The following is a 144179-nucleotide window of genomic DNA, read 5'->3' as shown; positions in this document are numbered from 1 at the left end:
CACACGACAGTATTTTTTCACGGTCCGCAAAACGGGGTTCCGTTGGTCCGTGATCCGTAACTGTTTTTTCTTCCGTGGGTCTTCCTTGATTTTTGGAGGATCCACGGACATGAAAAAAAGGTGTCCGCCTGGCCGTGCGGAGCCAAACGGATCCGTCCTGACTTACAATGCAAGTCAATAGGCACTGGCCACCAATGATATTAATACAATAGAGGGAGGGAGGGGGGGCCGCACACTGGCCACCAATGATATTCAAACTGGGGATGGAGGGGGGTCTGCCCCCTGCTGCCTGGCAGCCCCTGATCTCTTACAGGGGGCTATGATACGCACAATTAACCCCTTCAGGTGCAGCACCTGAGAGGTTAATTGTGCAGATCACACCCCCCTGTAAGAGATCAGGTGATCAGGGGGCAGTCATGTACACAGTTCGTAGTATATTCTAACTAGAAGCGTCCCCATCACCCATACACACAGTATTACTCATACAGCCAATGCATTCCAATACAGAAGTATTGGAATGCATTGTAAAGGATTAGACCCCCAAAAGTTCAAGTCCCAAAGTGGGACAAAAAATAAAATGAAAAGAAAAGTTGAAAAAATAAAGTTTTCCCCCCCAAAAAATAAAAGTTTCAAGTAAAAATAAACAAAAACGTCATTTTCCCCAAATAAAGTTAAAAAAAAATTGTAAAAAATAGGGGAAAAACAAAGTGTACATATTAGGTATTGCCGCATCCGTATCGACCGGCTCTATAAACATATCACATGACCTAACCCCTCAGATAAACACCGTAAAAAAAATTAAATAAAAACTGTGCGAAATGAACCATTTTTTGTCACCTTACATCACAAAAAGTGTAATAGCAAGCGATCAAAAATTCACACGCACCCCAAAATAGTGCCAATAAAACCGTCATCTCATGCCACAAAAATCATACCCTATCCAAGGTAATCGCCCAAAAACTGAAAAAATTATGGCAATCAGACTATGGAAACACTAAAACATGATTAAAAAAAGAAACCATTGTGTAAAACTTACATAAATAAAAAAAAGTATACATATTAGGTATCGCCGCAACCGTGACAACCTGGTTTATAAAAATATCACATGATCTAACCTGTCAGATGAATGTTGTAAATAACAAAAAAAAAAAACGGTGCCAAAACAGCTATTTCTTGTTATCTTACCTCACAAAAAGTGTAATATAGAGCAAATAAAAAATCATATGTACCCTAAACTAGTACCAACAATACTGCCACCCTATCCCGTAGTTTCTAAAATGGGGCCACTTTTTTGGAGTGTCTACTCTAGGGGTGCATCAGGGGGGCTTCAAATAGGACATGGTGTCAAAAAAAAACAGTCCAGCAAAATCTGCCTTCCAAAAAACGTATGGCATTCATTTCCTTCTGTGCCCTGCCGCGTGCCCGTACAGCTGTTTACGACCACATATGGGGTGTTTCTGTAAACTACAGAATCAGAGCCATAAATATTGAGTTTTGTTTGGCTGTTAACCCTTGCTTCGTTACTGGGAAAAATTTATTAAAATGGAAAATTTGCCCAAAAATTTTAATTCTGAAATTTCATCTCCATTTGCCAATAACTCTTGTGGAACACCTAAAGGGTTAACAACGTTTATAAAATCTCTTTTGAATACCTTGAGGAGTGTAGTTTCTTAGATGGGGTAACTTTTATGGAGTTTCTACTCTAGGGGTCCATCAGGGGGGCTTCAAATGGGACATGGTGTCAAAAAAAACAGTCCAGCAAAATCTGCCTTTCAAAAACCGTATGGCATTCCTTTCCTTCTGCGCCCTACCGTGTGCCTGTATAGTAGTTTAAGACCGCATATGGGGTGTTTCTGTAAACTACAGAATCAGGGCCATAAATATTGAGTTTGGTTTGGGTGTTAACCCTTGCTTTGTAACTGTAAAAAAATTATTAAAATGGAAAATCTGCCAAAAAAGTGAAATTTTTAAATTGTATCTCTATTTTCCATAAATTTTTGTGAAACACCTAAGGGCTTAACAACGTTTGTAAAATCAGTTTTGAATACCTTGAGGGGTGTAGTTTATTAGACGTGGTTACTTTTATGGAGTTTCTACTCTAGGGGTGCATCAGGGGGGCTTCAAATGGGACATGGTGTCAAAAAAAACAGTCCAGCAAAATCTGCCTTCCAAAAACCGTATGGCATTCCTTTCCTTCTGCGCCCTGCCGTGTGCCCGTACAGTAGTTTACGATCACATATGGGGTGTTTCTGAAAACTACAGAATCAGGGCCATAAATATTGAGTTTTGTTTGGCTGTTAACCCTTGCTTTGTAACTGTAAAAAAATTATTAAAATGGAAAATCTGCCAAAAAAGTGAAATTTTGAAATTTTATCTCTATTTTCCATTAATTCTTGTGAAACACCTAAAGGGTTAACAACGTTTGTAAAATCTGTTTTGAATACCTTGAGGGGGGTAGTTTATAGAATGGGGTCATTTTTGGGTGGTTTCTATTATGTGAGCCTCGCAAAGTGACTTCAGACCTGAACTGGTCCCTAAAAATTGGGTTTTTGAAAATTTCTGAAAAATTTCAAGATTTGCTTCTAAACTTCTAAGCCTTGTAAAATCCCCCAAAAATAAAATATCATTCCCAAAATGATCCAAACATGAAGTAGACATATGGGAAATGTAAAGTAATAACTATTTTTGGAGGTATTACTATGTATTATAGAAGTAGAGAAATTGAATCTTGGAAATTAGCAATTTAAAAAAAAAAATTGGTAAATTTGGTATTTTCAAAAAAAAATTAAATGATTTTTTTTTTACTTCATTTTACCAGTGTCATGAAGTACAATATGTGACGAAAAAACTATCTCAGAATGTCCTGGATAAGTCAAAGTGTTTTAAAGTTATCAGCAATTAAAGTGACACTGGTCAGATTTGCAAAAAATGGCCAAGTCTGTAAGGTGAAATAGGGGCGAGTCCTTAAGGGGTTAATAAAACACCCTTTTTGGGGCAAAATACACAATATTTCAGCCCTTGCAGCATCTTGACGTTTGAAATTCCTGGGTTATATACTGCTGCAATATTCAGTTATTAAACAAACACCCGTTTGGGCCCAAAAAGTTTATTTGGCAGCCTTTGCTGTATATGCCATTGTGAGATACACCCTTTATACATTTGGGTTATATTCAGATACTTGAAATACCGCCATTTGGTGGACAAATCTTTAATTGAGGCCTACTGTGAGTCAGGCCGTGTCAGATACACCCTGTATATACAGGGCTTATATTAGTTCATTAATAAAACACCTTTTTTGGTGCAAAATACACAATATTTCAGGCCTTGCAGCATCAGCACGTGTGAAATTCCTGGGTTATATACTGCTGCCATATTCAGTTATTAAACAAACACCCGTTTGGGCCCAAAAAGTTTATTTGGCAGCCTTTGCTGCCTATTTCATTGTGAGATACACCCTTTATACATTTGGGTTATATTCAGATATTTGAAATACCGCCATTTGGTGCACAAATCTTTAATTCAGGCCTACTGTGGGCCAGGCCGTGTGAGATAAACCCTTTAAATACAGGGGGTTTTATTTCTCTGTGATATAATCGCAGTTGCAAGCCAGTGTGTGTCTGGCCCACAGACTGTACTGTGGCCAACTGGCTAGGCCACCACTCATACCGTTACAGGGTGTCACTCACAAATACTTTGCAGATAAAAATTATATTTATTATTTTTCTGTGATATAATCGCAGTTGCAAGCCAGTGTGTGTCTGGCCCACAGACTGTACTGTGGCCACTGGCTAGGCCATCACTCATACCGTTACAGGGTGTCACTCACAATACCTTGCCGATTAAAAAAAATCTATTTATTATTTCTCTGTGATATAATCCCAGTTGCAAGCCAGTGTGTGTCTGGCCCACAGACTGTACTGTGGCCACTGGCTAGGCCACCACTCATACCGTTACAGGGTGTCACTCACAAATACCTTGCAGATAAAAAAAATTCAATTTATTATTTTTCTGTGATATAATCGCAGTTGCAAGCCAGTGTGTGTCAGGCCCACACAGACTGTACTGTGCCCACTGCCCACCACTTATATAGGGTGGACGCTGGACGGCAGCCGTCGCTGCTTCTGTGCCGTGCCGGTGGAGTGATGGGACCCGGCGCCCAGGTGGCCTCACTGTACAGTGGGGCCGCTGTGCGGCTGCTGGGTCCCATTGCCTGCTGGAGCGGTGTGGAGGCGCGGTGGTCGCTGCACGGAGCTGCGCCATTGGTTAGAGTAGGTTCCCACTTAAACAAGAGGCAACCCTGTCGCGGTAAGTGGGCCTATGCTCTTTGATCAAACTGTATACTAATTGCCTCTTTATAGTGCACAGCAAATGATTGATAACAGTGCTGTATAGCCATGTTTTATCATAAGAAATGCTGATATTTGTAAACTATGGTCATATCAGAAGCATAGGAATGAGGAGGTGCGATTTAGATTCACTCTACACATTATAAGTATTTTCGCTATGCTGTCTTTTCTCCCCCTCTGAATCAGCACTCCTTCCCACTTTAGCTCAGGTTCTTTTAAATTAGCAGAAGTCTGCAAAGGGTTTATAAATTCCTACCACATCTCAGTTGGAGTTCCTGGGAGGTTGTGAACAGGTGAGCCTTTTGCACCAGTTCACATGCGGCGCTGGACGGCGGCCGTCGCTGCTTCTGTGCCGTGCCGGTGGAGTGATGGGACCCGGGGCCCAGGTGGCCTCACTGTACAGTGGGGCCGCTGTGCGGCTGCTGGGTCCCATTGCCTGCTGGAGCGGTGTGGAGGCACGGTGGTCGCCGCACGGAGTCGCGCCATTGGTTAGAGTAGGTTCCCACTTAAACAAGAGGCAACCTTGTCGCGGTAAGTGGGCCTATGCTCTTTGATCAAACTGTATACTAATTGCCTCTTTATAGTGCACAGCAAATGATTGATAACAGTGCTGTATAGCCATGTTTTATCATAAGAAATGCTGATATTTGTAAACTATGGTCATATCAGAAGCATAGGAATGAGGAGGTGCGATTTAGATTCACTCTACACATTATACTTATATAGGGTGGCACAGTAACTTGCACGCATAGTACCACTTATCTAAAAAACAATCACAGGCAGAGGCAGGCCACCCCGCAGGGGCTGTCGTGGTGCTGTGATTTCCACTGGCCCTGGAATAATGCCCAGTGTTGAGATGCCACGTACCCTGAACCCAAAAAATTCGAAGAAAATAGTTGACTGGCTTACACAGGACACCCAATCTTCAACAGCTACCGCTAAGAACCTTGACGCACCATCCTCCTCCAGCTCAGCTTTGGTCACCTGCTCTCAAGTTACCACTCTCCCGCCCGCCGCCACCACCACCACTACCATCACAGCCACCACAGCCGCTTCACTTGATCCCTCAGAGGAGTTATTTACACATCAGTTGGATGAAATTAGTGATGCGCAACCATTATTGCCAGAGGATGTAGATAACAGGTATATGTCTCAGTCAGGCAGCATTACACACAAGGACGTACAGTGTGATGATGATGATGTTGTACCCGCTGCTGCTTCATTTGCTGAGGTGTCAGATACAAGTGAAGTGGTTGATGATGACGATGTGTCCGTGGATGCCACGTGGGTGCCTGCTCGAAGAGAAGAAGAAGAGGGGGAAAGTTCAGAAAGGGAGACAGAGAGAACTAGGGAGACGAGTTGAAAGCAGGGGGAGGTCGTCGCAAGGAGCTAGTGGCACAGTCAGACAGCATGTATCGGCACCTGAGGTCAGCCAGACAGCACGCCAATCAACGCATGCTGTTGCCACCACCAGAATGCCGTCATTGCAAATCTCAGCAGTGTGGCATTTGTTTTGTGTGTCTGCCTCTGATAACAGCAATGCCATTTGCAACCTGTGCCAAAAGAAACTGAGCCGTGGGAAGTCCAACACCCACCTCGGTACAACTGCTTTGCAAAGGCACATGATCTCACATCACAAACGCCAATGGGATCAACACATGAGTACAAGCAGCACACAAACTCAAAGCCACCATCCTCCTCCTGGTACAGCATCTTCAGCCACGTCAACCACTGCTGTCCTCCTTGCCCCCTCTCAACCACCCGCCACTCCGCCTCTCACCTTCAGCAGTTCCATTTCATCTGCCCTCAGTCAGGTGTCTGTAAAGGAAAATTTTGAGCGTAAGATTCACCCCCTTGCCCGGCGTCTGACAGCTGGCTTGACGGAACTCTTAGCCCGCCAGCTTTTACCTTACCAGCTGGTGGAGTCTGAGGCCTTCAAAAAAAATTGTCGCTATTGGGACACCACAGTGGAAGGTACCCGGACAATTTTTTTTTTCAAAAAAGGCAATCCCAAACCTCTGCTCAGTGATTGAAAAGGAAGTCATGGCATCTCTGGCATACAGTGTTGGGGCAAGGGTCCATCTGACCACTGATACCTGGTCTGCAAAGCACGGTCATGGCAGGTATACCACGTACACTGCGCATTGGGTCAACCTGCTGACGCCTGCCAAGCATGGAATGCGTGGCTCTGCAGCGGAGTTGGTGACACCGCCACGACTTGCAGGCAGGCCTACTGCCACCTCCTCTACTCCTCCTACTCCATCCTCTTCGATAACCTCCTCGGCTGAGTCCTCTTCTGCTGCGGCATCTGGCTGCACATCAACTGAACCCCCCCAGCTCCCCAGGGGCTATTCCACATCCCAGATACGACAGTGTCACGCTGTCTTGGGGCTGACTTGCCTGAAAGCAAAGAGCCACACCGGACCAGCACTCCTGTCCGCCCTGCACACACAGGTGCATCAGTGGCTGACCCCGCACCAACTGGAGATCGGCAAAGTGGTGTGTGACAATGGAAGCAATTTGTTGGCGGCATTGAATTTGGGCAAGTTGTCACATGTGCTGTGCATGGCACATGTGTTGAATCTCATCGTACAACGCTTTGTGACTAAGTACCCAGGCTTACAAGACATCCTCAAGCAGGCCAGGAAGGTGTGTGGCCATTTCAGGCATTCCTACACGGCCATGGCGCACTTTTCAGACATTCAGTGCATGTCAGTGAGGCGCTTGATTTGCGACAGCCCAACACGTTGGAATTCAACACTCCTAATGTTCGACCGCCTGCTCCAACAAGAAAAAGCCGTCAACGAGTATTTGTATGACCGGGGTGCTAGGACAGCCTCTGCGGAGCTGGGAATTTTTTTGCCACGTTACTGGACGCTCATGCGCAATGCCTGTAGGCTCATGCGTCCTTTTGAGGAGGTGACAAACCTAGTCAGTCGCACCGAAGGCACCATCAGCGACCTCATCCCATTTGTTTTCTTCCTGGAGCGTGCCCTGTGAAGAGTGCTGGATCAGGCTGTAGATGAGCGTGAAGAGGAAGAGGAAGAGTTGTGGTCACCATCACCACCAGAAACAGCCTTGTCATCATCGCTTGCCTGACCTTCGGCAACGTTGCAAGAGGAGTATGAAGAAGAGGAGTCAGAGGAGGAATGTGGCTTTGAGGAGGAGGAAGACCAACCACAGCAGGCATCCCAGGGTGCTCGTTGTTGTCACCTATCTGGGACCCGTGGTGTTGTACGTGGCTGGGGGGAAGAACAGACCGTCAATGACATCAGTGAGAACGAGGAACGGGAAATGAGTAGCTCGGCATCCAACCTTGTGCAAATGGGGTCTTTCATGCTGTCATGTCTGTTGAGGGACCCTCGTATAAAAAGGATGAAGGAGAACGACTTGTACTGGGTGGCCACGCTACTAGACCCCCGGTATAAGCAGAAAGTGGGGGAAATGTTACCAAATTACCGAAAGTCAGAAAGGATGCAGCAGTTAAAAACCAAACAAAAAAATATGCTTCCCTTACGTCCTACCAGCAGCACAGATGGGGTTAACTGCCCCTGTGGACGGGTAGGACCGGCGGAATTTTTAATGAGCCCAAGAACCAATAAACGATCTTCAGCTCCCTGAAATGGAGGAGATCGCCCCCCAGCCCACCGTGTTTTTTTCTGTCCTTTGGACAGGTGGACTGGCGTGTCGCTCCCTTTTCAGGGAGCTGAAGAGTGCTGAGGGGGCTCTCTTATTTTTATCTAAAGAAAAACCGCCCCTTTGTTGCCTTTTGCCTTTATTTTAGGCTTAATCGCGGCTATATTTGAAACAGGGTACCTTCGGGGGGGGGGTGGCTTCCCTCCCCTCTTCTTCCGCCTGGATTTCGGCGTCTCAGCGGTGTCCCGTTCTTTTTCTCGCCGCATGTGTGCGGCGCCGTGGGCGCCGCCATCTTCCGGAAGTGACGCGTAGGTGCGCTACGTCACTTCCGGTTTTTTCGTATCTCCGATGTTGTGGGGTTTTTCTTCTCACCGCTCGGTTGTTTTCCTCCTAAGGACATCCTGAACTGTCAGGATAGATTAGGGAGACATATAGGTTTAAACTGAGCCTAGAATAAGGCTCGATTGCTTCTCTGGGCTTTGTTCCCTCGAGGTCCCTCCCAGGGGGCGGGGCTTCCCTTTTTTAATCGCCCAGAGCCGGTCATTCAGTGCTCTGGTTGCATCGCTTTGACAAGTTAGCTCCAGAGTTCCCTGTGCTTGGATATATTGCTTAGATATATTGCTTTGCTTGGGTATTTTCTTCCAGCTCTATTTGCTTCAAGAGCTGGTGGGCGCCCATATGGTCTCTCTTTCACCTCCACCAGGTGTTTGTGTTATGACCTGTCTTTTTTTCTTTACAGTGATGGCTTCCCCTAGGGATTCTGATCAACAGCGGAAGTCCGGGGCTAAAAGAAAGCACTTGGCCTGTTACGATTGTAACACACCCTTGGACGACAACTGCCTTTACTCAAGGTGTGAAGGTTGTCGCACACAGGCATCCAAGGAACCCATGATGCAGGAGATGTTCCAGTGGACGAAAACCTACGTGGATGATTCCATAAAGGGAGTGGTGCGCCTGCTTAATGAGAGGCTACCAGGATCCTCCCAGACTCCCATGGAAGTGGCTGCACCAGTCGAGAGGCCTACCACCTGTTCGGTGGGGTCATCTTCCGAGGAAGAAGAATTAACTTCTTATTTTTTTCCTCCAAAGAAAACACAGAAGTTGCTGAAGTCCATCAGGTCGGGGGACCAGGATGTTGACATGGGGGAGTCCTCCGATCCCACCGGACGGACACAGCGTGTCTTTGGAGCGGATGAGACCCTTCTCTCTGTGATGCGCACAGAGTGGAGAAAGCCTGAAAAAGGTCCAGTTCTCACCAGGAAATTCAAGCTGATGTACCCAATGGCTAGGGATGAGCGAACCCGAACTGTATAGTTCGGGTTCATACCGAATTTTGGGGTGTCCGTGACACGGACCCGAACCCGAACATTTTCGTAAAAGTCCTGGTTCGGGTTCGGTGTTCGGCTCTTTCTTGGCGCTTTTTGAAAGGCTGCATAGCAGCCAATCAACAAGCGTCATACTACTTGCACCAAGAGGCCATCACAGCCATGCCTACTATTGGCATGGCTGTGATTGGCCAGTGCAGCATGTGACCCAGCTTCTATTTAAGCTGGAGTCACGTAGCGCCGCACGTCACTCTGCTATGATCAGTATAGGGAGAGGTTGCAGCTGCGACGTTAGGGCGAGATTAGGCAGATTAACTCCTCCAAAAGACTTCATTCTGTGATCGATCTGCAGCTGTGGATCATTGAAGTGCTATTATTGACTTGCTCACTTTTTTGAGGCTGCCCAGAGCGTTTTTAGATCACTTTTTTTCTGGGGTGATCGGCGGCCATTTTGTGACTTGTGGTGCGCCAGCACAAGCTATCACCAAGTGTATTTAACCATCGATAGTGTGGTTATTTTGTGCTATATCCTACATCAGCTGCAGGCTGAGCCTGTGTCACCGAAGTGCATTTAACCATCAACAGTCTGGTTATTTTTTGGCCATATACTACATCAGCTGCAGGCTGAGCCTGTGTCACCGAAGTGCATTTAACCATCGACAGTCTGATTATTTTTTGGCCATATACTACATCTGGTGCAGGCTGAGCCTGTGTAACCCAAGTGCATTTAACCATCAACAGTGTGGTTATTTTTTGGCCATATATTACATCAGGGGCAAGTTGAGTCTGTCACCCAGCGCCTAAAAAATAGACCTGACATTTCTATTCAACCAAATCTGTACTGTTTTAGCTGGTCAAGTTATTTGTAGTGACCGTAAAAGCACACTTTTTTTTCTGGGTTGAAAAACCATTCCCAAATTTGCCATTCTCAAAATAACTCGTTTCTGGTATTTGAGGCCTACTTGAAATCTATCCCAAACAGAATATCTTACATTGAAGCTAGTGATAGTGTCATTCAGAAAAACCTAAGACACACGCTAGCGTGCTGATAGAAATCTGATTCTGTGATTAAACCTATAACTGTCACACAGCGCAAAAAAAACAGGCCTCACATCTCTATTTAACCAAATCTGTACTGTTTTAGCTGGTCAAGTTATTTGTAGTGACCGTAAAAGCACACTTTTTTTTCTGGGTTGAGAAACCATTCCCAAATTTGCCATTCTCAAAATAACTAGTTTCTGGTATTTGAGGCCTACTTGAAATCTATCCCAAAAAGAATATCTTACATTGAAGCTAGTGATAGTGTCATTCAGAAAAACCTAAGACACACGCTAGCGTGCTGATAGAAATCTGATTCTGTGATTAAACCTATACCTGTCACACAGCGCAAAAAAAACCAGGCCTCACATCTCTATTTAACCAAATCTCTACTGTTTTAGCTGGTCAAGTTATTTGTAGTGACCGTAAAAGCACACTTTTTTTTCTGGGTTGAAAAACCATTCCCAAATTTGCCATTCTCAAAATAACTAGTTTCTGGTATTTGAGGCCTACTTGAAATCTATCCCAAAAAGAATATCTTACATTGAAGCTAGTGATAGTGTCATTCAGAAAAACCTAAGACACACGCTAGCGTGCTGATAGAAATCTGATTCTGTGATTAAACCTATACCTGTCACACAGCGCAAAAAAAAACAGGCCTCACATCTCTATTTAACCAAATCTCTACTGTTTTAGCTGGTCAAGTTATTTGTAGTGCCCATAAAGGCACACTTTTTTTTCTGGGTTGAAAAACCATTCCCAAATTTGCCATTCGCAAAATAACTAGTTTCTGGTATTTGAGGCCTACTTGAAATCTATCCCAAAAAGAATATCTTACATTGAAGCTAGTGATAGTGTCATTCAGAAAAACCTAAGACACACGCTAGCGTGCTGATAGAAATCTGATTCTGTGATTAAACTTATACCTGTCACACAGCGCAAAAAAAAACAGGCCTCACATCTCTATTTAACCAAATCTCTACTGTTTTAGCTGGTCAAGTTATTTGTAGTGACCGTAAAAGCACACTTTTTTTTCTGGGTTGAAAAACCATTCCCAAATTTGCCATTCTCAAAATTGTGGTGAACGGGAACAATGAGGAAAACATCTAATAAGGGACGCGGACGTGGACATGGTCGTGGTGGTGTTAGTGGACCCTCTGGTGCTGGGAGAGGACGTGGCCGTTCTGCCACAGCCACACGTCCTAGTGAACCAACTACCTCAGGTCCCAGTAGCCAGCAGACTTTACAGCGATATTTGGTGGGGCCCAATGCCGTTCTAAGGATGGTAAGGCCTGAGCAGGTGCCGGCATTAATCAATTGGGTGGCCGACAGTGGATCCAGCACGTTCACATTATCTCCCACCCAGTCTTCTGCAGAAAGCGCACAGATGGCGCATGAAAACCAAGCCCATCGGTCTGTCACATCACCCCCATGCATATCAGGGAAACTGTCTGAGCCTCAAGTTATGCAGCAGTCTCTTATGCTGTTTGAAGACTCTGCTGCCAGGGTTTCCAAGGGCATCCACCTAGCCCTTCCCCAGGGGTGGAAGAGATAGAATGCACTAACGCACAACCACTTATTTTTCCTGATGATGAGGTCATGGGAATACCACCTCAGCACGTCTCTGATGATGACGAAACACAGGTGCCAACTGCTGCGTCTTTCTGCAGTGTGCAGACTGAACAGGAGGTCAAGGATCAAGACTGGGTGGAAGACGATGCAGGGGACGATGAGGTCCTAGACCCCACATGGAATGAAGGTCGTGTCACTGACTTTCACAGTTCGGAGGAAGAGGCAGTGGTGAGACCGAGCCAACAGCGTAGCAAAAGAGGGAGCAGTGGGCAAAATCAGAACACCCGCAGCCAAGAGACTCCGCCTGCCATCAACACCACCACCTGCGTCACCAAGCATCTCAACCAAGTCACACGGCAGCGTTCAGCTCTCCATCTCACAAACATTTGAGAGAAAGTGTAAATTCCCACCTAGCCACCCTCGATCCCTGGCCCTGAATGCCAGCATTTCTAAACTACTGGCCTATGAAATGCTGTCATTTAGGCTGGTGGACACACACAGCTTCAAACAGCTCATGTCACTTGCTGTCCCACAGTATGTAGCCGCCACTACTTCTCCAAGAGAGCCGTGCCTTTCCTGCACAAACAAGTGTCCGATAAAATCAAGTGTGCACTGCGCAACGCCATCTGTGGCAAGGTCCACCTAACCACAGATACGTGGACCAGTAAGCACGGGCAGGGACGCTATATCTCCCTAACTGCACACTGGGTAAATGTAGTGGCGGCTGGGCCCCAGGCGGAGAGCTGTTTGGCGCACGTCCTTCCGCCGCCAAGGATCGCAGGGCAACATTCTTTGCCTCCTGTCTCCTCCTCCTCCTACTCAGCTTCCTCCTCCTCTTCTTCCACCTGCTCATCCAGTCAGCCACACACCTTCACCACCAACTTCAGCACAGCACAGGGTAAGCGTCAGCAGGCCTTTCTGAAACTCATATGTTTGGGGGACAGGCCCCACACCGCACAGGAGTTGTGGCGGGGTATAGAACAACAGACCGACGAGTGGTTGCTGCCGGTGAGCCTCAAGCCCGGCCTGGTGGTGTGCGATAATGGGCGAAATCTCGTTGCAGCTCTGGGACTAGCCGGTTTGACGCACATCCCTTGCCTGGCGCATGTGCTGAATTTGGTGGTGCAGAAGTTCATTCGCAACTACCCCGACATGTCAGAGCTGCTGCATAAAGTGCGGGCCGTCTGTTCGCGCTTCCGGCGTTCACACCCTGCCGCTGCTCGCCTGTCTGCGCTACAGCGTAACTTCGGCCTTCCCGCTCACCGCCTCATATGCGACGTAACCACCAGGTGGAACTCCACCTTGCATATGCTGGACAGACTGTGCGAGCAGCAGCAGGCCATAGTGGAGTTTCAGCTGCAGCACGCACGGGTCAGTCGCACTGCGGATCAGACACACTTCACCACCAATGACTGGGCCTCCATGCGAGACCTGTGTGCCCTGTTGTGCTGTTTCGAGTACTCCACCAACATGGCCAGTGGCGATGACGCCGTTATCAGCGTTACAATACCACTTCTATGTCTCCTTGAGAAAACACTTAGGGCGATGATGGAAGAGGAGGTGGCCCAGGAGGAAGAGGAGGAAGAGGGGTCATTTTTAGCACTTTCAGGCCAGTCTCTTCAAAGTGACTCAGAGGGAGGTTTTTTGCAACACCAGAGGCCAGGTACAAATGTGGCCAGACAGGGCCCACTACTGGAGGACGAGGAGGACGAGGAGGAGGTGGAGGAGGATGAGGATGAAGCATGTTCACAGCGGGGTGGCACCCAAAGCAGCTCGGGCCCATCACTGGTGCGTGGCTGGGGGGAAACTCAGGACGATGACGATACGCCTCCCACAGAGGACAGCTTGTCCTTACCTCTGGGCAGCCTGGCACACATGAACGACTACATGCTGCAGTGCCTGCGCAACGACAGCAGAGTTGCCCACATTTTAACGTGTGCGGAATACTGGGTTGCCACCCTGCTGGATCCCCGGTACAAAGACAATGTGCCCACCTTACTTCCTACACTGGAGCGTGATAGGAAGATGCGCGAGTACAAGCGCACGTTGGTAGACGCGCTACTTAGAGCATTCCCAAATGTCACAGGGGAACCAGTGGAAGCCCAAGGCGAAGGCAGAGGAGGAGCAAGAGGTCGCCAACGCAGCTGTGTCACGGCCAGCTCCTCTGAGGGCAGGGTTAGCATGGCAGAGATGTGGAAAAGTTTTGTCACCACGCCACAGCTAACTGCACCACCACCTGATACGGAACGTGTTAGCAGGAGGCAACATTTCACTAACATGGTGGAACAGTACCTGTGCACACCCCTCCACGTACTGACTGATGGTTCGGCCCCATTCAACTTCTGGGTCTCCAAATTGTCCACGTGGCCAGAGCTAGCCTTTTATGCCTTGGAGGTGCTGGCCTGCCCGGCGGCCAGCGTTTTGTCTGAACGTGTATTCAGCACGGCAGGGGGCGTCATTACAGACAAACGCAGCCGCCTGTCTACAGCCAATGTGGACAAGCTGACGTTCATAAAAATGAACCAGGCATGGATCCCACAGGACCTGTCCATCCCTTGTGCAGATTAGATATTAACTACCTCCCCTTAACAATATATTATTCTACTCCAGGGCACTTCCTCATTCAATACTATTTTTAATTTCATTTTACCATTATATTGCGGGGCAACCCAAAGTTGAATGAACCTCTCCTCTGTCTGGGTGCCGGGGCCTAAATGTGTGACAGTGGCCTGTTCCAGTGGTGGGTGACGTGAAGCCTGATTCTCTGCTATGACATGAATACAGATTCTGCGCTGACATAAGGCCAGATTCTCTGTTACGGGACCGCTCTCCTCTGTCTGGGTGCCGGGGCCTAAATGTGTGACAGTGGCCTGTTCCAGTGGTGGGTGACGTGAAGCCTGATTCTCTGCTATGACATGAATACAGATTCTGCGCTGACATAAGGCCAGATTCTCTGTTACGGGACCTCTCTCCTCTGCCTGGGTGCCTGGGCCTAAATGTGTGACAGTGGCCTGTTCCAGTGGTGGGTGACGTGAAGCCTGATTCTCTGCTATGACATGAAGACAGATTCTGCGCTGACATAAGGCCAGATTCTCTGTTACGGGACCTCTCTCCTCTGCCTGGGTGCCTGGGCCTAAATGTGTGACAGTGGCCTGTTCCAGTGGTGGGTGACGTGAAGCCTGATTCTCTGCTATGACATGAAGACAGATTCTGCGCTGACATAAGGCCAGATTCTCTGTTACGGGACCTCTCTCCTCTGCCTGGGTGCCTGGGCCTAAATGTGTGACAGTGGCCTGTTCCAGTGGTGGGTGACGTGAAGCCTGATTCTCTGCTATGACATGAAGACAGATTCTGCGCTGACATAAGGCCAGATTCTCTGTTACGGGACCTCTCTCCTCTGCCTGGGTGCCTGGGTCTAAATGTGTGACAGTGGCCTGTTCCAGTGGTGGGTGACGTGAAGCCTGATTCTCTGCTATGACATGAAGACAGATTCTGCGCTGACATAAGGCCAGATTCTCTGTTACGGGACCTCTCTCCTCTGCCTGGGTGCCTGGGCCTAAATGTGTGACAGTGGCCTGTTCCAGTGGTGGGTGACGTGAAGCCTGATTCTCTGCTATGACATGAATACAGATTCTGCGCTGACATAAGGCCAGATTCTCTGTTACGGGACCTCTCTCCTCTGCCTGGGTGCCTGGGCCTAAATGTGTGACCGTGGCCTGTTCCAGTGGTGGGTGACGTGAAGCCTGATTCTCTGCTATGACATGAAGACAGATTCTGCGCTGACATAAGGCCAGATTCTCTGTTACGGGACCTCTCTCCTCTGCCTGGGTGCCTGGGCCTAAATGTGTGACAGTGGCCTGTTCCAGTGGTGGGTGACGTGAAGCCTGATTCTCTGCTATGACATGAATACAGATTCTGCGCTGACATAAGGCCAGATTCTCTGTTACGGGCCCTCTTTTCTCTGCCTGGGTGCCTGGGCCTAAATGTGTGACAGTGGCCTGTTCCAGTGGTGGGTGACGTGAAGCCTGATTCTCTGCTATGACATGAAGACAGATTCTGCGCTGACATAAGGCCAGATTCTCTGTTACGGGACCTCTCTCCTCTGCCTGGGTGCCTGGGCCTAAATGTGTGACAATGGCCTGTTCCAGTGGTGGGTGACGTGAAGCTTGATTCTCTGCTATGACATGAAGACAGATTCTGTGCTGACATCAGGCCAGATTCTCTGTTACGGGACCTCTCTCCTCTGCCTGGGTGCCGGGGCCTAAATGTGTGACAGTGGCCTGTTCCAGTGGTGGGTGACGTGAAGCCTGATTCTCTGCTATGACATGAAGACTGATTCTGCGCTGACATGAAGCCAGATTCTCTGCTATGGCATGAAGAGACTGATTCTCTGCTGACATGAAGCCAGATTCTTTGCTATGGCATGAAGAGACTGATTCTCTGCTGACGTGAAGCCAGATTCTCTGCTATGGGACCTCTGTCCAATTGATATTGGTTAATTTTTATTTTTTTTATTTTTATTTTAATTCATTTCCCTATCCACATTTGTTTGCAGGGGATTTACCTACATGTTGCTGCCTTTTGCAGCCCTCTAGCTCTTTCCTGGGCTGTTTTACAGCCTTTTTAGTGCCCAAAAGTTCGGGTCCCCATTGACTTCAATGGGGTTCGGGTTCGGGACGAAGTTCGGATCGGGTTCGGATCCCGAACCCGAACATTTCCGGGAAGTTCGGCCGAACTTCTCGAACCCGAACATCCAGGTGTTCGCTCAACTCTACCAATGGCAAGACCCTTGGTGGAATCAAGGGGTTCCGTTCCCAAGGTGGACATGGCAATAGCCAAGTTGTCCAGGCGCACTCTAGTCCCTGCAGACGATGGGTCTAGTCTGCAGGACCCTCTAGACCGGAGGGCAGAGTGCACCCTTAGAAGGGGTTACGCGGAGGCCGCTGCCTCCGCATCAACATCTATTGCAGCCACTGAAGTAGCCTCCTTCCTACTCTCCAAACTGAATCAGATCCAGACAGACGTGGACCAGAGCGTTTCCAGAGATGACATCTTGACCGCCTTCAAGTCAGTCAATCTGGCTATGGATTTTTTGTGTGATTTCACCCAGATGCAATTGAAACTGGCAGCCAAAACAATGGCTCTGGTTTCAGCTGCCCGCAGACCACTATGGCTGAAGCCGTGGAATGCGGACAACGCATCCAAATTTAATTTGTGTGGGCTCCCCTTCGAGCCGGATAGGCTGTTCGGGTCCGAATTGGGCAAGATTATGGAGGGACTCTCCGACAAAAAAGGGAAGAGTCTCCCCCAGCAGCCCTTTCGGGGACGCCCCAGACAGGACCAAAAAGGCGGAGGCCGTTCAGGGCAGCAGGCTAGGCGCAGAGATTGGGGGGGGGCCGTCTCGTAGATCCTCGAGACGCCCCCGCAAACCCACCAAGGAGGCGAAACCCTCCTGACTATGGGCCTCCCCGAGGCTCTTGGTTAAGCCCTGCTGCCCCTGCAGTATCTCCTCTAGGTTTTCCCGTACCCCTCCCCCAGATTCCCGTGGGGGGCCGTCTCTCCCACTTCAAAGACATTTGGGCCCAGCAGATTGCAGACCCCTGGGTTCAGGGTATAGTTTCTGCCGGTTACCGGGTAGATCTCATCTCCCTCCCCCCAGAGAGATTCATCGCCCAGCGAAACTTCGGGTCTGACAAACAAAAGATCCTAGAGTCTTACATTCAGGATTATATCTCCAAGGGAGAGGTGCCGGCAGGGGAGAGAGGCCTAGGGATTTATTCTCCAGTGTTCCTGGTTCCCAAGAAGACGGGAGATCTCCGGATGATCATCGACTTGAGATTCCTCAATCGATTTGTAAGGAAAACCAGGTTTCGGATGGAAACCATAAGGTCAGTCAGCCATATCCTCAATCCCGGGGACGTCATGGCTACTCTGGACCTCAAGGATGCTTACCTTCACATCCCGCCCGGAAGTTCCTCAGGATCGCGGTCCAGATTTCAGGGGTTCGCAGGCACTTTCAGTTCGCCGCGCTTCCCTTCGGAATCTCTTCTGCCCCTCTTATCTTCCCCAAGGTGGTGGTGTCGGTGGTGGCAGCTTTAAAACTTCAAGGACTGACTATTATTCCTTATCTGGACAATTGGCTTTTCATAGTCTCTTCAGTTCCGATCCTTACCCACCATCTTCAGATCGCAATCTCCTTTCTTCTCCGCCTGGGCTGGATTATCAACTGGCAGAAGTCGAATGTGAGCCCATCGACTTCAATCCATTATTTAGGATTCGACTCTGTGGAGATGTCCCTCCAGTTGACTCTAGAAAGGAGAGCGCGGATTCAGGACCTGGCAAGGGTCCTTTTTGTCCCTCGTCGAGTCTCTATCCGGACTCTCATGAAGATGCTGGGGCTCATGTCAGCGGCTGCGGACGCGGTCCCTTGGGCGCTATGGCACCTCTGTCCCCTTCAGTCGGAGGTCTTACACTTATGGAACGGCAGCCCTGCGGGGCTAGATTCCCTGTGCTCCCTGTCCGGTCAAACCCGGAATTCCCTCAGATGGTGGTTCCAGCTACCAGCAGGGAAGTCTATGACCCAACCAGCTTGGCTCATATTGACTACAGACGCGTCCCTTGTAGGCTGGGGCGCTCACCTGGACGGATCCCCAGTACAGGGATCTTGGTCTCGTCTGGAGCTGCGTCTCTCTTCCAATCTTCGCGAGATGCGAGCTATCCGGCTAGCCCTCCTTCACTTCGCCCCTCAGATCCGGGGCAAAGCAGTGAAAGTCCAGTCAGACAATATGACTGCGGTTCTCTATATAAACAAGCAGGGAGGCACAAGATCATTGCCCCTTCTTTCAGAGATCAGGGTAATTCTTCGGTGGGCAGAGACGAACCTTTCCCATCTATCTGCCACTCATATTCGAGGCTCCCTCAATATGATAGTGGACTGCTTAAGTCGAGGATTACCGACCATGGAGTGGTCTCTGCACCCGGAGATCTTCAGGCAGTTAGTTCACAGATGGGGTATGCCAGAGGTGGATCCCATGGCGACCAGGTTCAACGCCAAGGTGCTGAGGTTCTGTTCCCTGTACAGGGAAGACAACCCCCTGGCGATAGATGCTCTGTCGATACCGTGGAGGTTCAAGCTGGCTTACATCTTCCCTCCGTTTTCCATGATACCGAGGGTATTGACGAAAATCCGTCAGGATCAGGCCTCGGTAATAGCCATCATACCGTTCTGGCCCAGGAGATCCTGGTTTACCCAGCTCATTCAGATGAGTCGGGGACAATACTGGAGACTCCCCCGGAGCAGACCCTGGTGTCGTGGGACACTCACCTCTGCCCAGATCTGCACAGGTTCAACCTGACAGCCTGGAGGTTGATCAGTCCCTTCCCAACATAGAAGGGCTTTCCGAGTCGGTCCTGAGAACTTTGTCGCATTCCAGAGCAAAGTCTACGAAGAAGGCCTACTCCAGGATCATGAGAATCTTCATGTCATGGTGTGATTCCAAACAGGTGGCATCTGCAGATCCGCCCCTTCCTGCGATATTGCAATTCCTTCAAGATGGATTAGATAAAGGTCTTTCTCCAGCTACCTTGAGGGTACAGATTTGTGCCATCTCGGCCTGTCTTAACAGGCCACATTCTCGGGACCCACTCATCAAACGCTTCCTGAAGGGAGCTGAAAGACTAAAGCCTACTATACTGAAACCTATTCCCCAGTGGGATCTTTCAGTAGTGCTCAGGGGGCTAGCATCTCCCCCCTTCGAGCCATTGGAGGAGGTGGAATTCAGATTTTTGACCTTAAAGATGGTTTTTCTTCTGGCTGTAGCTTCAGCCAAAAGGATCTTTGAATTGCAGGCTTTTTCTGCAATTCACCCTTACATCATTTTCTTGCAGGACAGAGTACTCCTGAAGTTTTTACCCTACTTCAGGCCTAAGGTTCCAACCTTCCAAAATATTAACCAGGTAATCTCTTTACCAGTTTTGTTTTCAGCCTCCTCCTCTGATACTCCAGCTAGAGACCCGCTGGATATTTCAAGGTGCCTCCAGGTCTATGTGGATAGATCCAGAGAGTTCAGGATAGATGAGAATCTCATCATCCTGTTTGCCGGTAAGTCTAAAGGCCGTAAAGCGTCTAAAGCTACCATTAGCCGCTGGATCAAGGAAGCCATTAGGGAGGCTTTCGTCTCCCAATCTCTAGATCCTCCGGAGTTTGTGAGAGCCCATTCTACTAGGGCTGTCTCCACCTCTGTTGCGAAGAGAAGACTTCTCTCCTTAGAGTTGATCTGTAAGGCGGCTTCCTGGAGTTCTGAGTCAACCTTCATCTCCCATTATAGGATAGATGCTAGGATGGCAGAGTTTTTGGCTTTCGGGCAGACAGTTCTTAGTTCTGCCAGGCATGAGGACCCTCCCTAGGGGATTCTTCTTGCTATCTCCCCATCTGTGCTGCTGGTAGGACGTAAGGGAATCGTTAATTTCTAACGATAATTTGTTTTCCCTTAGTCCTAACAGCAGCACACAAATATCCCACCCTAAATACATTATGCTTGTTAAAAACACGGTGGGCTGGGGGGCGATCTCCTCCCTTTCAGGGAGCTGAAGATCTTTTATTGGTTCTTGGGCTCATTAAAAATTCCGCCGGTCCTACCAGTCCACAGGGGCAGTTAACCCCATCTGTGCTGCTGTTAGGACTAAGGGAAAACAAATTATCGTTAGAAATTAACGATTTACACAGCTTTTAAGGGGGATGTCACAGCACAACGGGAATCTAACTGGGGAAGAGGTGAAAGTAATCCTCCCTCTACCACGGCAGCAAGGACAGGACTCTTTACAGATGTGTTGTTGATGGAGGACATGCAGAGCTTTTTCAGTCCTACACATCGCCCCAGCCCTTCGGGATCCAGCCTTAGAGAATGACTCGACCGACAGGTAGCAGACTTCCTCACATTAACTGCAGATATCGACACTCTGAGGAGCGATTAACCCCTTGATTACTGGGTGTACAGGCTTGACCTGTGGCCTGAGCTATCCCAATTTGCAATATAACTTTTGGCCTGCCCCGCTTCAAGTGTCCTGGGTTTTTAATACATAAAATAAAAAAATCATAATAAAGTCTCTTAATAGTTTATTAGAAATAATGCAGACAATTAAAAAAATCCCCATCAATTCCAATACAAAGCAAGTACAAAGCTCAGAACTAAATTATTGCAGGATGTCGTAATGGTTCGTTAATTCGACAATGGTTAATCAATTCGACACACGTCCCCGGATAGGGGACGTAACAGGGATTAAACTGATAGGAATAGTACTAGTTAAGACACCACTCATATAGGGTGTCAAAGCACATTGCTACGTGCATGCGCATTGCCCCAACTTGGGAGTAAGAGGACCGCCCAAGCTGCTTTTTCCATCTCCCAGTTCCTAAAATCAATTCAGTTTGGTGTAGTATCAGAGTTTGGTCTGTCACTGTGCAGGCAGACGAAGGTACCCGGCCTAAATTTTTTTTCACAAAAGGCAATCCTTGATATGGGACGTAACAGGGATTAAACTGATGAGAATAGTACTATAGAAAATACCACTCATATCGGGTGTGACAGTAAATTGCACGGTGCAGACGCAGTGACCGTGGCGTGGATTCAAACAAAGGGGAGGGAGCCAGCGTTTTTTTAACCATCTCCCCATTCGAAAAATCAATTCAATAAATGGACCCCAGATTGGGGACGTAACAGGGATTAAACTGATGAGAATAGTACTACAGAAAATACCACTCATATCGGGTGTGACAGTAAATTGCACGGCGCAGATGCAGTGACCGTGGATTCAAACAAAGGGGAGGGAGCCAGCGTTTTCTTAACCATCTCCCGGTTCGAAAAATCTATTCAACAAATGGACCCCAGATTGGGGACGTAACAAGGATTAAACTGATGAGAATAGTACTACAGAAAATACCACTCATATCGGGTGTGACAGAAAATTGCATGGTGCAGACGCAGTGACCGTGGATTTAAACAAAGGGGAGGGAGCCAGCCTTTTTTTAACCATCTCCCCGTTCGAAAAATCAATTCAATTCACCTTTTGGGGACCCTTGGCGTTGTACGTGGCTGGGTGGAGGAAGAAACCTTCAATGACATCAACTGGACATGGCTAGCTTGGTATCCAACCTTGTGCAAATGGGGAGTTTGCGGTTGGGCAAATGGACTGTTTGCGGTTGTTTGCGGTGCATTAAAAGGGGAGTTTGATCTGTCAATGTCTGTGAAGCGGGCGTAACCCTTACACTACCTGATCGATACAACATCATACCTGATCGCATACACACACTGGATGTTTTAAACCACGTTGTTCAAAATATTTTAGGATTGTTAGGTGATTTATGCCCTTTATGGATTAAAATACAACTCTGCGTCAACTATGTAATTTTCAATGGCAGTTTTGCCATGGATCCCCCTCTGGCATGCCACAGTCCAGGTGTTAGTCCCCTTGAAACAACTTTTCCATCACTACTGTGGCTAGAAAGAGTCCCTGTGGGTTTTAAAATTCGCCTGCCTATTGAAGTCTATGGCGGTTCGCCCGTTCGCGAACATTTGCAGAAATTCACGTTCGCCGTTCGCGAACGGAAAATTTTATGTTCGCAACATCTCTATTTATGACCAATTTGTGCAGAAATCCATATCATTCCAAAGGGTTTACATACTTTTTCTTGCAACTGTATTTAGTATTGCTGTAATTGTGTTGACCCAGAAAATAAAGTTTGTTAAAGGGGATATTAATTATTGATATTTATGCCAATCTCAATAATTAATATTCATAAATAGGCGTGAGTCGTCTAGTGATGCCTCCACCTATTTATGCCTAAATTATACAAATCGCTACTGATTACCTTACTCTACACTGAACTACCTGTGGCTATTGCTGCGGCGCCTTACTACTACAAAAGACTACACACTGTGCTTGAAAAGTATTTATTAACACACTATACGTCACAGTCTAATATTTGCTTATAATTAAATATATCTATATCAATGGAATAGATATATATATTTATAGCAGCACACAGCAATATAAGTAAACAAACACACTAATACAGTCCTAACTACACTAACACAGTCCCAAGTCCTCCCAGGGGTGCTCGTTCATCTAGGGGATGATCCTCTCTGGCGTGGTGGTGGTAAGTCCGACCCTTGAGCGTAGCGCCGCCGGGCTATTTAAGCTTGGCGGCGCTCGCTCCCGTATCCCCAGTAAGAACACGTGGGCCGGCGCGGTGATATGACATCACCGCGCCGGCCCGCGTCCTCCGGAGCGCGCTTCCAGGCGGGGGGAATCCTTTGATCCTCCCGTCTGTGGAGCGGATGCACACCTCCGGCACTGTAATTACAGCGCCGGAGGTCAGCCACACACATGGGCATGGGAACTCTTTGTTCACATGTCCGTGTTAGGCACACCATCTCCGGAGATGGTGACAAAGGGCAGAGGATCTTATTGATCCTCTGTCCTTTGAAGAGGCCGACGCTGGACATAATTGTCCAGCTGTCGGTCTCTTCCACCCCCCCCCAGCAGGCGCATTCCAGAGGGGGGGGGGGACAGGGGAGACTAGCCTTAATTCCTTTGGCCATATATGTTTATAGATACTTGGGGCACAACTATAAACATATATGAGCGGACATGATATATACATATAGGGGGCAGATATAATAAGCCCACCTATACCATACATATATATATTATATACATATAGGTATACATATATAGATATTTGGGACACATCCATAGATATATATGTACCCATACCAACAAACCCACCCATATATATACTATATACATAGAGATGCATGCTGCTAAGGGGGCAAACATACATCTCCATGTATACACACATCCCACCTGGACGGGTCGATAAAAAGGCCCATATATATATATATATATATATATATATATATGCATATATGTCAGGGCATATATACATATATTTAAATATAACACTTACCTCAACAAAGTTATTGTGTTATTTATGCCAAAAAATGAACGCCACAAAATTTATAAAGTAAAGACTCAGTGGCAGTATTACAGTTTTTTTTTCCTTTCTCCTTCCCACAAAGAGTTAATAAAAGTTAATTGTTATGTTTATCCCAAAATGGCACTATTAAAAATTACAACTTGCCCCGCAATAAACAAGCTCTCATATGGCTATATAGATGGAAAAATAAAAAGGTTATAGCTCTTGGAAGGCACCAATGAAAGCATAAAAAAATCTCTTGGTCATTAAGGCCATTAATGGATAATTTTTGGATGCTTGTGCAGAACAAGCCACTGTTTTGACATTAAGGCCTCATGCATATAACCATGTTCCTACTGTTGTTCACAAACCACAGATCTGCAAAATATGGACACCTTCCATGTGAAATCCGGATTTTTCTCACTCCCATTAATAGTAATGACTATTCCTGTCTGTAATGCGGACTACAATAGGACATGTTCTATAATTTTCAGAACAGACACACGGAGGTTGACAGCACCAGGATGCACCTACAGTATGTGCTGTCTTTTTTTTTTTTTTTTTAGACCAATAGAAATGAATGGGTCCGTGTGCAATCCACAAAAAATGCAGATCAGACATAAATACAAAATACATAGCATACATGAAATAAATGTGACTTTTAAAAATACCTTTATTTAATATTCAAGCGGGTATAGATATGTATATACCAACTAATAGCCCTGGGCCCTAACAATCTGGCGTTTTGTTGTGGGGAATCCACCATCATCCCGCTTGCATCATTAGCGGGATAGAGTGTTTTCTCTCTTGTTTTCCTCTGGTGACCTACAAAAATACCCTGTGGTTTGACATCTGGCTGCAAAGCTAAGTATCGCAATTGCATCATACTGTGTGTCTATCCTGATTCATTCACCCCCTGATGAGCCTGACAAATGTTAGGCGAAACGCGTCGGGCTTTTGTGTGTTTTTTGGTTCAGAGAGTGGTGGTAATGTCCATCCAATAGGATAACCAGCCACTCTCTATCTTATTATTGTGAATATCTTCCCTGTTGAGGGTTTTCTAGGGACCGGGTAGCATTAGGTTTGGGGACAGGGAACCTCCACCATCAGGGGGTCGCCCTGGGCTTGGCAGTCTTTTAGAGCCTCTAGGGTAAGTTGTTTGTTTTTTTTCTGCCCTGACAATTCTTTTGGGGCTAGACTTGTATCCCTCCACCCGAATCTGAGTGTCTATCCCGTCTCCATAAATGTTTTTCTTTTTGGGGGCCACTACTCCCCTACTCAGAAATCCTGGTAACTGTAGTACACTACTGTTGGTATATACATACCTATACCCGCTTGAATATTAAATAAAGGTATTTTTAAAAGTCAAATTTTTTTCATGTATGCTATTTACTTCTAAAACGGTTGTGACAAAGTATCATCTCAGAGAAACTTTAATGCTGTTAGTAATAAATACAAAATACAGTTGTGTGCATGGGGCCAAACGTTTGTGTGGATAAAAAGGGGCAGGCACAATTTGTGGATTCTTGGTCCCAACAAGCCACTGTTCTTTTTCCCCAAAAACATTGTATGTAACTGCCATTTCTTTTTTTTCCCTTAAATTTGAAGGGCAAGTGATAATGAACATTTTTCCAACAAAATGTATTTATTGATTTTGAACTTTTTAATGAAAAAAATGACACTGAATTTGACTTTTGGCAGTGGGTTGCCCGTTTGCACTGTTCAGCGTAGTACTGAACAGTAAAGACGTTCCTCTCTCACTACGCTGCCTTTACTGCATCCCTCATACATGGCTAAAGACAGATTGGTGAAAAATTCAGGATGAGTTTTTTTTTCATTAACAAGTGCAAAGTTAATAAATAAAGCATGTTCGAAAAATGTTCACTATCACTTGTTCTACGGTACACATTTAACAAAAACGAAATGGCAATTACACTTTAAATACCATCTTCCCCCAATAAGAAACAATTTTTGGAAGCCTTCTAATACAAAAAAGCATAAGGATACGACCATGTGGTGTGGTCATGATGTGGTAATAACTGCAGCATCTTATTTCCCAATAGAAGTCAATGGGAAAATAGATTTCTGAGATAAAGTTGTGATTAGAGATGAGAGAATCGAAGTTGACGAAGTGGAATTCGATCAGAATTTCAGGAAAAATTTGATTCATCCCGAAGTTGAATTTCCTCGTGCTACATGGTAACGAATGGTATTTTTTCTAAATGACTGCTGCACATTTTAAAGAGAGGAAGAAGCCCTGGAATGAGGGAAACCCCATAATTCCCTGCAAATAGCCAATCAGCAGATAGCCAGCCCCTGTGATGTCACAGCTGTATAAAAAGTCTCCTTCTGCCCGGTTTCTGCAATTTTGCAGGGAGAGATGTTACAGGCACATGGGACAGTGATTAGAAAAGACTTTATTCACAAAAAATGACTATTGAGCAGTTCAGGGAAAGATTATTGATAGTGTAGGGATATAATAGGGAGGCATTATCCACACTATAGGGAAGACAGCAGGGACAATTGAACAGCCTGGGTAATAGGATCTATTCTATTACACCTTGCTGCACTAATTAGGGATACAGTGGGTTCTAATACTGCAGATTTTAGGCTGTTTGCATTCTTTGATACATCAGTAATTCCAGTAATCCTTAATTCTGTTATTGGGGGTGAAAATGTGGTCTGATACTACAGAATTTGAGGCGTTCACGTTCTTTTATATATCATTCAATCCATTAATCCTAGATTGTCTTATTGGGGTGAAATTGCGGCTGGATACTACAGATTTTTATGGTCTTCACATTCTTTTAAATATAATTCAATGCTTTAATTCTTGATTGTCTAATTGGGGTGACATTGGGGGCTGCATACTACAGATTTTAGGGTCTTAACCTTTTTTTATATGTAATTTAATCTGTTACTCCTTTATTCTGTAATTGGGGCGCAATTGCAGCCCGATACTACACATTTTACGGTGCTCAAGTTCTATTATACATAAATATATCTGTTAATCCCTAATTTTGGAATCTAAGGGAACGGGCAGTGGACAAAATGTTTCTGGAGCTGGCAGAAGTAGCAGCAGAAAAAGGGAGGGTGGTGGTAGCAGCAGTCACAGCAGCAGGCCAGAGCTGCGAGTGTCATCCAGCAGTCCTTGAATGATTGACTCAGCCTTCTACCTCATCTCAAGTGACATCAGACACCCCCAGCCAGGAGCTGGTGGGTTCCTCTGACACCACGCTTGTTGGCACCAGTTGGCATAGTCCGGGAACAAGCTCTATGCCCCCACTTGTCCTGAACCTACATCTTCCATTTTTTGCTCCTTCTGCTTGGGAAGTAGTGTATGCCGTCGGCTCGGCTCCGATTTTCAGCGAGGACGAGTTTCTAGAGGACAGTCAGCAGCCAAGTTGTGGAGGAGAGATCTGCTGCTTCTTCTGGTTGGCGGGCAAGTAGCGAGAATGAGAGTCGCATGGGAGCTGGTGTTGTGGGAGGTCAGGCACGTGGCCCTGAGACTGGTGAGGGTGACATCAGTGATGTGCAGACAGTAAAGGATGATGATGTAGCCGATCGCAAGTGGGAGTCGGGTGAAGAGGGGGCTTCATCATTATCAGGAGAAGAGGGTGGCAGCTTGCGCTTGAGGCAGTGGCTGAGCCAGCAGGGTGGTAGCATGGCAATGAGTCAGCAGGGTGGCAGCAGTGTGAGGTCTGGAGCCAAACGTGCCCGGAGTAGACCATCTGCTGCGCAGGAGCCCAACTTCCAGAAAGAACTAACGGTGCACGGGTTCACGGAGGCAGCAGCAGCAGGCAGTCAGCATTGAGTAGTGGGGGGGAAATGCCATACTCGTGGTGTGGGAAGTTTTGATCAAGCTGCCAGAGTATGTCAGCGTGGGCATTTGTAGAATCAGTGAGCAGAAGTTGAAGCGTAGCAAGGGTGCCAATGTTGGCACCACAGCCCTGCGTCAACACATGCAGCATCACCATAAAGTGGCCTGGGAAAACCGTGGTGCTAATGTAGTAGTACAACTTGACCAGCAACCGCTGCATCACACATTGGCCCGTACCCCTTCTCCTGCAGTCAAGTCTCTACCACCTCAGCAGTAGGGAGCTGTATTTCCTTCGCATCATCTACTGGTCTTTTTTTTTTTTTTTTTATTGAAAGGTATGCAAACATACAAAAAAGTAAAGTTACATACAAAAGAAAGGAAGTTACAACAAGTACTGCATGATATTATAATCTGTAGGGTTAGTTACGGAAGTAATATATTGACTGATAAATGACATGTATGCAAATTGTGTTCCTTGACATTATTAATAACAAAAACTGAACATCTACAGTCACTGAAATTTACGGAAGGAGGACCATGCCAGCCACCGACTCCTATATTTGGCAATCGTTCTATTTCCTGAAATCTGTAGAGTTGATCAAACTGTTTGAAGGTTTTCTAAGAGATGCTATCTTGGAGTACCTCAATGAAAATAAGCAAATGGCTTCATAAGGGATCGGTCATGTCAAACTAATTTAATCAGTTTCTATGAGGAGGTAAGTTCTAGACTTGACAGCGGCGAATCAATGGATGTCGTATATCTGGACTTCTCCAAAGCATTTGACACTGTACCGCATGAAAGGTTAGTATATAAAATGAGAATGCTTGTACTGGGAGAAAATGTCTGTAAGTGGGTAAGTAACTGGCTGAGGGATAGAAAACAAAGGGTGGTTATTAATGGTGCACACTCAGATTGGGTCACTGTCATTAGTGGAGTACCTCAGGGATCAGTATTGGGCCCTATTCTCTTCAATATATTTATTAATGATCTTGTAGAAGAGTTGCACAGTAAAATATACATTTTTGCAGATGACACTAAACTGTGTAAAGTAATTAACACTGAAGAGGACAGTATACTGCTACAGAGGGATCTGGATAGATTGGAGGCTTGAGCAGAAAAGTGGCAGATGAGGTTTAACACTGACAAATGTAAAGTTATGCACATGGGAAGGAATAATGCAAGTCACCCGTACATACTAAATGGTAAAACACTTGGTAACACTGACATGGAAAAGGACCTAGGAATTTTAGTGAACAGCAAACTAAGCTGTAGAAACCAGTGTCAGGCAGCTGCGGCCAAGGCCAATAAGATAATGGGTTGCATCAAAAGGGGCATAGATGCCCGTGATGAGAACATATGTAGTCCTACCACTTTACAAATCACTGGTCAGACCACACGTGGAGTACTGTGTACAGTTCTGGGCTCCTGTGTACAAGGCAGACATGGCAGAGCTAGAGAGGGTTTAAAGGAGGGCAACTAAAGTAATAACTGGAATGGGGGGACTACAGTACCCTAAAAGATTATCAAAATTAGGGTTTTTTACTTTAGAAAAAAGACGACGAGGGGAGATCTAATAACTATGTATAATTATATCAGGGATCAGTACAGAGATCACTCCCATCATTTATCCACAGGACTTTGACTGTGACAAGAGGACTGTAACGGTCGCGTACACACATACACATGGGGGAGATAAGTGACCACTGCGCTCCACCCTTACCCCTGCCTACTTGCCTCGCAAGTCCTAATGATAGGGGACAACTGGACGGCAGTCCCTAACTTGGAATAAGTGCGGGGAGGACAGAGCAGACAACCACAGAACGTGAACGGACCGAGTTTATACCAGGAGAGCAATAAAGTACAAATGGAGCAAGCAGAGAATAGTCAGAAGAAGCCGGGGTCATAAATACTAGGAGAGTCGTGAGGTACCACAGGAGTCAGCAGAGAATCGTCAGGAGTAAGCCGGGGTCGGAATACCAGGAGAGCAGCGAAGTTCACAGGGAGCAGGCAGAAAAACAGCAGCAGGTAAGTAAGCCAGGTAATATAAATCGCAAATAAAACCTAAATAACAGGCAACCTGTGGCCAGCAGGCTGCCTGTTAAATACTGATTAGCAGGGGTTTTGTGACGTGGCCAGCATAACATGACCCGCCCTCCTGAATACAGCTTATCACTGAGTGAGTGCTGAGGAGACGTGTTCGGCCGGGTCCATTACGCCCCCGATCACCTAGGAAACGAGAACGCTGCATGCGTCCTCTCTCCTGCACAGAGGCGGGACGCCGACAGAGCTGTGGAGAGTGAGCGCCTCGTCGGCATCCCGTGACAGGGACATTCTCTGCGTCTGGATGAAAGAAGTTTTGTATACAAACATAGAATAGGATTCTTTACGGTAAGAGCAGTGAAACTATGGAACTCTCTGCCTGAGGAGGTGGTGATGGTGATTTCACTAAAAGAGTTCAAAAGGGGCCTGGATGTATTTCTGTAGTGTAATAATATTATAGGATATAGCTACTAGAGATTAAGTTGTTGATCCAGGGAGTTATTCTGATGCCTGAATTGGAGTCGGGAAGACATTTTTTACCCTTAAGTGGGAAAAATTGGCGTCTACCTCACAGTTTTTTTTTTTGCCTTCCTCTGGATCAACTGGCAGGCTAAAAGGCCGAACTGGATGGACAGATGTCTTTTTTCGGCCTTATAAACTATGTTACTATCTTACCTTTCCGATCCATTGAGATATAGATGGAAGTTCAGAGGACAACCAATAACGTGGGATCAAGAGGCGAGCTGCCCTGAGGAGATGTTTGAAAAGAGGAGGAGGGTCTATAGCAGAGTTGCTGGTGGAGACTCCCAACAATGCTAACTGAGGTGATAGCGGGATTGATAGATTGCATATCTTATTGCACTTGCTGAAAATCTCTGACCACCAAGCCTGAAGCAGCGGACAACTCCACCAAATATGAAAATATGACCCTTTCTATTTATTACATCTCCAACAGATCTCCCCTCCATTGGTACTATATAGGCATGTGATGTCAGGGGTCTTATACCATTTGGCTAAGATCTTATATACATTCTCCTGTGTTCTGACACATGTGGACATCTTGTGAGGCACTAGGAACAATTGTATTATCTCTGATGGGGTAAAAGATATACCTAGATCTCTCTCCCACAGACCAATAAAGGCTGGTTTGGGCATGAGTATAGGGGTGCATAATCTATTGTATATTTGTGAGATCATCTTAGTATGCATCTTCTGATATAAAAATAGACTCTCAAGCCATGTTAATGGGTGCAATAATGCACATTTAGGCACATGTTTATGGATAAATGCCCATAAAAATGAGATCAGAGGAGGAAAAAATATTCTTTCAGGAAATAATTGCGATATAGCTTCTCCTCCCAAAACCTCCTCTCCCTCAGTAAATAGTGTCAAAACTGATTGTGTAGAGGACCGTATGGAGTGGGGTAAGCTGTCACGTAAATTTGAATTAAAGGTGATGGTACTGGAATAGCATAGGGAGAATCCTGTAGCCATTTCCAAGCAGACAGAGTGGTTTTAACAATCAGGTTGGATGTTCTATTCTCATATAAATATTCCTTCCTACCTACTAATAGTCCCAAAAAAAGCGAACTGAAGCTCGTCTGTTCCATTGAGACCCATGCTCTACAAGGCCTTCTAGTAAACCAGTTAACTACTTTTGATATGAGAATGGCTCTCCCGTACATCTCCGGATGGGGGAGGCCGATCCCCCCCAAAAGACTTGGGCTTGCTGAAAGTAGAATTGGCTGTGAGCGCCCTCCCTCCCGCCCATATAAAGCCTCGGATTTGATTTTTCTGTGTGGCGTAGTATGATCTCGGGACAGGGATGGGTAAGTCACTTTGGGCAGAATAACTGATGTGACAACATTTTTCCTGCCGAACCAGGACAGCATAAAATATTTTAGTGTGTTTAGCTGGTCTGTTATCGAGTGCAAGAGAGGAATATAATTAAGTCGGAACAGTTCCGACGAGTTTGGTCCTATTTTGATACCAAGATACGTGATATACGGGGTATCCGAGTTAAAGGAGGAGTTAGCTATTAAGTCTTGTTTGACTGAGTCAGAGAGGTCTAAACTTAACATGATTTATTCAAATTGATTTTAAAGTCTGAGAAAGAGCTAAACTGTTCCAATATATACGATAGATATGAGGTAAAGAGGTTGTAGGGTGTGTGGTCATAATGAGTAAGTCATCTGCAAAGGTAGCTAATTTATGCTCATGGGGGCACATTTTAATTCCCTGAATCCCAGCTTTCTTCCTAACCGCTTGTAATAATGACTCAATAACAAGCACAAATAATAGGGGGAAAAGGGGGCATCCCTGTCTGGTGCCGGTCCGAAATGTAAATGAGGGTGAAACCGTGTCATTAATCATGACTGAAGCTGATGCATGCGTATAAAGGGAAAAACACTGCTGAAATAAAAGGCTCTGGGAATCCAAAGGTCGACAGCACCACCCGCATATAGCTCCAATTCATTCTATTGAAAGCCTTCTCAGCATCCGTGCTGAGAAGGAACAAAGGGGCTTAAGTCTCTTAGAATGGTATATAGCATTGAAGACTCTTGTCGTATTGTCCCTGCCCTCCCTGCCCTGAATGAAACCCACTTGGTCTGATTGGATCAGACATGGTAGGAGCCACGAAAAATTTGTAGCTAGCATTTTAGCTAATAATTTCAGGTCCAGATTTAACAGGGGAATTGGGCGATAGTTTGCACAGTTAGATCTATCCTTCCCTTCTTTAGGAATTAAGGTAATATGGGCTCTGGTCATGTCTTCCGACAGGGGGACACCAGACAGGGAGATGTTGCATATTGCAAACAGGGATGTTCCTAGGGTTTTATAAAAAGTGTGATAGTATAATGCAGGGAATCCATCAGGTCCAGGGCATTTCCCATTTTGGAGCTGTTTCATTGCCATCTCTAGTTCGTCCATAGTAAACGAGGTTTGTAAGAATCTTGATTGAGAGGCTGATAGGGTGGGCAGTGAGAGAGATTGAAGGAAAATATTGCCATTTCTGCTTGAGGGGAAGAAGGCTGGTCCTTCGAGTCAGTTTCCCTTAGATTGTATACAGTGTGGTAAAATTTTTGGAACTGCTTAGCTATAGCTGGTGTAGTAAAAACCTCCTCCCCTCCTGGGGTTCTAATTTTGTGATAAAGTTATGGGATTTCCTCTGTTTGATGTGCTGCATCATAAATTTAGAAGCCTTGTCCCCATGAGCATAGTATTTGAATTGGGAGTGAACAAAAAACTTGGCTGAGTTTGTGTTTAGTAAGTCTTTCAATGATGCTCTTAAGTCCGTCAGGGCAGTTAGGTGAGCGTCTAGTACGGATTGTTTATGTAGTCTCTATCTTTTGTATCTGAGATAAGAGTGCTTCTATTTGGGATTTTCTGTCTTTTTTAAATTTAGCACCCATAGATATAAATTGTCCCCTCATATATGCCTTATGGGTATCCTACAAGGTGTGGTATGAGGTCCCTTGTAGGGAGTTAAGAGGGAGAAAATTCCTCGAGTAGCTTTTGCGCTTGGGTCAAGTGCTCTCCATGATATATTAACTGTTCATTTAAACGCCATCTAAATGACCGAGATGCCATGGTTGGCGTTAAGATGGTGAGGAACATAGAAGAATGGTCAGACAAGTGCATAGTGCCTATACGTGCCCGGGTGCATAATTGTAAGTGTTCTTTGGATATAAATAGATAATCAAGTCTCTGATAAGAGCCATGGACTGTTGAAAAGAAGGTGTAGTCATTCATGGAGGGATTTAGGACTCTCCAATCATCTAGCACTGACCAATATTGTATTTTTTTCTTAAGATATCTTAGTGCTTTGGTTGAAATCGATGATTTCTTGGATGTGGAATCTAGAGTAGGTTCCAATGTCACATTGAAATCTCGTCCAAGCGCCACCATAGCCTCCTTGTATGATTCCAACTGTGCGTGCACCGCATCAATCGATGTTATCTGAATAACATTGGGAGCATAAATATCAATAAAAGTGTAAATCTGGTCAGCAATGGATCCCTTGAGAAGAATATATCTGCTTTCTTTGTCCTGAATATGGGAAATATATGTAAAGGAAAGGCCTTTCTGAATCCCGATGCTAACACCCCTGGAGGCCGAGGAACCAGAACCACAATGATACCATTGCAAGAATAAGGAATAGGAGAGGTTCGGGTACCTATCAAACTTAAAGTGTGTCTCTTGTAGCATAAGAACCGAACATTTTATAGACTTAAGATATGAGAAGATTTGGCTACGTTTGGAGGGGGAGTGGAAACCCTTCACATTAAAGGATGCAACACATACACTCACCTAAAGAATTATTAGGAACACCATACTAATACGGTGTTGGACCCCCTTTTGCCTTCAGAACTGCCTTAATTCTACGTGACATTGATTCAACAAGGTGCTGATAGCATTCTTTAGAAATATTGGCCCATATTGATAGGATAGCATCTTGCAGTTGATGGAGATTTGAGGGATGCACACATGCAGGGCACGAAGCTCCCATTCCACCACATCCCAAAGATGCTCTATTGGGTTGAGATCTGGTGACTGTGGGGGCCATTTTAGTACAGTGAACTCATTGTCATGTTCAAGAAACCAATTTGAAATGATTCGAGCTTTGTGACATGGTGCATTATCCTGCTGGAAGTAGCCATCAGAGGATGGATACATGTTCTCATTCTGTTTACGCCAAATTCGGACTCTACCATTTGAATGTCTCAACAGAAATCGAGACTCATCAGACCAGGCAACATTTTTCCAGTCTTCAACAGTCCAATTTTGGTGAGCTCGTGCAAATTGTAGCCTCTTTTTCCTATTTGTAGTGGAGATGAGTGGTACCCGGTGGGGTCTTCTGCTGTTGTAGCCCATCCGCCTCAAGGTTGTGCGTGTTGTGGCTTCACAAATGCTTTGCTGCATATCTCGGTTGTAACGAGTTGTTATTTCAGTCAACATTGCTCTTCTATCAGCTTGAATCAGTCGGCCCATTCTCCTCTGACCTCTAGCATCCACAAGGCATTTTTGCCCACAGGACTGCCGCATACTGGATGTTTTTCCCTTTTCACACCATTCTTTGTAAACCCTAGAAATGGTTGTGCGTGAAAATCCGAGTAACTGAGCAGATTGTGAAATACTCAGACCGTCCCGTCTGGAACCAACAACCATGCCACACTCAAAATTGCTTAAATCCCCTTTCTTTGTCATTCTGACATTCAGTTTGGAGTTCAGGAGATTGTCTTGACCAGGACCACACCCCTAAATGCATTGAAGCAACTGCCATGTGATTGGTTGACTAGATAATTGCATTAATGAGAAATAGAACAGGTGTTCCTAACAATTCTTTAAGTGAGTGTATATCTGCCATCATTTTTTAAATATAGATGGAGAAAGTACATTTGTTCCCTAAGTGATCTGTCATTGAGTGTGAATATTCTCCCTGGGTACCTGGCCTCCCAAGGTGGAGCAGCGAATTCTCCCGAAGAAACCAAGTCATGGGCAATCTTCCAATTTTCAATCGGCAGTGGAGACAGCTTGAGGTGGTCAAACACTTTGTCCAGGTCACTATATGATGAAATAGACATGCGGGTCCTTCATAGACAGTTTGTCGGATTCGACAGAATCCGACAAACTGTTTTGGTTGACACAGGGACTTCAGGTGACCAGGTCTCGTGGAGCTCTGCTGCAGTGGAAAATGGGCTGGCCTTGGATTTTTGAGCCAACAAATGGTCCTCTCGAGCAGTTGTCTTGCGGGGTCAGCCTGACCTGGCCTTGTCCAAAACGTCTCCAGTCTCTTCAAATCTTTTTTTTATCCTCTGAACTTGATGCTGAGACACATTGAAGGTGTCTGCCACATCAGCAGTGGATCTGGTCTTCAGCCTCTTGATAATCAACACTTTAGTCTCCGGGTGAATCTTAGGCATGTTTGCAGTTGATGTGAAGGTCTAGTGTATTGGGGTTCTTTTTATACACACCTGAGACCTAATTGATCCATTATTAGTCACAGGTGAAGCTCATATGACAAGGCGACAACACTTATGTCTTGGCAAAAATTGACTCAATGGGCTTTACCAAGCTGTGAATATTAGAATACTTTTTGTCAGTTTCGTTTTGCACTGAAACATTATTACAAAAGCTGTTGGGATTAAAATGACCCATTTCTTGTAACAAAATCTTGATTAGAAATATATTTTAGCGGCACTTCAGGTCAATTTGTACACAAGCGACAAGACTTTTGTCAGGGACTGTACTTATAATATACTTTTATAATGAGTCAAAAACACATAGATCTATATAGTGATCACCTGGAAGTCAGGGGCCTAGAGGCTAGGGGCTTACTAGGGCCAATTTTATATAGGGTAAGGTTCCGGACGGGGTCGCTCTTATCAGGGCGGGTGGTCTGTGGTTAGGCTATCAGGGCCACAATAGCATCCCCCTGTAGGGCAATATCAGGGACAGTTCTTTGCCCACCCTGTCCTTCAATACCACATCATCATCTAGCCCAGTGATAGATGGTTTTTGCTTTCCCTCCGGGATTCATGGATGTTCACTGGAACCCCCCGGATTGTGGTAGGACATATTGTTTCTGATTTGGTGCCGCCGAGCACCTGATTTAGTGCCGCCGAGCACTTGTTTTTGCATACCACATCTATGCTTTTTGCTTAAAGGAGTTCTGCACTTTGTTTTAACTGATGATCTATACACTGGATAGATCATCAGCATCTGATCGGCGGGGGTCCGACACCCGGGACCCTCGCCGATCAGCTGTTTGAGAAGGCAGCAGCGCCGCGGCCTTCTCGCTGTTTACCGCTGGCCCAGTGACGTCACGACTAGTAACAACTAGCGTGAGCGGGGCTAAGCTCTGTTCACTTGAATGGAGCTTAGCCGCGCCCACGCTAGTTGATACTAGTCGTGACGTCACTGTGCCGGCGGTAAACAGTGAGAAGGCCGCACCGCTGCTGGAGCGCCGCTGCCTTCTGAAACAGCTGTTCGGCGGGGGTCCTGGGCGTCGGACCCTCGCCGATCAGATGCTGATGATCCATCCAGAGGATAGATCATCAGTTAAAACAAAGTGCAGAACCCCTTTAACTTTAATAATTAAATTTATTTTCATTTTGAGGGATATCTTTTCCATTCACACATCCGCAAAATAGCTCCGCATCCATTTCACAATTTTGCGGAATGGGTGCCGACCCATTCATTTTCAATGGGGCCGGAATGTGCTGTCCGCATCCGCATTTGCGGATCCGCACTTCCGCATCTGTGCTTCTGTTTCTGCAAAAAAATAGAACATGTCCTATTCTTGTCCGCAATTGAAGACAAGGTTAGGCATTTTCTGTTATAGTGCTGGCGATGTGCGGTCCACAAATTGCGGAATGCAAATTGCCGGTGTCCGAGTTTTGCGGATCTGCAAAACACTTATGGACGTGTGAATGGACCCTCATAGTAAAATTATTAAAAGCTACGTTTTATCTTTATGTATATTCTAATGGATTGCCTTCCTTGTACAATGTTATAATATACTTTCTATGTTAGAAAGTATATTATAGTGCATTTGTATTGTGCGGCAGTTGTGTGCGGTTCTGCTGCGAAACTGCAGGTATATAGAGGGACAAGCGTTATTGGAACAAATAATTTCTACTGGTGTGATATACCAGTCGCCCCCCAAAAAAACTGATTGAAGTGGGGTGTTATATACCAATATACTTTCTTTATAGTGCATTTGGGTACTGTATAGTGCATTTGCGCATGCGCGTACGCGAAAATAATATTGCTGATATTTCGCATTGAAAAAAAGAATGAATGGAGATCGCAAATTCGAATAATACATCTGGTATGTCACTGTCCATGTTGTGGGACTATTTGTGCACTTCTAGTAATTATTTCTTGGCTGCAAATATGAGCTGAAGGTTTTTCAGGTTCGCCTGCCATTAAAATGAATGGGACCCGCTGCGAACTTGCGGTTCGCGAACATTTGATCGCGTTAGTGCGATCGCATTCGCGAACCGTCCCGGCAGATGTTCGTCCATCACTACTTGCTATACTAAGTGGGCTTCTGAATAAGTGGAGTTTAAAGAACCAGAGTGCTAAGACAAGGAGCAAGTAACCAAGATTTGCTAGATTTTCCTTGTGTATTGTTGGCTTGATTCTAGCTAGTCCTCTAACTACAGCAGACAGGGTCTAATCCTAACTCATATTCACAGTTTTCCTTCTTTACTGTTCATCCCCATTTAAACATGTGCTCCATGGACAATGCTACTAAGTGTGTGTCCTGTGCAATGTATGCACTAGATGCAATCAAGTTGCATATTTGGAAGCCCAGTTCTTAGATCTAAATAAGCAGCTTGAAATACTTAGGGGCATTGCAAAACTGGAGAGAGGCTTAGACCACACTGTGCAGGCACTGACTTTGGTCAGTGAAAAGGAGGTAGGAGGAGAAGGGAAAGATCAGGACTATCAGATCAGCAGTTGGGTTAATGTAGGAAGAAGGGGTAGAGGGAAAAGGGAGGCTAGTCCTGATCTGGAACGCCCTAGTAAATATGCCTGTTTGGCATGACCCGGCGGTCATGGTACAAGTTGGCACCAATGAGAAAACCAGGGGGTGATGGAAGATCTTTAGAAATTATTTTAGGGAACAGCAGTGAAGCTTAAGTCCAGGACCTCCAAGGTAGTGTTTTCAGAAATACTACCAGTGCCACGAGTGTCACCAGAAAGACAAGGAGAGTTAAACAAGTGTCTCAGAAGCTGGTGCAGGAAAGAAGGGTTTGGGTTCATGGAGAACTACAGGTTCTACAGTAGGAACGGGCTGCACCTTAATGGGGAGGGTGAACCTGCTCTGGGGGAAAAATTGGTTAGATAGCTGGAGGAGCTTTTAAACTAGGATCTAGGGGGAGGGTGGGGGATCATATTAATAAGGGGGTAGATAGTGTAGATAGAAAGTGGGATATAGGAGGGGACAGTGGGGATTTAGTGGGGGCTGGGGTTAGTGAGGAAAGTAGGGAGAAGACTGGGCAGAACTATACACCAATGAAATATAGAATTGCTGGTAACAAGAACCTGTTACATAGAAACATCAACCAAGGTAACCCAAAAATCCCAGATATTCACTTTACAGGTAATAGTAATTTAAAATGTATTTTCACAAGTGACAGAAGTCTAGCTAGCAAAATAGGGGAGCTGGAGGCTATGGTACTAGAAGAACACATAGCTATAGTTGGTGTGGCTGAGACATGGTTGGACTCTTCGCATGAGTGGGCTGTAAACATTGCAGGTTTTACACTATTTAGGGTCAATGGAAAAGGTGGTGGTGTGTGCCTATATATGAGGAGTGATCTGAAGACAAGTGTGAAAGAGGCAATTATGGGTGAGAATGGTGAGGATGTTGAAACGTTATGGCTGGAATTTCAAAGGGATATAAACACTGAAAAAATAATACTTGGTGTAATCTATAGACCCCCTAACATCACAGAGGAGTTAGAAATGCAACTGTATAACCAAATAGAGCGGGCTGCACAGGCTGGTACATTGGTCATAATGGGAGATTTTAACTTCCTAGACATTGACTGGGTCATAGTTCTGCGTCAACCGCAAAGGGAAGAAGATTCTTCCATTTGCAGTAGGACCATGGGCCAGTTTGTAGAAGCTCCCACTAGGGGCAATGCTCTGTTGGATCTGGTAATTTCTAATGATGCAGAGCTTATTGGAAATGTTACTGTCCGAGAAACACTAGGTAATAGTGACCACAATATAATTATATTCCCCATAAACTATAATAAGCAAATTCTGTCAGGCAGAGCAAAGACACTGAATTTTAAAAAGGCTAATTTCCCAGGGTTGAGGGCAGCATTTCAGGTCATAGACTGGGAACAGCTACTGTCACATAATAATACTGAGGATAAATGGGGAGCTTTAAATCCACATTGAGTAATTGCACTAAAAAATGTGTTCGTTTAGTTAACAAGTATAAACGGCTAAAATTAAACCCCCCCATGGTTTAGAGCTACTGTAAAAAAGGCAATAAAAGACAAAAAAAGGGCAAAAATACAAATCTGAGGGGTCAGCTATAACGTTTGACGTTTAGAAAGGGCTTAATAAAATCTGTAAAAAGGAGATAAAATTAGCAAAAATGCAGAAAAACGAACAGCAGGTGGCAAAAGAGAGCAAAACATATCCCCCAAATTCTTTAAATATATAAATGCTAAAAAAACAAGATCAGAGCAGGTAGATCCTCTAAATAATGGTAAAGGGTGGGGTAGTCACCAAAGATAAGGAAAAGGCAGAGTTACTAAATGTTTTTTTTAGCTCTGTACATACAAAAGATAAGAAAGGAGCTGATATCTGTGGTGCTGGGGCTGTTAGTACATCCAGTAATATACTCAATTGGCTAACTGTAGATATGGTCCAACCCTCCCTACCCAACTAAAGCCCAGTACCCCCCTCCCCCTACCCAAGCGATGGAGCGGATCCCAACTCCAAGATTGGACATCTTATTAACATGTCAAAGGCACATCCATTGGTGTACACCTCCTGTCTGTGTATCAGACCTCTGCACACCCGACCTGCGTAGTAATACACACCTTCATACAGCATACATCCAGAGTAAATTAGGATAGAGGAGATAGAGAGCCTACATAAACCAATACTGCGCCTCTTCCTACCTCGTAGTCCAACTACGAGGAAAGACTAAACCGGACACTGTAGCCTGCATTTCTCCCAGTTATCCCATATTTTGTCATACTTCCCAGCACAGTTTCTTTTAACATACACACTTTTCTCTAAGCGTAATATCTCTGACATTCTATTGAGGAATTCTCCCCTAGTCGGAGATTGAGGTCTAAGCCAAAATCTAGCTATGAGTTTCCTAGCTTGAAATAGTAGACGCTGTACTCCCAAACGATGATGACGATTTTTGATGTCTAATATCCCGACCACACACGCTCTCGGACCAGGCGGAACTGCAATATTATATGCGTCTTTTATTAGGGCTAAAACCGCGGACCAAAAGTTCCGGAGCTCCGCACAATCCCAGAACATGTGCAACAAGGATGCAGGACTCCTGCCACATCTAGGACAATCCGCACCTTCCCGAACACCTATCCGGCATAAAAACTCTGGCGTCCTATACACCCGATGTATTAAAAACAGCTGGGACATACGCTGCCCCTCGCAAACTGACAGTTGTGGAGTGAGCGCCAAAAGCGATTTCCACTGCTCTTCTGAGATCGGCCCGACCTCCCTTTCCCATTTAGATTTGACTGCTAAGACCCCTTGCTTCAATGACTTCACATACAAGTTCCTATAGATAGAGGATATCAGACCGCTCGATGAGCTGTTTGTGAGGAGTTGGTGAAACAACGGGACCACAGTGCATTTCAACGACACAGATTTAGCCTGTGTCTGAAAGGCATGACGAAGTTGTAAAAATTTATAGAAGGCCGAGTGCGGGAGACCAAATTCATTTCTCAGCTGTTCAAAGGACTTGAAAACAGCAGCACTCTGAAGTTGACATAAATATCTCACTCCTTTGCGCTCCCACGGTGAAAAGCCATCTAACTGGAATATTTCAGGAAGGTGCGGATTCCTCCAGATAGGGGAAAACTGCGTAAACCCCTGAACTGATAACAGCGCCCGGCTTTTTTGCCAAAACTTATACATCATAAAAAGTGTGGGGTGCCCCGACAGCTTACCTACAATTCCGCTATTTTCCAAAAGAGCCACTGGAGAACTGTGCCCAATAATATGTGCCACCAATCTGGCCGAGGCAACATCTCCAGGAGTTCTTCCCCATCCCCTCAACTGTTGCAGCTGGGCCGAGATGTAATACAACCATGCATTCTTCTCCATGCGCCACTACGCGAAGCTTGGCCAGATACATCATGGAGTACGGGATTTGTAGATTCCGAAGGCGTCTTTTCACATCCATGAACTTGACTCTCTTCCGTTGGACCTCTGCCGAGAAGTCTGGATAAATTGCAATTTTGCTTCCATTGATCAGTAGCTCCGGATGATCTCTTGCTTTTTTAAGGATAGTGTCCCTGTCCCTGAAGTGTAGCAGCTTCATTAGAACTGGACGCGGTGGGGCCCCTGGTGGCGGAGCGCGAAACGGCACTCTGTGCGCCCTTTCAATAGCAAACGTCCTGGACAACAAGTCCTTGCCAATTTTAATTGTAATCCAATCTTCAAAAAAGGATACTGGATCAGGACCTTCAGCTTTCTCGGGGACCCCCACCAACCGGAGATTGTTCCTTCTTGAACGATTCTCTAGGTCGTCCGCTTTTGACATCAACAGGGTTACATTGTGGATAACCCTGCCCAGATCTCTTTTAACAGGAGGCAGTTGATCCTCCACTGTGCTCACTCTGGCTTCAACCTCAGTCATCCTATCCGTGACTTTTTTAAGGTCTTGGCAGAGAAAGGAGACACTTTCTTGCAGGCTTCCCATGTTAGCGGTGAGAAGAGCAAGTGAGTTATTGCTTTGCTGGACTGCCTTGAATATATCTTTAAAAGTAGGCTCACCAGTAAGTTCATCAGGCTGTCCCAACTGTGTACAGTCGTGGCCAAAAGTTTTGAGAATTACATAAATATTGGAAATTGGAAAAGTTGCTGCTTAAGCTTTTATAATAGCAATTTGCATATACTCCAGAATGTTATGAAGAGTGATCAGATGAATTACATAGTCCTTCTTTGCCATGAAAATTAACTTAATCCCAAAAAAACCTTTCCACTGCATTTCATTGCTGTCATTAAAGGACCTGCTGAGATCATTTCAGTAATCGTCTTGTTAACTCAGGTGAGAATGTTGACGAGCACAGGGCTGGAGATCATTATGTCAGGCTGATTGGGTTAAAATGGCAGACTTGACATGTTAAAAGGAGGGTGATGCTTGAAATCATTGTTCTTCCATTGTTAACCATGGTGACCTGCAAAGAAACACGTGCAGCCATCATTGCGTTGCATAAAAATGGCTTCACAGGCAAGGATATTGTGGCTACTAAGATTGCACCTCAATCAACAATTTATAGGATCATCAAGAACTTCAAGGAAAGAGGTTCAATTCTTGTTAAGAAGGCTTGAGGGCGTCCAAGAAAGTCCAGCAAGCGCCAGGATCGTCTCCTAAAGAGGATTCAGCTGCGGGATCGGAGTGCCACCAGTGCAGAGCTTGCTCAGGAATGGCAGCAGGCAGGTGTGAGCGCATCTGCACGCACAGTGAGGCGAAGACTTTTGGAAGATGGCCTGGTGTCAAGAAGGGCAGCAAAGAAGCCACTTCTCTCCAAAAAAAACATCAGGGAGAGATTGATCTTCTGCAGAAAGTATGGTGAATGGACTGCTGATGACTGGGGCAAAGTCATATTCTCAGATGATGCCTCTTTCCGATTGTTTGGGGCATCTGAAAAAAGGCTTGTCCGGAGAAGAAAAGGTGAGCGCTACCATCAGTCCTGTGTCATGCCAACAGTAAAGCATCCTGAGACCATTCATGTGTGGGGTTGCTTCTCATCCAAGGGAGTGGGCTCACTCACAATTTTGCCCCAAAACACAGCCATGAATAAAGAATGGTACCAAAACACCCTCCAACAGCAACTTCTTCCAACAATCCAACAATAGTTTGGTGAAGAACAATGCATTTTCCAGCACGATGGAGCCCGATGCCATAAGGCAAAAGGGATAACTAAGTGGCTCGGGGACCAAAACGTTGACATTTTGGGTCCATGGCCTGGAAACTCCCCAGATCTTAATCCCATTGAGAACTTGTGGTCAATCCTCAAGAGGCAGGTGGACAAACAAAAAGCCACTAATTCTGACAAACTCCAAGAAGTGATTATGAAAGAATGGGTTGCTATCAGTCAGGAATTGGCCCAGAAGTTGATTGAGAGCATGCCCAGTCGAATTGCAGAGGTCCTGAAAAAGAAGGGCCAACACTGCAAATACTGACTTTTTGCATAAATGTCATGTAATTGTCGATAAAAGCCTTTGAAACGTATGAAGTGCGTGTAATTATATTTCACTACATCACAGAAACAACTGAAACAAAGATCTAAAAACTGTTTAGCAGCAAACTTTGTGAAAACTAATATTTGTGTCATTCTCAAAACTTTTGGCCACGACTGTATGCTGAGGACATAGCGATCCAAGGCCACTAGGTGGAGCTGTTGGATCAGAGGCTACAGCTCCAGCAATCTCCTCTGCTTGTAACTGCTTGCGATTTTGTCCCAGTGTCGGCCATTCTGAGGCTTTCACCCTCTCATCTGTCTCCCCTCATGTATCGGTGGACGATGGAGGCGTCTCAGATGGAGGTAGGCTTGTGGCTGAGCGGGCATATTTGCCCAAGCGGGCCGCCAGGTCTGCGGCCCGCACCTCCGATGCGGCGCCATCTTGCTTGACCGGCGTGGACACGCCGGCCTCCTTCAGCTCCCTCTCCTTTCTGCCAGTACGAGTCATGGCGCTCTGTACACGGCCAGCACACTCTCCTGAGCCCCCCAGTAAAAGTTAAAGCAGCGGCGCTTGCTGCAGAGACAGTATTCCTCAGGATAGCCGGCGGCAGGTCAGGAGCTCCCCTCAGGCACGTCCGCTCACATGCCCGACCAGGCCACGCCCCCCCATATGGTAAATATAGTAATTAATTTGGGTCCAGCTCTATCCACCTCCCTGGTGAGTCCTAAATATATGTTTGTGTGTACATATCTGTGTCTTGTCATCTACAGCCTTTGAAGTTGCCTTCTAGATAGTTACACCTCAGCATCTCGAGATAACACAGGGCTGGCATCATAAAAGAGTTATGAATCTAGCCATACTCAGATTCCCCATGTGACATCAGAGGATGGGGGATAGATATGGAAAGAGAAAGTTGATAAGGTATTAAATAATACAGGATTGGGTGTCATTTCTTGGGGTTCATGGAAGTGATGAAGATTTGTCCTGGTTTTCTGCCTGCCCCAGCACTGTAGCCTATGTGAAGGTTAGGTGTCTGGTTTATTTTATTTTATTTTAAGAAACTGTTGCACATTGTATTTTTGTATGTCTTTTGTTACACCCTCTTTTGCATATACAGTGAGGAACAGAAGTATTTGAACACCGTGCGATTTTGCAAGTTCTCCCACTTAGAAATTATGGAGTGGTCTGAAATTCACATTGCAGGTGCATTCCCACTGTGAGAGACAGAATAAAAAATAAATAAAAATAAGGAAATCACATTGTATGATTTTTAAAGAATTTATTTGTCTTGCACTGCTGAACATAAGTATTTGAACACCTAAGAAACAGCAAGAATTCTGGTTCTCAAAGACCTCTTACTTTGCCTTTAAAAAGTACACCTCTACTCCACTCATTAATCTAACTTAGTAGCACCTTTCAGAGCTCTTTAAAGACCCCTGTCCATCCCACAGTTTGTCAAGCGCCAACTACTACCATGGGAAAGACCAAAGAGCTGTCAAAAGACATCAGAGACAAAATTGTGGACCTCCACAAGGCTGTAAAGGGCTACGGGGCAATTGCCAAGCAGCTTGGTGAAAATAGATCAACTGTTGGAGCAATTGTTAGAAAATGGAAGAGGCTAAAGATGACTGTCAGTCTCCTTCGGACTGGGGCTCCATGCAAGATCTCACCTTGTGGGGTATCAATGATGATAAGAAAGGTGAGTAATCAGCCCAGAACTCCAAGGGAGGAGCTGGTCAATGACATGAAGAGAGCTGGGACCACAGTTTCAAAGTTCACTGTCGGTAGAACACTACACCGTCAGGGTTTCAAATCATGCATTGCAGGGAAGTTTCCCCTGCTCAAGTCTTCACATGTCCAAGCCCGTCTGAAGTTTGCTAATGACCATCTGGATGATCCAGAGGAGGCATGGGAGAAAGTCATGTGGTTAGAGACCAAAGTAGAACTTTTTCATCTAAAATTCACTTGTCATGTTTGAAGAAAAAAGAAGGATTAGTTGCATCCCAAGAACACCCTACTGTGAAGCATGGGGGTGGTAACATCATACTTTGGGGGTGCTTTTCTGCAAAGGGGACAGGACGACTGCACTGTATTAAGGAGAGGATGAATGGGGACATTTATTGTGAGATTTTGAGCAACAACCTCCTTCCCTCAGTTAGAGCATTGAAGATGGGTCGTGGCTGGGTCTTCCAACATGACAATGACACGAAGCACACAGCCTGGATAACCAAGGATGGGCTCCGTAAGAATCCTATCAAGGTCCTGGAGTGGCCTAGCCAGTCTCCAGACCAAAATCCAATAGAACATCTTTGGAGGGAGCTGAAACTCCGTGTTGCTCAGTGACAGCCCTGAAATCTGAAAGATCTAGAGGAGATCTGTGTGGAGGAGTGGGACAAAATCCCTGTTGCAGTGTGTGCAAACCTGGTCAATAACTACAGGAAATGTTTGACCTCTGTAATTGCAAACAAAGGCTTCTGTACCAAATATTAACACTGATTGAGGTGTTCAAATACTTATGTTCAGCAGTGCAAGACAAATACATTTTTAAAAAATCATACAATGTGATTTCCTTAAATTTATTTATTTATTCTGTCTCTCAGAATAGGAATGCACCTACAATGTGAATTTAGACCCCTCCATGATTTCTAACTGGGAGCACTTGCAAAATCGCAGGGTGTTCAAATACTTCTGTTCCTCGCTGTATATAAGCATTGTGACTCTTTTTGTCATATTACTATATTTTGGTCAGAGACCACTAATTGTCTCTAGATTGACACGTGCTCTGGGTTAACAGTATTAAAATTTAACGTTTATTATGTACCCATAAAATAATATCTACAACTCACACATTAAAATTGTCAGTGGTGCCTGTCTTATTGCACTGTTCTATGGTATAATTGTACTGTTAGGCCACTAGGGGGCACTAGAACTCTTTTCTCCAGTGATACCTGGGGTCAGATTTTACTAGTGGTCACAGTTATTTATATTGCGCACTGTTAGTTCCACAGTGCGCTCCTTTAACTAAGAGCGTCCTCCCTGGGCACTAAGTACTGACATACATATCATACGTATTGGCTTGACATGGCACTTCACTGCCTAAAATAACATATACAACACTCTGCCCCCCGACATGTTTCGCCAAGCTCCCTTGGCATCTTCAGGGGAATGGGCAGTGTTTGTATTGGGGGCGGGACTGGGCTTTTAAAACCTCCCAGCGTTTGTCATGACTGCATGGGCCAATAACCATCTCTATTACATATCCCCATGTTCTCCCAGTCATATTAAACTCCCATTAATTCATTTTGTCTTGTGTTCTTGAATGAATGAATCCACGTGCTAAGCGTGAAGCACATAGGGCTACCTGTTTAGATAATAGTATGGGAGGAAATTGTAGAATTTAAGTAACATAAACTTGGATTATATAGAGATAGGGAGTAACTGAAGGCTTTCTGTAAGAGTGTGAGCTCTTGAAACTAACTTTAGTGGTGGCAGTTTTGAGGTATTACTGGGGAATATTAATCATTTAGATAGATCAATTGTCTTTGTATTGGCTGCCCAGCTACAATCACACATCATGTGAACTCCACTGAGGGTGATCGTGACGATTATAGCCACATTTTATATTATTATTATTAGCCTTAAGAAAAAAAAAAGGAAAAAAATGATTTCTTATCCCAGACCTGAATATATGATTGTGTTTATTGGTTTCACTGGATCAGTCATTATAGCAGGTTTATATGGCAAATGAAGAACATGTATTATAATATTTAAGCAATTAGTCAGGAGCAAATTCCAGTTTGTGTTGTTGATTTAGGTGATATTCCTCCAATCACTTGGTTTATAGCAGGATTACACTCAGAACTGTGGTTGCTTGGAGAACCTGCAGTACAGAGACCGTGATTAATATTATACTATATCTGTTCATATGTAAATGAATAAGACATCTTACTCTTAAAACTACAAAGATAAAGGCTTGAATGGTTAACAGCACTTTACTAATTTGCGAGAGTACTACGGTATGAAGTATAATTCTCTAGATATGCAGTATAATAACTAGAGAAGCATTGTAATGACGCTGCCTTTAAAGAGTAGGTACAGATTGTCGAATGACTCATATGAAGGTGCGTGACTTTACCTTACATCAAATTTAATTAAAGGCGCCAATTCCTAATGCAAAAAGTTTACTAGTTTACTGTAGCATGCTAGTAATTCCCTTGACAGACTGCAATTCCCAGTACTACCGCTAGGTGGTCATACATAGACACATATACGATAGATATCTCATGACAGAGTATTATGAAACTTCTTTTATTTTAAAGGTAACAAAGTGTGCCACACATCTTGGAACATAGATATATACAGTAATAATGAGAAAATCAATTCTACCAGTTCAGAATTTGTATTGAATTTCCCAAAAAGCTTAAGAGAGATTAGTATGCTAGTCTGGGTTTCTAGGCAATATATTGTCTGGGGAAATACTCTTACTCAATAGGGAGAGCAATTAGTATGTGTAGTATGTGTGTGGAGAATTGTAGTCCAGGCAATGCCCCTCTGGGTTTCTGGGAGAGGTATTCAAATTAGCTTCCCTGAGCCTCTCTGATGTCAGCAGATGAAAGAGGTGCTAATTTTCATATATTTTCCCAAAAAATCCAGAGGAGCATTGAATAGCTTACTATACTGCTCATGCATGCTCAAGACCCTTCATAAGAAGAAATAGTACCCAAACCAAGGCCTCTCAGGCAGCCAAACAGTGTTTCTTATCTTAGCTCTTTTAAAGGGAAGTTCCCCAGAAAGAGCTGGATTCCTGGTATAAGACAGGTTTCATTTGCTTTCCTTTTAGAAAGGAAACTAACTAGTATGTCTCCAGGTGGGGATGCAACCATTAAAATAGATAAAAGATCTTATTATATAAAAAAAGCACTGATTGAACAGGTTCAGGCTACCACTTCAAAATCAGCAGATTAGAAGCCTTGGAAACTATTTAGTACATGTGAGAAATATTGTGTATATTACCCACCCAGACACCCAGAGGTCCACCCAAAACCTTTTAACTCTAAGAGCTGATTCTATTTCCTTTCTCTGATAAAGGCTTTTTGTCCTGAAAATGCTAGTTGTATCTGTGAGGCTGGCTTAGTTGTTTTCCTTACTTTGCTGTTTAAAAGGCTGAGCAATGACAGTCAGGAGACACTAAAGTTTATTTATCCTTTTGGACAGAAAGCTGAGTTACACATACTTTTTAAGTATAGATGTCTGTTTATCGGCCTGAAACAAATTGCTAAATATTTGGGTTTGTAAGAATTAAGTATATGCAAATCCATTCTACTAATTCGTAATTCACCGAAATGTGGTGGGTTTCAATTCAGACAAACCAGAGAGACCTCAAAATATAGTATTCAACTGAAAGTAAAACAAGGAAAGTGGAATATCCCACTTAGTATCACACTTCTTCTAGAAGGACATGAGAAGCAGAATGTTTCAAGAGACAATTGCCTTGTTTAGCTGACTGACCATAGAAGGTATTCTTTTTCATTAGGGAGAAAAAAAAAATGCATGATGAGTAATGTATGCCAGCTGACACTACTCTTGAATTGTAGGAACACACTATTATCATAGTTCTGCCAGATAGTTTTGCCTATAACAAAACCTCTACTTCCTTACTTTTGATACTATTACAATTACTGCTACTGTCAAATTTAACTGTCACCTATACTATTTCCACATGCTGCCAGTAGTTGTGCTGGTACAATTATGTAAAAGTGATGAGTGATTTTGTAGAATATTCGTCGAATATTCGCAAATTCGAATATTCCTTATAGTCAACTTTTTTTTTTATTTGAAAAATCGGCACGATAATGATCGCGTAATATGCGAATATTACGCGATCAATACGGGCGTGGGTCAAAAACAAATATATAGCACTATATTGAATATAGTGCTATGCAGTATATTCGTTTTTTAGAATATTCGTCATTTTTTTCCATCTGAAGTCATGATTCCTCCCTGCTTAAGGAGGAATCATGACTTCAGATGGAAAAATATGACGAATATTCAAAAAAATTAATATATAGCACTATGTTCAATATAGTGCTATATATTAGTTTTTGACCCACGTCTGTATTGATCGCATAATATTTGCATATTACGCCATCATTACCTTGCCGATTTTTAGAGTAAAAAAAAATTACGAATATTCTAAAAAATTAATATACAGTACTATATTCAATATAGTGCTATATATTCGTTTTTTAGAATATTCGTCAATGACGAATATTCTAATAAACTAATATATATCACAGAATTCGATATAGTGCTATATATTTGTTTTTTAGAATATTCAGCATTTTTTTCCATCTGAAGTCATGATTCCTTGACAAGCAATTTAAGCAGGGAGATGAAAAAAATGTAGAATATTCTAAAAAACTAATATATAGCACTATATTGAATATAGTGCTATAGATTCGTTTTTGACCCACGCCTGTATTGATCTTGTAAATTTCCATTATTTTTTTTTTCAAATATCATTTTTATTGAAATAGATAAGCCATATCCAATTGATACAATTCAAAATAGATGGTTACATTTACATTGATGCAGTATTACATATATTGTACATCCTTCACTTTGCAGTTGTTGCACATCTTGATGTTTTACGACATTAGTGCAACAATACATACATTATACATTCCATTACAATTGTTGCATATCTTGATGTTACACACAATTGCGCTATAACCTCTCAATGTCTATATGGACTATCCATTTTTTTTTTTCCCATTTAGACTCAACCCGCAACTTCTGTTTAACATACCTCAACTAACCCTCCCGCCCCCCCTCCCCCTCACTTCCAGGTCTTCTGTAATTTCAACACCTTCTCTAATGATCTAGCTACTGAATTTCCCTCTTCTCTTCAATCCACCTGTAACGTCCCTAGGGTGTTCCTTAGTCTCCTTTTCAAATACCACTCTGAGCCTGTGAATGGTTGCATAGTTTCCATCACCTCAGCAGTACTTAGGGCTACTCTTTAAATTTTCATATTACGTGATCATTACCTTGCCGATTTTTCAAGTAAAAAAAAATTATGAATATTCGAAAAACTAATATATAGCACTATATTCGAAATATTCGTGAATTCTTGAAGTTGCAATATTCACGATAAATATTCGTAATTCAAATATTAGCGCCCAACACTATTATGTTATTGATTGTTCTGTAGAAGTATATTGTCTTTGAATATATTCTTAGTATTTCTGCTTCTTACTACTGCGCAACTATAAATACTCACTTCTTCATTTTCACAGCCCTCCAAATATATCACCAATTCCATTGATTATGCCACCTTCAAAAAATAAACCAGTGCATTAACATATGGTGTTATCTATATGTATTAGAAGGATTGATGGCCCTAAAACAAGGGTGACAGAAAAGTTTTGAAAATAGGAATATAATTATTATTTCTCTACCTGTCTCTTTCATAACTTCTTCACCAGCATCTGAAAAAATAATATTGACATCAATTAATATATAAGTAACTTTAACATTTAATTGTCTTACTTAAAGGGGTTGTCCAGGTTCAGAGCTGAACCCGGGCATAACCCCTTCTTTGCTCATTCAGCATGAATGAGTGGGGCATTATAGCATGTATCGCTCAGGGCAAGGGCTTTATTGTTTTCTTTAGATCCGGTGACATACCGGGTCTCTTTATGGGAATGCAGCGCCATAGACCGCCCACAAGTGCCAGTGATGTCACCGGGATCACTGCTAGGTGGAAGCCTCCACCTAGCAGTGTAAAAAGGTAAACAAAAAAGCCCTTGCCCTGTGTGATGCTTCGATGTTGTTAAAGATGTGTGAATTTTATTCTATATTTTGTATCTGTAGGACTGTATTGAGTTAACTTTTTCTTCTTCAAGTGCCTCCCACCCCCCTCTTTGTTTCAAGACTAGAGAAGAGAGGGGGAAGGCAAAAAGCTGTGCTGTGAGAAGTGTCTGTTTTCTCATCTTTGTATAGGTGTATAGATTGTGGAGGAATGCATAAGCAAATCATATGACTTGATTATATGTATACACTGCCTATAGAGAAGCACCTCCTTGAAGTGTCACATATGACGTATGCAGTATTATTGTTAGGATAAACGCCATTACAAAATGGCGACGATAACCAAATGTTTACATTAGTTCACATTCCAAAGTAGTGCCCAGTGCGCAGAAGCCAGGGTGCTATCTTCTCTCTCTTATCTCTTCTTCCTTTTGAGCCAATGAAATAATGCCTGGGCCTCAGAAAGTACTGCCCTTTTCTGAAGATTTATATACCGCTTACTTTTTATAATAAATTAGAGATTGCTTTGACCAACTTCTGTGTCAGTGTCCAGTCTCTCAACCACGCGTGGATATTAACCCCTCGGGGGTACATTGATTTGGAGCACCAGAGTGCATCTCAAATGCTCTAATTTAGGGCTACTTTAACAATGTTACACTCATACAGGCTGAATGGGTGAAAAAGGGGTTATGTCCCGGTTCAGCTCTGAATCATTACAATTAATATTTTGTTAAAATAAAAAAATATAAATATTGTAGAGTATTTTAGTAAAGTCGTGTTCACCTCGCTGTTTTGTTTTCCATCTTTCTGATCTATCAGAAGTAAAGAAAAATTGAAAACAAATGGATCCTTTATTTTGAGCATAACTTTTTACTCATTTTGCAACCGTTTCAGTTCTTTCAGAGACCCGTTATTTTTAAGGGGATATAAAGTCCTGTGTTGAGGACTTTTTCTCCTGTCAAAAATAATGGATTTCTAATGATACTGACATAAGTGGATGCAAAATGAGCACAACAGATGCTAAAAATAAAGGATCCTTTTTTTTCTGTTCTATTGACGTTGATGTAAACACGGCCTAAGGTTTATCTCATTCCATAAATGTGTGATAATAAGAAACAGAAGGGGATAGTACACAAAAAATTGGACTTGAGATAGTTAATTCTGAAGTTTGAGAAGGTGAATTTCTAAAGTGAAATTGTAGGAAAAAATATAAAACTTTCTTTGAACAGCTAAAAAAAAGCTTTATAAAGTTTAAAACTATAAAAAAAACAATCAAAGAACAAAGATACATTTTAAATTTAAATTTTTTAATCAAGAATTGTATCCAATCTCTACTCACCTATTACACTTGGTATTAATCCATGATTTTCTCCACCTAATGGCCAGATAGCAAAAAAAATAAATATATAATTTAGCATATTAAAGAAATCTAATTTAATTTATACAGTACAGACCAAAAGTTTGGACACACCTTCTCATTCAAAGAGTTTTCTTTATTTTCATGACTATGAAGGCATCAAAACTATGACTTAACACATGTAGAATTATATACATAACAAACAAGTGTGAAACAACTGAAAATATGTCATATTCTAGGTTCTTCAAAGTAGCCACCATTTGCTTTTATTACTGCTTTGCACACTCTTGGCATTCTCTTGATGAGCTTCAAGAGGTAGTCACCTGAAATGGTCTTCCAACAGTCTTGAAGGAGTTCCCAGAGATGCTTAGCACTTGTTGGCCCTTTTGCCTTCACTCTGCGGTCCAGCTCACCCCAAACCATCTCGATTGGGTTCAGGTCCGGTGACTGTGGAGGGCAGGTCATCTGGCGCAGCACCCCATCACTCTCCTTCATGGTCAAATAGCCCTTACTTTCAAAGTTTTCCCAATTTTTCGGCTGACTGACTGACCTTCATTTCTTAAAGTAATGATGACCACTCGTTTTTCTTTACTTAGCTGCTTTTTTCTTGCCATAATACAAATTCTAACAGTCTATTCAGTAGGACTATCAGCTGTGTGTCCATCTGACTTCTCCTCAACGCAACTGATGGTCCCAACCCCATTTATAAGGCAAGAAATCCCACTTATTAAACCTGACAGGGCACACCTGTGAAGTGAAAACCATTTCAGGGGACTACCTCTTGAAGCTCATCAAGAGAATGCTAAGAGTGTGCAAAGCAGTAATCAAAGCAAAAGATGGCTACTTTGAAAAACTTAGAATATGACATATTTTCAGTTGTTTCACACTTGTTTGTTATGTATATAATTGCACATGTGTTAATTCATAGTTTTGATGCCTTCAGTGTGAATCTACAATTTTCATAGTTATGAAAATAAAGAAAACTCTTTGAATGAGAAGGTGTGTCCAAACTTTTGGTCTGTACTGTATATATATTTATATCTTTTAATTGTTACTATTTTTTCTTAAATACATCCAATTATACGTAGAGCATTTTATATTTAAAATATATTTTGACTTCTAAAAAATGTGCAAAATAAACATGGTAAGGGTGGGTTCACTTCAGCGTCATGTAATCCGTTATGGTTTTCCTTTGTAACATTGTTATAATGGAAAATAACGGAATCCATAAGATGGAAGTCAAAACGGAAGCCTTTAAGAGGCATTCCGTTTTAATCCTTCATAATACAAGTCTATGGGCAGTATAACAGATCCATTGTGCAGGAATCCCATCCTGCATAACGGAAACCAGGATGGATCCGTAATGCTGCCCATAGATTTGTATTATGATGGAAGTCAAAACAGAAACCTTTAAGACGCATTCCGTTTTGATCTGTCATAATAGAAGTCTATGGGAATCATAACGGATCCGTCTGGTTCCCGTTATGCAGAATGTACAAAAAAGTCCTATCGACAGGACTTTGTTTTCCGTCTTGCATAACGGGAACCAGATGGATCCGTTATGATACTCATAGACTTCTTTTATGACAGATCAAAACGGAATGCGTCTTAAAGGCTTCCGTTTTGACTTCCGTCTTATGGATTCCGTTATTTTCCGTTATAACCATGTTATAACGGAAAGCAATAATGGAATACATAACACTGATGTGAACCCAGCCTAATTATTGACACTTTTTTTTTTTCATAAAAGATGCCCTCAAAGTAAAATATACTGCTGCTTTCAAGACTTCAACTGCTTATGCTGCCACAACCATTTTTTTGCTATAATTACTACTATGTGACTATAATTATAAATTGTAATTATCATTAAAGTGGTTGTCTGGGTTCAGAGCTGAACCCAGACGTACCTATAATTTCACCCAGGCAGCCCCCCTGATGTTAGCTCTTTTATTTACAATAACACACTGCCAGGCGGAGGCTTCCGCCCAGCATTGTGTTCAGTGACGTCACTGGCTCTAATGTGCAGACTTTAGCTCTGCCCTAACCGTTTTACTAGGCTAGGGCAGCGCTAAAGCACGCCCATCAATGCCGGTGATGTCACTGGGCTCACTGCTGGGCGGAAGCCTGTTCGTCACCGGAACTCCAGAAAATGCCTTTGGCCTGTGCGATTTAGCACAGGGCAAAGGAGAGCATTGGAGCATAAACTGTTACGATGCTCCAGTCAGGGGGCTGCCTGGGTGAAAATGGGGATATGTCCGGTTTTAGCTCTAAACCCGGACAACCCCTTTAATGTCACTGCTGCCTACTATACCTGGTAAAAATTGTTACTATGTTTATCATTATGAAATATGTCTCCATTACTACTTTTACTACTATACGTTTGATAATATCATGCCACTCTTTATGTCAAATTGTCACAACTAGCTACTTTCACACTTGCGTTGTTTTTTCCGGTATTGAGTTCCAGCAGAGGACCTCAATACTGGAACTAAACTGATTTGTTTTGATTTGATTTTACATGTCAGGATGCATCTATTCCATAAAAACGGAAATAAACGGATCCGTCACTAAATACATTGAAAGTCAATTGGTGACAGATCCAGTTTTTTAGTCTCCATAATTAGAAGATCCTTCACCATTGACTTACATTGTTTTCAGTGCTGAATCAGTTTTTTTCCAATAATGCAGTTTGCGGCTGTGTTTTGTCTGGTCACAAAACTGATTGCTGACTGAACTTAAGACATCCTGATGCCTCCTGAATGGATCTTTTTTCATTCAGAAACTTTTTTTTCCTGCCGAATCTGAATACTGGAAAACAATGCAAGTGTGAAAGTAGCTTTAGTGTACTGTTAACGCTATTTTTACTACTATAAAATCATTGACAACTGCATTGTTAGCGATACTGTAACTTACACTACTTCCAAAAATACATTTCTGTAATTACTCACTTATTGAATTTTTCAGATCTCCTGCTGTTTCACCAATTCCTTTTACTAACTCACCTTCAAAAAGAAAGAAACAAACAAACACGTACAGTACTTTAATATGGTAAAGTCTATGTGATTTATTTCCTACCTACATGAAGATAAAACATATGTGTTTTTATGGCCTACAAAAAGTTACCATACTTTATTTAAATCATTTTGTGCTTTGTTTAAAGGGGTATTCCCATCTTCATCATCATATTTGATTTAATTGTATACCCCCAAGTGAACATTTTTCTAAATATATAGCATTAAAAAAACGTACTGTTCTTTGTAAAATCGAATTCTCTAAATCAATTGTTTATCTTCGCTGCCCATGGATACGGCCACCGCTAGCCGGCCGCATCCATGGGCCGCGCTTGCACAGAAGAACTCCGGCATCCAGTGGCCGCCTCCATCACAAGCGTGAACGAGCACGGCTCCGGGCGGCCGCACATGCGCAGATCTATATAGCTTTGTGCCGCTTCTGAAACAGAGGCGCGCATGTGCGGCTCCATTCTAAACGCGGCACAAATAATTATAGATCAGCGCATCGGTGCATCGGAGAATAGTGTAGAAGGAGGAGGAGGGGAGCCCTCCGGTCTTTCAGAGTTCAGCAGCTAAAGGCAGGAGCCTGAACAGGGATCGTCAAATTCATGTGGCGAGTGGCGAGTGCCCCCTCCAAAAAAAATCATTGGTGGCAGCGGCATTTCGGATCGTAGTCCCAGCAGTGTATTGCTGGGGCTCTGATCGGTTACCATGGCAGCCAGGACACTACTGAAGTCCTGGCTGCCATGGTGCACCCTCCCCCATCTCCCCCCCATCATTGGTGGCACCGGCAGTTCCGATCGGATTCCAAGCAGTGTAATGCTGGGGCTCCGATCGGTTACCATGGCAGCTAGGACGCTACTGAAGTCCTGGCTGCCATGGTCAGTTAGTCAGCAACATACTTACATGCGCTTGTGGTAGGCGCTCCTTCTTCTTGTAAGTCACAGGTCTGTGCAGCGCATTGCTTATGCTTATAGCAATGGGCCGCACAGACCGGTGAGTTACAAGAAGAAGGAGCATCGGGCGGCCACAGCCCATGTAAGTATAATGCTGCAATGCCACCCCTGCTGCCACCAATGATGGGGGGGAGGAGGGGGAGGGCGCACTGCCCACCAATGATTTTAATACAGGGGCTGATGGAGGCATTTGAGGGGCTGATGGAGGCACATGGGGGCTGATGGAGGCACTTGGGCTGATGGAGGCATATGGGGGGCTGGTGGAGGCACATGGGGGCTGATGGAGGCACTTGGGGGGCTGATGGAGGCATTTGAGGGGCTGATGGAGGCACATGGGGGCTGATGGAGGCACTTGGGCTGATGGAGGCATATGGGGGGCTGGTGGAGGCACATGGGGGCTGATGGAGGCACTTGGGGGGCTGATGGAGGCACTTGGGGGGCTGATGGAGGCACATGGGGGCTTAGGGAGGCACTTGGGCTGATGGAGGAATATGGGGGGCTGATGGAGGCACATGGGGGCTGATGGAGGCATATGGGGGGCTGATGGAGGCATATGGGGGCTGATGGAGGCACATGGGGGCTAATGGAGGCACATGGGGGCTGATGGAGGCACTTGGGCTGATGGTGGCATATGGGGGGCTGATAGAGACACATGGGGGCTTATGGATGCACATGGGGCTGATGGAGGCACATGGAGGCTGATGGGGGCACTTGGGCTGATGAAGGCATATGGGGGGCTGATGGAGGCACATGGGTGCTGATGGAGGCACATGGGGCTGATGGAGGCACATGAGGGCTGATGGAGGCACTTGGGGGCTGTTTGAGGCACTTGGGGGCTATTTGAGGCACATGGGGGCTGTTTGAGGCATATGGGGGCTTATGGGGGCTGATGAAGGCACTTGGGGGGCTGTTTGAGGCACTTGGGGGGCTATTTGATGGCTGTTTGAGGCATATGGGGCTGTTTGAGGCATATGGGGGCTTATGGAGGCACATGGGAGCTTATGGAGGCATATGGCGGGGCTGATGGATGTAGCAGAGCTGAATATGCTGCTGTTCAGCCATAGTTCTAGTGGGGAAGGGAATAGACAGATGTAGCAGAGCTGTATATGTGGCGGGTCAGCATCAATGCTGGTGGAAGAGAGAAACTTATGTAGCAGAGCTGTATATGTGGCGGGTCAGCAATAATGCTGGTGGAAGAGAGAAACTGATGTAGCAGAGCTGTATATGTGGCGGTTCAGCATCAATGCTGGTGGAAGAGAGAAACTGATGTAGCAGAGCTGAATACCCTGCTGTTCAGACACAGTTCTAATCGGGAAGGGAATAGACAGATGTAGTAGAGCTGTATATGTGGCGGGTCAGTATCAATGCTGGTGGAAGAGAGAAACTGATATAGCAGGCTGAATATCCTGCTGTTCAGACACAGTTCTAATCGGGAAGGGAATAGACAGATGTAGCAGAGCTGTATATGTGTCGGGTCAGCATCAATGCTGGTGGAAGAGAGAAACAGATGTAGCAGAGCTGAATATGTGGCTGTTCTGACACAGTGCTGGTTAAAGAGATACACAGACAGATGTAGCAGAGCTGTATATGAAGCTTTTCAGACACAGTACTAGTGGGGGAGTAGAATAAAGATGCAGCAGGGCTGTATAGGAAGCCATTCAGCTAAAGTGATGTTAGGGGACTGGAGAAGATACATGTAGCTGAGCTGTATATGCATCTATAAAGATACATAGTGTAAGGTTTATACACAACTGGAGTACAGCTGTAATGGAAACAAATCTGCATCAGTGCTGGTGGGTGGGGGTTGGTCAAGCTTTTGAGCTAATGTATAATATGGAATTATAGTTTTTGATGCCAGACAGAGATTTTGTGTGTAAAACTGCAGAACAGCCACGTGTTACTGTACACTGAGCTCACTTCACATGGCTCTCTGATGATTCCCCAGCAGGGGAATGGGGCCTCACAGACACTGCAGGCTGCCAGACTGATGAGTCATACTCTTCACATGAACTAGCACTCAAGACTCAGCTCTCAGTGTGATGTCATAAGGAGGTGTGGCTGGACTTCACTCTAGCTGCCTAAGCCCGCCCAGCCTTAGCAGCAGAAAACCAGGAAGTGAATTCTGCTGTAACTGCAGCTCAGGCTGATTTAGCAAGATGGGAATACCCCTTTAACTTTGTTTTCAATTTTTTAAAATTTGCTTAAAATTATTACAAAAACTCCATAAAATTGTGCTCAAGTCATGAAGCGAGATGCTTTCTAATCATATATACACTAAAGAAAGACAAAAATGTTGAATGTTGTACAAGGAAAAATTTTTTTTACTGTTCAAATGCATTTCATGTTTCTATCCTGCTTAAAATATGTAACCTAGGAGCTATCTCTACACCCTTCAGCTAACTGTTCTATTGTGTGAACTCATATTTACTGTAGAGAAACAGTATATGTAATTGGTCAAAAATAAGCCCCCACCCCCTTTAAACTCTGGCCTTTAAAATGTTTATTGTGTGGGTGACCCATTTCACTAGTTTTCTATGTAAAAATTCCTGAGAAGTGACTCCATGTGACATTATATAGCAAAAAACTGCAAAAAACGTCACGGTGCATGAGGCCTTAGGCTGAATCAGAGATGAGTGCATCTCTTAAAATTTGTTTTAGGTCCGATTCTAACGAATCAGCAAAAAAATAATGATTTGGTGCCAAATCGATTCAACTGAAACCAAAACTAATGCAATTGACTCTGAGATCTCTCAGGACTCATATTTACTCTGTTGTCTTTCTCTATTTTTTACATTTTTTCTCTCCCCCTTCCCCCAAACACTTTAATGCAAATTCAACAGTAGTAAATAATGTCATAGTGACACTGACATATATAGCTATTGGTAAACGCATGGTTGACGGTGCTAACAGCCTGTTCAAAGACACATAGTAGTATTGGAAAAAAACCTGTGCTTTGCTCTGGACAAGTGATCCAAAAAGTATGCCTTATGGGGGGGGGAGCGGAGAATATCTGTCCATGTTTATACACACACATGCGCTAGCATTGGAAGAAACAGTGATCTAGAATATGATTATTGCAATCATAAAAAGTAAAAAAATTGCAACAAAAAATATAAATTGCAACGTTTTTATCGGGCGTATTCTGGGGCGTTTTAGTATTTTGGAAACGCGCGTCGTACGCGCGTTCTTGCTATTGACCACAATGAAAAACAGAGGTGTTACGCGCGACAATACACCCCAAAGAAGCTCCTGTACTTCTTGGGGCGTAGGGCGTTTTACAGCGCGTTCGTATGCGCTGTAAAACCCTCAGGTGAGAACCATGCCCATAGGGAAACATTGGTTTTTGCCTGTTGAGCATTTTACAGCGCGTAGGAATGCTCTGTAAAACACTCAGGTGTGAACCCAGCCTTAGGGATCTCTGTGCAGCAGTGCAGCACCCTGTATACACAGCACTTGTGAACAGCTGCAGGAGCACTGGCTGTAAGTCATACAACTAGCTCACCCTATGGTGTCCCTAATGATAAAACCTGACTTTCTACGTAGGAATTCAATCAACTTAACTAAATATATCTTCTTCACAAACCCCACACTGTCCCTGCAAGACCATAAAAAGGATGTGTGTCTATTGTATTGTGGTGTGTCTATTGTATTGTGTGTCTATTGTAGATAGGACTGATGTCTCTTATCACATCAGTAGCGTCGCTCACACTGGTTTCTGTGCTTCACAGCTAGCATAGAGCCTGATAGACCAGCAAATAATTTATTTCCCACAGTGTGTTTATAAAATTGGTTAAAATCGCATGCACTTCGCTGGTACTGTGATGAGGAGTTCATATTCACAAATTCAGACAGTATAGAGGATGAGCTGCTGTAGCTTAAACATAGGTTTCTATAGGGCAGGTCTCTGTGAAGATTGTCTATTTGACATATGTGTGTTTAACTTTTACATTCATTTTATATGATGGGGAAAAACTCTTGCTCAGCTACATAGTATATCCTAATCCTAGTATTTATGGGAACACAGCTGTGAAAAAAAAATCTTCCAAAACCTTTATATCTAGGAGAAAAGGAGGGGCACCATAGAAAATTCTAGGTACCATCTAACCTAACTTTGGTCCTGTTTATACCTCAAATAAGAACCCTTTTTTATTGAATTTGTCTATGATAATACAGCTGTCAGTCTTGATGGCCCTGAACAAATTAAAGACTAAGAAAAAAAATTCTAAAAGGAACAATATTTAATTATTATAACTCCACCTGTATTTGATATTATATTTCCACCGACATCTGAAAAACAAAAATTTTCATCGATTAATTACTCAAAATAATTTTAATGCTAAACTACTATAATTAAGATAAATAATTACAGTAAAAAAACATTTTAAAAAAACCATTTAATTTTTTTCTTATATTTTTGGGTTTTACATCAGGCATCCCATTGGATAGAATTTAAGCAACATTTTAGTCAATCGATACATGGTTGAAAAATGGAGATTTAACTTGACAAGGTTATTTGTGAAGTTTTAGATGGAGAATTGCCTTAGTGAGAGTTTTGAAAAAAATTATATATTTGGAAAAAAAAGTTAGTTGCTTTTAAAAAATCTGTTAAAATATATATTGTAAAAATAAAAACAAAGCCATGAATAAAGCTTATAGATATTTGGTTAAAAATAAGCATATCTACCAGAATTTTGTAACCATTCAAATAAAAAAATTTAAATATTATATTCAATCAATACTCACGTAATAGACTCTGTAGTAATCCTTGTCTTTGCCCTTTTCTTTCTTCTTTAACTACTTGCACACCTTATATATGAAAAAAATAAAAGAGCAAATAAAATTTAATTTACCAGAATAAAGAAAATTTAGATTATGTGATTAAATTTATATGAATTCCAATATTGTATTTATATGCAAAAAATATTGTATGTCACTTTTAATTATTTTAAAGTTTACTGATTTTATATTTTAGGATTTAAATGATATCATTTTATATTTTAAATACATTTTATTTTAAAAAATGATAGTGATAGTGCAAATTTTTGCTCCTAAAGTCATGAGCTGGACAATTAAGATGGAGAAGTATTTTAGAAGTATATTATGCTTATATAGGAGGTCTTCAAAAAGTTTCAGCACTTTTAAATTTTCTTTGGAAACAGTGAAAGCGGGAGAAGTAGTGATTGGTCATATCTGAGATTTTCATGTGACTAGTCAGTCTGGCAAACCGGCTGATCTTGCAGTTTAGTATTACAGTCGTCACACTGTGGTGAAGATGGCTGCGAAACTTATAAATTACACCAAAGAGGAACAGCATTCTATCATACACTTTTTGTGGGCAAAAGTTGTGCCAGGAGCACACATTCATCTCCACATATGTGCTCAGTATGGAGATAAAGTTCTCTCTCGTAGATAACTTGGTCCGTTATTGTGAAAGCAATGACAATTATCTGCAGCAGATAGTCACTGACAATGAAACGTGGGTTCTCCTCTACAAGCCCGAAAGCAAAAGGCTGAGTATGCAGTGGAAGCATCCATCAACTCCTGTAGCAAAGAGATTCAAGATGCCACCGTCTGCAGGAAAGTTGATGTTGACTGTCTTCTAGGACTCTCCAGGGCCTATTTTCGAAACCTATAAGGAACGTGGAAAAAACTGTCACAAATGAAAAGCTGACACATGAAAAGATGAAATGTGTCCAATGGACTCATGCTTTTGCATGAAAATGCCCGCCCCATGCTGTAGCTCACACATTGGAAACCCTCAGACAATTGAATTGGGAGGTTGTGTTACACCCAGTTTATAGTCTGGATTTAGTGCCATCTAATGTCCACCTTTTTTGGACCACTCAAAAAAGCTTTAAGGGGAAGAATATTTTCATGTGATGATGATATGGAAGCAATGATGATATGATGAATGAGTGGCTACGTGCTCAAATACTTTTTACTGATGGCATTGAAGTGGTACAACTCTGCAAAAATGCATCACAAAGGAAGGTGACTATGTAGAAAATTAATGTAATTAGATTTTTAAATTCTTAATAAACAGAGGTTAAAATAATTGTGGAAACTTTTTGAAGACCCCTCGCATAATGGTCACATTAAAATACATAATTGGTAAGTATGCACAAACATAACATGCTGTATAACATATATATAAGCCATAACATATAAAACACATAATTGGAAGCATGCAGAAACATAAAAAATCAGAAACTAAAAAAGACTTCAAATAAAAAAGTTCTTTTAGACTTTGCGTATAGTTTTGTAAATATGTGGACTTTTTTTTTACAACAAAATTAGCAGAAAATGGACATAATTTAAAATGTAAATTTAATTCAGGCCTAATGTACAGATATAAATCTTCTTTCATCTGATAATATAGATTTATTTTTGTGGATGTAGAGTAAATGAACTTCGAATTTCAATGTAGAATCAGTATTCCCAGTCATAAACCATTAGATCTTTTGACCACATTGGTTAAACTGTCCACAAAATTTCATTTCAGCCAAAGATTTAGAAAAACTCATGCAATAATGAAGTGTTATGCCAAATGACATCTGTAAGTCATATTATATCTACCTCAAGTTCAGTTAATTTATGGTATCACAGATCAGGTTTTTTTTTACATTAACTGCATGACCAAGAGGAGGAGGAGGAGGAGGAGGAGAATGCAGTTGGTGCTATGTACACCTTTGGTGGCATTTTTTTTATTATTGCATTGTACTCATTTTGAGCTTAAAATCACTTTTTCCATTGGTCTTTTAAAAAAATATTGAGACATTTTCCCAGCACAGCTTTGAGTTTATCTAGTAGATGGTTCTGAATTTTCTCTCTGCTGGTCAGACAGGGTGCTGACAGGTTCCTTATCTCTTATCTTTGACCTTTTAGACAATTAATTATAACTCAATTATTATCTTACCGATAAGAATGTGGCTGTTTATGACCTTTTAGCAAGTTACAGATAAGGATTATTAGATGACAGGCACAGTGAAAGTGAAAGTACCATTCACACAGCTAGAAAAACTGTTAAGCCTTTGTGGCACAATATTTGTAATAAAAACAAATTTAAATAATGATTTTTTTTTGCCCAAAATAAATCAAATGCAATCATTAAAAAAATTCTACCTGAAGATATACATAACCTTTAAGTTTCTATGGCTACAAATGCCATATTTTTCTTATTATGCGCAGACATGATTTACCTTTTGATTCAGGTAATTGACCTCCAGGACCTGGAATAATAATGTGAAAAACAGTGAAGTCCAGAAATCAAACACAATAAACATCAAATGGTGAAAAATACAAAATGCCTACCCTGTGTACTCGGTGCCACTGACCCATAGGCCATATTTCTTGTGTAACCAATAGATAGAAGACCAAAAGGTGTTGTGGAATGTTGCATTGTGTTGGAGCTGGAGTCCATCCCATAATTATATTCTAACCAGGAATATTCAGATTGAGGAAACTCTGTCCACCTTGCCCTTCTAAGATTTTCCCCATTAAGCGTGATTTCAGAAACACTTGAAGTCTTTGCTATAATAATGGCCAAATTATTTTCAAAATCCTCCTGTCCAATGATATTATAAGCAAGGTTAAAAGACTCAATGTCTGGTATTTTGGTCAGGAATGGTCCAAATCCTCTGCTTCTAAATTTTCCACCAGTGCCAAAAAGCAATACCTGAATTCTCTCCAAGCTGTGCATGGATAAGGACGAATATGCAGAGACTTCAAACTTCATCAATTTTCCTGCTTCTATAATGGTCTTTTGCTTTTGCTCACCTGACTGGTACTCGAGACAAGTAGTCTTAAAAGCCAAGACATAGACTAGGTCGTAGTTTGACTGGAAGGACAAGCCCGGGACATAGAAAGAAGTTCCCCAACTTTCAAAAGGTTGAAGCTGTTCATACACATGACTACAATCTGCATAAGTAGGAACACATGAATGTCCAGCAAGGACAGCAACAGGAAATTGAGAGGTCACCTTGGTCCCTGAGAGGTCATCTTTACTCTGAAACTGCACAAAGTTGAATGGCTGCAGATTTATAGTCAATATGTCGCCCGCTTGATAATACCTCCCATTGAATTGAACTGTTCCGCTGAAGATGATGGTGACTGTTGTTAAAAATTCACTTGCTAGAACACCAAACTCTGTAGAATGGCTTGAAGGTCCATTGGTAGGGGTAATTATGTAATATACAGTTCCCCACTGATCAACTGGGTAAATCAAAGCAACATCTCCACTGGTTTCCTTAAAGTTGCGGGACATCACAGTGATATTCTGATCAGATTTAATGATGGCGCCACATGGATATATTTCAGATCCTCTGTTCTCTGTAGCTGGTGGAAGTTGAACTGTTACTGTTTCTCCTTTTGCAACTGTGACATACTTCTTGAAATTGGAGTTACTGATGGAGACAGTTACTGTGGTGGAAGGTGCAGTCCCAGTGAACAGGAAATCCCTTGAAGGGCTGCCATTGGAGAATGAGTTATGCATAAACGCTGTAACAAAGTATTTTCCATGTGAGGGTCTCCTTAGGCCTAGAAGTGAAGCTTGTAGTTAGAATTATACTTAAAGGGACTCTTTTCATCTGATGCTACTGCCTTAAAACAAAAATTTTCAGTGAAGCCTGAGCCTTAAAGGAGTTGTATCATCTCAGATGGTGGGATATCACTGGGATATCTCATCAATGTAAAGTAGGTGTGAGTCCCACCACTGGGATCTGCTTCTATCCCCAGAACAGGGCCCCAAATGTGAATGAAGATCAGCCTAGCGGCTGTGCATGAATGGTGTGTATTCAATTCACTTCTATGGGTTTTCCAAAAATAGCTGAGTTCGCTCTTGGAACTCCCATAGAAGTGAATGGACAGTATGTTGCACATGCATGGTCCACTCTTCTTAACTTTTGGAGCTAATTACATAGTATTTATACACTGAGCTCAATAGTAACACAGTAGGCAACCGACCCTAGTGCCTACTGTGGATAGCCAGGGTGCTCAATTTAAAATGTATTTCTTTACATGAGATTGGTTGCACTCCAGAGGCATACTATACCTATAGGTAAACTAGCTTATTTAGAATGCTAGTGATGGCTCAGGAGATTGTGCAATTTATTTATTCTCTGCTATGTAAAGGGAGTCTGTCAGCAGACCATGCTAAATTTCTGCCAGTACTAGATAGGGAATGGGTAAAGAGGTACACACATAGCTTTTGTGGTGCTCTTCTCAAAAGGAGAAGTGTGAATATGAAGTTTTATTCTGACAGATCTTACTTTTACTATTGACCTTGGTAGGCCTTCACTGTGAAGTGGCCTTTGCATTAAGCTACATTCAACTCCCTCTTTTCTGCTTTCAAAAATCTGTAGTGATCTCCTGGTTGGATGACACAACTGTCACTCAGAGCAGAGGTGAGAAGCTAGAAGAAGCTTAATGCAGAAAGGACAGTACACTTCACAGTGAAGCCTTGAACTAGTCACTTGCAAGAGTAGAATCTGTCAGGATCAAAAGCTTCACAAAAGATATGTTGTCCTGCTCTTACAGCCCCTTTCTCTTGCTGTCAGTAGTTTACCACTCTCTCACTCCATTTCTTCAAAGTGTCTTCCAGATTATATTATAATATTGATAACCAATCCTTAGAATTGGTCATTAATATCAGTCTGACATTTGGCATCCCCTACAAACAACTGCATGTAGCAGTTGCCGGCACCAGGACCTAACATACTGTAGTTGATGGAGCTGGAGGCACAGTTCTGTCCACTGTGCAGGGGTTATGCCAGGTTACTGCAGCTCAACTGCTATTCAAGGCCATACAAAAAGATATATTCATGGTGATACATTCATTAACCGCCCCATGACATGTGATGTTCTAATAAAGATGGTGGGTCTTTAAGATGGCGCCCCGCTCCAGATTGGAGAGGGCACCACAGAAAATGGGTGCCTGCTGTTTCACACCACTAACTATTGAGCTAAGTGTCTGAGACACCTGAGCTATAGCCTTAGACATCTGAGACATTTGGTCAAATGTGACCATGGCATCTGAGAGGCTGAAAACCCAGAACTTTGTGTTTCATGGGCAGAAACGCCTCTCCTGGGTGAAGATTGGTGAAGACGTTCCACTGCAGTAATAAGCCAGGGCCGGTACTAGGGTTTTAGGCTAATTACTTGTATATTACAATTCAGGCCAGCAGGTGGAAGTACTGAATTGTAATATACTGTGCCAATATTTGTATATGGTAATGAATATAATACTTTTACTTTAAACATATAAATTGAGATCTAATGATTGCAAGTTGGGATCCTCTTGAGGGTTAAAAAAAAGTAAAAAAAATAAGTTTCAAAAATGTTCAAAAAAAATAAAATATATATATATAAAAAGTCACACATTTTCTCCGAAATCAAAATAAGTAAACAATAAAAAAATGACATTTGTAAGCATTGCTGTGTCCCATATGGCGAATGGTGTAAAGGGGAAAAAAAAATCAACAATGCCTATTGGAAAAAAATTTCATCACGTCACCTCCCCCAAATTTTTTTTATAAAAAGTGATAAAAAAGTCATACACAACCCAAAATGGTATCAATAAAAACTACAAATCGCCTTGCAAAAAATGTGCCCTCACACAGCTCCATAGACATGACTATTAAAAAAAATTATGTGGGTCAGAATATACAGTAGGAATATAGAAAAACAATATAAATGTGGTCCATAAACTGTGGAGAAATTGCATTTTTTTCCAATTCCACTATATTTGGGAATTTGATTCCAGCTTCCCACTACATTCTATGCAATATTAAATAATGTCATTAGAAAGTATACCTTGACCTCCAAAAAACAAGTTCTCATACGGCTTTGTGAATGGCAAAAATAAAGAAGCTATGACTCAGTGAAGAACAAACACCCCAAAAAAGAAAATCACTCAGCAAGGGGTTAATACTTATGGTATTGTTTTAAAAAAAAACTTACCAAGTCCATTCATCGGTTGATTTCCCCCATATTGAAAAGACCAGGTAGCTATTATTAATTAAAGAAAGGTATTAGTATTATGTGGTCATATGTCCTGTTAACAGCACTTCATGTGGTCAGGCTGGGTATTGCAAGTTATATACATTACCTGTTGACCCTGGAGTTCCTCCATTTAGATCTGAAAGAAAAACAGAGCTGTCATCCCACATCCCTACTCCTGTTTTCCTCAAAACTACTTGAGCAACATGTCTACTTTGAATTAACTTAGCACTTCTCATCTCACTCCCTTTTTGACCGGCAACAGTCTGGCTTCCAACCGCACCACTCAACTGAAACTGCCCTGACCAAATTCACCAACGATCTTCTAACTGCCAAGATAAATGACATTACTCCAGCCTCCTCCTCCTCCTGGACCTGTATTCTGACTTTGACACAGTTGAAACCTCACTTTGTTACACACTCTCATCCCTTGGCTTTCCAAAATACAGTAAAAACTGAATTTACCCCCCCCACCTCAGCCCCACAACAGACCTATATATCACAGTCATTGGCTCCATGCTCTTACTGGTCCCATAAGTCAGCTGCCTTGGTGTAAGCTTTGATTCTACCTTATGTTAACCAAATACTAGTATTATTATGTGGGTGCATGTCAAGTTGACAGCACTCCTATTGGTCATGCAGGGTACTGCAAGTAAAGATCACAAATAATTTACATATATGACCTATATACTTATATACGTTAACAGTTGACCCTGGAGTTCCTCCCTTTATATCTAAAAGAAAAACAGGTTTTATTGGCCACCGACTGGAGATTCAAAACTGATTTTCAAACATGCCTGTTTTGTTTTATAATACACAACAATACTGAATAGAATTACATATTTCCATCTGATATTGGTCTCCTTTTCCTTCAAAGTCAAGAGAACAAATAATACAAATAACTTCATAATCTTCAGAACCTTCAGTTTGTTAATCAATAATAGAGATGATGATAGATAGATAGAACATACTTTGATAAGAGATTCAGATTTAACTTGTTAAAATGTGGCCGTTCGCTTTGCTGCCTGTTCCGTTCGCAGCTCGCCCTGCTCTGATAAAGTCTGGTCACTGCGTGGGCCGCATGACACGGCTTTGCGGGCCGCATTTGGCCCGCGGGCCGTAGGTTGGGCATCACTTGTTTGTTCTTTAAATGTTCTACCAATTGCCTGGATGTGTTTTATGTGAGTGTGCTTGTGATCTGTAATGATTTTATGGCCCATCCAGATCCTTAGCTCTGTTTGTTTACCTACATATAGTATTTCCTCTCATATGTCTTGTTTAAGTGATTGATTAATGAGATAAATTACCCCTAGTTCTATGATCCCTCTCCCTATAAATGTAGACACAGTATAAGGGAAGCACTCACAGGGGTCAGCACGAGCCAAAAGCACCATCTTTGTCAAAGCACCATATTGCCCAGCAGTTAAACATGGCAGTTAGACAGGGCAGGAGACAGAGATGCTATGTGATCTACTCAAACAAAGTGAAACACAGCACAGGTATGTTACAGTATTGTTTCATCCAGTTTTTTGCTACAGTTTTCATAGTTGCCGCTGTTTACTTTCAAAATCAACCACAACTGCCACCCTGTGTCCCTTCTCTCCACATCAGCCCCTCCCTCCTGCCCTCACCCATGGTCAGTTCACATACACTTTTTACCCTCATGCATCACGGAAACCCATCTTCCTCCATGGTGTAGTATTAAAAACACCCTTACAAATCATTCAACCACTCACTGTCTCTTTCTATTCTCCTGCTACTAGCTGCAAGGAATATTTCCCCAAATCCTGGCCCTCCCTATATTGCCAACTTCAGCTTCTCATCTGCCACACATAAAAATGAAAATCATATCAATATTCCCTGTACATCTTCTCCAGCCTCTTTTAACTGTGCACTCTGGAACGCACAGTCGGTTTGTCACAAACTCCCCACAATCCTTGACTATTTCCTCTCACACTTTCTGAACTTGCTGGCACTTACAGAAACCTGGCTTCAACATTCTGACACTGCTTCCCCTGCTGCTTATGGTGGATTTCACTTTTCCTATATTCCCAGACCCAATGACAGGTATGGTAGAGGAGTAGGCATACTACTTTCTCCTCAGTACACGATTCAGGTCATTCCCCCTGTACCCTCTCTCACCTTCCCCTTTTTTGAAATCCATACCATCAGACTCTTCCGCCTATTCCCCCTGCGATTTGCAGTTATCAACTATCCCTCAGGGTCCCCCCACCAATTCCTGGATTACTTTGCTGCTTGGCTTCCTCACTTCCTATCTTTTGAATCATCAACACTTATGGGTGATTTTAAAAGCCCCATTGATGATCCTATTTCCCTCATGAGCCTCTCACTTTCTTTCTATAACCTCCTTTCTTGGCCTATCACAACTTACTTCCTATGCCATGCATGAAGAGGGCAGTACACTTGATCTAATCTTATTTCATTACTGCTCAGTCTCAAACTATATTAACTCATCCTTCCCACTTTCTGACCACAATCTTCTTTTACTATTAAGACGTATCAGTCTTCTCACAACAATCCTACTTTTAGTGTATCATTCACTGGCTCTACTTCTTCTCCTCTTCCTCTTGATGTTGGGGTTCCTCAGAGTTATGTCCTAAGCCCTCTACTCCTCTTTCTCTACACAGCCCCCATTGGACAGACTATCCGTAGATTTGGCTTTCAGTACCATCTATACACTTCACCCAACTATACATTTCATCCACAGACATCACCTCTGCTTTACTACAAAACACCAGTAATTGTCTGGCAGCTGTCTCTAACATCATGCTCTTTCAGTATATAAAACTGAATTTCTTGTCTTTTCAAGATCTATTAAACAAGTTAAACTTGATATTTCAATTTCGTTCTGCGGCACTATCATAACTACTGGGAAGCACACCCGCAGTCTTGGAGTTATGTCTGACTCTAATCTTTCCTTTGTTCCCCATATCCAATCATTTGCTTGCTCTTGCCATCTGAAACTCAAGAATATATCTAGAATCCGCCCTTTTCTTATGATGGAACAGCCAAAACTTGTTGTTGCATTGATTCATTATTGTCTTGACTACTGTAATTAGTTACTAATTGGTCTCCCTCTCACTAAACGCTCCCCCTTCAGTCTGTCCTAAATGCTGTAGCCAGGCTCATCTATACAGTATGTCCACCAACTATACTAATGCTACTAGCCTGTGCCAGTCACTTCATTGGTTGCCCATCCACCACAGAATACTTCTCACTGTCACCCAAAAAGCTCTCTACAATGCTGCACCTCAATATATCTCCTCCCTCATTTCCATATACCACCGACTCGGCTCTCCATTCTGTTAGGGATCTAAAATTAAAATCCTCCATCATTTGTACCTCTCACTCCCATCTTCCAGACTTTTCTTGAGCTGCACCAACTCTATGGAATGCTCTGCCCCAGAATATCAGGTTTATTCCCACCTTCCCTACTTTCAAACGATCCTTAAAAACACATCTTTTCGGGCAGGCTTATCATGCTTCCTAAACTGGTGGTGGGACTGTGATGGATATATATTTGTCAAGAGAGCTGCAGAGTTAAGTGTACCTGTCTTGAGCTCAAGTGCAGTCAAGAGGATCCATGGTTCAAACTAGTCCTGCTGAGAGGAGAAGTGGCGAAGCAATTTGAACTGCTAACTACACCATGAACCTGTAATGGATTGCCGTCGCTGGGCCCTGTTGGAGTGAGGTCTGCCACTTGGAGTAAAGATACCATAGTCTTGAACAACACAAGTGGTTATAGACAACTTACTGCATGTGCTTAAGACTGTAATGTGGGTAGGCACTGATGGCCTCCCTGACAAACGTCTATGGATTTATTGTGAAAATGGATAGATAGATAGATAGATAGATAGACATATGGATGGATAGACAGCTGTCACCCCATATCACTACTCCCGTTTTCCTCAAAACTACATTAACAACTCGTCCAGTTTGAATTGTCCTCCCACCTCTTATCTAACTCCCTTTTTGACCGGCTACAGTCCAACTTCCAACCCCACCAGTCAACAGAAAATGACCTACCAAATTCTGTAACAATCTGCTAACTGCCAAGACAAGTGACATTACTCCAGCCTCCTCCTCTTGGACTTGTCCTCCACCATTGAATTAGTTGACCCCTCCCTACTGTTGGACACTCTCTAATTCTTTGGCTTTACAGACTTGAAGGCCCAAACAGAATTTATCTTTCCCCCATCTAACTCAGTCCCACACAGACCTATCTATCAGTCAAAGACTCCATGCTCTTCCTGGTCACATAAGTCGGCTGTCTTGTGTAAAGTTTTAATTTTATTATTATGTTGGCATACAGTATAACCTGTTACCATCACTCCAATTGGTCAGGCAGGGTACTGCCAGTAAGGCTTAGCAATTATTTTCATACATGACCTATATATTTATAGACTTTACCTGTTGACCCTGAAATTCCTCCATTTATATCTGAAAGAAAAACAAGTTTCATTGGCCACCGACTGGAGATTCAAAATTGATTTTTAACAGTGCACGTTTTTTTTTATATTACACAACAATGCTGAATATAATTACATTTTTCCATCTGATATTGGTCTCCTTTTCATTTTAAGTCAAGAGACCAAACATTACAAATTCATTCATCTTCAGAATCTTAGTTAATCTCAATAATAGAAATGATAGATGTTAGATAGATAGACAGATAGATAGACAGACAGACAGATAGATAGACAGACAGACAGATAGACAGACAGACAGACAGATAGATAGATAGATATGTAAAGAAGAATCCAAGGCAGCACACAAGTATCAGTGAAAAAAAGGGTATTTTATTCACCCATGTGTAGACAGCAACGTTTCAGCTCACTCTATGGAGCCTTTGTCAAGCCATAATACTTAGTGCAAACTCAGGTGCTTATAAAGCATACATGATTAACAAAACGTGATTACATGATTATATCCCAATTAATAAATAAACATTAATAAAGTCAGTGAATCTCGATTGTACATGATTATATTGTAAAAGGTATGACCAAATAGAACCAAATATCAAAAAAGTGCTATGTGCAATAAATATTAATCATCAATACATACAGTTATAGTGCATAACATCATCAACTGATATTCTCTTGCAGGTGTACATAATTGTGTTGATTAAAAATTATTCATTTACTAATGGATATCTCACATGTCACTGGAGACTGCAGGACTCAGTCGGCGTCCGGAACTCGACATTGCACAGGCGCGGGGAATGTTACATCCCGCAAGACTTTCTATGACATACAGCAACAAACGGCCCACAGTCAAGATGGCGACTCGGCACCACACACAGACTGCGCATGCTCGCTCCCAAAGCAAGGCGGGCACAGCCAAACAGACACTGCAATCATGTGACCGGTCACCTGACAACCATACATACCAACGGACCAATTACACTGATCATTTCCTGGTTACTCATCCATAAGAAGGGGGGTCCAACGGTGTAAGACGGGCTAATGGCAAAATGCCACTATCACCTTAAAACACCTAATCCCTATATTTGTATATTTCCAGTTATCAATCCACAGGTCCACACAACATAGACTTTCATTCTTGCTCTCCATATATGCGAAGCCTCCGCCGGGGAACAGCCAGAACGGGGGCGACATACCTTAGTGGGGCTAGAGAACACAGACGTCACCGTGAAGTGACCCCGTGTCACAGTCCCCACATTGAGAGGGTCGAACAAGCACCCGCAAACGCCATCAATACTAGGTGACCATCATGCACACATGTCATGCCTGCAAAGGCCGGCCATCCGTGCTCCGTCAGGAGATCCCACAGTCACAGAACGTGTATGATGCCAAGCCCCATCCCGCCCATACCACCAAGCATTGTACATTTTATCAAAAGTAACTAATTCAAAAAAACAATAATATCCATTATTTCTAAATGCCAATCAGGTCCTGCTGTCTTCCAGTTTCCAAGGAGATAGTTCATTGTAAGATATACATTTTCATGTTCATCTATAAAAAATATACAAAGAACAAATTATTAGTTATAGGTTTCTAATACAAAACTTGCACTTGTATAGAACCATACGGGAAGACAAGCAGAATTCAACAGAACCCCAAAGACAACACAACAGAAGGATAACATCACAAAACCAGGGCAACCAACATAAATAGACAGGAATAAAGGGGAGGGTAGACAAAAACAGAACAGAGATGTCAAACAACCCTAAAGTCAACATTGAGCCCGTCTGGTTTAAGAGTTTTTAACTCGAAAATCCAGTAGAGCTCCCTTCTTTTTAAACGTATCGTCCTTTCCCCACCCCTTCTGGGTAAGGACACTTGTTCAAGTATTCAGAATTTCAAATCCCGTTCAAGGTGACCTGCTTCTGTAAAGTGCTTGGGCACAGGTAAACCCAGCATCTTTTTTCCTTATAGTATATCTGTGCTGGTTTAACCTTGTTTTAACATCCCAGGTTGTTTCCCCAACATACCATAATCCACAGGGACATGACAACAAATAGATTACAATCACATGTCAGGTATTGCTTAATTCGAACTGTCTTGCCAGAGGCTGGATTTACAAAAGAGTCACCCCTGTAGGGGATCATGTAGGGGCAGTTTACACAATTGCAGCACGGATAACAGCCCCTGCATGTGGAGCCGAAATATGTGCTGCAGTCGACCCTAGCAGACCCAACAATTGACCTAACTAATTTGTCACCTAAATTGCGAATCCTACAAAAAGAGCACAAAGGGGGCACTTTGAATTCCTGTATGTTATCAAAACCACTGGTCAAAATCGGCCAGTGCTTCCTGACAATAGCGGAAACCCGAGGGCTGCTGATGCAGTAGTCAGTAACTAATGGTATCCTTTGTGTTGAAGTTTTAGGCCTCACAGGATCACCATCCCTCATTCTTGCTCCAATTTTATTAATACTCTCTGAGACAAGTTTCTTAGGGTATCCCCTAGATCGGAACTTCATGGCCATTTCTGATAGTCGTTGATCCCTAACCGGGCCCTCACCGACTATCCTGGCCACTCTTAGCATCTGGCTGAGGGGAAGGGACTTGATCATCAGCCGTGGATGATGACTTTCATACCAAACAAGAGTATTTTTATCTGTGGGCTTCACAAAGAGGTCCGTGGACAAAGTATGTCCTTGAATCACGACCTCCGTATCGAGAAATTGCAGTTTATCCTGAGAATGTATCAAGGTAAACTTGACACTTGGGTCAATCTCATTTAGGAACGAGTGGAAGGCCATGAGGTCCCCTGTGGCGCCCACCCATATCAGGAAAATATTGTCTATGTAGCGCCACCACCCCAGCACATGGCTAAAGTGGTGGCACCCATAGACATAGGACTCCTCTAGATGTGTCATATAGATATTTGCATAGGTGGGCGCCACATTGGACCCCATCGCAGTCCCCCTCAACTGTACATAGTATTCATCCTGAAATAAAAAATAATTCCTAGAAAGAATAAACCTCAACAATCCAAGTAGAAATACCCTGCACTCCTCTGTGTAGTCAGTTTGTAAAAGACACTGCTCCACCGCATGGAGGCCCAACTCGTGCTCAATTGACGTGTATAGACTACACACATCAAAAGAAGCAAGGATGACACCCTCAGGGACCCTCAGATCCCTAATCTTAGATAAAAAATCACTAGTGTCCCTTATATAGGATCTGGTGGACATTGCAAATGGCCGCAAGATCCTATCAAGGAAAATCGCTGGATTACAAAACAGGGACCCCCTGCCAGACACAATGGGCCGACCAGGGGGGGCAAGCAGGCTCTTATGTATTTTGGGAAGGGTATATAATATGGGCGTTATAGGTTTTTCACACAATAGATAACTGCACAACTTCTCATCTACGATGCCACCAGATTTGGCTTGCAATAAAATATCTCTCAGTTCTCTCAATAATCCAAACTTAGGGTCACTAGAGACCCGCTGATACACATTTCTATCTGCCAACTGGGATAGAATTTCTTGCACGTAGCGATCTGTGTCCATGACCACAACCCCACCACCCTTGTCCGCAGACTTGATGGTGAGGTTGCGGTCTGAAGACAGATCGCCAACGGCTTTGATATCCTCATTGGTCATATTCGCATGGCCCATAGGATTCAACACAATCTCTTGTTTTAATTTCTCTATGTCCCGCCCTACTGCCAGAGTAAAGGCCTCAATGGCAGGATGGTGTGACACGGGATTGAAATCACTTTTAAGAAACAATCCAGTGCCATGTAGGCTTAATTTACTTACTCTCCTAATATCAGTCAAGGGTTACCCTAGGGGTTACCCTAAGAAACTTGTCTCAGAGAGTATTAATAAAATTGGAGCAAGAATGAGGGATGGTGATCCTGTGAGGCCTAAAACTTCAACACAAAGGATACCATTAGTTACTGACTATTGCATCAGCAGCCCTCGGGTTTCCGCTATTGTCAGGAAGCACTGGCCGATTTTGACCAGTGGTTTTGATAACATACAGGAATTCAAAGTGCTCCCTTTGTGCTCTTTTCGTAGGCGTCGCAATTTAGGTGACAAATTAGTTAGGTCAGATGTTGGGTCTGCTAGGGTCGACTGCAGCATGTATTTCGGCTCCACACGCAGGGGCTGTTATCCGTGCTGCAATTGTGTAAACTGCCCCTACATGATCCCCTACAGGGGTGACTCTTTTGTAAATCCAGCCTCTGGCAAGACAGTTCGAATTAAGCAATACCTGACATGTGATTCCACATATGTAATCTATTTGTTGTCATGTCCCTGTGGATTATGGTATGTTGGGGAAACAACCTGGGATGTTAAAACAAGGTTAAACCAGCACAGATATACTATAAGGAAAAAGAGGCTGGATTTACCTGTGGCCAAGCACTTTACAGAAGCAGGTCACCTTGAACGGGATTTGAAATTCTGAATACTTGAACAAGTGTCCTTACCCAGAAGGGGTGGGGACAGGACGATACGTTTAAAAAGAAGGGAGCTCTACTGGATTTTCGAGTTAAAAACTCTTAAACCAGGAGGGCTCAATGTTGACTTTAGGGTTGTTTGACATCTCTGTTCTGTTTTTGTCTACCCTCCCCTTTATTCCTGTCTATTTATGTTGGTTGCCCTGGTTTTGTGATGTTATCCTTCTGTTGTGTTGTCTTTGGGGTTCTGTTGAATTCTGCTTGTCTTCCCGTATGGTTCTATACAAGTGCAAGTTTTGTATTAGAAACCTATAACTAATAATTTGTTCTTTGTATATTTTTTATAGATGAACATGAAAATGTATATCTTACAATGAACTATCTCCTTGGAAACTGGAAGACAGCAGGACCTGATTGGCATTTAGAAATAATGGATATTATTGTTTTTTTGAATTAGTTACTTTTGATAAAATGTACGATGCTTGGTGGTATGGGCGGGATGGGGTTTGGCATCATACACGTTCTGTGACTGTGGGATCTCCTGACGGAGCACGGATGGCTGGCCATTGCAGGCATGACATGTGTGCATGATGGTCACCTAGTATTGATGGCGTTTGCGGGTGCTTGTGCAACCCTCTCAATGTGGGGACTGTGACACGGGGTCACTTCACGGTGACGTCTGTGTTCGCTAGCCCCACTAAGGTGTGTCGCCCCCGTTCTGGCTGCCCCCGGCGGAGGCTTCACATATATGGAGAGCAAGAATGAAAGTCTACGTTGTGCGGACCTGTGGATTGATAACTGGAAATATACAAATATAGGGATTAGGTGTTTTAGGGTGATAGTGGCGTTTTGCCATTAGCCCGTCTTACACCGTTGGACCCCCCTTCTTATGGATGAGTAACCAGGAAATGATCAGTGTAATCGGTCCGTTGGTATGTATGGTTGTCAGGTGACCGGTCACATGATCTCAGTGTCTGTTTGGCTGTGCCCGCCTTGCTATGGGAGCGAGCATGCGCAGTCTGTGTGTGGTGCCGAGTCGCCATCTTGACTGTGGGCCGTTTGTTGCTGTATGTCATAGAAAGTCTCGCGGGATGTAACAATCCCCGCGCCTGCGCAATGTCGAGTTCCGGATGCCGACTGAGTCCTGCAGTCTCCAGTGACATGTGAGATATCCATTAGTAAATGAATCATTTTTAATCAACACAATTATGTACACCTGCAAGAGAATATCAATTGATGATGTTATCCACTATAACTGTATGTATTGATGATTAATATTTATTGCACATAGCACTTTTTTGATATTTGGTTCTATTTGGTCATACCTTTTACAATATAATCATGTACAATCGAGATTCACTGACTCTATTAATGTTTATGTATTAATTGGGATATAATCATGTAATCACGTTTTGTTAATCATGTATGCTTTATAAGCACCTGAGTTTGCACTAAGTATTATGGCTTGACAAAGGCTCCATAGAGTGAGCTGAAACGTTGCTGTCTACACATGGGTGAATAAAATACACTTTTTTTCACGGATACTTGTGTGCTTCGTCTCAAGGAATTGCACAACTTTGGATTTGTGTGCTGCTCATCTATTTTTTATTCATAATAGATAGATAGCTAGATAGATAGATAGATAGATAGATAGATAGATAAAGACAGCTGTCGCCCCCATATTTCAACTCTTGTTTTCCTAAAAACTACACTTAAACAACAAGTTCATTTTGAATTCTCTTGACACCTCTTATCTAAATCCTTGTTTGACTGGCTACAGTCTGGCTTCTGACCCCACCACTCAACTGAAACTGCCCTTCCCAATTCACCAACTATCGACTAATTGCCACGACATACGACATTACTTTGTCCTCTTCCTCCTTTAGGACCTGTCCTCTGCCTTGACACAGTTGGCCTCTTCCTTCTCTTACACACTCTCTTATACTTTGATATTACAGAGTTGGCCATCTCCATGGCCAAGTAAAAACAGACATTTTATTTCCCCACCTCAGCTTCCCAAGAGACCTACCTATAACAGTCAATTTGGTCCCATAAGTCAGCTGTCTTTGGGTAAGCTTTAATTCTGCCCTGTATTACTAATACTAGAGTACTGTGATCCCTTTAAGATACAATGACCTCAGGATACAATATTTTCAACATACAATGGTGATTTCTGACCCATCATAAGTTGAAACCAGACTCAACATACAATGCATCAGACTCAGATACAACCAATTAAGGCCACTTCTCTAATAAAATAGCTGTATTAGTTGCTACTTATCAGCTATTCCTGACTATTATATGTAAGAACTTGTTTTGTCTGAATTAGGTATCTGCTTATTGTTCTTAAATCCCTATATTCTGTTATCTTGGATGACATTTTGGGGCTTTTGAACCGATTATTTAAGGTACAATGGTTTTAACATACAACGTTTCTCCTAGAACCAATTAATTTTGTACCTTAAGGGACCACTCTATTAATATTATGTCGGTATATGCCCAGCTAGCAACACTCCAATTGGTCTGGCATGATACTGCAAGTAAAGCTTATAAATAGGGATGAGCGAACCCGAACTGTATAGTAAAAGTCCGGGTTCGGGTTCGGTGTTCGGCGCTTTCTTGGCGCTTTTTGAAAGGCTGCAAAGCAGCCAATCAACAAGCGTCATACTACTTGCCCCAAGAGGCCATCACAGCCTTGCCTACTATTGGCATGGCTGTGATTGGCCAGTGCACCATGTGACCCAGCCTCTATTTAAGCTGGAGTCACGTAGCGCCGCACGTCACTCTGCTATGATCAGTATAGGGAGAGGTTGCAGCTGCGACGTTAGGGCGAGATTAGGCAGATTGACTCCTCCAAAAGACTTCATTCTGTGATCGATCTGCAGCTGTGGATCATTGAAGTGATAATATCGACTTGCTCACTTTTTTGAGGCTGCCCAGAGCGTTTTTAGATCACTTTTTTTCTTGGGTGATCGGCGGCCATTTTGTGACTTGTGGTGCGCCAGCACTAGCTATCACCAAGTGTATTTAACCATCGATAGTGTGGTTATTTTGTGCTATATCCTACATCAGCTGCAGGCTGAGCCTGTGTCACCGAAGTGCATTTAACCATCAACAGTCTGGTTATTTTTTGGCCATATACTACATCAGCTGCAGGCTGAGCCTGTTTCACCCAAGTGCATTTAACCATCAACAGTCTGATTATTTTTTGGCCATATACTACATCAGCTGCAGGCTGAGCCTGTGTCACCGAAGTGCATTTAACCATCAACAGTCTGGTTATTTTTTGGCCATATATTACATCAGGGGCAAGTTGAGCCTGTCACCCAGCGCCTAAAAAATAGACCTGACTTTTCTATTCAACCAAATCTGCACAGTTTTAGCTGGTCAAGTTATTTGTAGTGACCGTCAAAGCAGACTTTTTGTTCTGGGTTGAAAAAGCATTCCCAAATTTGCCATTCTCAAAATAACTAGTTTCTGGTATTTCAGGCCTACTTGAAATCTATCCCAAAAAGAAAATCTTACATTGAAGTTATTGATAGTATCATTCAGAAAAACCTAAGACACACGCTAGCGTGCTGATAGAAGTGTCATTCTGTGATTAAACCTATGACTGTCACACAGCGCAAAAAAAAACAGGTCTCACATCTCTATTCAACCAAATCTGCACAGTTTTAGCTGGTCAAGTTATTTGTAGTGACCGTCAAAGCAGACTTTTTGTTCTGGGTTGAAAAAGCATTCCCAAATTTGCCATTCTCAAAATAACTAGTTTGTGGTATTTCTGGCCTACTTGAAATCTATCCCAAAAAGAAAATCTTCCATTGAAGTTATTGATAGTATCATTCAGAAAAACCTAAGACACACGCTAGCGTGCTGATAGAAGTGTCATTCTGTGATTAAACCTATAACTGTCACACAGCGCAAAAAAAAACAGGTCTCACATCTCTATTCAACCAAATCTGCACAGTTTTAGCTGGTCAAGTTATTTGTAGTGACCGTCAAAGCAGACTTTTTGTTCTGGGTTGAAAAAGCATTCCCAAATTTGCCATTCTCAAAATAACTAGTTTGTGGTATTTCTGGCCTACTTGAAATCTATCCCAAAAAGAAAATCTTCCATTGAAGTTATTGATAGTATCATTCAGAAAAACCTAAGACACACGCTAGCGTGCTGATAGAAGTGTCATTCTGTGATTAAACCTATAACTGTCACACAGCGCAAAAAAAAAACAGGTCTCACATCTCTATTCAACCAAATCTGCACAGTTTTAGCTGGTCAAGTTATTTGTAGTGACCGTCAAAGCAGACTTTTTGTTCTGGGTTGAAAAAGCATTCCCAAATTTGCCATTCTAAAAATAACTAGTTTGTGGTATTTCAGGCCTACTTGAAATCTATCCCAAAAAGAAAATCTTCCATTGAAGTTATTGATAGTATCATTCAGAAAAACCTAAGACACACGCTAGCGTGCTGATAGAAGTGTCATTCTGTGATTAAACCTATAACTGTCACACAGCGCAAAAAAAAACAGGTCTCACATCTCTATTCAACCAAATCTGCACAGTTTTAGCTGGTCAAGTTATTTGTAGTGACCGTCAAAGCAGACTTTTTGTTCTGGGGTGAAAAAGCATTCCCAAATTTGCCATTCTCAAAATAACTAGTTTGTGGTATTTCAGGCCTACTTGAAATCTATCCCAAAAAGAAAATCTTCCATTAAAGTTATTGATAGTATCATTCAGAAAAACCTAAGACACACGCTAGCGTGCTGATAGAAGTGTCATTCTGTGATTAAACCTATAACTGTCACACAGCGCAAAAAAAAACAGGTCTCACATCTCTATTCAACCAAATCTGCACAGTTTTAGCTGGTCAAGTTATTTGTAGTGACCGTCAAAGCAGACTATTTGTTCTGGGTTGAAAAAGCATTCCCAAATTTGCCATTCTCAAAATAACTAGTTTCTGGTATTTCAGGCCTACTTGAAATCTATCCCAAAAAGAAAATCTTCCATTGAAGTTATTGATAGTATCATTCAGAAAAACCTAAGACACACGCTAGCGTGCTGATAGAAGTGTCATTCTGTGATTAAACCTATAACTGTCACACAGCGCAAAAAAAAACAGGTCTCACATCTCTATTCAACCAAATCTGCACAGTTTTAGCTGGTCAAGTTATTTGTAGTGACCGTCAAAGCAGACTTTTTGTTCTGGGGTGAAAAAGCATTCCCAAATTTGCCATTCTCAAAATAACTAGTTTGTGGTATTTCAGGCCTACTTGAAATCTATCCCAAAAAGAAAATCTTCCATTAAAGTTATTGATAGTATCATTCAGAAAAACCTAAGACACACGCTAGCGTGCTGATAGAAGTGTCATTCTGTGATTAAACCTATAACTGTCACACAGCGCAAAAAAAAACAGGTCTCACATCTCTATTCAACCAAATCTGCACAGTTTTAGCTGGTCAAGTTATTTGTAGTGACCGTCAAAGCAGACTTTTTGTTCTGGGTTGAAAAAGCATTCCCAAATTTGCCATTCTCAAAATAACTAGTTTCTGGTATTTCAGGCCTACTTGAAATCTATCCCAAAAAGAAAATCTTCCATTGAAGTTATTGATAGTATCATTCAGAAAAACCAAAGACACACGCTAGCGTGCTGATAGAAGTGTCATTCTGTGATTAAACCTATAACTGTCACACAGCGCAAAAAAAAACAGGTCTCACATCTCTATTCAACCAAATCTGCACAGTTTTAGCTGGTCAAGTTATTTGTAGTGACCGTCAAAGCAGACTTTTTGTTCTGGGTTGAAAAAGCATTCCCAAATTTGCCATTCTTAAAATTGTGGTGAACGGGAACAATGAGGAAAACATCTAATAAGGGACGCGGACGCGGACGTGGACATGGTCGTGGTGGTGTTAGTGGACCCTCTGGTGCTGGGAGAGGACGTGGCCGTTCTGCCACAGCCACACGTCCTAGTGAACCAACTACCTCAGGTCCCAGTAGCCAGCAGAATTTACAGCGATATTTGGTGGGGCCCAATGCCGTTCTAAGGATGGTAAGGCCTGAGCAGGTACAGGCATTAGTCAATTGGGTGGCCGACAGTGGATCCAGCACGTTCACATTATCTCCCACCCAGTCTTCTGCAGAAAGCGCACAGATGGCACATGAAAACCAAGCCCATCGGTCTGTCACATCACCCCCATGCATATCAGGGAAACTGTCTGAGCCTCAAGTTATGCAGCAGTCTCTTATGCTGTTTGATGACTCTGCTGCCAGGGTTTCCCAAGGGCATCCACCTAGCCCTTCCCCAGGGGTGGAAGAGATAGAATGCACTAACGCACAACCACTTATTTTTCCTGATGATGAGGACATGGGAATACCACCTCAGCACGTCTCTGATGATGACGAAACACAGGTGCCAACTGCTGCGTCTTTCTGCAGTGTGCAGACTGAACAGGAGGTCAGGGGTCAAGACTGGGTGTAGGACGATGCAGGGGACGATGAGGTCCTAGACCCCACATGGAATGAAGGTCGTGCCACTGACTTTCAGAGTTCGGAGGAAGAGGCAGTGGTGAGACCGAGCCAACAGCGTAGCAAAAGAGGGAGCAGTGGCAAAATCAGAACACCCGCCGCCAAGAGACTCCGACTGCTACTGACCGCCGCCATCTGGGACCGAGCACCCCAAAGGCAGCTTCAAGGAGTTCCCTGGCATGGCACTTCTTCAAACAATGTGCTGACGACAAGACCCGAGTGGTTTGCACGCTGTGCCATCAGAGCCTGAAGCGAGGCATTAACGTTCTGAACCTTAGCACAACCTGCATGACCAGGCACCTGCATGCAAAGCATGAACTGCAGTGGAGTAAACACCTTAAAAACAAGGAAGTCACTCAGGCTCCCCCTGCTACCTCTTCTGCTGCTGCCGCCTCGGCCTCTTCTGCTGCTGCCGCCGCCTCGGCCTCTTCTGCTGCTGCTGCCGCCGCCTCGGCCTCTTCCTCTGCCTCTGGAGGAACGTTGGCACCTGCCGCCCAGCAAACATGGGATGTACCACCAACACCACCACCTGCGTCACCAAGCATCTCAACCATGTCACACGGCAGCGTTCAGCTCTCCATCTCACAAACATTTGACAGAAAGCGTAAATTCCCACCTAGCCACCCTCGATCCCTGGCCCTGAATGCCAGCATTTCTAAACTACTGGCCTATGAAATGCTGTCATTTAGGCTGGTGGACACACACAGCTTCAAACAGCTCATGTCACTTGCTGTCCCACAGTATGTTGTTCAAAAGCCGCCACTACTTCTCTAAGAGAGCCGTGCCTTCCCTGCACAAACAAGTGTCCGATAAAATCAAGTGTGCACTGCGCAACGCCATCTGTGGCAAGGTCCACCTAACCACAGATACGTGGACCACTAAGCACGGCCAGGGACGCTATATCTCCCTAACTGCACACTGGGTAAATGTAGTGGCGGCTGGGCCCCAGGCGGAGAGCTGTTTGGCGCACGTCCTTCCACCGCCAAGGATCGCAGGGCAACATTCTTTGCCTCCTGTCTCCTCCTCCTCCTACTCAGCTTCCTCCTCCTCTTCTTCCACCTGCTCATCCAATCAGCCACACACCTTCACCACCAACTTCAGCACAGCCCGGGGTAAACGTCAGCAGGCCATTCTGAAATTCATATGTTTGGGGGACAGGCCCCACACCGCGCAGGAGTTGTGGCGGGGTATAGAACAACAGACCGACGAGTGGTTGCTGCCGGTAAACCTCAAGCCCGGCCTGGTGGTGTGCGATAATGGGCGAAATCTCGTAGCAGCTCTGGGACTAGCCGGTTTGACGCACATCCCTTGCCTGGCGCATGTGCTGAATTTGGTGGTGCAGAAGTTCATTCGCAACTACCCCGACATGTCAGAGCTGCTGCATAAAGTGCGGGCCGTCTGTTCGCGCTTCCGGCGTTCACACTCTGCCGCTGCTCGCCTGTTTGCGCTACAGCGTAACTTAGGCCTTCCCGCTGACCGCCTCATATGCACCGTGCCCACCAGGTGGAACTCCACCTTGCATATACTGGACAGACTGTGTGAGCAGCAGCAGGCCATAGTGGAGTTTCAGCTGCAGCACTCAGGGGTCAGTCGCACTGCGGATCAGACACACTTCACCACCAATGACTGGGCCTCCATGCGAGACCTGTGTGCCCTGTTGCACTGTTTCGAGTACTCCACCAACATGGCCAGTGGCGATGACGCCGTTATCAGCATTACAATACCACTTCTATGTCTCCTTGAGAAAACACTTAGGGCGATGATGCAAGAGGAGGTGGCCCAGGAGGAAGAGGAGGAAGAGGGGTCATTTTTAGCACTTTCAGGCCAGTCTCTTCAAAGTGACTCAGAGGGAGGTTTTTTGCAACACCAGAGGCCAGGTACAAATGTGGCCAGACAGGGCCCACTACTGGAGGACGAGGAGGACGAGGATGAGGAGGAGGTGGAGGAGGATGAGGATGAAGCATGTTCACAGCGGGGTGGCACCCAAAGCAGCTCGGGCCCATCACTGGTGCGTGGCTGGGGGGAAACACAGGACGATGACGATACGCCTCCCACAGAGGACAGCTTGTCCTTACCTCTGGGCAGCCTGGCACACATGAGCGACTACATGCTGCAGTGCCTGCGCAACGACAGCAGAGTTGCCCACATTTTAACGTGTGCAGACTACTGGGTTGCCACACTGCTGGATCCCCGGTACAAAGACAATGTGCCCACCTTACTTCCTACACTGGAGCGTGATAGGAAGATGCGCGAGTACAAGCGCACGTTGGTAGACGCGCTACTGAGAGCATTCCCAAATGTCACAGGGGAACCAGTGGAAGCCCAAGGCGAAGGCAGAGGAGGAGCAAGAGGTCGCCAACGCAGCTGTGTCACGGCCAGCTCCTCTGAGGGCAGGGTTAGCATGGCAGAGATGTGGAAAAGTTTTGTCACCACGCCACAGCTAACTGCACCACCTCCTGATACGGAACGTGTTAGCAGGAGGCAACATTTCACTAACATGGTGGAACAGTACCTGTGCACACCCCTCCACGTACTGACTGATGGTTCGGCCCCATTCAACTTCTGGGTCTCCAAATTGTCCACGTGGCCAGAGCTAGCCTTTTATGCCTTGGAGGTGCTGGCCTGCCCGGCGGCCAGCGTTTTGTCTGAACGTGTATTCAGCACGGCAGGGGGCGTCATTACAGACAAACGCAGCCGCCTGTCTACAGCCAATGTGGACAAGCTGACGTTCATAAAAATGAACCAGGCATGGATCCCACAGGACCTGTCCATCCCTTGTGCAGATTAGATATTAATTACCTCCCCTTAACAATATATTATTCTACTCCAGGGCACTTCCTCATTCAATACTATTTTTAATTTCATTTTACCATTATATTGTGGGGCAACCCAAAGTTGAATGAACCTCTCCTCTGTCTTGGTGCCGGGGCCTAAATGTGTGACAGTGGCCTGTTCCAGTGGTGGGTGACGTGAAGCCTGATTCTCTGCTATGACATGAATACAGATTCTGCGCTGACATAAGGCCAGATTCTCTGTTACGGGACCTCTCTCCTCTTCCTGGGTGCCTGGGCCTAAATGTGTGACAGTGGCCTGTTCCAGTGGTGGGTGACGTGATGCCTGATTCTCTGCTATGACATGAAGACAGATTCTGTGCTGACATAAGGCCAGATTCTCTGTTACAGGACCTCTCTCCTCTGTCTGGGTGCCGGGGCCTAAATGTGTGACAGTGGCCTGTTCCAGTGGTGGGTGACGTGAAGCTTGATTCTCTGCTATGACATGAAGACAGATTCTGCGCTGACATAAGGCCAAATTCTCTGTTACGGGACCGCTCTCCTCTGTCTGGTGCCTGGGCCTAAATGTGTGACAGTGGCCTGTTCCAGTGGTGGGTGACGTGATGCCTGATTCTCTGCTATGACATGAAGACAGATTCTGTGCTGACATAAGGCCAGATTCTCTGTTACGGGACCTCTCTCCTCTGCCTGGGTGCCGGGGCCTAAATGTGTGACAGTGGCCTCTTCCAGTGGTGGGTGACGTGATGCCTGATTCTCTGCTATGACATGAAGACAGATTCTGTGCTGACATAAGGCCAGATTCTCTGTTACGGGACCTCTCTCCTCTGCCTGGGTGTCTGGGCCTAAATGTGTGACAGTGGCCTGTTCCAGTGGTGGCTGACGTGAAGCCTGATTCTCTGCTATGACATGAAGACAGATTCTGCGCTGACATAAGGCCAGATTCTCTGTTACGGGACCGCTCTCCTCTGTCTGGGTGCCGGGGCCTAAATGTGTGACAGTGGCCTGTTCCAGTGGTGGGTGACGTGAAGCCTGATTCTCTGCTATGACATGAATACAGATTCTGCAATGACATAAGGCCAGATTCTCTGTTACGGGACCTCTCTCCTCTGCCTGGGTGCCTGGGCCTAAATGTATGACAGTGGCCTGTTCCAGTGGTGGGTGACGTGAAGCCTGATTCTCTGCTATGACATGAATACAGATTCTGCGCTGACATAAGGCCAGATTCTCTGTTACGGGACCTCTCTCCTCTGCCTGGGTGCCTGGGCCTAAATGTGTGACAGTGGCCTGTTCCAGTGGTGGCTGACGTGAAGCCTGATTCTCTGCTATGACATTAAGACAGATTCTGCGCTGACATAAGGCCAGATTCTCTGTTACGGGACCTCTCTCCTCTGCCTGGGTGCCTGGGCCTAAATGTGTGATAGTGACCTGTTCCAATGGTGGGTGACGTGATGCCTGATTCTCTGCTATGACATGAAGACAGATTCTGTGCTGACATAAGGCCAGATTCTCTGTTACAGGACCTCTCTCCTCTGTCTGGGTGCCGGGGCCTAAATGTGTGACAGTGGCCTGTTCCAGTGGAAGGTGACGTGAAGCTTGATTCTCTGCTATGACATGAAGACAGATTCTGCGCTGACATAAGGCCAGATTCTCTGTTACGGGACCGCTCTCCTCTGTCTGGGTGCCGGGGCCTAAATGTGTGACAGTGGCCTGTTCCAGTGGTGGGTGACGTGAAGCCTGATTCTCTGCTATGACATGAAGACAGATTCTGCGCTGACATAAGGCCAGATTCTCTGTTACGGGACCGCTCTCCTCTGTCTGGGTGCCGGGGCCTAAATGTGTGACAGTGGCCTGTTCCAGTGGTGGGTGACGTGAAGCCTGATTCTCTGCTATGACATGACTACAGATTCTGCGCTGACATAAGGCCAGATTCTCTGTTACGGGACCTCTCTCCTCTGCCTGGGTGCCTGGGCCTAAATGTGTGACAGTGGCCTGTTCCAGTGGTGGGTGACGTGAAGCCTGATTCTCTGCTATGACATGAATACAGATTCTGCGCTGACATAAGGCCAGATTCTGTGTTACGGGACCTCTCTCCTCTGCCTGGGTGCCGGGGCCTAAATGTGTGACAGTGGCCTGTTCCAGTGGTGGGTGACGTGAAGCTTGATTCTCTGCTATGACATGAAGACAGATTCTGCGCTGACATAAGGCCAGATTCTCTGTTACGGGACCGCTCTCCTCTGTCTGGGTGCCGGGGCCTAAATTTGTGACAGTGGCCTGTTCCAGTGGTGGGTGACGTGAAGCCTGATTCTCTGCTTTGACATGAATACAGATTCTGCGCTGACATAAGGCCAGATTCTCTGTTACGGGACCTCTCTCCTCTGCCTGGGTGCCGGGGCCTAAATGTGTGACAGTGGCCTGTTCCAGTGGTGGGTGACGTGAAGCTTGATTCTCTGCTATGACATGATGACAGATTCTGCGCTGACATAAGGCCAGATTCTCTGTTACGGGACCGCTCTCCTCTGTCTGGGTGCCGCGGCCTAAATTTGTGACAGTGGCCTGTTCCAGTGGTGGGTGACGTGAAGCCTGATTCTCTGCTATGACATGAATACAGATTCTGCGCTGACATAAGGCCAGATTCTCTGTTACGGGACCTCTCTCCTCTGCCTGGGTGCCAGGGCCTAAATGTGTGACAGTGGCCTGTTCCAGTGGTGGGTGACGTGAAGCTTGATTCTCTGCTATGACATGAAGACAGATTCTGCGCTGACATAAGGCCAGATTCTCTGTTACGGGACCTCTCTCCTCTGCCTGGGTGCCGGGGCCTAAATGTGTGACAGTGGCCTGTTCCAGTGGTGGGTGACGTGAAGCTTGATTCTCTGCTATGACATGAAGACAGATTCTGCGCTGACATAAGGCCAGATTCTCTGTTACGGGACCGCTCTCCTCTGTCTGGGTGCCGGGGCCTAAATTTGTGACAGTGGCCTGTTCCAGTGGTGGGTGACGTAAAGCCTGATTCTCTGCTATGACATGAATACAGATTCTGCGCTGACATAAGGCCAGATTCTCTGTTACGGGACCTCTCTCCTCTGCCTGGGTGCCGGGGCCTAAATGTGTGACAGTGGCCTGTTCCAGTGGTGGCTGACGTGAAGCCTGATTCTCTGCTATGACATTAAGACAGATTCTGTGCTGACATAAGGCCAGATTCTCTGTTACGGGACCTCTCTCCTCTGCCTGGGTACCTGGGCCTAAATGTGTGACAGTGACCTGTTCCAGTGGTGGGTGACGTGATGCCTGATTCTCTGCTATGACATGAAGACAGATTCTGTGCTGACATAAGGCCAGATTCTCTGTTACAGGACCTCTCTCCTCTGTCTGGGTGCCGGGGCCTAAATGTGTGACAGTGGCCTGTTCCAGTGGTGGGTGACGTGAAGCTTGATTCTCTGCTATGACATGAAGACAGATTCTGCGCTGACATAAGGCCAGATTCTCTGTTACGGGACCGCTCTCCTCTGTCTGGGTGCCGGGGCCTAAATGTGTGACAGTGGCCTGTTCCAGTGGTGGGTGACGTGAAGCCTGATTCTCTGCTATGACATGAATACAGATTCTGCGCTGACATAAGTCCAGATTCTCTGTTACGGGACCTCTCTCCTCTGCCTGGGTGCCTGGGCCTAAATGTGTGACAGTGGCCTGTTCCAGTGGTGGCTGACGTGAAGCCTGATTCTCTGCTATGACATGAAGACAGATTCTGCGCTGACATAAGGCCAGATTCTCTGTTACGGGACCGCTCTCCTCTGTCTGGGTGCCTGGGCCTAAATGTGTGACAGTGGCCTGTTCCAGTGGTGGGTGACGTGAAGCCTGATTCTCTGCTATGACATGAATACAGATTCTGCGCTGACATAAGGCCAGATTCTCTGTTACGGGACCTCTCTCCTCTGCCTGGGTGCCTGGGCCTAAATGTGTGACAGTGGCCTGTTCCAGTGGTGGATGACGTGAAGCTAGATTCTCTGCTATGACATGAAGACAGATTCTGCGCTGACATAAGGCCAGATTCTCTGTTACGGGACCGCTCTCCTCTGTCTGGGTGCCGGGGCCTAAATGTGTGACAGTGGCCTGTTCCAGTGGTGGGTGACGTGAAGCCTGATTCTCTGCTATGACATGAATACAGATTCTGCGCTGACATAAGGCCAGATTCTCTGTTACGGGACCTCTCTCCTCTGCCTGGGTGCCTGGGCCTAAATGTGTGACAGTGGCCTGTTCCATTGGTGGCTGACGTGAAGCCTGATTTTCAGCTATGACATGAAGACAGATTCTGCGCTGACATAAGGCCAGATTCTCTGTTACGGGACCTCTCTCCTCTGTCTGGGTGCCTGGGCCTAAATGTGTGACAGTGGCTTTGTTCCAGTGGTGGGTGACGTGAAGCCTGATTCTCTGCTATGACATGAATACAGATTCTGCGCTGACATAAGGCCAGATTCTCTGTTACGGGACCTCTCTCCTCTGCCTGGGTGCCTGGGCCTAAATGTGTGATAGTGACCTGTTCCAATGGTGGGTGACGTGATGCCTGATTCTCTGCTATGACATGAAGACAGATTCTGTGCTGACATAAGGCCAGATTCTCTGTTACAGGACCTCTCTCCTCTGTCTGGGTGCCGGGGCCTAAATGTGTGACAGTGGCCTGTTCCAGTGGAAGGTGACGTGAAGCTTGATTCTCTGCTATGACATGAAGACAGATTCTGCGCTGACATAAGGCCAGATTCTCTGTTACGGGACCGCTCTCCTCTGTCTGGGTGCCGGGGCCTAAATGTGTGACAGTGGCCTGTTCCAGTGGTGGGTGACGTGAAGCCTGATTCTCTGCTATGACATGAAGACAGATTCTGCGCTGACATAAGGCCAGATTCTCTGTTACGGGACCGCTCTCCTCTGTCTGGGTGCCGGGGCCTAAATGTGTGACAGTGGCCTGTTCCAGTGGTGGGTGACGTGAAGCCTGATTCTCTGCTATGACATGAATACAGATTCTGCGCTGACATAAGGCCAGATTCTCTGTTACGGGACCTCTCTCCTCTGCCTGGGTGCCTGGGCCTAAATGTGTGACAGTGGCCTGTTCCAGTGGTGGGTGACGTGAAGCCTGATTCTCTGCTATGACATGAATACAGATTCTGCGCTGACATAAGGCCAGATTCTGTGTTACGGGACCTCTCTCCTCTGCCTGGGTGCCGGGGCCTAAATGTGTGACAGTGGCCTGTTCCAGTGGTGGGTGACGTGAAGCTTGATTCTCTGCTATGACATGAAGACAGATTCTGCGCTGACATAAGGCCAGATTCTCTGTTACGGGACCGCTCTCCTCTGTCTGGGTGCCGGGGCCTAAATTTGTGACAGTGGCCTGTTCCAGTGGTGGGTGACGTGAAGCCTGATTCTCTGCTTTGACATGAATACAGATTCTGCGCTGACATAAGGCCAGATTCTCTGTTACGGGACCTCTCTCCTCTGCCTGGGTGCCGGGGCCTAAATGTGTGACAGTGGCCTGTTCCAGTGGTGGGTGACGTGAAGCTTGATTCTCTGCTATGACATGATGACAGATTCTGCGCTGACATAAGGCCAGATTCTCTGTTACGGGACCGCTCTCCTCTGTCTGGGTGCCGCGGCCTAAATTTGTGACAGTGGCCTGTTCCAGTGGTGGGTGACGTGAAGCCTGATTCTCTGCTATGACATGAATACAGATTCTGCGCTGACATAAGGCCAGATTCTCTGTTACGGGACCTCTCTCCTCTGCCTGGGTGCCAGGGCCTAAATGTGTGACAGTGGCCTGTTCCAGTGGTGGGTGACGTGAAGCTTGATTCTCTGCTATGACATGAAGACAGATTCTGCGCTGACATAAGGCCAGATTCTCTGTTACGGGACCTCTCTCCTCTGCCTGGGTGCCGGGGCCTAAATGTGTGACAGTGGCCTGTTCCAGTGGTGGGTGACGTGAAGCTTGATTCTCTGCTATGACATGAAGACAGATTCTGCGCTGACATAAGGCCAGATTCTCTGTTACGGGACCGCTCTCCTCTGTCTGGGTGCCGGGGCCTAAATTTGTGACAGTGGCCTGTTCCAGTGGTGGGTGACGTAAAGCCTGATTCTCTGCTATGACATGAATACAGATTCTGCGCTGACATAAGGCCAGATTCTCTGTTACGGGACCTCTCTCCTCTGCCTGGGTGCCGGGGCCTAAATGTGTGACAGTGGCCTGTTCCAGTGGTGGCTGACGTGAAGCCTGATTCTCTGCTATGACATTAAGACAGATTCTGTGCTGACATAAGGCCAGATTCTCTGTTACGGGACCTCTCTCCTCTGCCTGGGTACCTGGGCCTAAATGTGTGACAGTGACCTGTTCCAGTGGTGGGTGACGTGATGCCTGATTCTCTGCTATGACATGAAGACAGATTCTGTGCTGACATAAGGCCAGATTCTCTGTTACAGGACCTCTCTCCTCTGCCTGGGTGCCGGGGCCTAAATGTGTGACAGTGGCCTGTTCCAGTGGTGGGTGACGTGAAGCTTGATTCTCTGCTATGACATGAAGACAGATTCTGCGCTGACATAAGGCCAGATTCTCTGTTACGGGACCGCTCTCCTCTGTCTGGGTGCCGGGGCCTAAATGTGTGACAGTGGCCTGTTCCAGTGGTGGGTGACGTGAAGCCTGATTCTCTGCTATGACATGAATACAGATTCTGCGCTGACATAAGTCCAGATTCTCTGTTACGGGACCTCTCTCCTCTGCCTGGGTGCCTGGGCCTAAATGTGTGACAGTGGCCTGTTCCAGTGGTGGCTGACGTGAAGCCTGATTCTCTGCTATGACATGAAGACAGATTCTGCGCTGACATAAGGCCAGATTCTCTGTTACGGGACCGCTCTCCTCTGTCTGGGTGCCTGGGCCTAAATGTGTGACAGTGGCCTGTTCCAGTGGTGGGTGACGTGAAGCCTGATTCTCTGCTATGACATGAATACAGATTCTGCGCTGACATAAGGCCAGATTCTCTGTTACGGGACCTCTCTCCTCTGCCTGGGTGCCTGGGCCTAAATGTGTGACAGTGGCCTGTTCCAGTGGTGGATGACGTGAAGCTAGATTCTCTGCTATGACATGAAGACAGATTCTGCGCTGACATAAGGCCAGATTCTCTGTTACGGGACCGCTCTCCTCTGTCTGGGTGCCGGGGCCTAAATGTGTGACAGTGGCCTGTTCCAGTGGTGGGTGACGTGAAGCCTGATTCTCTGCTATGACATGAATACAGATTCTGCGCTGACATAAGGCCAGATTCTCTGTTACGGGACCTCTCTCCTCTGCCTGGGTGCCTGGGCCTAAATGTGTGACAGTGGCCTGTTCCATTGGTGGCTGACGTGAAGCCTGATTTTCAGCTATGACATGAAGACAGATTCTGCGCTGACATAAGGCCAGATTCTCTGTTACGGGACCTCTCTCCTCTGTCTGGGTGCCTGGGCCTAAATGTGTGACAGTGGCTTTGTTCCAGTGGTGGGTGACGTGAAGCCTGATTCTCTGCTATGACATGAATACAGATTCTGCGCTGACATAAGGCCAGATTCTCTGTTACGGGACCTCTCTCCTCTGCCTGGGTGCCGGGGCCTAAATGTGTGACAGTGGCCTGTTCCAGTGGTGGGTGACGTGAAGCCTGATTCTCTGCTATTACATGAAGACTGATTCTGCGCTGACATGAAGCCAGATTCTCTGCTATGGCATGAAGAGACTGATTCTCTGCTGACATGAAGCTAGATTCTTTTCTATGGCATGAAGAGACTGATTCTCTGCTGACGTGAAGCCAGATTCTCTGCTATGAGACCTCTGTCCAATTGATATTGGTTAATTTTTATTTTTTTAATTTTTATTTTAATTCATTTCCCTATCCACATTTGTTTGCATGGGATTTACCTACATGTTGCTGCCTTTTGCAGCCCTCTAGCTCTTTCCTGGGCTGTTTTACAGCCTTTTTAGTGCCCAAAAGTTCGGGTCCCCATTGACTTCAATGGGGTTCGGGTTCGGGACGAAGTTCGGGTCGGGTTCGGATCCCGAACCCGAACATTTCCGGGAAGTTCGGCCGAACTTCTCGAACCCGAACATCCAGGTGTTCGCTCAACTCTACTTATAAATCATTTACATACAAGATATTTCTATTTATATACATTACCTGTTGACCCTGGAGTTCCTCCCTTAACATCTGAAAGAAAAACAGGTTTTATTGGCCACTCACTGGAGATTCAAAATTGATCGTGAAATGCCTGTTTTTTTTTAATACACAACAACTGACTAGAATTACATATTTCCATCGGATATTGGTTTCCTATTCATTTCAAGTCAAGAGAAGAAATAGTACAGATAACATCATCATCTTCAGAATTTTCAGTTTATTAATCAATAATAGAGATAGATAGATAGATAGGTAGATAGATAGATCGATAGATAGATGGATAGATAATTTGAAAAAAGATTCAGATCAAACTTGTTAACTTTGTCTTGAACATGTTGGTGTACAATATGCTCAGCACACTGGGGGTCCCTGCCCCCTTTCTACTGCTCCTCCACTATGTGTTTGGAACCTGGGTCTGTGTTTTATCATGCAGCCTCAGTGCCAGACCTAGCTAGCAGTTAATCTGCAGAAGATGCTGAGAGACTTCTGTGACACCCAGCACCTGTGGGAGTACTGGAGGTCTTCCCATTTTCTGGAGCTCCCTGGATGCTCAGGTAGGTTGGAAAAATTATATAGAAATATAGGTAGAAAGATGTAAAAAAAAAACTGAAAAAGTAGCAACACAATCAGCAGACAATAACAGGGTGCAGCTCCTCAGTAGGCTTCTGACCCAGCATATCTCGCTGTAAGCAGCAACAAATAGCAAGACTTTCAACAAAACTACGTGAACAACATGTCCACTTTGAATTGTCCTCCCACCTCTTATCTCACTCCTTTTTTTGACCTGCTACAGTTTGGCTTGTGACCCTACCAGTCAACTGATACTGCCCTAACCAGATTCCAGCAATCTGCTAACTGCCAAGCCAAATTACATTACTCTGTCCTTCTCCAACTCCTGGACCTCTCCCTTCTGTTACACACTCTCACTCCTTGGCATTACAGACTTCTCCTTCTCCTGGGGCCAAGTGAGAACAGAATTTATTATGGAGAAAACAGAATTTATCTTTCCACCATCTAACTCAGCCTCCCAACAGACCTATCTATCACAGTCATGGGCTCAATCTCTGATTGGTCCCTTGTGATAAGCTCTGATTCTGCTCTGCCCTTCAAACCACACATTTAAGCCTTTTCCACCGGCTTTAGCCTAAAACCGAAACGTTGTTTTTAGATGTGCACATTCCTCAACCAAGAGTATGCAAAAATGCTTGTACATCATCTCCTGCCTAGACTACTGAAGCAGCTATCTCTGTTGCCTCCCATCTAACACTCTGGCTCCTTCTAATCAATCTTTAACTCTAAAAATATGTATTTATGGTGTTGCATTCATTAATATTCACAGTATTGCTTTTTTGAAAAACTTACCAAGTCCATTCACTGGCTGATTTCCCACAAATTGAAAAGACCAAGTACCTATTATTAAGTAAAGAAAATTATTGCTATTATGTAGACATATGTCCTGTTAACAGCACTCCATGCGTTCAGGCATGGAGTCAGGTATTGCAAATAAAGCACACTAATTATTTAGATTTATTGTGAAAACTACTTATAGACTACATATTGAGAAAGTGTGGTGGAGTTAACAACCACAAATTTTAGTGATAGATAGATAAATAGATAGATAGATAGATAGATAGATAGATAGATAGATACAGTTGTCATCCCATATCTCTACTCCCATTTTCTTCAAAACATGTCCACTTTGAATTGTCAGATGCCTTGGAGTAAGCTTTTATTCTACCTTGTATTACCAAAACTAAAGTATTAGTAATATGTGGTTGTATGTCCTGTTAACAGCGCTCCAATTGGTCAGTTAGGGTACTGCATGTAAAGCTCACAAATCATTTGCATACAAGATATATCTAATATATAAAGCTAAGTTTATTGTGTGTGTGTGTGTATGTCCGCTAAAGGAATCCGCACTGTCACATATACAATCAAGAAATTTGGTACACAGTACATCAGGTGTCCGGGAAGGTTTTAGACCAGGTCTCAGCTCTCTAGGATGTACCGTTCCTGAGATATTCCCAAAAAGTGCATTAGCCAATAGAAGCTTGGTCACATGACCCTTATCAGCCAATAGAAGCTCGCAGGTCCTCCACTCTTCACATACAGTTTTACTCCAGGTTTCCATAACAACCCAACCATTTATCTTCACTGCTGTAGTAGAGCTTTAAAGGAAATCTGTCACAAGGATAATTGCTATTGAAGTAAAGCCATGGCCTAATAGCACTTAGTACCTTATTTCAAGATGCTCCTTTGTTCCAGAAATAGATGATTTTATCCTCTGAAAATCCAGTTTATTTGGTATGAAAATTAGCCAGTAAGGCGCCCAGAGGGGTGTAACTCTTGCAGGAAGGAGCCCAGACACGCCCCCTGCCACACTGTGTCCACCCTCAAAAAGCTTAAAACCTTGCCCACATGCCCAGCTAAGCCACGCCCCTGAGCTGGTTAGATGTGAAAAAACAAAGTGTAGCAGCACAACGGAAAAACAGGTAAATACCGTTCCTTAATGTGGTGATGCCAGCCGTGACGGGAGTCAGTCCTGAGCTCCCCCAGCTCAGGATACACTTGTAAAGAAAACCGCAGCACTCGCCAGTCTTAAATTTCCAAAGGTTTATTCACCAGCACAATGCGACGTTTCAACCTGTGTGGTCTTTTTCAAGCACAAGTGCTTGAAAAAGACCACACAGGTCGAAACGTTGCATTGTGCTGGTGAATAAACCTTTGGAAATTTAAGACTGGAGAGTGCTGCGTTTTCTTTACAAGTGTATCCTGAGCTGGTTAGGTCGCGCCCTCTACCACTCCTGACAACTTCTGTCAGCTGCAGGGGTGGGAGGGTGACTTTCTCCCTGCAGCTCACACTCAGACAGCACAATGCTGCTGTCTTAGAGTGAGCTGTTCAAAAGGACACGCCCCCGATCCTGTTAGGCCACGCCCCCTCCCACTTCTCAGCCGACTGAGATTGAAAAAATGAAGTTTAAAATCAACTTCTAGGTCCCACTAAGCCACGCCCAATCGGGTTAGGCGATGCCCCCTCCACTCCTCAGCTGAAAGGGAAATCAAGGTCCAATTTTAAGGGATGGGGCACTGTGGGGGGTAAGTGTTAAGAGGTGGGGGGCTGTGGAGGTCACTGTTACAGTGGATAGTGTTGATATCTTTTAATGACACACGCAAACATTAAATGAAATGGATTAAATATACCCGAGCAAAGCCGGGTCCTTCAGCTAGTATATTTATATACTTTACCTGTTGACCCTGGAGTTCCTCCCTTTATATCTGAAAGAAAAACAGGTTTTATTGGTCACCGTCTAAAGCTTCAAAATTGATTTTGAAGAAGGCATGTTTTGTTTTTATATTACACATCAATACTAAATAGAATTATAAATTTCTATCTGATATCGGTCTCCTTTAACTTTAAAGTCAAAATAACAAATAGTACAGATAACTTCACCATCTTCAGTTTATCTTAATAATTAATAGAGATAGATAGATAGATAGATTAACATAGCTAGCAGTTGATCTGCAGGTGCCAAGAGACTTATGTGGCATTTAGGAAATTCTCTAAAACATGCAGGAGTACTGGAGGTCTACCCTTTTACTGGAGCTCTGTGGATGGCCTGGGAGTGTTGGAAGAATTATATGGATAGACAGACTGGCCCAGTGTCTGTCTAGGTAAGCAGAAATATATAGAGGCAGCAGTTACACCTCTGGGTGGAGGGAAGGGCTTAAGTCAAGAAATTGGCATCAGGAGGGGGGAGTTTCTGTTTCAGTTTTTGACTCAGGAGCATGAAGACTGTGCTTCCCTGCCCCTGGCCACAAAGCACTGAGGGAAGGAGGGCCCAAGCTGAACTTTTGCGCCAAGGCCCATGAGCCTTTAGCTAAGCCCTTGTCCTAAATGTGTATCGGTGGAGGGGTATATCTTCTGTCAGGATAACCCCAGAAACAACTAGGAGGTTCCTGATGCTGGAACACCTCTAGCGAAGTGGCTATTCTGTTTTTGTAGTCAGGACATTAGTGCATTAGGGTCAGGTTTAGGGATAGAATTTTTCCTTTACCATCATGAACTCTGCGCTTCAGCCCTTGATTTATATGTATATTAACTATGGTGGATTTTGATTTCATTTGATATATCTAATAACGGGTACTTGTATATGGTGGTGGGACTGTGATATATATATATATATATGTGTGTGTTCAGAGAGCTGCAGAGGTAAATTTACCTTTCTTGACCTCAAGTGCAGATACAAGGATCCATGGTTAAAACTAGTCCTGCTAAGAAGAGTAGTTACCCTAAGAACTGGTGAAGTAGTGTGTACTGCTGACTACACCAGGAACCTGCAATGGATTCCTGGCGCTGGGCCTTGTTCATAGGCGTGCGCACGGGGTGTGCTGGGTGTGCCTGGGCACACCCTAATCATCACCTCCGTGCTGCACTGCCATCTGCCAACTCCTGATGCGATCCTTCACATATGCTTCAGGCTAAGGGTTTGAAGCCTATGAGACAGTAGAGCGCTAGAATGGATTTGCTTTAGGGAGGTATGATGTCGGGAAAGAGGCGGAGTCTCATCATACAGGGGGCGTGGCTTTAAGATATGCAGGAAATTCAACAGAGCAGGATATTGCAGAGAGGAGCAGAAGCTGCAGGTCAGTGTGTGGAGGAGAAGATTGACTGTTATGTGTACTTGGGGGGGGGGGTTGCAGGGGCTGAAGGGAGGAGGAATAACCCTTGTAATGGAGACTGTATGTTAGAGGGGTCTGAAGAGAGGGGGTGAAGTGATATTATTTACCTGGGGACTGTATGCTGGAGGGGCTAAAGGTAGGAGGGGTGATATTATTTTACATAGGACTGTATGCTGGAATGGCTGAAGGCCGGGGGAGTTTAGTATTTTACATGGGACTGTATGTTGGAGGGGCTGAAGGCAGGGCCTGATGTATTTTACATGGGACTGTATGCTGAAGGGGCTCAAGGCAGGCAGCGAAGAGAGGAAGGGTGATTTTATTTACATGGGACTGTATGTTGGAGGGGCTAAAGGCAAGGAGTGATGTATTTTACATGGGACTGTATGCTGGAGGGGCTGAAGAGCGCCATAATTATTACTATTAGGGTTCATTCACAAGTCTGCAGTGTTTTGCGGATCCGCAACACACCCGCCAGGCACCCCCATGGAACAGCCTATTTTTGTCCACAGCTGCGGACAAGAATAGGACATGTTCTATTTTTTTCCAGAGCCGCGGACCCGAAGTTCGGCAGGCCGCTCCGGAAATGCGGATGCGAAGAGCACACTGTGTGCTTTCCGCATCCATTCCGTCCCCATGGAGAATGCATGGGTCCGCACCCGTTCCGCACAATTGCGGAATGGATGCGGACACATTTTGCGGACGTGTGAATGGAGCCTAATACAGAGGGGGCCATTATAATATTAAGAATAATAATTACACAGAGGGGCTAGTATATATTATAATTATACAGAGGGCATTATATTTATGGGCACTACGGGTGGAGGGGAGGTCTGTTATCTGAGGATGATAGTAAAGTGAGAAATCTAAACATTTTTCTCTGAAACTATGCAGATACGCGGCTGAAAGAAGGTATCATGGCGGTCTTATCTCCGAATGAAGACGTTGAGGAAGGTCTACATCACAGGAGACGTCACTGGATGTAACAGGTATGTGCTGCTGTACTCTACTGTATAGTGTGCACCATTATATGTAATGTCCATCCACATATCTGTTTGAGGGGGGGTGGGGGTGGGGGGGTGGCTATAGGATTTAGCCCACCCTGCCGCATCCTGGCCCCAGACTTCAGGTCACACTGTGTGTGTTCTGAATTCTGGGGCCTCACACCCATCTACTACATTATCTGTACTCAGAGAGTTACCACTGTGTTATCTGTGGTATTACATAGGACTGCAGGTGACATCTGCTACATTATCTGTACTCAGTTATCACTGTGTTATCTGTGGTGTTACATAGGACTGCAGGTGACCGCTACTACATTATCTGTACTCAGAGAGTTACCACTGTGTTATCTGTGGTATTACATAGGACTGCAGGTGACATCTGCTACATTATCTGTACTCAGAGAGTTACCACTGTGTTATCTGTATAGGACTGCAGGTGATATCTACTGCATTATCTGTACTCAGTTACCACTGTGTTATCTGTGGTATTACATAGGACTGCAGGTGACATCTGCTACATTATCTGTACTCAGTTATCACTGTGTTATCTGTGGTGTTACATAGGACTGTAGGTGACATGTACTGCATTATTTGTAAAAAGGGGCGTGTCCACAGATTGGGGGGAGAAATACTTGGCTTGCCCCGGGTGCTGGCAACCCACGCTACACCACTGGAATTCTGCCCTGTATGTTCCCTGCTGCTTGCTACCCCTCCTCAATTACACCCCTGTATAATGTACCCTGATACCCCTCAGTTATATGATACTGTATAACTGAGGGGTATCAGAGTAATTTACAGGGGGTAATATAACAGAAGGATCAGGGTAAATTATACAGGGGGTAAAACTAAGGGGTATTAGGGTACATTATTATACAGGGGTAATATAACTGAGGAGGGCTATCTCAGGGGAAAGGATGAAGGGATAATATAACTTATATAATATAAGTTATATTACTCCTGTATAATGTCCCTGATAGCCCTTAGTTATATTACCCCTGTATAATAATGTACCCTGATACCCCTTAGTGTATTTGTGTGTGTGTGTGTGTATATATATATATATATATATATATATATACATACATATACATATACATATACATATACATATACATATACATACATACACACACACACACACATGCGCGCGCTTTAGGGTGCACACCCTAATGCAATAGGCTGCGCACACCTATGGCCTTGTTGGAGTAAGGCCTGCCGCTTGGAGTAGAGATACCATAGTCTTGAACAACACAAGTGGTTACGGACAACTTACTGCATGTGCTTAAGACTGTAATGTGGGTAGGCACTGATGGCCTCCCTGGATTAAGTAAGTGACCTGAGACTGTGACCCAGCCAGGTGGGCTCTGTAATCAACCGCTGTGGATTATACTAATTGTGTATGTTTAATCTGAGTATCTACCGTGAGCTGCTCTGTGGTCAGGGAAAAGAGACTGTCCTGCTGCTGTCTTACAGCTGACAATAAGGATTTCTTGTCAAAATATTGAGAATGTGCTGGTGCTATTAATAAATACCTATCTCTGTGACAATTCGTCCAGTTTGAATTATTCTCCCACCTCTCATCTCACTTCCTTTTTGACTTGCTACAGTCCGACTTCCTACCCCACCAGTCAACGGAAACTGGCATATCAAATTCAATAAAGATCTGCTAACTGCCATGACAGCTGACATTACTCCAGACTCTTCCTCCTCCTCCTGGACCTATCCTCTACCTTTGACATCGTTGACCCATCCCTTCTGTTACACACTCTCTCATCCTTTGGCATTACAGACTTTATCTTTTCCTCATCTAACTCAGCCCCCAACAGACCTATCACTGTCAATGACTCCATGCTCTTCCTGCTCCAATAAGTCGGCTGTGTTGGGGCAAGCTTTGATTCTATTCAGTGGCGTGCCTAGGGTGTTTGGCACCCAGGGAGGGTCCTTTCTCTGGCACCCCCCACCAATACTTAAAAAATATTGTACCCTATTACAGTAGTATTGCCCTCATTGCACAACCTTCACAGTAGTTTTGTCCAGATATGTGCCCTCTCATGGTAGTAATGCCCATATTTTGCCCCTTCAAGGTAGTTATGCCTTCACTGTACAACTTTCACAGTAGTTATGCCCACATTGTGCCCCTTTAAAGTACTTATCCCTTCATTGTGCCCCCTTCACAGTTGTAGTGTCCTTTCTGTGCCCCTTCAGAGTAGTCATGCCCTCACTGTGCCTCCATAACAGTAATAATGCCCTCTGTGCCCCTTCATAGTAATAACGCCCACTCAGTGCTCCATAACAGTTATGCCCACCCACTTTACAAAAGTAATGCTCTCTGTGCCCCATTTCACAGTAGTAATGCAATCTGTGCTCCCTTCATAGTAGTAATGCCCATTGAGCACCTTCATTGTAGTAATGCCTATTGTGCCCATTTAATAGTAGTAATGCTCATTGTGCCCCCTTCATAGTAATAATGCTCACTGTGCCACCTTCACAGTAGTAATGCCCAATGTTCCCACTTCATAGTTATAATGCCCATTGTATCCCATTTATAGTAGTAATGCCCATTGTGCCCCCTCCATAGTAGTAAAGCCCATTGTGCCCCCCTAATACTAGTAATGCCCTTTGTAGCAGTATTGCCCTCTGTGCCCCCTTTGTAGTAGTATTGCCCTCTGTGCCCCTTTGTAGTAGTAAATTAATGCCCTTTGTTCCCTCTTTGTAGTAGTAATACCCTCTGTGCATCCTTAATAGTAGTAATAATGCCCTCTGTGCACCCTTTGCAGTAGTAAAACCCTCTGTGCCGCCTTGGTAGTAATTTTGCCCTCTGTGCCCCCTTCATGGTAGAAATACCCTCTGTACCCCCACCATGGTAGAAATGCCCTCTGTTAAATAAAAAGAAAAAAACACATTACCTACTCACCTTGTCCCATTCCTGAAGCTCACAGTCCTCTCTCCCCTACAGACACAGATCGCTCTACAGCACTGTGTGGGTGTAGCTTCTGCAGATTTCAGGGCTGCAGGCTCCGCCCACACAGTCTGCGCGATCCGTGCCTGCAGGCTGAATGGTGAAGCAGGGAGAAGTCATCCTGCCTCAGCATACAGTGTGGGAGAGACAGAGCGCAGGGAGCTGTTTGACAGGACCACAGCTCCCTGTGCCCCAGCAATGAACGCTTCCATCTATATTGATGGAAGCGCTCATTGCTTCTAGGCTCTGGCACCCCCTGAAAGCCGGCACCATGGGCGGACTGCCTAGACCACTGCAACAACTTTCTCTGTTGCCTCCTATCTAACACTCCGGCGCCCTTCTAATCAATCTTTAGCTCTATGTGTTGGATTAATTAATATTCACAGCATTGTCTTTTTTTTTAAACTTACCAAGTCCATTTGCCGGCTGATTTCCCCCAAATTGATAAGACCAGCTACCTATTATTAAGTAAAGAAAGGTATTAGTGGACATATGTCCTGTTAACAGCTCTCCATACGGTCAGGCAGGGTACTGCATGTAAAGCACATCAATCATTTTCATACATGACCTATATATTTATATGCGTTACCTGATGACCCTGGAGTTCCTCCCTTTATATCTGGAAGAAAAACAGGTTTTGTTGGCCATTGACTGAGCTTCAAAATTGATTTTGAAGCATGCATTTTTTTACACAACAATACTGAATAGAATTATATATTTCCATCTGATATTGGTCTCCTTTTCATTTAAAGTCAAGAGAACAAATAGTACAGATAACTTCATCATGTTAAGAATTTTCAGTTAATCTCAATAATAGAGATTATATATAATAGACAGAAAAACAGATAGATAGATAGATAGATATAGACAGCTGTTGTCCTATATCACTACTATTGTTTTTCCCAAAAGTACACTTGGATAAGTCCAGTTTGAATTGTCTTTTAACTTCTCATCTCACTCCTTGTTTCACCGCCTACACTCTCGCTTCTGACCCCACCATTCAACTGAAACTGCCCTGACCAAATTCACCTACGATCTGCTAACTGCCAAGACAAAAGACATTACTTTGGCTTCCTCCTCCAGGACCCGTCCTTTGCCTTTGGCACAGTTGACCTCTCCCTTCTTTTACACACTCTCTCATACTTTGGCATTACAGAGTTGGCCATCTCCTGTGGCAAACTTAAAACAAGAATTTATCTTCCCCCCACCTCAGCCCCCCAACAGACCTGTCTATCACAGTCAATGGCTCCATGCTCTTCTCTGGTCCCATAAGCAGATATCTTTGGGTAAGCTTTAATTCTGCTTTGTATTAATATTACTAAAGTATTAATATTATTATGTGGGTATATGTCTTGTTAACAGCGCTCCAATTGGTCTGGCAGGGTACCTCAAGTATAAATCACCAATCATTTACTAACATGACCTATATATTTATATACTTTACCTGTGGTATCTGGAGTTCCTCCCTTTATAGCTGAAAGAAAAACATGTTTTATTAGCCACCGACTGGAGATTCAAAATAGATTTTGAAACATGCCTGTATTTAAAAAAAAAAAATACACAACAATACTGAATAGAAATACATATTCCATCTGATATTGGTCTCCATTTTATTTAAAATCAAGAGAGCAAATAGTACAGTTAACTTCATCGTCTTTATAATCTTATAGTCTAAATAATATAGATGATAGATAGATAGATAGATAGATAGATAAAACATACTTTGATAAGAGATTCAGATCAAATTTGTTAACTTTGAATGAAAAATGTGGGTGTACAACATGCTCCACACACTGGGGGTCCCTGTTCCCCTTCCTACTGCTCCTCCACTATGTGTTTGGAACCTGGGTTTGTGCCAGAACCTGGGTCAGTGCCAGACCTAGCTAGCAGTATATCTGCAGATGGTGCCAAGAGACTTCTGTGACACCCAGGAAATTCTTCAACACCTGTAGGAGTACTGGAGGTATCCCCTTTTTCTAGAGCTCCCTGGATGCTCAGGGAGGTTGGCAAAAATGATATAAAAGATAGATAGACAGATACAAAAAAAAACGTAAAAAAGAAGAAACACAATCAGCAGACAATGACATGGTGCGACTTCTCAATAGGCCTCTTTCCCAGTTTCTTTCTTTGTAAGCAGCAACACATAATAACAATTTACTCAAAACTATTTGAACAACACTTTGAATTGTCCTCCCAACTCTTATTTCGCTCCCTTTTTTGACTGGCTACAGTCTGGCCGCCGACCCTACCAGTCAACTGAAACTGCCCTGACCAAGTTCACCAACAATCTGCTAACTGCCAAGACAAATTACATTACTCTTGCCTTTTCCAAGTCTTTGACCTCTCCTTTATGTTACACACTCTCTCGTTACCTGGCATCACAGACTTGTCCTTCTCCTGGGGCCAAGTGAAAACAGAATTTATTATGGAGAAAACTGAATTTATCTTTACCTCATCTAACTTATCCCCCCAACAGACCTATCTATCACAGTTAATAGCTTAATCTCTGCTTGGTCCCACAAGTCAGTTGTCTTGTGGTAAGCTCTGATTCTGCTCTGCTCTTCAAACCACACATCCAAGCCCTTTCCACCGCCTGAAACCTTCAACTGTAAAGTAGCTTTCAGATCCACACATTCCTCAACCAGGAGTCTGCAAAAATGCTTGTACATGCCCTTATTGTCTCCTGCCTAGACTACTGCAGCAATTTTCTCTGTTGCCCTTCTAATCAATATTTAGCTCTGAAAAAATGTATTTATGATGTTGCATTCATTAACCACCTCAGCTCCTCTAGCTTAAACCCCCTTAATGACCAGACCACTTTTTACAATTCTGCACTACACTACTTTCACGGTTTATTGCTCGGTCATACAACTTACCACCCAAATGAATTTTTACATCCTTTTCTTCTCACTAATAGAGCTTTCATTTGGTGGTATTTCATTGCTGCTGACATTTAAACTTTTTTTGATATTAATCAAAATTGACCGAAATTTTTGTAAAATTTTTCAAACAAAACTACATTTCTATATAAATTTCCCTCTAAATTTATTGTTCTACATGTCTTTGATAAAAAAAAATGCAAGAAGTGTATATTTATTGGTTTGGGTAAAAGTTATAGCGTTTACAAACTATGGTGCAAAAATGTGAATTTACGCACTTTGACTTTCTGAGCACCTGTCATGTTTCCTGAAGTTCTACAATGCCCAGACAGTAGAAACACCCCACAAATGACCCCATTTCGGAAAGTAGACACCCTAAGGTATTCGCTGATGGGCATAGTGAGTTCATGGAAGTTTTTATTTTTTGTCACAAGTTAGCGGAAAATGATATATTTTTTTTTTTCTTCCAAAGTCTCATATTCCACTAACTTGTGACAAAAAATGAACTCACCATACCCCTCACTGAATACCTTGGGGTGTCTTCTTTCTAAAATGGGGTCACTTGTGGGGTATTTATACTGCCCTGGCATTTTAGGGGCCCTAAAGTGTGAGAAGTAGTTCGGAATCCAAATGCGTAAAAATGCCCTGTGAAATCCTAAAAGTACTCATTGGAATTTGGGCCCCTTTGCGCACCTAGGCTGCAAAAAAGTGTCACACATGTGGTATCGCCGTACTCAGAAGAAGTAGAGCAATGTGTTTTGGGGTGTATTTTTACATATACCCATGCTGGGTGAGATAAATATCTCTGTAAAAGACAACTATTCCCATTTTTTTATACAAAGTTGTCATTTTACAGAGATATTTCTCACACACAGTATGGGTATATGTAAAAATACACCACAAAACACATTGCCCTCCTTCTCCTGAGTACGGCAATACCACATGTGTGACACTTTTTTGCAGCCTAGGTGCACAAAGGGGCCCAAATTCCAATGAGTATCTCTAGAATTTCACAGGGCATTTTTTACGCATTTGGATTCCAAACTACTTCTCACGCTTTAGGACCCCTAAAATGCCAGGGCAGCATAAAAACCCCATGAGTAACCCCATTTTTTTTTGTTCTCTTACAAAGTCTCATATTCCACTAACTTGTGACCAAAAATTTAATTTTACATGAACTCGCCATGCCCCTCATGAAATATCTTGAAGTGTCTTCTTTCCAAAATGGGGTCACATGTGGGGTATTTATACTGCTCTGGCATTTTAGGGGCCCTAACGCGTGAGAAGAAGTCTGGAATATAAATGTCTAAAAATTTTTACGCATTTGGATTCCGTGAGGGGTATGGTGAGTTCATGTGAGATTTAATTTTTTGTCACAAGTTAGTGGAATATGAGACTTTGTAAGAAAAAAAAATAAAATAAAATCTATTTCCGCTACTTTGTGCCAAAAAAAATCTATGAACTCGCCATGCCCCTCAAAAGTGATCTTTATAGCGCCGCAGTGATTTTACGGTGTTTTTGCAGTGATCAGACAAATAAAAAATTTCTGCAACTGCGGTGGGGCGGACAAGATCAGGCCTGATCGGGCGAACACTGCGTTTTTTGTAGAGCCTATAGAACATGTCCTATTCTTGTCCGCAATTGCGGACAAGAAAAGGCATTTTCTATATAGCTCTGGCAATGTGCGGATCCGCAAAATGCAGAAAGCACATTGCCGGTGTCCGTGTTTTGCGGATCCGCGGTGTCCGTGTTTTGCGGATCCGCGGATCTGTGGATCCGCAGATCTGCAAAACACATACGGACGTCTGAATGGAGCCTTACAGGGGGGTGATCAATGACAGGGGGGTGATCAGGTAGTCTATATGGGGTGATCAGGGGTTAATAAGGGGTTAATAAGTGACAGGGGGGTATAGTGTAGTGTGGTGCTTGATGCTACTTACAGAGCTGCCTGTGTCCTCTGGTGGTCGATCCAAGCAAAAGGAACCACCAGAGGACCAGGTAGCAGGTATATCAGACGCTGTTAACAAAACAGCGTCTGATATACCTTTCAGGGGTTAAAAAATCGCATCTACAGCCTGCCAGCGAATGATCGCCACTGGCAGGCTGTAGATCAGCTCGTTTACCTTCCGATCCTGTGAACGCGCGCTCCTGTGTGCGCGCATTCACAGGAAATCTCGCGTCTCGCGAGATGACGCGCCGATGCGTCAGCGAGGAACAAACCGACCGCCCACAGGACGCATCCCTGCGTTAGGCGGTCGGGAGGCGGTTAATATTCACAGCATTGTTTTTTTTTAAACGTACCAAGTCCATTTGCTCAGGCTGGGTGTTGCAAGTAAAGCTCAATAATCATTTAGATTTATTGTGAAAATTACTTATAGACTACATTTTGAGAATTAGTGGTGTTGTTAACAACCACCAATCTCTGTGATGGATGATAGATAGATAGATAGATAGATAGATAGATAGATAGATAGATAGATAGATAGATAGATAAAGATAGATAGATAAAGATAGATAGATAGATAGATAGATAGATAGATAGATAGATAGATAGATAGGTAGATAGATAAAGATAGATAGATAAAGATAGATAGATAGATAGATAGATAGATAGATAGATAGATAGATAGGTAGATAGATAGGTAGATAGATAAGTAGATAGATAAGTAGATAGATAGATAGATAGATAGATAGACAGACAGACAGACAGATAGCAGTCATCCCATATAACATGTCCACTTTGCATTGTCCTCCCACACCTCATCTCACTCCCTTTTTGACTGGCTACAGTCTGGCTTCCGACCCCACCACTCAACTTAATTTGACATGACCAAATGAACCAACGATCTGCTAACTGCCAAGACAAATGACTTTACTCTTTCCTCCTCCTTGACCTGTTGTTCTCCCTTTGACACAGTGGACACCTCCTTTCTGTTACACCCTCTCATCCTTTGGCATTACAAAATACAGTGAAAACAAAATTCTTTTCTCCATCTAATTAAGCCCCCAACAGACCTAGCTATCAGAGTCAATGGCTTCATGCTCTATCTTTTCCCATAAGTTAGTTATCTTTAGGCAAGCTTTGATTCTACCTTGTATTACTAATACTAAAGTATTAGTAATATATGGGCATATGTCCTGTTAACAGCATTCCAATTGGCCAGGCAGGGTACTGCATTTAAAACTCACCAACCATTTACTGTATATATATGGCCTATATATTTATATACTTTACCTGTTGAGCTTGGAGTTCCTTCCTTTATATCTGAAAGAAAAACAGGTTTTGCTAGTCATAGACTTGAGATTCAAAACTGATTTTGAAGCATTTTTATATTACACAACAAAACTGAATAGAACTACGCATTTCCAAATGATATTGGTCTCCTTTTCCTTTAAAATCTAGGCATAAGATAGATAGACAGCTGTTATTCCATATTTCTACTCCTATTTTCCTAAAACTACTAGCAACCTGTCCACTTTGAATTATCTTTGCATCTCTTATCTCACTCCTTTTCACCGGTTACAGTCTGGCTTCTGACCCTACCACTCAACTGAAACTGCCCTGACCAAATTCACCAGCGGTCTGCTCACCAGCGGTCTGCTAACTGCAAAGAGATCTAACTCAGCACCCAACAGAGTGATTTATCACAGTCAATTACTCCATGCTCTTTCTGGTCCCATAAGTCGTCTGTCTTGGGGCAAGTTTTGATTCTACTAATAATATTTGGGCATATGTCCTGCTAACAGCACTCCAATTTGTCAGGCAGGGTACGGGCAGTAAAGTTTACTGATTTTTTTTTAAACATGACCTAAATATTAAGAGACTTTACCTGTTGACCCTGGAATTCCTCCCTTTATATCTGAAAGAAAAACAGGTTTTATTGGCCACAGACTTCAGATTGAAAATTTTGAAACATGCATTTTTTATAATACACAACAATACTGAATAGAATTAAATTTTTTCATCTGATATTGGTCTCCTTTTCCTTTAAAGTCAAGAGAACAAAAAGTATAGACACCTTCATCTTCAGAATATTTAGTTAATCTCAATAATAGAGATGATAGATAAATAGATAGATAGATAGATAGATAGATAGATAGATAGATAGATAGATATGGACAGCTGTCACCTCATATTACTACTCCTATTTTCCTCAAAAGTACATTTGAACAAGTCCACTTTGAATTCTCTTTCCACCTCTTGTCTCACTTCTTTTTTGACCGGCAGTCTGGCTTCTGACCCCACTACTCAACTGAAACTGCCCTACCAAATTCACCAACGATCTGCTAACTGCCAAGACAAATGACAATACTCTGGCCTTCTCCAACCCCTTGACTTCTCCTTTTTGTTACACACTCTCTCGTTCCCTGGCATGACTGTCTCCTGGGGCCAAGTGAAAACAGAATTTATTATGGAGAAAACAGAATTTATCTTTCCTCCGTCTAACTCAGCCTCCCAACAGACCTATCTTTCACAGTCAATTGCTCCATGCTCTGCTTGGTCCCACAAGTCAGTTGTCTTGTGGTAAGCTTTGATTCTGCTCCTCCCTTCAAACCACACATCCAATCCTTTTCCACTGCCTGTTGCCTTCAACTCAAAAGTAGCTCTCAGATCCACGCATTCCTCAACCAGGAGTCTGCAAAAATGCTTGTACACGCCGATCCACAGCATCCCAAACATGCTCAATGGATGACATGTCCGGTGAGTATGCTGGCCATGCAAGAACTGGGATGTTTTCAGCTTCCAGGAATTGTGTACAGATCTTTGCAATATGGGGCTGTGCATTATCATGCCGCAACATGAGGTGATGGTTGTGGATGAATGGCACAACAATGGGCCTCAGGATCTCGTCACGGTATCTCTGTGCATTCAAAATGCCATCAATAAAATGCACCTGTGTTCGTTGTCCATAACATACGCCTGCCCATACCATGGGCCACTCGATCCACGACATTGACATCAGCAAACCGCTCACCCACACGACGCCACACACGCTGTCTGCCATCTGCCCTGAACAGTGAAAACTGGGACTAATCCATGAACAGAACGCCTCTCCAACATGCGCCATCAAATATGAGCATTTGCCCACTCAAGTCAGTTACGATGACGAACTGCAGTCAGGTCCAGACCCCGATGAGGATGACGAGCATGCAGATGAGCTTTCCTGAGACGGTTTCTGACAGTTTGTGCCAAAATTCGTTAGTTATGCAAACTGATTGTTGCTGCAGCTGTCCAGGTGGCTGGTCTCAGAAGATCATGGAGGCGAACATGCTGGATGTGGAGATCCTGGGCTGGTGTGGTTACACGTGGTCTGCGGTTGTGAGACCGGTTGGATGTAATGCCAAATTCTCTGAAACACCTTTGAAGACGGCTTATGGAAGAAAAATAAACATTCATTGCACGGGCAACAGCTCTGGTAGACATTTCTGCAGTCAGCATGCCAATTGCACGCTCCTTCAAATGTTGTGACATCTGTGGCATTGTGCTATGTGATCAAACTGCACATTTCAGAGTGGCCTTTTATTTTGGGCAGTCTAAGGCACACCTGTGCTTTCTAATCAGCACCTTGATATGCCACACCTGTGAGGTGGGATGGATTATCTCAGCAAAGGAGAAGTGCTTACAAACACAGATTTAGACAGATTTGTGAACAATATTTGGAAGTAATGTGTCTTTTGTGTATGTAGAAAATGTTTCAGATCTTTGAGTTCAGCTCATGCAAAATGGGAGCAAAACCGAAAGTGTTGCGTTTATATTTTTGTTCAGTGCATGTCCAGAAAAATAAATTTTATTCCCACCGACTAGAGATTCAAAATTGTTATTTGAACATTCTTTTTTTTTTTATATTACTTAACAATACTGAATTGTATTACATTTTTCCATCTGATATTGGTCTCTTTTTTATTTTAACGAAGAATTGTCAAATTAATTTCATTTTCAGAGACTTCAGTTAATCTCAATAATAGAGATGGTAGATGGATAGATAGATAGATAGATAGATATAGACAGCTGTCGTCCCATATTGCTCTCTTTTTCCCCTCAAAACTACACTTACATCGAGAAATGTTATTAAGAATGAGCACCACATTTATGAAGCACTTGTTACACTTTACAGACATAGAAGTCGCATAAAGCGAGTGAGGCCAAGGGGACTTTTTAATACAATTTTTTTTGTCTGCTTAATGAATAAATAAAATGCAAATTTATTAGAAATCAGGGGTGTTACGCTCTGCATTCTGGATTGCTTGGGACGGATTGATGTATTTGTACTGGGAAAGTGGGTAGAGTAGGCTGACCATGATAGATAGATAGATAGATATAGACAGCTGTCGTCCCATATTGCTCTCTTTTTCCCCTCAAAACTACACTTAAACACCAAGTCCACTTTGAATTCTCTTTGCCATTTCGAATCTCACTTCTTGTTTGACCGGCTCCATCTGGCTTCTGACCCCACCAGTCAACTCCCACCACTCAACTGAAACAGCCCTACCTAATTCACCAACGATCTGCTAACTGCCAAGACAAATTACATTAATCTGTCCTCCTCCTCCTGGACCTGCCCCTTCTGTTACACACTCTCTCCTCCTTTGGCATTACAGAGTTGGCCATCTCCTGCGACCCAGTGAAAACAGAATCTATATTTTTGCCACCTCAGCCCCCCAGCAGACCTATCTGTCACAGTCAATGGCTCCATGCTAAATCGTATCACATAAATCAGCTGTCTTTGGTAAGCTTTGATTCTTCTCTGTATTACTAATACTAAAGAATTCTTAAAGTCAATACTTTTTTTATTGAGATATACTAAAGAATTCTTATTAAGTTTGTATATGTCCAGTTAACAGCACTCCAATTGGTCAGGCAAGGTACTGCAAGTAAAGCTCACAAAACATTTACACACAAAATAATATATATTTATAGACTCTACCTGTTGACCCTGGAGTTCCTTCCTTTAAATCTGAAAGAAAAACAGGTTTTATTGGCCACTCACTCGAGCTTCAAAATTGATTTTGAAATATGCCTGTTTTTTATATTACACCACAATACTGTCTAGAATTACATGGAACCTGGGTCTGTATTTGAAGCCAGACCTAGCTAGCAGTTATTCTGCTGGAGGTGCCGAGAGACTTCTGTGACACCCAAAAGATTATCCAACAACTGTGGGTATACTGGAGGTCTCCCCTTTTTCTGGAGCTCCCTGGGTGCTCAGGGAGGTTGGCAAAAATGATATAAAAAAGATAAGTAGACAAACAGAAAAAAAAAAGCTGAAAAATGAGCAACAAAACCAGCAGACAATAACAGGGTACAACTCCTCAATAGGCCTCTGACCCAGTGTCTTTCTTTGTAAGCAGCAACAAATAATAACACTTTCCTACAAAAAATTCCTTAAACATTTCCACTTTGAATTGTCCTCCCACCTCTTATCTCGCGCCCTTTTTGACCGGCTACAGTCTGGCTTCCTACCCTACCCTTCCTAGGCTACCACTCAACTGAAACTGCCTTTACCAGATTCACCAATAAAAAATAGCTCTCAGATCCACACATTCCTCAATCAAGAGTATGCAAAAACTCTAGTAAATGCCCTTATCATCTCCTGCCTAAACCACTACTGCAGCAACGTCCTCTGTTGCCTCCTATCTAACACTCTGGCTCCTTATAATTAATCTTTAACTCTGACAAGATGTATTTATGGTTTTGCATTAATTAATATTCGCAGCATTGTCTTTATTAAAAACATACCAAGTCCATTCACCGGCTGATTTCCCCCAACTTGGAAAGACCAGGTAGCTATTATTAAATAAAGAAAGGCATTATTATTGCGTAGACATATGTCCTGTTAACAGCACTCCATGTGGTAAGGCAGAGTACTGCAAGTAAAGCTTGCCAATCATTTACATAGATGACCTATATCTTTATATACATTACCTGTTGACGCTGGAATTCCTCCTTTTATATCTAAAAGAAAAACAGGTTTTGTTGGCCACCAACTAGAGACTACATTTTTTTATGCAACAATACTGAATAGAATTACATATTTCCATCTGATATTGGTCTCTTTTTCATTTAAAGTCCATAGAACAATTAGTATAGATTACTTGTAATCTTCAAAATCTTTAGGTTATCTCAATCAGTACTAGAGATAGATAGATAGATAGATAGATAGATAGATAGATAGATAAAAAAGTAAAGAAAAGAAGCAGCACTCCAAAAGAAATACACACGGGTGCAAAAAATCCTCCTTATGAGACCTGTGACCAAGGTCCAAATTGTAGACACAAAGCGAAAAACGAAGGCAGCACTCCAATTAGTGAAGAAAGTGGAAGGTTTATTCACCCAACCAGCAGCAACGTTTCAGCTCTCTCTATGGAGCCTTTGTCCAGCTGAGTAACATGTGCATAGTGACATACATAAGTTGTAACAGTGATTAGCATAATTACAAATCAATTCAAATTGTCATAAGCACAGATAAGATAAATATACAAAATACAGTCATATAAATGATATAATTCATCCATGCGACTAGTGTACATATAATAGCGAATACGTGCATACATAAAATTACATAGTATAATTCATATTGTGTACAATATACCCCACTCTTGCATAATTGATAATTATTACAGCAGTGAAAAAGGTGTGTGAATAAAAAAGTTGATTAAAAACCTTTGAATGGATCGGAGCAGGCTGAAGCAACATGGTGGAAACTGCTGGCGTCCGGAAGCAGCAACGGCGCATGCGTCGCACTGTCTGTTATCGCGAGACTTGTACTGGAGCTGAATGTCATTACAGACCATAACCAAGATGGCCACTATGGGAACAACCTGTTAGGGCGCATGCGCAACGCAGCATTCTCGCCCATCCAGCTTAACATAGCACTAATATATATAGGCATATACCGCAATGTTCAGCAGAGAAGCCGATCCATAAAACGGGGGCCGGCGGTTCAATGCCAGTCACCGTCAGGACATCCGTGACTGGCATTGACGGTGACTGGCATTGAACCGCCGGCCCCCGTTTTATGGATCGGCTTCTCTGCTGAACATTGCGGTATATGCCTATATATATTAGTGCTATGTTAAGCTGGATGGGCGAGAATGCTGCGTTGCGCATGCGCCCTAACAGGTTGTTCCCATAGTGGCCATCTTGGTTATGGTCTGTAATGACATTCAGCTCCAGTACAAGTCTCGCGATTGCTGCTTCCGGACGCCAGCAGTTTCCACCATGTTGCTTCAGCCTGCTCCGATCCATTCAAAGGTTTATAACCACCTCCGGACCGCTGTACGCAGATTCGCGTTCCGGAGGTGGCAGCGCTGCGCACAATGACGCATATACGCGTCATCTCGCGAGACGCGAGATTTCGCTCCAAGCCGGCCCGCGCATGCGCATCGCGGGCCGGCAAAATTCAAAGAAGAATTTCGTCACCAGCCTGCCAGCAACGATCATTGGCTGGCAGGCTGGCGATTTTTAAAAAATCCAATCAAAAGTCATATAACAGATCATATTAGTAAATATGATCTGTTATATGGCTTCTCTGCTCCTCTGCTGGTCCTTTTCGTCGGTTGGATCCAGCAGAGAAGCAGACTGAACTGTGAGTACACCAAACACTTCACTGTAGCCCCTGATCACCCACCTGCACCCCAATTAACCCTTTGATCACCCCTTTGATCGCCCCTGTCAATCACTAGTGAAAGGAAAAAAAGTGATCAGTGTAAACTGTCACTTTTTTTTTTTCACTGGTATTGGCTGTTAGGTTTTAGGGATAGTTTAGGCCCCTTGGTTAGGTAGTTAGCGTCAGTTAGCGCCCAGCCCACCGCACCGCAGTCACTTTTATTCGCTGAATAGCGTATCGCTAATCAGCATTTGTACTTTTATAGTATCTGTAAGTGATCAAAACTGATCACGGTCAGATCTATAATAGTATTAGTGTCACTTTAGTTCGCCCTCCACCCAAAACGCAGTGTTTGCCCGATCAGGCCTGATCGGTCGCCCACACGTGCGTTCACCCACGCCCGCCCCACCGCAGTGACAAAAAATATATATTTTTTGATCACTGCACTTTCATTTTACACGCACTGCGGCGATAAAAAAATCAGTTTTGATATTTTTTATCAACCGCAGCGGCCTCCGGTACTTCGCTAGCCTCCCCTTTGTAAGACAGGTTTGCTTTTTTTCTTGGGTAGTCTCAGGGAATACCCCTAAATTTAGTAGTCCAAAATGTCAAACAGGGGGTATTCTTCTGAAGAGGCCTACAGGATTCTGACCCAGTCGGATGAGGAGTGGGAACCCTCATCTGATGAATCTAGCGGGTCAGAATATGAACCTGTGGAAAGCAGTGGCTCTCTGACCCAAAGTTCGGACGAGGAGGTGGAGGTCCCTGGCAGCACCAGGCGTACCCGGCCCCGTGTCGCTAGACCACAGGTTATGCAGGATCCGCTTCAAGAGCAGCAGAGTGGGGCTGTCGCTGCCGGATCACGTGGTGAGGCATACACCAGCAGCGCAGCCCTCCCTGGACCTAGTACCAGCACTGCCGTACAACATGGTGACGTGGCGAGCACCAGAAGGGCAGTTGAAGCTGGTACGGTGGCACGTGCACTAGTTACCCCGTCGCAGCCACCGCGCAGACAGGCCCGTAGAGCCCCTAGAATCCCTGAGGTGCTGGCAAACCCTGATTGGCAGTCACCAACTTCAGCCGCACCTGTAGTTCCCCCTTTCACCGCCCAGTCTGGAGTTCGGGTTGAGACGGCTCAAATCGGTTCGGCCCTGGGATTTTTTGAGCTGTTCTTGACTGCGGAGCTCTTGGACTTAGTCGTGGCAGAGACCAACCAGTATGCCACACAATTTATATCCGCCAACCCGGGAAGCTTTTATGCCCAGCCTTTCCGGTGGAAACCAGTCCAAGTTTCCGAAATTAAAATTTTTTTGGGCCTTCTCCTCAACATGGGCCTGACAAAAAAGCATGAATTGCGGTCATATTGGTCAACGCACCCGATTCATCACATGCCCATGTTCTCTGCTGCTATGTCCAGGGCACGATTTGAGGCCATCCTCCGTTTCCTGCATTTTAGCGACAACACCACCTCCCGTCCCAGAGGCCACCCAGCTTTTGACCGGCTCCACAAAATTCGGCCCCTCATAGACCATTTCAACCAGAAATTTGCAGATTTGTATACCCCCGAGCAAAACATCTGCGTAGACGAGTCCCTAATACATTTTACCGGGCGCCTTGGCTTCAAACAGTACATCCCAAGCAAGCGTGCCCGGTATGGGGTCAAATTGTATAAGCTCTGTGAAAGGGCCACAGGCTATACCCACAAATTTCGGATCTATGAGGGAAAAGATCAGACCCTGGAGCCGGTCGGTTGCCCTGACTACCTGGGGAGCAGTGGGAAGACAGTCTGGGACTTGGTGTCACCCTTATTCGGCAAGGGGTACCATCTTTATGTGGACAATTTTTACACAAGTGTGGCCCTCTTTAGGCATTTGTTTCTAGAACGGATTTGCGCCTGTGGCACCGCGCGAACTAGTCGCGTGGGCTTCCCCCAACGGCTTGTAACCACCCGTCTTGCAAGGGGGGAGAGGGCTGCCTTGTGTAACGAAGAACTGCTCGCGGTGAAATGGAGAGACAAGCGTGACGTTTACATGCTCTCCTCCATTCACGCAGACACGACAATCCAAATTGAGCGAGCAACCCGTGTCATTGAAAAGCCCCTCTGTGTCCACGACTATAATGCGCTCATGGGAGGGGTGGACTTCAATGACCAGATGTTGTCTCCGTATTTAGTTTCCCGCAGAACCAGACGCTGGTATAAGAAGGTGTCTGTATATTTAATTCAATTGGCGCTGTACAATAGTTTTGTTCTCTACAGTAAGGCTGGGAGAACACGATCTTTCCTCAAATTCCAGGAAGAGATCATCGAGAACCTCCTTTACCCAGGAGGTTCCGTGGCCCCATCCACCAGTGTAGTTAGCCGTCTACACGAGCGACATTTCCCCAGTGTCGTTCCTGGTACCTCAACCCAACCGTCACCCCGAAAAAGATGTCGTGTCTGTAGCAGGAGTGGAATAAGGCGTGACACCCGCTATTTCTGTCCTGACTGTCCTGACCACCCTGCCCTATGCTTTGGTGAGTGTTTCCGGAAGTACCACACACAGGTACACCTAGCATAGGGATTGCATCTCACAGGACAGGCACACAGGGCTATTAGGGCCCTTTTACTCTCAGCTGCTGCAAACCTCTCCTTTCACCTGGGATAAAGTGCATAACGTACTTCGCCACATCTTTGGGCGATTTGCGCTTTGCACATTGTCCCATGGGGAAGGAGAGGTTTGTTCTATAAAGGTAAAAAAAACTAAACAAAAAAAAAATTACCGGTAAGTAAAAAAGTTAAAAAAGTTAAAAAAAGTTAATATGTTCTGTTCTAAAGTTAATAAAGTTATTGCTTTGCGGCCTGGTTTTTTCTTTTTTGTTTTGTTTTTTTTACCTTTCAGGTGGACCAACCGATCGACCAGCTGCAGCACTGATGTGCATTCGGACAGAAGCATTGCGCTGCTGTCAGATTACACGCAAGTCGGTGTATGCGGCGCTGCAAGACGAGATTTCTCCTCTGCAGTAAAAGATATGTTTGCCGAGGCATATGAGCTGAGGAGGTGGCGGTGTTCATATACTTTGGCAAACACTTTGTATATATAAAAAAAAAAATCCCGGCAATGATTTATTCATCCACATCGATTGATGTGAATGGAGAAATCTGGTTTGCCAGGGCATACGAGCTGAAGTGGGTATGGATGTTGGGCGGAGCTCCTATGTCCTGGCAGACGCCTTTCCCCTCCTTTTTCTTTTTTTGGCAGAGATTTTTTCATCCACATTGATCGATGCGAATGAAGAAATCTGTGCCGTTCATTTTTTTCTTTCAGTCCAGAGGCTGAACGGAAAAAAAAAATCTCATTACCCGTATGCTCAATATAAGGAGAATAGCAGAAACTCCTAATGCTGGGCATACATGTAATGATTGCGGAGACCCTCAAATGCCAGGGCAGTACAAACACCCCACAAATAACACCATTTTGGAAAGAAGACACCCCAAGGTATTCGCTGAGGGGCATATTGAGTCCATGAAAGATTGAAATTTTTGTCCCAAGTTAGCGGAAAGGGAGACTTTGTGAGAACAAAATCAAAAAAATCAATTTCCGCTAACTTGTGCCAAAAAATGTTTTTTTCAATAAACTCGCCATGCCCCTCATTGAATACCTTGGGGTGTCTTCTTTCCAAAATGGGGTCACATGTGGGGTATTTATACTGCCCTGGCATTTTAGGGGCCCCAAAGCGTGAGAAGAAGTCTGGTATCCAAATGTCTAAAAATGCCCTCCTAAAAGGAATTTGGGCCCCTTTGCCCACCTAGGCTGCAAAAAAGTGTCACACATCTGGTATCTCCGTACTCAGGAGAAGTTGAGGAATGTGTTTTGGGGTGTCTTTTTACATATACCCATGCTGGGTGAGATAAATATCTTGGTCAAATGCCAACTTTGTATAAAAAAATGGGAAAAGTTGTCTTTTGCCAAGATATTTCTCTCACCCAGCATGGGTATATGTAAAATGACACCCCAAAACACATTCCCCACCTTCTCCTGAGTATGGAGATACAAGATGTGTGACACTTTTTTGCAGCCTAGGTGGGCAAAGGGGCCCACATTCCAAAGAGCACCTTTCGGATTTCACAGGTCATTTACCTACTTACCACACATTAGGGCCCCTGGAAAATGCCAGGGCAGTATAACTACCCCACAAGTGACCCCATTTTGGAAAGAAGACACCCCAAGGTATTCCGTGAGGGGCATGGCAAGTTCCTAGAATTTTTTATTTTTTGTCACAAGTTAGTGGAAAATGATGATTTTTTTTATTTTATTTTTTTTCATACAAAGTCTCATATTCCACTAACTTGTGACAAAAAATAAAAAGTTCTATGAACTCACTATGCCCATCAGCGAATACCTTGGGGTCTCTTCTTTCCAAAATGGGGTCACTTGTGGGGTAGTTATACTGCCCTGGCATTCTAGGGGCCCAAATGTGTGGTAAGGAGTTTGAAATCAAATTCTGTAAAAAATGACGAGTGAAATCCGAAAGGTGCTCTTTGGAATATGGGCCCCTTTGCCCACCTAGGCTGCAAAAAAGTGTCACACATCTGGTATCTCCGTACTCAGGAGAAGGTGGGGAATGTGTTTTGGGGTGTCATTTTATATATACCCATGCTGGGTGAGAGAAATATCTTGGCAAAAGACAACTTTTCCCATTTTTTTTATACAAAGTTGTCATTTGACCAAGATATTTATCTCACCCAGCATGGGTATATGTAAAAAGACACCCCAAAACACATTCCTCAACTTCTCCTGAGTACGGGGATACCAGATGTGTGACACTTTTTTGCAGCCTAGGTGGGCAAAGGGGCCCATATTCCAAAGAGCACCTTTCGGATTTCACAGGTCATTTTTTACAGAATTTGATTTCAAACTCCTTACCACACATTTGGGCCCCTAGAATGCCAGGGCAGTATAACTACCCCACAAGTGACCCCATTTTGGAAAGAAGAGACCCCAAGGTATTCGCTGATGGGCATAGTGAGTTCATGGAAGTTTTTATTTTTTGTCACAAGTTAGTGGAATATGAGACTTTGTATGAAAAAAAAAAAAAAAAAAAAATCATCATTTTCCACTAACTTGTGACAAAAAATAAAAAATTCTAGGAACTCGCCATGCCCCTCACGGAATACCTTGGGGTGTCTTCTTTCCAAAATGGGGTCACTTGTGGGGTAGTTATACTGCCCTGGCATTCTAGGGGCCCAAATGTGTGGTAAGGAGTTTGAAATCAAATTCAGTAAAAAATGACGAGTGAAATCCGAAAGGTGCTCTTTGGAATATGGGCCCCTTTGCCCACCTAGGCTGCAAAAAAGTGTCACACATCTGGTATCTCCGTACTCAGGAGAAGGTGGGGAATGTGTTTTGGGGTGTCATTTTATATATAACCATGCTGGGTGAGAGAAATATCTTGGCAAAAGACAACTTTTCCCATTTTTTTATACAAAGTTGTCATTTGACCAAGATATTTATCTCACCCAGCATGGGTATATGTAAAAAGACACCCCAAAACACATTCCTCAACTTCTCCTGAGTACGGGGATACCAGATGTGTGACACTTTTTTGCAGCCTAGGTGGGCAAAGGGGCCCATATTCCAAAGAGCACCTTTCGGATTTCACAGGTCATTTTTTACTGAATTTGATTTCAAACTCCTTACCACACATTTGGGCCCCTAGAATGCCAGGGCAGTATAACTACCCCACAAGTGACCCCATTTTGGAAAGAAGAGACCCCAAGGTATTCGCTGATGGGCATAGTGAGTTCATGGAAGTTTTTATTTTTTGTCACAAGTTAGTGGAATATGAGACTTTGTATGAAAAAAAAATAAAAAAATAAAATCATCATTTTCCACTAACTTGTGACAAAAAATAAAAAATTCTAGGAACTCGCCATGCCCCTCACGGAATACCTTGGGGTGTCTTATTTCCAAAATGGGGTCACTTGTGGGGTAGTTATACTGCCCTGGCATTCTAGGGGCCCAAATGTGTGGTAAGGAGTTTGAAATCAAATTCAGTAAAAAATGACGAGTGAAATCCGAAAGGTGCTCTTTGGAATATGGGCCCCTTTGCCCACCTAGGCTGCAAAAAAGTGTCACACATCTGGTATCTCCGTACTCAGGAGAAGGTGGGGAATGTGTTTTGGGGTGTCATTTTATATATACCCATGCTGGGTGAGAGAAATATCTTGGCAAAAGACAACTTTTCCCATTTTTTTATACAAAGTTGGCATTTGACCAAGATATTTATCTCACCCAGCATGGGTATATGTAAAAAGACACCCCAAAACACATTCCTCAACTTCTCCTGAGTACGGGGATACCAGATGTGTGACACTTTTTTGCAGCCTAGGTGGGCAAAGGGGCCCATATTCCAAAGAGCACCTTTCGGATTTCACAGGTCATTTTTTACTGAATTTGATTTCAAACTCCTTACCACACATTTGGGCCCCTAGAATGCCAGGGCAGTATAACTACCCCACAAGTGACCCCATTTTGGAAAGAAGAGACCCCAAGGTATTCGCTGATGGGCATAGTGAGTTCATAGAACTTTTTATTTTTTGTCACAAGTTAGTGGAATATGAGACTTTGTAAGAAAAAAAAAAAAAGAAAAAAAAATCATCATTTTCCGCTAACTTGTGACAAAAAATAAAAAGTTCTATGAACTCACTATGCCCATCAGCGAATACCTTAGGGTGTGTACTTTCAGAAATGGGGTCATTTGTGGGGTGTTTGTACTGTCTGGGCATTGTAGAACCTCAGGAAACATGACAGGTGCTCAGAAAGTCAGAGCTGCTTCAAAAAGCGGAAATTCACATTTTTGTACCATAGTTTGTAAACGCTATAACTTTTACCCAAACCATTTTTTTTTTACCCAAACATTTTTTTTTTATCAAAGACATGTAGAACTATAAATTTAGAGCAAAATTTCTATATGGATGTCGTTTTTTTTGCAAAATTTTACAACTGAAAGTGAAAAATGTCATTTTTTTGCAAAAAAATCGTTAAATTTCGATTAATAACAAAAAAAGTAAAAATGTCAGCAGCAATGAAATACCACCAAATGAAAGCTCTATTAGTGAGAAGAAAAGGAGGTAAAATTCATTTGGGTGGTAAGTTGCATGACCGAGCAATAAACGGTGAAAGTAGTGTAGGTCAGAAGTGTAAAAAGTGGCCTGGTCTTTCAGGGTGTTTAAGCACTGGGGGCTGAGGTGGTTAATCAACTTTTTTATTCACACACCTTTTTCACTGCTGTAATAATTATCAATTATGCAAGAGTGGGGTATATTGTACACAATATGAATTATACTATGTAATTTTATGTATGCACGTATTCGCTATTATATGTACACTAGTCGCATGGATGAATTATATCATTTATATGACTGTATTTTGTATATTTATCTTATCTGTGCTTATGACAATTTGAATTGATTTGTAATTATGCTAATCACTGTTACTACTTATGTATGTCACTATGCACATGTTATGAAAATTGTAGATTCACACTGAAGGCATCAAAATTATGAATTAACACATGTGGAATTATATACATAACAAACAAGTGTGAAACAACTGAAAATATGTCATATTCTAGGTTCTTCAAAGTAGCCACCTTTTGCTTTGATTACTGCTTTGCACACTCTTGGCATTCTCTTGATGAGCTTCAAGAGGTAGTCCCCTGACATGGTTTTCACTTCACAGGTGTGCCCTGTCAGGTTTAATAAGTGGGATTTCTTGCCTTATAAATGTGGTTGGGACCATCAGTTGCATTGAGGAGAAGTCAGGTGGATACATAGCTGATAGTCCTACTGAATAGACTGTTAGAATTTGTATTATGGCAAGAAAAAAGCAGCTAAGTAAAGAAAAACTAGTGGCCATCATTACTTTAAGAAATGAAGGTCAGTCAATCAGGGCTATTTGACCATGAAGGAGAGTGATGGGGTGCTGCGCCAGATGACCTGGCCTCCACAGTCACCGGACCTAAACCCAATCGAGATGGTTTGGGGTGAGCTGGACCGCAGAGTGAAGGCAAAAGGGCCAACAAGTGCTAAGCATCTCTGGGAACTCCTTCAAGACTGTTGGAAAACCATTTCAGGGGACTACCTCTTGAAGCTCATCAAGAGAATGCCAAGAGTGTGCAAAGCAGTAATCAAAGCAAAAGGTGGCTACTTTGAAGAACCTAGAATATGACATATTTTCAGTTGTTTCACACTTGTTTGTTATGTATATAATTCCACATGTGTTAATTCATAGTTTTGATGCCTTCATAGTCATGAAAATAAAGAAAACTCTTTGAATGAGAAGGTGTGTCCAAACTTTTGGTCTGTACTGTAGATAGATAGATAGATAGATAGAATTTGGAAAACGAGGAAGCAGCACACTGTAGAAGCGTGGGGTGCACGTCCGGCCAGTGAGGTCCAGCACCTAGGTCCAATGAACTAGAGATAATAAATCAGCCAGCAGCACTCCAATATTACAAAGAAAATCGTGTGGTTTATTGACCCAAAGTCAAGCGACGTTTCGACAGCTTGTTGCTGTCTTTATCAAGCCTAGTGCACAAGTGTTACAAGCGTGCTTTATATAGGGACATTGATCAACTACTAATATGACACCAATTAATAAAACATGATGAAAAATTGATATATAAAGTGAAACAAACAATTACATAGATATATGAAAATCACTGTCATGATCTGACAAGTATAATGAGGATAAATGAAAATTCATTATTACAACATCCTTTACGTTGTGTACAGAAGGTCTTAATAGGTGCAGGTGAAAACAATAATTGCGTGAAGTTAAAAACACTCACTGTCAGCTGGGTGACTGTATGTAATTCAAATCGTGTGCTCCGCGGCGTTCCCATTCACTAACCGCGCATGCGCGGGACAAGCAAATATCGCGTTACTTCTAGCGTCTAGGGACACACTGGCAACCACAATCAGGATGGCCGAGACAGCCTCACAAGTGATATGCGCATGTCAAGATAGCAGTAGGAGCCGCCCATCAGTCACTACGTAATCGTAGTCACATACATGAATGATTAACTGGGTATAGGGAACGGAATTGTGGAAATATAATATGATAAAGGAGCTTATATAGGAGGTAAGGTCTAGGACACTAACAGCCCGTGATCTACATGGTATACATATAAGGTCACTGGATTGAGCGTCTTATCAACCTATAGAACAGATGTAAAGAGGCTATGCAAATAGTGAAAAGAGAAAGATACCCAACACTGGCAGGTCACGTTAGTGATCCATCAGTGTTAGAATGGCAGAGAAGTAGGCGTCGCCAGGGTAAACCCACGAACCGCCACTGCTCATGTATAAGGGTGCATCACTCTATCACCAATGCAATTCAGTCTCACAGCCATAGCTGTATATATAAAAAAATTCAAGTACCCTATAGAATATATATAAATATAAATATTTAATAGAAGATATAACGACTATTTGGGCGGACAACTAGTGCAAAAAAGACAACAATACGCATTAATGTTGCAGCAGCAGTCCAAATATCATGATGTGGATCCAATGTATACAATATGGGTGGCCGACTGGAGCCGCAATGGACTTTGCATCATACAGCACCACAGTTGTGACCTTGAGAGTATTCTTTATCTAAAAACAAAAAAGAGAAATTATGTATAATTCTCGTAAAAAACTTTTTGCTTGGTTACACGCTTTAATGTAAAAACATGTACATTCACCATACAGTTGGGAATATGGATCAGGCGATTAACGGAATGAGACAGTACTAATCAACCCTAAAGTCGACGTTTAACCCATTGGGTTTTAGAGTCTTTAAAGTGTAAATCCAATATAATTCACGTTTTTTGAGGAGAGCTTGTCTATCTCCTCCCCGTCTCCCTAGTTCTATTTGTTCCAAAATACGAAATTTCAGATCATTTTGCGTATGTCCTGCATCTTTAAAATGTTTGGACACCGGCAAGTCCATTTTCTCCTTCCTGATGGAATAGCGATGCTGATTAAGCCGTGTCTTTACATCCCACGTGGTCTCGCCAACGTACCACTTGCCGCAGGGGCAGGTCAGTTGGTAGACCACGTAGGATGAGTCACAGGTGAGAAATTGAGTGATTTTGATCACTCCATTAGTGGCCGGATTGAAAAATTTATCTCCCTTAATCATAAGTTTGCAGTTTATGCAGTGGTAACAAGGATAGCACCCAGTGCGAGTAGAGCCACACATTTCTCTTACACTAGTTTTGGCACTGCCCACGTCGGCTTTTACTAATCTGTCTCCCAGATTTCGTCCTCTCCGATATGAAAACAAAGGGGGTGTGTTAAATTCTTCAATGTGAGGAAAACTATTCCCTAACAGGCTCCAATGTTTCCGAATGATAGTAGCGATATGCGAGCTATCAGTGGAAAATTGGGTAATGAAGGGAATGCGTGGATTTTTGGGGGCAACCTGAGACCTGATATCACTGGAGTGATACTCCACTCTCGTAATGGTATCCTTAATTAATTTTTTTGGGTAACCACGTTTGACAAATTTGTGGCCCATTTCTTTAAACCTAGTATGTCTCTTTTGTTCATCCTTGACTATCCGCTGAACACGGAGGAACTGGCTGAAAGGTAAGGACCGGATCATGGAACGAGGGTGATGGCTCTCATATCTCAATAGAGTATTTCTATCAGTTGGTTTCACAAACAGATCTGTGCTCAGACCTCGTCCCATGATCCGGACCTCCGTATCCAGGAACTGCAGTCTATCCGTTGAATGAACCACGGTAAACTTCACAGTTGGGTCAACTTCGTTGAGATATGCGTGGAAGGCGAGGAGGCCCAACGTGTCGCCCGTCCACACCAAGAAGATGTCATCAATATAGCGCCACCACCCCAGAACATGTCTGAAGTGGTGGCTGCCATAGATGAAAGACTCCTCAAGGTGGGCCATATAGATGTTAGCGTAGGTGGGCGCCACGTTGGACCCCATCGCCGTCCCACGCAATTGGACAAAGAAGTCGTCCTGGAAAAGGAAATAGTTTTTAGTCAAAACGAATCTAAGCAATGAAAGCAAAAAAGTCTGGCAAGATTCGGAATAATCAGAGTTGGCAAGACAAGTCTCAACCGCCCGTAGGCCCAGTTCATGATCGATCGACGTGTATAGACTACACACGTCGAACGAAACAAGAACTGCGCCTACAGGGATCTCAAGATCATTGATCTTAGATAAGAAGTCACTAGTATCTCTAATGAATGATTTGGTGGAGATAGCAAAACAGCGCAACATCTTATCAAGGAAGATTGCCACATTATAAAAGAGGGACTCTCTACCCGACACAATTGGGCGGCCAGGAGGGGGCATCACCCCCTTATGGACTTTAGGCAGTGTGTACAATATGGGTGTGCTGGGTTTATCTCGATATAAGTAACAAAAAAGTTTGTCATCAATGATGTCAGCCTGACGGGCCTGATTTAGAATATCACGCAGTTCCCTCAATAAATTAAATTTGGGGTCCTGTGTTACCCGTTTGTACACCTGTATGTCCTCAAGTTGGCCGTGGATCTCCTCGATGTACTCTCTGGTGTCCATCACCACAACCCCACCACCCTTATCGGCAGATTTGATGGTGAGGTTGTGGTCGGAGGCCAGAGAGCCCATCGCGGCGATCTCGTCAGAAGAGATGTTACCAAATCTGAGATCATTGTTCTCAGAATCATGTTTTAATTTGTCGAGGTCCCTTCGTATGGCTAATGAGAAAGCATCAACACCTGGGTGATCAATTACAGGATTAAAATTACTTTTAACATATAATCCAGTGTTAAATAAAGATAATTCCGTTAGCTTATCATCATCACATCTAGAGGTTTGACTCTGTGTTGAGAACCAAATCTTAAGCCTAATACTCCGTAGGAATCTATGTAAGTCCAGCTCCATATGAAACCAATCCGTCCTGGACACAGGGCAAAATGAAAGGCCCCTGTTCAAGACGGATTGTTGTGCTTCATTCAGGGTAATAGAGGAGATATTTACCATAGACGACATAGTGGTAAATATCTCCTCGATTACCCTGAATGAAGCACAACAATCCGTCTTGAACAGGGGCCTTTCATTTTGCCCTGTGTCCAGGACGGATTGGTTTCATATGGAGCTGGACTTACATAGATTCCTACAGAGTATTAGGCTTAAGATTTGGTTCTCAACACAGAGTCAAACCTCTAGATGTGATGATGATAAGCTAACGGAATTATCTTTATTTAACACTGGATTATATGTTAAAAGTAATTTTAATCCTGTAATTGATCACCCAGGTGTTGATGCTTTCTCATTAGCCATACGAAGGGACCTTGACAAATTAAAACATGATTCTGAGAACAATGATCTCAGATTTGGTAACATCTCTTCTGACGAGATCGCCGCGATGGGCTCTCTGGCCTCCGACCACAACCTCACCATCAAATCTGCCGATAAGGGTGGTGGGGTTGTGGTGATGGACACCAGAGAGTACATCGAGGAGATCCACGGCCAACTTGAGGACATACAGGTGTACAAACGGGTAACACAGGACCCCAAATTTAATTTATTGAGGGAACTGCGTGATATTCTAAATCAGGCCCGTCAGGCTGACATCATTGATGACAAACTTTTTTGTTACTTATATCGAGATAAACCCAGCACACCCATATTGTACACACTGCCTAAAGTCCATAAGGGGGTGATGCCCCCTCCTGGCCGCCCAATTGTGTCGGGTAGAGAGTCCCTCTTTTATAATGTGGCAATCTTCCTTGATAAGATGTTGCGCTGTTTTGCTATCTCCACCAAATCATTCATTAGAGATACTAGTGACTTCTTATCTAAGATCAATGATCTTGAGATCCCTGTAGGCGCAGTTCTTGTTTCGTTCGACGTGTGTAGTCTATACACGTCGATCGATCATGAACTGGGCCTACGGGCGGTTGAGACTTGTCTTGCCAACTCTGATTATTCCGAATCTTGCCAGACTTTTTTGCTTTCATTGCTTAGATTCGTTTTGACTAAAAACTATTTCCTTTTCCAGGACGACTTCTTTGTCCAATTGCGTGGGACGGCGATGGGGTCCAACGTGGCGCCCACCTACGCTAACATCTATATGGCCCACCTTGAGGAGTCTTTCATCTATGGCAGCCACCACTTCAGACATGTTCTGGGGTGGTGGCGCTATATTGATGACATCTTCTTGGTGTGGACGGGCGACACGTTGGGCCTCCTCGCCTTCCACGCATATCTCAACGAAGTTGACCCAACTGTGAAGTTTACCGTGGTTCATTCAACGGATAGACTGCAGTTCCTGGATACGGAGGTCCGGATCATGGGACGAGGTCTGAGCACAGATCTGTTTGTGAAACCAACTGATAGAAATACTCTATTGAGATATGAGAGCCATCACCCTCGTTCCATGATCCGGTCCTTACCTTTCAGCCAGTTCCTCCGTGTTCAGCGGATAGTCAAGGATGAACAAAAGAGACATACTAGGTTTAAAGAAATGGGCCACAAATTTGTCAAACGTGGTTACCCAAAAAAATTAATTAAGGATACCATTACGAGAGTGGAGTATCACTCCAGTGATATCAGGTCTCAGGTTGCCCCCAAAAATCCACGCATTCCCTTCATTACCCAATTTTCCACTGATAGCTCGCATATCGCTACTATCATTCGGAAACATTGGAGCCTGTTAGGGAATAGTTTTCCTCACATTGAAGAATTTAACACACCCCCTTTGTTTTCATATCGGAGAGGACGAAATCTGGGAGACAGATTAGTAAAAGCCGACGTGGGCAGTGCCAAAACTAGTGTAAGAGAAATGTGTGGCTCTACTCGCACTGGGTGCTATCCTTGTTACCACTGCATAAACTGCAAACTTATGATTAAGGGAGATAAATTTTTCAATCCGGCCACTAATGGAGTGATCAAAATCACTCAATTTCTCACCTGTGACTCATCCTACGTGGTCTACCAACTGACCTGCCCCTGCGGCAAGTGGTACGTTGGCGAGACCACGTGGGATGTAAAGACACGGCTTAATCAGCATCGCTATTCCATCAGGAAGGAGAAAATGGACTTGCCGGTGTCCAAACATTTTAAAGATGCAGGACATACGCAAAATGATCTGAAATTTCGTATTTTGGAACAAATAGAACTAGGGAGACGGGGAGGAGATAGACAAGCTCTCCTCAAAAAACGTGAATTATATTGGATTTACACTTTAAAGACTCTAAAACCCAATGGGTTAAACGTCGACTTTAGGGTTGATTAGTACTGTCTCATTCCGTTAATCGCCTGATCCATATTCCCAACTGTATGGTGAATGTACATGTTTTTACATTAAAGCGTGTAACCAAGCAAAAAGTTTTTTACGAGAATTATACATAATTTCTCTTTTTTGTTTTTAGATAAAGAATACTCTCAAGGTCACAACTGTGGTGCTGTATGATGCAAAGTCCATTGCGGCTCCAGTCGGCCACCCATATTGTATACATTGGATCCACATCATGATATTTGGACTGCTGCTGCAACATTAATGCGTATTGTTGTCTTTTTTGCACTAGTTGTCCGCCCAAATAGTCGTTATATCTTCTATTAAATATTTATATTTATATATATTCTATAGGGTACTTGAATTTTTTTATATATACAGCTATGGCTGTGAGACTGAATTGCATTGGTGATAGAGTGATGCACCCTTATACATGAGCAGTGGCGGTTCGTGGGTTTACCCTGGCGACGCCTACTTCTCTGCCATTCTAACACTGATGGATCACTAACGTGACCTGCCAGTGTTGGGTATCTTTCTCTTTTCACTATTTGCATAGCCTCTTTACATCTGTTCTATAGGTTGATAAGACGCTCAATCCAGTGACCTTATATGTATACCATGTAGATCACGGGCTGTTAGTGTCCTAGACCTTACCTCCTATATAAGCTCCTTTATCATATTATATTTCCACAATTCCGTTCCCTATACCCAGTTAATCATTCATGTATGTGACTACGATTACGTAGTGACTGATGGGCGGCTCCTACTGCTATCTTGACATGCGCATATCACTTGTGAGGCTGTCTCGGCCATCCTGATTGTGGTTGCCAGTGTGTCCCTAGACGCTAGAAGTAACGCGATATTTGCTTGTCCCGCGCATGCGCGGTTAGTGAATGGGAACGCCGCGGAGCACACGATTTGAATTACATACAGTCACCCAGCTGACAGTGAGTGTTTTTAACTTCACGCAATTATTGTTTTCACCTGCACCTATTAAGACCTTCTGTACACAACGTAAAGGATGTTGTAATAATGAATTTTCATTTATCCTCATTATACTTGTCAGATCATGACAGTGATTTTCATATATCTATGTAATTGTTTGTTTCACTTTATATATCAATTTTTCATCATGTTTTATTAATTGGTGTCATATTAGTAGTTGATCAATGTCCCTATATAAAGCACGCTTGTAACACTTGTGCACTAGGCTTGATAAAGACAGCAACAAGCTGTCGAAACGTCGCTTGACTTTGGGTCAATAAACCACACGATTTTCTTTGCAATATTGGAGTGCTGCTGGCTGATTTTTTATCTCTAGATAGATAGATAGATAGATACTGCAAAAATTCCTATGCATGGAGCTCCCCTTAGGGATGGCTTTATGCAGTCAGCTTTGTGGTAGAAGCGAAGTGGAAGATTTATCAATGTATTTATGTCAGTTGTCTGGTATGAATACATCGAGAAATGTTATTAAGAATGAGCACCACATTTATGAAGCACTTGTTACACTTTACAGACATAGAAGTCGCATAAAGCGAGTGAGGCCAAGGGGACTTTTTAATACAATTTTTTTTTGTCTGCTTAATGAATAAATAAAACGCAAATTTATTAGAAACCAGGGGTGTTACGCTCTGCATTCTGCATTGCTTGGGAGGGATTGATGTATTTGTACTGGGAAAGTGGGTAGAGTAGGCTGACCTAGATAGATAGATAGATAGATAGATAGATAGATAGATAGATAGATAGATAGATAGACAGATAAAACTGGAGGTTTAAAAATAGATACGTTTAGTTACCTGTCCCCCACTAAGGCCAAGTTCAGACATCAGTTATTTGGTCAGTTATTTACATCCGTTATTGTTAACCATAACCAGTAGTAAGGCCAACACAGTAACTGATGGACATAACTGACCAAATAACTGAAGATCTAGAATATTAATTAGAAATAATATTATCTTATGACTCCTGAACCATTTGGTGATATGTCACTCAGCAGCATTTACCTTTTGGCAGTACCTGTTGCCCATCACCATCTGAATTTGGAAATACAAAAAAACCAAAAAATTATTTTGTATATAGCATCAACAAAATTCAGTGTATAATAACCTCCATCAGACCTCGATCTACCTTGTATACAGAAAAGCAACAAATTCATAAAAATACAATTAATGAGTTTTCACTTTTGACAATTCTTAGTTCTTGATGAGTTGTTCACACAGGAAGTTTTTATTATGCACAATCTTATCTGCTTTTTTGCTATTTCATATGCTGTTGAATGTCCGCACACATTTCCACTGGGGAAAATCCGCAGCATATCAGAATGCATTTAGAAAGCTTGACCCCAGCCTAAAAATCGTTGACAGTATGGAAGAAAAAACACATTTAACATGACAAGTTGAATTTCAAGGTAGAGAAGCACAGATGCTTTGATATGAATCAATATATTAAAATGAAATGTCTTAAAACTAGTGTTGATCACGAATATTTGAATTGCGAATTTTAGCGTGAATATCGGCACGAATATTTAGAATATAGTGATATATATTCGTAATTTCAAATATTCAAGATTTTTTAAATCAGTACACATGATCCCTTCCTGCTTCTAGCTTGTGGGCCAATGAGAAGGCTGCAATATCTTTTACTTTAGGAGTAATGTTGATTGCGAATTTTCGTAATGCTAATTTTTATCACAAATTTTTCAATTGACGATTTCCAAAATCAAGAAAATAATGACTGGAGATAACAAATTCTCGAATTCACGAATATATGGCGAATATTCGCCCAAATATTCGTGAAAACTCACGAATTCGGATATAGCCCCTGCAGCTCATCACTGAGGAAAGTTTTGAAAAATTCAATTTGGCTTCTTCCCCAAACTTAAACAAGAAATTTGATTTGTTATGAAGTACTTTGTCACAAATCGCTTTCCATTGTATGGAGCTGGCTCAATGACGGAACGGCGATCACGCTGACCCCTGTCATAGAACCCCTCAGATGCCGTGTTCAATGCAGATCACAGCATTGTTGACTCACATTAAGCCATTCAGGGGTTAAAAAAAATTACACTCACCTCATCCACTTGCTTAAGAAGAGGCCGTCTTGATAGAAGAAAACCCACCAATTGACATGCGGCAAGCATGCTGGCATCACACCCAGCGTGATGACGTGGTAAGGTCATCACACTCGCTGTAGGTCCTTTGGAGGGTTTTCTTCAATCAAGATGGGAGCGGACAGCCTCTCTGTGAGTAAGTGGATGAGGTATTATTAATTTATTTTCAGCCACCATTTTAGGAAAAATGTATTCGATACCACAAAGTGCTTCGTGGCAAATGGAACTTTTTCTGAAATTCAAATCAAAGTATTCTGATATATTATTTTTGCATTCATGAAAAAAATGCAAATAAATAGATGATGATGTTATATATGTGATGTGGTTTAATGCCTTAGTGACCGGCCTGTTTTGGACGTTGGTGGCCAAGTAATTATTATTTTTTAATATTATCATGTTTATTTTGTCATTGCATTCCAAGAGCTATAATTTTTATTTATTTTTTACTTTTATTTTAATGTAACAATATGAGGGTTGTTCTTGTTGAATTTTTAAACAGATACTGCTATTATGCTGTTAATATTATTACTGATTTTACCCTAAGCAATATAATAATCACTATTGTCCTTGTTATACTGATACTGCTACTGTCAAATACTTCTGACACCATTACTATTTCTATTGCCCTATTATGATGTTATCATTACTACTGCTGCTGTCAGAAATAACTGTCACCACTGAAAATTAATTTACAACATACTGTTATTGATATTACATCTATGAACATGTAACACATTAGCATATACGTTTATATGACCGGTTTCCTCACTGGCATGAAAACAAGACATGATGAGACTTAAAGAGATGAGTAGTTTTTATATTATGGCTGTCAACATTTTTACTTTGTTTATTTTAACAATATTTGCTTACGTTCTTTTTCAGTTTTTGGAAAATTTGCTTAGAAATACAAAACAAAGGGGGGAAGTTATCATTCTCTTCACTCCAGTTTTCTGGCATAAAAAAAGTTGCCAACTTCGTGTTTGCACCTTTATAAACGCCATTCCACCTAAATCAATGCACAAGTAGTATTTCTAGGCTGCACTCACCACTTTCCCAAAAAGTGGCAAGAGCAGGGTCAATGAGCCTGGAAAAATTATCATAATTTACCTTAACATAAAAAAAAGACTAAAGCCTATAGCAGCTTGGAGCTGCCTTAGATTTTAGTCTAAATGCATGGACTGACAAAGGATGCTCCTAATTTACAAGAAAAAAGAACACTGAAGTCTATGGAAGCTCAGAGCTGTCGTAGTTTTCAGTCTAAGTGTACGGACTACCAAAGATGTGCCTAATTTATGGGGAAAAGAAGACTGAAGTCTATAGACGCTCAGAGATGCCATAGATTTCAGTGTAAGTGTGTGGACTACCAAAAGATGCATCTAATTTACGAGGAAAAAGAACACTGAAATCCATGGACGCTTGGAGCTGCCATAGATTTCAGTCTAAGTGTACGGACTACCAAAGGATGCGCCTAATTTCTGAGTCCTTTAGATTTATTCACACCCTGAGAAGCGACTCAGTAAACCTTACATAGTAGGCGCAAGGACCTTAGTTGATAAGTTAATGTATTTATTTTATCTATGATGTGGTCTGATCTGATATGAGGGGGTTTATCTGATTTAAGGGACTGATCTGAGGTCTGATATGGGGGTCTGATTTGAGGTTTGATATGGGGATCTGATCTGAAGTCTGATAAAGTTTGGGGATCTAATTTGGGGGTCTGATGAAGATTGGGGGTCTGTTCTAAGGAAAATATTTTTTCTTATTTTCCTCCTCTAAAGACTAGGTGTAGCTTATCGTCAGGTGAGAGATAAAAAATGAAGAGACCTTTTCAAGTAAAATATATTTATCAGCAGTTGTGTGTAGGATGAAATTTTTTTATATTTATTTGAAATAAAAACATAGAAATATTATGTCAAAAGAATAGTCACTTAATTTACTCTGTATTATTCCACTTCCTTCACCAGTTTGTCCAGCTGACACATTAAAAGAACAAAGAGCAGATAAAATAAATTTGACTTCATGCAACTTAGTTTATTTTAGAGACTACTATTTTAAGTAGTTTTTATATTTAAATTATTTATGTTTTTAAATGTATTTAATGAGAAGTAATAGAAGATTTAAAATGCAGTTTATTGTGACTTTTATGAAAAGATACAAAATGAAAAATGTTAATGTTGGTACAGATGTTTCCTTTGTTTCTCAAGAAGTATGTCACATGGAAATATTATTTCACAATTTCAAAATTACTATTAATAGTATTATTAATAGTAGTTTTACCACCAATCTATTGCTGTAATTACTATTAAACTGTTAGAATTACCACTACTACTACTACTGCCAACTCCTGCAGCTTCAATTACTGGAGGGAATTTTTTACCATTTTCATTACTATCAGAAACATTCTGTCTTTATTACTACTTCTGCCAACCTACTTGTGAAATTATCACTACTACCGTTGCTATAAAATTTTACTTTATTAATAATTCCTGATACTTTTATGTAATCTACTATTGCAACCACTGCATCTGCTACAACTATATTCTTTGTACTTCTGCCACTAACTCTTTTGTTAAACAGAAATTTCTATAACTAATTACTTATTGAGTTTTTCAGCTCTCTTTCTGTTTCACCAACATCCCTGATTAAGTCACCTTCGGAAAATGAACACACATTTGCATAGGCTAGGTGATCTCTTTCCTACCAGCATACTTACTATGGCTCACAAACATTTCACCTAATTTAGTACAATTAGATTTTCTTAAAATTTGTTTTCTCTGTTTGATAATTTGTTTAGGAATACCATAACTTCAAAAAGAGGGGATTTTAAAAAGAGGAGACTCAGAACTAGAAGTTGTTATGAAAATTCTGTGTGAGGATCTCTATATGATGTACAATGTTAGACAAAAGGTTTTGAATATCGATCCAAGGATTATGCCAATTAGAATAGCCAAAGAGCTACAAAGCCCCAGGTGGTTCAGTGTATGCTAGTATTAACCATGGAAAAAGGGGTCTCTATGGTAATATTTACTATGAGGTCCCCTCTACACTTTTACAACTGTAGTAAAAAACCTTTTGTTATGGAATTCTCTTACTATAGTACATTTGTCAGACACGATGGCCCTGAACCAATAAAAAATCTAAAAAGTCTAAAAATATTAATACTTAATGATTATAACTGTCACGGGCGTTCCGGCAACAGGTGGCAGGAGATCAGTGAGATTGGCAACACGTGGTTTGATCTGACATGTTTTCTGTTTGGATCAAATGACGTCTGTGTTGTTTCTGGTGCTTGCCACACCTTCTATACCAAGGTAGTCATTTAACCTTCTCAATTTATTGTTGTTTCTCCTACTATGCTATGCGGTTTATAGCTTCAGTTTGAGTTGTGGATAGCTGGTGTGTGGATCTCGGCTGAGTTCCTGGTGCTGCCATAGCCACTTGAAGTTAAATGTTTTCTTTCCCTTTTGTATTTCGTTTGGGTTATTTTTTGTGTTGCATTTCCCTGTCATTTGTATTAACCGCTTGCCGCCACGCTAACGCCGAAAGGCGTCATCGCGGCGGCTCCCCCAGGCTCTGCTAACGCCAATTGGCGTCATCTCGTGTGAGCCGAGATTTCCTGTGAACGCGCGCACACAGGCGCGCGCACTCACAGGAACGGAAGGTAAGAGAGTTGATCTCCAGCCTGCCAGCGGCGATCGTTCGCTGGCAGGCTGGAGATGTGTTTTTTTTAACCCCTAACAGGTATATTAGACGCTGTTTTGATAACAGCGTCTAATATACCTGCTACCTGGTCCTCTGGTGGTCCCCTTTGTTTGGATCGACCACCAGAGGACACAGGTAGCTCAGTAAAGTAGCACCAAGCACCACTACACTACACCCCCCCGTCACTTATTAATCCCTTATTAGCCCCTGATCACCCCTGATCACCCCATATAGACTCCCTGATCACCCCCCTGTCATTGATTACCCCCCTGTCATTGATCCCACCGCTGTAAAGCTCCATTCAGACGTCCGCATGATTTTTACGGATCCACTGATAGATGGATCGGATCCGCAAAACGCACACGGACGTCTGAATGGAGCCTTACAGGGGCGTGATCAATGACTGTGGGGATCACCCCATATAGACTCCCTCATCACCCCCCTGTCATTGATCACACCCCTGTAAAGTTCCATTCAGACGTCCGCATGATTTTTACGGATCCACTGATAGATGGATCGGATCCGCAAAACGCACACGGACGTCTGAATGGAGCCTTACAGGGGCGTGATCAATGACTGTGGTGATCACCCCATATAGACTCCCTGATCACCCCCCTGTCATTGATCACACCCCTGTAAAGCTCCATTCAGACGTCCGCATGATTTTTACGGATCCACTTATAGATGGATCGGATCCGCAAAACGCACACGGACGTCTGAATGGAGCCTTACAGGGGCGTGATCAATGACTGTGGTGATCACCCCATATAGACTCCCTGATCACCCCCCTGTCATTGATTACCCCCCTGTCATTGATCACACCCCTGTAAAGCTCCATTCAGACGTCCGCATGATTTTTACGGATCCACAAAACGCATACGGACGTCTGAATGGAGCCTTACAGGGGCGTGATCAATGATTGTGGTGATCACCCCATATAGACTCCCTCATCACCCCCCTGTCATTGATCACACCCCTGTAAAGCTCCATTCAGACGTCCGCAAGATTTTTACGGATCCACTGATAGATGGATCGGATCCGCAAAACACATACGGACATCTGAATGGAGCCTTATAGGGGGGTGATCAATGACAGGGGGGTGATCACCCCATATAGACTCCCTGATCACCCCCCTGTCATTGATCACCCCCCCCTGTCATTGATCACCCCCCCTGTCATTGATTACCCCCCTGTCATTGATCACACCCCTGCAAAGCTCCATTCAGACGTCCGCATGATTTTTACGGATCCACTGATAGATGGATCGGATCCGCAAAACGCATACGGACGTCTGAATGGAGCCTTACAGGGGCGTGATCAATGACTGTGGTGATCACCCCATATAGACTCCCTGATCACCCCCCTGTCATTGATTACCCCCCTGTCATTGATCACCCCCCCCTGTCAGGCTGCATTCAGATGTCCGTATGATTTTTACGGATCCACGGATACATGGATCGGATCCGCAAAACACATACGGACATCTGAATGGAGCCTTATAGGGGGGTGATCAATGACAGGGGGGTGATCACCCCATATAGACTCCCTGATCACCCCCCCTGTCATTGATCACCCCCTGTCATTGATCACCCCCCTGTCATTGATCACTCCCCTGTCAGGCTCCATTCAGACATTTTTTTGGCCCAAGTTAGCGGAAATTATTATTTTTTTCTTACAAAGTCTCATATTCCACTAACTTGTGTCAAAAAATAAAATCTCACATGAACTCACCATACCCCTCACGGAATCCAAATGCGTAAAATTTTTTAGACATTTATATTCCAGACTTCTTCTCACGCTTTAGGGCCCCTAGAATGCCAGGGCAGTATAAATACCCCACATGTGACCCCATTTCAGAAAGAAGACACCCCCAGGTATTCCGTGAGGGGCATATTGAGTCCATGAAAGATTGAAATTTTTGTCCCAAGTTAGCGGAAAGGGAGACTTTGTGAGAAATAAATAAAAAATATCAATTTCCGCTAACTTGTGCCAAAAAAAATAAATTTCTATGAACTCGCCATGCCCCTCATTGAATACCTTGGGGTGTCTTCTTTCCAAAATGGGGTCACATGTGGGGTATTTATACTGCCCTGGCATTCTAGGGGCCCCAAAGCGTGAGAAGAAGTCTGGTATCCAAATGTCTAAAAATGCCCTCCTAAAAGGAATTTGGGCACCTTTGCGCATCTAGGCTGCAAAAAAAGTGTCACACATCTGGTATCGCCGTACTCAGGAGAAGTTGGGGAATGTGTTTTGGGGTGTCATTTTACATATACCCATGCTGGGTGAGAGAAATATCTTGGTCAAATGCCAACTTTGTATAAAAAAATGGGAAAAGTTGTCTTTTGCCAAGATATTTCTCTCACCCAGCATGGGTATATGTAAAATGACACCCCAAAACACATTCCCCAACTTCTCCTGAATACGGCGATACCACATGTGTGACACTTTTTTGCAGCCTAGTTGGGCAAAGGGGCCCATATTCCAAAGAGCACCTGTAGGATTTCACAGGTCATTTACCTACTTACCACACATTAGGGCCCCTGGAAAATGCCAGGGCAGTATAACTACCCCACAAGTGACCCCATTTTGGAAAGAAGACACCCCAAAGTATTCCGTGAGGGGCATGGCGAGTTCCTAGAATTTTTTATTTTTTGTCACAAGTTAGTGGAAAATGATGATTTTTTTTTTTTTTTTCATACAAAGTCTCATATTCCACTAACTTGTGACAAAAAATAAAAACTTCCACGAACTCACTATGCCCATCAGCGAATACCTTGGGGTGTCTTCTTTCCAAAATGGGGTCACTTGTGGGGTAGTTATACTGCCCTGGCATTCTAGGGGCCCAAATGTGTGGTAAGGAGTTTGAAATCAAATTCTGTAAAAAATGGTTGGTGAAATCCGAAAGGTGCTCTTTGGAATATGGGCCCCTTTGCCCACCTAGGCTGCAAAAAAGTGTCACACATGTGGTATCTCCGTATTCAGGAGAAGTTGGGGAATGTGTTTTGGGGTGTCATTTTACATATACCCATGCTGTGTGAGAGAAATATCTTGGCAAAAGACAACTTTTACCATTTTTTTTATACAAAGTTGTCTTTTGCCAAGATATTTCTCTCACCCAGCATGGGTATATGTAAAATGACACCCCAAAACACATTCCCCAACTTCTCCTGAATACGGAGATACCACATGTGTGACACTTTTTTGCAGCCTAGGTGGGCAAAGGGGCCCAAATTCCAAAGAGCACCTTTCGGATTTCACCAACCATTTTTTACAGAATTTGATTTCAAACTCCTTACCACACATTTGGGCCCCTAGAATGCCAGGGCAGTATAACTACCCCACAAGTGACCCCATTTTGGAAAGAAGACATCCCAAGGTATTCGCTGATGGGCATAGTGAGTTCATGGAAGCTTTTATTTTTTGTCAGAAGTTAGTGGAATATGAGACTTTGTAAGAAATAAAAAATAATAAAAAAAAATCATCATTTTCCGCTAACTTGTGACAAAAAATAAAAAGTTCTATGAACTCACTATGCCCATCAGCGAATACCTTAGGGTGTCTACTTTCCGAAATGGGGTCATTTGTGGGGTGTTTGTACTGTCTGGGCATTGTAGAACCTCAGGAAACATGAAAGGTGCTCAGAAAGTCAGAGCTGCTTCAAAAAGCGGAAATTCACATTTTTGTACCATAGTTTGTAAACGCTATAACTTTTACCCAAACCATTTTTTTTTTACCCAAACATTTTTTTTTATCAAAGACATGTAGAACAATAAATTTAGAGCAAAATTTATATATGGATCTCGTTTTTTTTGCAAAATTTTACAACTGAAAGTAAAAAATGTCATTTTTATGCAAAAAAAACGTTAAATTTTGATTAATAACAAAAAAAGTAAAAATGTCAGCAGCAATGAAATACCACCAAATGAAAGCTCTATTAGTGAGAAGAAAAGGAGGTAAAATTCATTTGGGTGGTAAGTTGCATGACCGAGCAATAAACCGCTAAAGTTGTGGAGTGCCGATTTGTAAAAAAGGGCCTGGTCTTTAGGGGGGTATAAACCTGTGGTCCTTAAGTGGTTAAGGCCTGAGGGAAACTCCTGTTTGTCCTTTCTTTTGGAGGAACAGGTTATCTCAGTCCTGAAATTAGCATCAGGGTCCTATAGGGTGAGTTAGGACATTAGGTATTCCTTTTTTTTTTTTTTTTTTTATCTTTTATTTTCCAAAATACAAAAAGACAAATACATTAATGGACCGTCCAAAAGGTCCATATTACAAAACTCTATCATATGTTAACATTTTACATTTAAATTAACATTTGCATTAACCTTTTACCCCAAATGCCCACCCACCCCATTGAAGAGAGAGAGTGAACGAAAAAAAAAAAAAAAAAAATTTGGTTCACACATCTCGGCCCTGGTTCAACCATTTCTTCTAAATTTTATCAGTTTTTCCCTGTCTATCACTCAATCTCTCCGAAACCTGTTCCAATCTAATCAGATTAAGCACAGCTTCCTGCCACTGTCCTACTGTAGGGGGGTCTTTATTTATCCATTTCCGAAGTATCAACAGTCTGGCCTGAAACAATACTTTATTCAACACCAACTGTAGCTCTCTATTTAACTTAAGGTGTGCAGTAGCCCCCAATATACAGACTACGGGGTCTTCCAAAACTTGAATGCCCAAAAATAATGATGTAATCTCTACAATCTCTTTCCAATACCTTATCAATTTTGGGCATCTCCAAAAACAATGTATAAGATCCGCCCTCTCACCCCTACATTTTGGACACTTATCCGAGGTTCTAACCCCCATTTTCTTTAGCGCCCAGGGAGATCGATGTAACCTATGGAGTATAAAGAATTGCGAAATTTTATTTGAAGCCCTTTCTGAAACCCTAATATAACTTCTAAGGGCATCATTCCATTTTTCTTCCGTAAAAGATAGGAGCTCTTTTTCCCAGTTTCCTCTAGCTGATATTATAATCCCTTCTTTTTTTGCCTCCATCAAAATTCCATATCTTTTTTTCGTAGCTCCTTTTTTTTCCCCTCCATTAGTAAATTTATATATTCTATTTGATTGTTCTTTTCTATATTTATTTGGATTAGCTGGTATCCTAACAGCATTTTTAGCTGGAGATATTTAAAGCTATCCTTTTGATGGATCCCAAACTCCGTTGCCAAGGTAGAGAAGTCCTTCAGTTTATCTTCCTCAAATATTTGCGCTAAATATTTTACCCCCTTTTTTTCCCAATCTATATAGGATTTAATCCTTTGCACTTCCTTTAGGTTTATGTTTTTCCAAATAGGTGTATAGTGCAAATAGCCCTTAATATCTCTAATTTTTTTTAAGTTCCACCCATATGTTTCCCATTAAATTCATTATATTATTTCCTGTGCTATTTTTCACTAGTGTTCCTGACTCCAAAACCTCTAAATAATTTGTGTCCCCTATCCACCCCATTTTTATTAACTCGTCCCTCCCCACCATTCCTTTTAAAGTTCCATTTATCTGAGTATATTGTGTTATTAAATAATAAAAAAAACTATTTCTCATAATCTTGAATATTTGTAGAAATCTGTATACCTAAATATTTAAAGCTCTTGTGTTGCTCAAGCACGTGCACCCTTGCGGAATTCTTTGATAGCCCCTTCCCTAATAACATCATATGGGACTTCTCCCAATTTATATTTAACCCCGAAAGAAAAAAAAAAACTTATCTATTATATCTATAACTCTATTAAACTCATCCCCCGTATTGTGCAAAAATAATAAAATATCATCGGCATACATTATTAATTTTTCCTTTCCATCCCTATACTGAAAACCATTGTATTCCCTATTATTTCTTATCAAGCATGCCAAAGGTTCTATTGCAATGGCAAATAATAATGGGGAGAGAGGGCATCCCTGCCTAGTGCCCCTATGAAGGGCAAAGGGCAGGGACAAGCTCCCATCCACCATCACCCTGGACCTTGGTTTGGAATATATAAATCCTTCTCCTATACCAACCCTTTTCAATACTGCCCATAAATACTCCCACTCGATGCAGTCAAAAGCCTTTTGAGCATCCAGTGAAAGTATAGCTTTTTCGCCAGCTTCTGTTTTATTAGCTTCAATATTAAGGTACAGCCTTCTAATATTTGCGTATATTGTCCTTCCTGGTATAAAACCTGTCTGATCTTCTTGGATTATACCTTTAATCACCTTAGAAAGCCTACCTGCCAAAACCTTTGCTAGAATCTTCACGTCCGTATTCAGCAAAGATATTGGTCTATATGAGCCGGGATCTAGTTGTTCTTTACTCTTTTTTGGGATCAATGTTATTATTGCTTCTTTCATTGATTCTGGTAAATCACCAATTTTTTGGGCCTCACACAATGTCGCTCTTAATTCCAGTATTAACACCTGCGAGAAAGTTTTATATATTTCAAAGGGGAGTCCGTCGCACCCTGGTGATTTTAATGGTTTTACCTGACCTAGAACTTCCTCTATCTCTAAAAAGTATTCTTTTTGTGTTTTAGATATCTCGGGGATAACAATCTGATCTAAATAATTGTCCAGGTCTTTTTTGTTGTATTGTACCCTAGACTTATAAAGTTCCTCAAAATATTCAGCGAAGACCTTTTTAATTCCCTCGGGTGAACTGACTATTTAATCTCTATTGTCCTTAATTGCCCCTATCCATGTTTTCCCTTTCTGATTTTTCACTATACCTGCTAAGATTTTTCCAACCTTTTCTCTCTCCGAAGCCAACTGAAACCCCTGGAAGAACAATTCCTTCCTTGTTTTATCCATATAATATGTTTTTAAATTTTCATGTTCTTGCTCCCATTTCTTCTTATTATTTCCGGTCGGATCCATTACACACATGGATCTTGCTTCTTCTAAGTTCTTTTCCAGTAATTTACCCTTTTCTTTGGTAGTTTTTTTTAAAATAGTTCACCTTTTTAAACAGACATCCTCTCAAGTATGCCCTAGCCGTATCCCACACTATAGATCTTTTAGCAGAACCGCTATTTTCTAAAAAAAAGTTTTTTAATTCCAGCCCTATACTCTCTTTATCTGGGATATACATTAACCAATGGGGATTGAACTTAAACAGTGGCAAATTTTGCAACATTAGGTATTCCTGTGCATGAACTCACCTACCTCTGGGGTCTGTTCATACTGGTAGTTAGTCAGGACTTTGATTAGGGTTTTACTAGGAGGTGTCCATCTCCTTTCCCTAGTTTCTAAGCGTTATTCCCTCACCCCTTTCCCTCCTATGTTCGGTGTGGCAATAACTCTACCTGTTTTTGATAAAACATCTTTACTGGCTTCTAAAAAAAAGTTTTTGCCATGAATTAATTTCTCTCAGTTTCGAATAAGTTTTAAAGCATTATTGTCATAAAGAAAATAACTTATTCCAAATTTAAAAAAATTCAAACACACAATTATTTAACACATTTCTATTAGAGGGCACTTTAGTCAGCACTCACTGAATGAAAAGTAATTGATATTACAAAGAACAAAGGGGTAGTCAACTAGATAGAAAATGGATTTAACATAAGAAGAGGAATGTTAGGTTAAGAACGAAGTAGGCTGAAGAAACTTCCAAAAACTTACTTTAAAAATGACTAATAAAATTTAAATCCTACACAATTAAAAATATAGCTATTAATAAAGCTTAATGAAGTAATATAAAAAAAAATGAATATATATATTTAACAACAGTTATTTACAAGCCAAAAACATTTTAAAATGATTTAAATGGAGTCTG

At 43.2% G+C, this 144179-nt stretch overlaps 1 protein-coding gene across 1 annotated transcript; it reads right to left on the bottom strand.

Annotated features, from left to right (window-relative positions):
• Positions 1-47364: 47364 nt before the first annotated feature.
• On the bottom strand, positions 47365-127361 carry LOC120985791. Its single transcript, XM_040413974.1, has 24 exons — positions 126843-127361; positions 124891-124969; positions 113643-113711; positions 113457-113504; positions 112645-112674; positions 109549-109578; positions 108954-108983; positions 104284-104313; positions 103429-103458; positions 103250-103297; positions 97446-97475; positions 95562-95609; positions 94200-94229; positions 72247-72276; positions 68523-68549; positions 67925-67957; positions 67777-67824; positions 61564-61626; positions 61078-61107; positions 55802-55855; positions 52836-52874; positions 51145-51174; positions 50967-51020; positions 47365-47564 (listed from the first exon to the last, which is right to left on the bottom strand). The coding sequence occupies exons 1-23, from the start codon at positions 127359-127361 to the stop codon at positions 50977-50979; spliced, it is 1419 nt and encodes a 472-aa protein (XP_040269908.1). The 3' UTR covers positions 47365-47564; positions 50967-50976.
• Positions 127362-144179: the final 16818 nt, after the last annotated feature.

This window comes from Bufo bufo, chromosome 1 (genome assembly GCF_905171765.1).
Source record: "Bufo bufo chromosome 1, aBufBuf1.1, whole genome shotgun sequence".
In the NCBI taxonomy this organism is placed as follows: domain Eukaryota; kingdom Metazoa; phylum Chordata; class Amphibia; order Anura; family Bufonidae; genus Bufo; species Bufo bufo.
The sequence above is the reverse complement of the archived record's forward strand: the minus strand, read 5'-3'. Positions and strand labels throughout refer to the sequence as shown.

Coding starts and splice junctions, on each gene's coding strand:
- LOC120985791 (XM_040413974.1), bottom strand. CDS start 127,361: ATGTCGTCTATGGTAAATATCTCCTCTATTACCCTGAATGAAGCACAA. Junction 67,958..68,522: donor GGGAGGAACTCCAGGGTCAA/CTGTTAACGTAT, acceptor CTGTTTTTCTTT/CAGATCTAAATGGAGGAACT. Junction 61,627..67,776: donor TCAACCGATGAATGGACTTG/GTAAGTTTTTTT, acceptor TTCATATATAAG/GTGTGCAAGTAGTTAAAGAA.